The sequence below is a fragment of the Pyrus communis genome, chromosome 11, assembly GCF_963583255.1.
Source record: "Pyrus communis chromosome 11, drPyrComm1.1, whole genome shotgun sequence".
NCBI lineage: Eukaryota > Viridiplantae > Streptophyta > Magnoliopsida > Rosales > Rosaceae > Pyrus > Pyrus communis.
Window position 1 is genome coordinate 4194106 of NC_084813.1, and position 115259 is coordinate 4309364.

Consider the following 115259-nt stretch of genomic DNA (forward strand, 5'->3'; position numbering starts at 1 on the left):
GCTGTCTGGAATAATACTTGCTGATTGATCAGTGTGGGCTGATGATTAGTCATCTCATATTCATGCCGGCCTGCCTACTGGAGAGAGAGAGAGAGAGAGAGAGAGAGAGAGAGAGAGAGTCTGATGGATGCATGGATGCATGGAGGAGGAGGAGAGAAGAAGGAGAGAATAGTGTTGGAGTTGGCACTGTCCAATAACTGCAAAAGGGTTGTGTTAGGCATTGAGTGGTAAATACTGGATGGATTTGTCCTTGAATTACACATGGGCATCCCATTCGTGCTTTAATGGGGTATATATTATTATTTCACTGCGGTGAGCCTGAGGCAGAGGGACAACCCGGAATAAATGCTAAATATTTACACCTTTCTACAATTTGTTTGCATGCTTATATACTGATATGATTTGCCTCTTTCCTCAACTAGAAAAATAGATATTTGAAAGAAAAAAAAAATCGTGAAAACTGCAAATGTTAGAGGGACTATATTTTGGTCAACCACGTTACATTATTTTCGAAATAAAAATAGAATTCACCAGTACAAATAGATTTCATCTTTATTAAGGAGATGATATAACCTCATCTCCCTAATATTTCTCTCGAAATATATCCATTTGCCCCTTTATCTTAAGAAGAAGGACTTGTATGGCATAGGTAAATCGATATGGTGACATTCCGTTCAATTAATATAAGGATTGCCAATAAGGACATTCTAGTGCATTGTATATTCTTATCCAAGACTTGAATTATTTGATGATGTCATATGAATAGTTTGAAACATGTAAAGTGTACAGCTAACCCAATAACAAAAGTAGAATATGTGGAAACAAATTAAGAAACAGCAGTCTTTGAAATTTCGGAGGCCATATGCTAAATTTATGAAGGAGCCTTCTTAAGATAGTCTTCCAATTTAATTTTTTTTTAATATCTATTATCCATTATATTGATAGTAGACAGCAATAATTAAAATTCAAACAAACTTTAAAACTCATGCTAATTATGAGTTTCCAAATTTCATTATATAATAAGTAAAGAAAGCTACAAAAATAATCATTACTAAATAATCAACAATCAGTTCAATCTTAAAAGACCAAATAAACAAAACCTAGAAAAAGTACAACATTAAAGTTTCACTTATAGATGGATCTCCGTGTATTCTTTGTTGCAAAAGTATCAATTAATTTATAATTGTAAGGCCCAGTAAAGTATTATTAAATTGTTAGAAAAATAAAAAAAGTGGAAATGTTTTTTTTTTCTTCCGAAAAATGAGGAATTAAGGTCTTGAATTTCTCTTTTATTTTTGTCGTGTTTAAATATGTAATTTTATTCTTCAATCATATTCAAATATAATGTTGTTATTTATATTAAATAACAAAAGTTTTTTGGGCGTTTCTTAAACTTTAGGTATCTGTGTGGCCGAACATTTTGTTCCTCCCGATCCCAACCCCGACCCCACCCCAACTTGTCCTTGTACTATTGACACGAAAGGCCTCACGTCAACCATGCATCATCCATTCGTATATCGCCGGACACAAATCATTTCCGAATCTGAACCTAGGAATCAACAGATCCCAATCATTGAAATTTGATTCAAAGGTTACAAATAAGAAGTTTTTTTTAAAAGTTATAATAATTACAACTGTTAAATCAAATTTTAATGATCAGAATCTATTGATCCCTAGGCTCAAATCCAGAGAGGATATGTGTTGATATATTGCTTAGGCCATCTTGAGCTTGAGTTGACTCACACCATCACATTCACAATTATTTCATCGAGGCGATTCCTAGTCAACTTCTAATCCCCTTTGATTTCTATGTAACTCTGCTTCTTGAAGTCTAAGATCTAATGAATCAATTAGTTAGTATATATATAATTCCATTTGTCCTTCGGGTCCTTTTTTTTTTTTTTAACAGTACTGCTGGTATGTATATAACAACTAGACCAATTTATATATACACTGCAAATTGGTGCCCTGTGTTGCATCATGTCGTCTTAGCTAGTTAATTAAACGATCAAGCATCCTTAATTACCACAATTATACTTCAAATAAGGTCCATCTTAAATCCACTCCTAAATACGAGATAATTAGATATAGATCCAGTTTAGTTTGTCATCAATTATTAGATTTATCATGAAGTTTATGCATATCAATCCAAGTCTATTGGCTGTCTTATTTTTATGATAATGTGTTAGCCTAATTTTTTTTTTTAAGCAAACAATTTTATCTATACTAAGGGGTGGAGAATGGATTAGCCTCATAATAGGTTAGCAATAATGTGGTTTAAATTCGCATTTGGCGAGAATCGAACATAAAATCTTCACACAAGTGCAGAATACCACTAGACCCTAGTACCAGTGATAGTGTTAGCCTAATTTTAAAGATGTGTTTTGTATTTTTTTTTCCGAGTACCCTATATACCCTTAGGCTATATTTAGAAATCTAAATTCTTGTGTTAAATTTATGCACGGTTTCGCGATCTTAATGCTCTTGATTTTGAGTACTTTGTCTCTTTGTTTACCTCACTTGACTTTCATTGTTTATAAGCTATTGAGACATTGTATGCATCGGGATTATATTAATATATTTAGACTTTCTTGTTAGTGTGCTTCGGACCTTGATTAGAGGTATCATATATGAAAGTTTTGGTTTGCTTTGGTAAGCATGTTACACTCTTCTAATTTGTGTTCCTTTGGTACTCTTATTGGGGGACTGGCGAAAATGGGTCTGTTCATCAAGATCAAGTGTTGAGTAAACTTGATCTCTTATGGTATTTCGATGACATCCCTTTGTAATATGGTTTAAATAACTCCAAAAACAACGTCATGCACATCTTTATGAAATATAAATTATTCTAATTTGGTTCATCATCCTCAATATAACACGGCAAAATTTCGACAATGGTCTAATCTAACTTGCATCAAGCTTAGAGTAAGGAATAAACTATGCATAAAACTGTTACTTAGTAGACTACGCTGATAGGGCCATTAACGATGATAGGTTCACTAACAAGGAAGTTTCACGTGCTTAGGTTCACCAACTAAAGCAGAAAAGTAAATCATAAAAAAAAAACGCACTTTCACAATCAAAACCATTAACCACATATCCAATTAACTCTAGCCCACAGGTTTACTAATTATAGGAATATATAGGGGTGGTTCGGTATGGGATCCCATACCGAAACCTTTGTCCCGATTCCCAAACCGAAATTTTTGGGAATCCCAAATTCAATACCAATCCCAAACCAAATTTTCGGGAATCCCAATTTTCGGGAATCCCGAAATAATTTCGGGCTTTCGGGACAAATCGGGAATCCCGAAATGTTTTTGGGCTTTTGGACTAAAATTTGACATATTATGTTTTTGGGCTAAAATTTGACATATTATGTTTTTGGGCTAAAATTAAGTTTCAATCTACCCACTACCCATTTGTGCACAAAGTTTTTGGGCTAATGCCATCTCACCCCACATTCCAACTTTGATTCCTCCTCCACATAGTTGTAATTAAATGAAAATTTTGGCGGCGCCCATGTCTGAAAGAACAACTATATTGTGTACTCGAAAACAAAAGAAAAAAATTTGAGCTCAACTAATTGCATGCCCTGTACCCACCTTGTCCGTGTATATATATACAATATATGTATACTGATATGTTCATGCATGCATAATGGTCTTTGCTCCTTTGTTTCCTTGATTTGCCTAGGTATGCAGGAAACTAATATCCACATATTAATCACACTAGTGGCTAGGTATGCAGGAAACTAATATCCAAAGATTAATCACACTAGTGGCTAGGTATGTAGGAAACTAATATCCAAAGATTCATCACATTAGTTGAGACAACTGGAATATAGAAACAAACAAATTAAACAAACAAACATTAGTTATTTAGTTGAGACAAAGATTAATCACACTAGTGGCTACCAATACCATTAATTAAAAAATAATTCTCTTATAATTAAAAAATAATATATATAATATTTATTTCTATTCGGTATGGGAATACCGAAAAAATGGAGATGTAATCCCGAATCCCATACCGAAAATTTCGGTTTGGTTCGGGATGACATACCGAAATTTTCGGGAATTTTGGTTTGGGATTTTTTTGGTTTGGGATCGGGATTTTTTCGGTTTGGTTTGGGATTTTTGGGATTTTTTTCCAGCCCTAGGAATATACGTTAAGTAATGATAGAATTGGTACATCTGGTTCACTGATTTTTATAACTTATTACACAGGTTTTTGGTGTTTACAAATATGAAGGGAGGGAGCTGGTTTAGGACCTGTAATTTGTAATGTTAAAGTTAGAAGTAAACGCTGGCAAGGATTTAATTAGGGATTGAAGGAAGGAGGCTTCTGTTTAGGTCGAGCGGCTGGTTAGTAATATTAGAAAATATCAAACATGACTAGATAATCTAGGTGGCAAGGTTTTTATTTAGCTAGACCCCATTTTTTGTATTAAAATGAATAAATAGATTAGATCCAAACTAATTTACAAAAGCGGACCAAATATTATAAGCCCTTGTAAATACGTACATGGGTTAGCACTTAGCATACACACATATGCATGCATATCTACGTACATGATATGATGAATACTGCATCCGAATATAATGCAGTATTGCAATAGCATGAGTGCAAGAAGCGTCAGAGGATTATAGTAAGTACGTACCCCTAATCGCTGATGAATACATATTAGATCATAGGATTAGATAGATAGATATATGGATTATTTCACACCCATATATATGTAATACTAGGGAAATTAAAATTTTAAATTAATTTGCAAACTAAATGATATGTCACCAATAATAAATAAGCACGTTAATCAAGACTTAAGTAATAATCCAATTATGAACAGCCACATCATTTAGTTTATAAAATTTAGTTTAAAAATTTAGTCTCTATAAAGATAAAATAATATATATGACATCCAAGTGTTCTTATTTAATCAAAAGGTTTAAAAAGTGTGTAAAAGTATTTGATTATATGACATCTAAGAGTTCTTATTTATTCATTAAATGACATGAATTCCTATGTGGATTTTAATTACTATTAAAGATAAAATAAAACTGAAAAAAAAAAAAAAACAAACATAAATCTGGAAAATTAAAAATATAATTAAAAAAGGAAGATAATTTAACTAAAATTAGTTCTTCCTTTCCCATTTCAATCAAGACTTGGATTCAGACTTTGAACCCTAATAGAAATATCATGAAACTTCTTCTTTAAATTCATATGCTTGTGCGATTAAACACATGCCTGATTTCACCCATGTATTGAAAGGTTCTCGCAAACAGACCTGATATTATCAAAGAAGATTATATGAACGAACTGTGCATTCTTCAAGATGACGTTCCTCCCTTTCCCAATTAGGTAAAATCTCAATTTACCAAAAGGTTATTGGTTCCAGTTGCTTGCATTTGCGATGAGACACTTCTACTTTGTGGGGTTTGCTTAACTTATTATAGCATACGACATGCATTGCTTCAGGTTGCCTTCGACATAATAGAAGAAGAAATGAAGCGACCCCTCGGAGCTGTTTTCAGTAAAGTTCCATGATTTTTTTTTTATTAGGGTTCAAAGTCTGAATCTGAATCTTAATCGAAATGAGAATGGGAAAACCAATTTCAGTTAAATTATTATTAGTTTTTAATTATATTTTTAATTATCTAGATTTTATGTTTTTTTTTCCAGTTTTATTTTTATCTTTAATAGTAATTAAAATCCAAATAAGCATCCATGTCATTTAATGAATAAATAAGAACCTTGGATATCATGTAATCAAAAAGCTTTAAAAAGAGTGTAAAAGTATTTGTAAAAATATTTGTCCGTTAATCTTATTATATATATATATATATATATAAGTAATGCAATGTAGGCTAAATTTTGGACTAAATTTGTAAATAATTAGTCAACTAATCATCAATTTTTATGTTATTTAGTTTACAAAATTTTATCTATAAATTTAATGTCGGTAAAAATACCCTATATATGTATGTAGGAATATGCATACGAGAGAAAGAGGGAATTTATGAGGAGAGACACAGACTGGTGGCAAATGGCAAATGCATTGAAGGCCAAAGCATCATTGCACCAGTATGTCATCATTGCCATGGATATCCTTTTTCGTTTTGATTTGATTTGATTTGATTTGACTACGTCCGTTTTTGACTGTGGAACCAAATAACGAATTGGGAAGGAAGCAAGGGATATAGAAGCATGGGTTTTCGGTTTTCACCCACGAGAGTCGAGACTATGAAGAGCACCTTTTACGTAATGAGTTTATTATCATTTAGGTTGATCCAATAAATATTGTTATTTAGATAAAAAAAATTTATATATGACAATACATTATTAATAATAGTTTTTATCTTTCGTTGTTGGGTGATAGCCTAGCTTAGCTATAAAATTAGAGAGCCCGTAGACTAAGCATCTGCCTGCCACTAACATATTCAATTAATTAAGTTCATGTTTATCTCGCTATGATCTCTGTCTGTCTACATCTTCTCCTCTAATCTTTTTGATCAGTCTAGCCAGCTAGCTAATCTCTTTTTCGTGCAGGTTGATTTCTATTATTGTTTTACCTGGGATTTTATTAATTAGTTCTTTTTTTTTTTTTCGTTCTTTACATAAACTATTAGTGAGTATTCTGTACCGAGGGTAGTAAAGGAGATGGATTGTATTGTATGCCCTTTCATTTTCATACTCTTCATATGTTTATTTGTTTGTGTGGTCATAATTAAATCACGTCAACATTTTATATTTCTATTACTCTTCCCATTCCCATACCCTTGACCGTGACCGCACATTATAAAAAAGTATGAAAAGAGTATAAAAATAGAAAGGTAGACAATCCACCTCTAAATGGCCATGACATCTTCTCTGGAATGGCCTTTCATGTTTCTGGCAGAAAGAGAAAAACTAGGCTCACACACACATACACGCACTCTCTCTCTCGGTTGAGGGTCGGCTTAATTAATTTCTCCCATCCATCCACCTATCCGTCAGTCAGTCATTTTGTCTTATTGCGTTGTCTTCTGCCTTTGTCCGGGAACGGAAGAAATGCCTTATGCTTGCTCAGCAGTCTCCATGACTTCCAAACTAATTTTGCCCAGACATTTATCATCCGTATATATCTATATATACTCTCTACAGTGTGTATATATATAAAAATTTCAAAATGCATATATATATGCTGGCTAAACTATTCCTTTTGCCGCGTCTGTCTAATTAAACTACTAGGACAATATATATATATATATATATATATATATATATATATATATATATATATAAGCCCTAATATTGGAAAAAGGACACCTGATCGATTAAACTTGATTATAACTAAAATGGTAACTCATTAATCATTATATATTGATGACTCCAAAACTTATGGCCTAGCCTGCTCTTCGATAAAACTATTTCACACACAAAACTAAGGATAATACTAGGTAGACAAAAATTTTAAATAAAATTTGCAAACTAAATGATGTGTCATCAATACAAAATAAGCACGTTAATCAACACTTAAGTAATAATCAAATCGCCAACTTTCTTGTCATTTAGTTTACAAAACTTAATCTACAATGCATCCATCTTTTTGAAACTTACCATATCATCATACGGGGATATTATGCTTTAACATTATTATGATTTATGATCATGCATATATTATATATGAAAGATTTTCAAATTTCATAACCAAATTAAATTTAGAAATGACTTAGCTATTATAGGAATAGGATCATATATATGGGACTACTGCAAATATATATCTGTCTCCTAATTTTACTGTTGAGACAGAGTGCAAACAAATCCTCCAGATCCATGCACTATGTCTCCTAATTTTACTGGTGAGACTGCTGCGAATTGAAGGACACTTTCTGGACAAACTTGTTTTCCCTTTTTCTTTATTTTTGTTGGGCATGTTCTTGTTCTTTTTTTCCCCTTTTTGTTTCTCCTTAGAGGACGGAGGAGGATTGCAATACTAATATATATAGGGGTGTGATATCCACACACTCCATTTTACTTCTCACACACCTTTTTAATTTTCGGCCATCAAATCGGATGAATTGAAGAAGATCAACGGACAGAAATTATCAAAAGGTGTATGAGAAGTAAAATAGGTACTTCTCACACACCTTTTTAATTTTCGGCCGTCAAATCGGATGAATTGAAGAAGATTAACGGACAGAAATTATCAAAAGGTGTATGAGAAGTAAAATAGGGTGTGTGGATAGCACACCCTTATATATATATATATATATATATGCAAAGAAATATATATATATATATATATATATATATAGTTGATATATTATGTGTATGAGAAAACAATTTCCAAGATACATAAATTAGATATAATTAAATTGTCTGTAAATAGGGTGTTTGATTAATCAAATTAAACTGTCACCTCTTCCACCATCTCTCTCTCTCTCATCGTACTGTTTCTTTTTGTAAAATATGGAAGAGAATGCCTTGTTTTCTTATTACTTTCTCTACAAGATTACAAGTATATATATATACATGATACAAGTGTATAGGTAGGGCAAGGTAGGTCGGCTATAGGACGGCTAGACGGCTGTAGGACGGCTTGACGCTTGACGGCTGTAGGACGGCTTGTCCGTCCAATAGAAGGAATAATAATATTTTCTTAATACTCCCCCTCAAGTTGGAGAGTGAATATCGTGAACTCCTAACTTGTCGCGTAGAGTCACAAACTGATCCTTTCCTAAAGCTTGTGTAAACACATCTGCTAGCTGAAACCGAGTAGGAATATGTGAAGGACTAATCATTCCAGCTTGCAGTTTTTCTCGTACAATATGGCAGTCAATTTCAATGTGTTTTGTACGTTCATGGAAAACCGGATTAGCGGCAATGTACAAGGCCGCTTGATTATCACAGTACAATGGTGTTGGAGCTACCTGTGGTACCTTTAGATCTTGTAAAATATATCGCAACCAAGTTAGCTCCAAGCATGTATTGGCCATAGCTCGATATTCGGCTTCTGCTGATGATCTAGAGACATTGGTTTGTTTCTTGGATCTCCATGAGATAAGAGAATTTCCAAGAAAAATGCAGTATCCAGTAACTGATCTTCTTGTGGCACGACAACCTCCCCAATCTGAATCACAGAATGCTTTCAAGGCAAGATTGTTAGAGGCGGGAAACAGCAAACCTTGACCAGGTGTACCTTTGATGTATCTAAGGATCCGTAAGGCAGCATCCCAATGTGTTTTTCGAGGCTGATTCATGAATTGACTAAGTGTTCGGACGGAGTAAACTATATCCGGCCTTGTGACAGTGAGATAAATTAACCTGCCAATCAATCTTCTGTACTTGGTTGGGTCATTGAGCAACTCTCCATCTGTAGGGGTAAGCTTGAGATTTTGTTCCATCGGAAACTTGTCTGGCCGTGCACCTGTGAGTCCTGAGTCTTGCAAAATATCTAGTGCGTATTTTCTTTGAGACATGAAAATACCTTTCTTTGAACGGGAAAACTCAATGCCTAAGAAATACTTCAAATTTCCAAGGTCTTTGATGCGGAAGCGTTTGAGAAGAAACATTTTAAGGTGATTCATTTCTTCAAGATCATTGCCTGTGAGAAGTATGTCATCAACATATATAAGGACTACAGTAAATGAAGTACCTTGTGCCTTAGTGAAGAGAGAGTAATCAGCTTTCGATTGACTGTAACCAGCTCTCCGAATGGTTTTTGAAAAGGTAGAAAACCAGTTTCTTGAAGCCTGTTTGAGTCCATAGAGAGATTTGTTGAGCCGACACACAAGGTTCTCCCCCTGTCGGCGAAGGCCAGGAGGAGGCTCCATGTAAACCACTTCCTGCAGGTCACCATGAAGGAAGGCATTTTGGACATCTAATTGGTGGATATACCAATGACGGGCTGATGCAATAGTAAGAAGACACCGTAGGGTGGTGAGTTTGGCAGTCGGAGAAAAGGTTTCGTGATAGTCAACACCCTCAACCTGAGTATAACCCTTGGCGACAAGGCGAGCTTTGTATCGCTCAATGGTGCCGTCGGACTTGTATTTGATTTTGTAGACCCATTTGCAGCCGATGGGTTTATGACCAAGAGGCAGTGGAACCACACTCCATGTGTTATTTTGTTGCAAAGCTTCTAATTCGACATGCATGGCCTGTGTCCAATGAGGATTTTGGATAGCTTGAGCATAGGAAGTGGGCTCGGTAGGACCTGTGATGTTAGCTAGAAAAGCAGAATGGGAAGGAGAGAAACGAGAATAGGAGAGGAAATCAGAGAGAGGATAGCGAGTACCTGAAGGACAAGGCGTCAGGGTAGATGGACTGACGTGGTTGGACATGTGGTAGTCTTTATGCCATGCCGGAGGGTGCGTAGGACGGGTAGAGTGTCGGGAAGGTGCTACGGTGGGCTGAGGAGAGAAAGTGGGGCTATGGTCATGAAGGCGTGGGCTGGCAGGAGAGGGTGGGATGGCAAGTGGTAACGGGCCAGCGGAAGTGGGTGAGGGAGGAGGGGATTCAATGTGGGGTTGGGATGTAGGAGGCACATGGCCTGAGTCAGGTGTGGTCGGGGCAGTTAGTGGGCGGGAGTTGATTGGGTCATCAGGTGGGGCAAAAGGCAGCAGGTCTGATGGGCGGGGAAGGTGTGTGGGGCCTGGTGGTTCAGGAGAATGTGCGAAATGTGAAGCATAGGGAAATGTGGTTTCGTGAAAGTGTATATCACGGCTGACAAAAAATGTATGAGTATCCAAATCAAAAAGTTTATAACCCTTTTGACCATGAGGGTAGCCAACAAAAATGCAACGTTTGGCACGAGTGTCAAATTTATGTGTGTGATGAACAACAGTAGCATAACAGAGGCAACCAAAAACCCGCAAATGAGTGAGTGATGGCGGTCGGTGGTACAAAAGTTCAAAAGGTGATTTATTAGAGAGTAATGGTGATGGGAGACGGTTAATGAGATAGACAGCTGTCAAAACACATTCACCCTAAAATGAGAGAGATAAGTGGGATTGGAAGCGGAGGGCACGAGCAACAGTGAGAATGTGACGATGTTTGCGTTCGACAACTCCATTTTGTTGTGGAGTGTAAACACATGTGCGTTGATATTCAATGCCATTGGTTTGAAAAAATGATTTCATGGATAAAAATTCTAGCCCATTATCAACTCGGATTGCCTTAATGTTGGCATGAAATTGTGTGTGGGCAAAGGATATGAAGGTTTGCAAAAGTTGTTGTGTTTGAGATTTAAATTGCATAAGAAATATCCATGTGCATCTAGTAAAATCATCTACAATGGTAAGAAAGAATCTAGCCCCTGAATGTGTGGGAATTTTGTGTGGGCCCCAAATATCACAATGTAATAAATCGAAAGCAGCATGAGTTGAAATTGAACTTAAAGAAAAAGGAAGTCTAGTTTGTTTGGCCATAGGACAAATGCCACAATTATTATCAAAAGATAAATTACTTGAAGACAATAATGGAGATACTAATTGAAGACGAGAAGGAGAAGGATGGCCAAGACGCATGTGCCATAAGTTGGAACGTTGTGAGACTTGGCAAGAAACTGGTGTCCTCTGTACTGGGGACATGTAATAAAGACCACCACGTTGTTTACCCGAGCCAATCATCTTCCTTGTAGCCAAGTCCTGCAAGACACAAAAGGTGTGAAATAGTATGACACAACAATTTAGAGAATCAGTGACTTTGCTGGCAGACATGAGGTTTAAACGGAATGAGGGGACACATAAAACATTATCTAAAGTGATGTCAGAATTAAATTGTATTGTGCCAGTGGAAGTGATTGGGGCGGTAGAACCCGTAGGTAAATTGACTATGGGTGTAGGCGATGAATTTGTTTTAGTGAAAAGTGTGGAATCAGAAATGATGTGATCTGTAGCTCCACTATCCAAAATCCAAGGCTTTGAAAATATAGAATTTATTGAAGGGATAGAAACAGAAGGCAGACCTACAGCATTTGCATAAGCATCATTGTTATTACCGGAAGCATGGTTGGAATTGATCAAGGACACAGCATGGGCAAGTTGTTGTAGCTGTTCATGAGAAAAGGCCTGCAATGGATTGGATGATGATGAGGACACAGCATCGGTTTGCTGTCTCTCAGCAGCATGGGCATAGGAGTCACGTGCCCTGCTGTCCTTTGTGATGCCTTGATTTCCACGCGGTTGCTGTCCCTTGTGGTGCTGTCGGCCATTAGAATTGGTGGTGCCGTTTTTAAATCGACATCTATCCTTAGTATGCCCATTTTTGTCACAATAATTGCAGTGGTATTTTAATGTTCTGCAATTTTCAATCGAATGTCCATCTCTATTGCAATGAGTACAGTGTGGCTTATTGAGGGAGTCATTCTGTCGACTTTGAACTGCAGCGGCTATGGAAAAATTATCGGTTGTTCCCGTCGACGTCATATGGCGTTGCGTCTCTTCTTGAGCAACGAGTGAGTACGCTTGACGGACATTTGGTAGCGGTGTCATCATGAGGATATTGCTGCGAACTCCACTGTATGTATCGTTGAGTCCCATGAGAAATTGCATCATTCGGTCTTCTTCTGTTTGTTCATTGTGTTGCTTCATTTGGTTGCATGTGGGAGGAGTGCGATAGGTGTCCAGTTCATCCCATAGGCCCTTGAGTTGTGTGTAATAGGTTGAAACTGTCATGGTGCCTTGTGAAAGAGAGGCAATAGATTTTTGAAGTTGATAGATTGTAGGCGCATTCTTTTGTGAGAATAATTCTTTGAAATTTTCCCACACTTGATGAGCACTTTTGGCGTGAACGACACCTTTGGATAGGTTGCTTTCCACGGACTGTGCAAACCATGATAAAATCATGCTATTGCATTGTTTCCAGAGTGCATATTCTTTTGGCGCTGTTACATCTGATGGAGGCTGAATGGAGCCATCAATAAAGCCGACCTTGTTCTTTGCTGTGAGTGCATGAATCATGGATTTACTCCAAGATGGATAGTTGGAGCCATTCAATTTTTCAGGAACTAGCATATGGCCAGGGTGATCTGAGTAATGGACATAGTAAGGACTTGATGTATCCATACCGAGGTTGATGTTGTTGCCGCTTGAAAATTTTGTTGGTGTTTGATTTTCTGCTGTGGTGTTTGAAGGCTAGGAATACAGGTACCAAGATTTTCGCTCTGATACCATGTAAAATATGGAAGAGAATGCCTTGTTTTCTTATTACTTTCTCTACAAGATTACAAGTATATATATATATATACATGATACAAGTGTATAGGTAGGGCAAGGTAGGTCGGCTGTAGGACGGCTAGACGGCTGTAGGACGGCTTGACGCTTGACGGCTGTAGGACGGCTTGTCCGTCCAATAGAAGGAATAATAATATTTTCTTAATACTTTTGGCTTTTGAAATCTCTCGAACTTTTTTTCTTCTTGATAGTTAATATACCCTGCATATCTGTGCCAAAACAAATGGATAGAAAGAGTTAACAAAATCATGAGTGTATGGGACTATGCATGTATCACTTATAAAGAAAAACCTAATTAATCACAAAATTATTTAGCTAGCTTTTCGCATGAGTAGAGATTGTCATACAATACAACCGTGCGCAATATAAGGCTGTTTGCATAATGGTTGCTTCCAGCGAATAGTCCGAGTCCGGACTTCGGGTAATATATATATATATATATATATATATATATATATATATATATATATATATACGGTCCCAAAGGCTGTTTTTCTTTTGTTGTAAAAAAGTCCTAAAGTCTGTTTTGGGTATAATCATTTTTTCTTTCACAGTAAGAATTTATTTTGTTTTAAATGGGGAATTGTATCGTCTTTTTTTTTTTTTTTAACAAACGATAGTGTAAATGAGTTAAACAATTGGCGGTAAGGGAGAAAAGGCATCTGTGAGAATCGGAACCACACGAGAGTGCTTAGACATGATTGTTTTTCGCCATGGTGATAAAACGTCATTTTTTTTTATTTTTACCTTCATTAAGTTGGACTCTTCTTCGGATGTGCTCACTTAAAAAAATTTAGAGTTTCTAAAAATGAATAATTATTTAGAGTGGGTTATAGGCACTCACAATTTGTTGAATATACTAATAATTTAGATGTACCACTGTAAAATACTATTTTGGGTCGCATGGTTATGTTTGGAGGAAGGATTTTCAAAGTCCCAAGCCTACCGTGAAATAACATCTACACGCCAAGAGTCTTTTTCTTCAAACTCTCGTACATGCTCCCACCCTTTATTGTGGGATCAAATAAACCCCTACCACTGGTGACGGAAATACTCACACACACTTGGATACGGTTGATTTGACAAATAGAATACAAAATCGACTGTTTACTGCATATAAGATATCTCTTTTGTTCCCATTTTGCATCATTTGGAACAATGTCATAACGCTGGTCAAACCCTAAACCACGAGACAGTATTTTATTAGATATTTCTCTTAATTATGAAGATATGTTGGTAGATCTATACCGAAAAAAAGTGAAGACATTTCGATAGATATCTAAAAAAAAAAAGTGGAGATATTCATTTAGCACATACTGATTTTTAAAACAATTTAGGTAAGCACCTCCCAAAACACTACCTCAGTACATTTTGCGAAAAATTCAACACGGTTTCAGCATAACTTGGCTGAAACTTTACTCACTTTCGGTTGGAAGCTATCGACTTTTTAAAACACTGTATTACTAGGGAGTGCGGGTGTAAGAATAGTTTGGTTAAGTTAAGCGGCTGTAAGATTTTAGAATAGTTTGTGTGGGGCTTTACTTGTCACTAGATTTTGCTAAGTAGCACTACAACTCAATCAAAACTTGCCATGTGGCAAGTCTTAAATATTATCTTTTATTTTTTTCTTTAATATTTAAAACTTTCATAATTATATTTCCTATTAATTGATATAAGATTAATTCAAGATTTCATTTTTCCTTTGATCTCCTCTGTCTTCCCTTTTTCTTCTCAAATTTTCTCTCTGCCGGCTTCTTCCCCACTCTGTGCATTTCCTTCCTTCATAAGAATATGGGGCAAAAACAAAGTCATCTTCTCCAACTATCATGAAATGAAAAAAAAAAAAAAAAAAGAAGGAAAATCCAAATCTATACTTCTTTTTTCCTTTATTTTTATTTATTTATTTATTTTTACAAAAGCTGTTTATTAATTTTTTTTCAATTATAAGCACAATTTCATTGCCCAACAGCTCGTCCTGTTTTATATATCTCTGAGTTGTAATTTGCGTGTTTATGTTTCTCCTATAAAGGATTAGAATATTTTGTAGCAAACTCTAAATACAATATTGCAGACTCACTCTATACTATCGAGTTGATCGTTTCACAATTTCGTGGTTATCCTTCACTTAATTTTGGTTGAAGTACAACTATTTTGGTTGATTATCCATCTTTAACATGATGGTGGAAGTGGGAGAGAGAGAAGAAACTGAAGACTTCCACGGCAAAACATAAAAGTACCAAAGGGAAAATTTGGGAAGAAAAAGAGGGAGGGGGAGAAGAAAAATATACATCAAATTAATCTCATGATGTATATTAATTAGTAGGAAAAATAATTATGAGAATTTTAAATATAAAACAATGATAAAAGATAATATTTAAGACTTGCCATGTGGCAAGTTTTGATTGGATTGTAGTGTCACTCAGCAAAATCCAGTGGCAAGCAAAACCCCACACAAATTTTTCTCTTCGTGTTTATGGTTAATTTGAGTATTTTACAGATCACTTTAATAGTAAACAATAATAAATTACTTTTCTGTTGAAAGAAGAAAATATTAAAATATGTTTTTTTTAATAACTAAATGTGAACTTCAACAATTAATTTTCACCATAAAATTAAAAATTTGAAAACTTTTATTTGATCAGCATTTGGCCTGTGTCAATTAGCGCATAATTGACCTACAAAAGTGATCATACAGTACTAATTAAAGGCATTTATATATCCAATCATCAAAAGCTGGAAATAACAAGAACAACAACAATAAAACTGATAAATGGATCACAACCAAATTGATATTACTGTGGAAATGAAATATAAAATTTGTAATTGTATATTTATGTATAAGACGTACTTATTCTATTCAATTCTTAATGAATATCGTATTTTTTCTAAATAAACAAATAATGGACGTACCTTAAATAATTTGATGGGATTGGTTGAAGTTGTTGTGAGTAGATAAGGAAACGAAGAAATCCTAATTAAGAAGGATCAATGGTTCGGCGGTCGTCACCAGCAGCAGCCCTAGTTTGCTGGAACTGTTGACTGAGTTGGCCATAAATGCCCCCTGCAGCAGCGTTCATGGCAAGAAGGCTTGCATCGTAGTTGTTTCCGCCATCAAAGCTCCTAATCATCATCTGTTGCTGATGATAGGAATGATGATCTCGATCTCTGGGAAAAAACTGGTCTCGGCCTCCTCCGCCTGAATTGAGATTGATCCCCATCCCCAAGTTGTTGAGTGAAGAGGACTGTAAATGTAGATGATGGTCGTGATTGTTATTATTATTGTTATTGTTACTGTGGGTGTGGGTAGCAGCAGTGGTAGTTGCGGCGGCAGCAGCGGCGGCGGCTATGAGTCCGTGACTGGCAGTGAGACCCTGCAGATTTTGATATTTGGAGAGTTCGGATTTAGCAAAGGTCAGATCCATCTGAAGTTGGCGGAGTTGGTTTTGGAGGAGAGAGATGACTCCAACGCAGCCGTAGACGGGATCGCGGAGGCGCATATCGGCCTCGTAGGCGAGCGAGTTGACGGCGTCCTCACGCTGGTGTGGGTGCAACTCATTGAGCAGTTTAGTGACGTTGCTGGCCCCAAAAACTTTGTGAACATTAGCAAACTTATGCGGCTGGTCCGGTGGGAAGTATGGCGCAAATACGCACTCTGCCTGGCACTTGCGTCGCAGGAACTTACACGCCGCGCATGGCGAATTCGTCGACAACGATGCCATCTTCCACCTCTTCCTCCTCTGTATTTGACCAATCCATTCATTAATATTACATATATAATATACGTATTAAATAAGACCATCATCAGCATACAAAGATCGCGAAAATTCCAAAACTAAAATTCCCATGGCATAAAAAAAAATGTTAACTACAAAAGAAATGAGAAAAGAAAAAAACCTTATACATTCACAGAATCACAGATGGAACAATAATTTTTCGGTCCATATTTAATTTTCTTATCAGTATCTTTAAACTTGTCCCGTTACCTTGACGGACAGTAATTAAGTGGTATTGATGATTATCTCACCAAAACACTGATCTGAATTCTTGCACTGAATAACAAATGCTGCAAAAAAGATGAGAAAGGGACGGCAGAAAAGGAATATTCAATGAATCATGATGAATGAATAGGCCCAACCCGAGTGGAAAAGAAATTAAACAAACAACGAGTGGAAAAAAAAATTAAACAAACAAACGGACTTAATAAGAAATGAATTCGAACAAGAAAAGAGAGAAAATGCGAGATCTATGGCATAGTGGCGGCTTTGACATAGTAAGATCAGCGCCGGCCAATCAAAGGTTGATTTCCCTGTTAATTATTACCTTGAATAATTCCCCAAGAAAATCAACTAAGTAATGATTCAAAATTCGCGTGAACGCGATGGTCAGGTAAAATTGGTATATGGTATTATTTGCCAGAAGAAGAAAGTAAGAATAAAAAGAAAACATTGACATATATCACTGATATTCTTCTTCTTTTTTTAATTCGTTTTAAAAAAAGAACCAAAATGAAATCTTTTTCGTCTGAAAAGATCTGGTCTACCGAACTGTAAAAGGGCAGTTAGATATACAAAAGAATATGCATATGAACAAGAATATTACAGATAACATGTATGTGTATAAGTATGTTCTTGAAAACCATAAGGAGATCCAACAAAAAATAAAAGAGAAAGAAGTGAGAAAAATAGTAAGATACATATACATATATATATATAGACACACACACACAGACATTATATATATATATATATATATGTATGTATATATTTATATTTATATATTAATTTCTAGAGTAGTAGTTCTTGTCTAGCTATTTCTCTCACCACCCCAGAAACCCTAAGCGGCAGGTAGCGGTGCAAAAATATCGATTCTTCTATTGTAGGTAATAATCGACTACTAGATAAAAACGGAGAGAAGATAAGATGAAGAGGTGGAGAGAGGAAGAGATGATTTGAACGGGACTTTAAATTTGCAGGGTCGTCTCTCTCTGTAGGGTTTTTATCAGAGGTAGGAAGGAAGCATACAGTAGTGATAATATTTAATTAAAAAAAGAAAGGTTATTTACCCGTGGGTTTGAGCCTGAGAGATTGGATCTCGTGATGGAAGGAGTTTAAGAAAATGGGGTTATGTTTCACCGTTCTCGATGAAAGCTTTGGACGCAGATCTTGCTTGAATTTCATACTAAAAAAATTATATATAGAAAATGGAAAAAGATATAAATATATATATGACTACTTAAAGTTTAATTAATTAAGAAGACTTTATTGGGATGAACCAACTTAATTACCTGTAGTAACATGTTAAAACAATGTCAAAAAAGAAAAAAAGAAGTAAAACGTTGAACCCAGTGTATTGTGTGTACATGTTAAAAATGAAAAGAAAAAAAAAATAAAGGCACGTAGATAATATAATTTGGGTGACATGAAGAACGTGTGAAGGGTTAATATAATTATGATACCATAAAAAAAAGTTAAGATTCTACTGTAAATCAATTGGTAATATGAAGAGCAATCCAACCTCTTATCAATCATCATAAGATTTTCTTTCTTTTACCAATATAAGACATTTTTACTTGCACATCCTCGCACAAAACACCTAACCCATCACCAACTGTGACCTTGCACATGAATTCAGGCCGTGGGTGTTGATGGAGGACAAGAATGAGATAAAGAATAATTAAGAGGATGTGCCTCGAAAACTCTGACCGTGAGGGTGAAGGGAATATTATCAAGGAAAAGGATCTTCTCCGGATCTTTTTTATAAGGATCCGAAAGATCAATCAATCACGATCGTTCATTGTATATCGTAAAATCAGAAATCATTTTAAATTTTAAATTTTAAATTAAATATAAATAGTATCTAACGAAAACTGATTGCATGATGTACGATAAACGGTCGTAATTGATGGATTCCCCGGATCCCCACAAAGAAGATCCAGAGAGGATCTTTTTCCTATTATCAACTCTCTCAACTTCGGAAAAGGATCCTTGCCGCATCATTTTCCTAGGGATTCAAGGGATCTCGTGATCGTGACTATTCATCATACATCATGCGATCAGTTTTCATTAGGTACTATTTATATTTAATTTTAAATTTTAAATTTTAAAATAATTTCTAATTATACAATGTACAATGAACGGACACTATCATAAAATTCTCTGAATCCCCAAGAAAATGATCCGCGAGAATCCTTTTCCCTCAACTTCTATTCTTATTCCCTTGCTTCTCCTGAAAGTTTAGCAAAAAGCAAGAATAATAAACAATGATAAATATATATTTATCAATTAAAGATATATAATAATAATAAGAAGAAATTATGGAAAAGGAGAGAGTAGTCTAGTTGCGTGCATGCGGTGGCCTCGATTTCTTCGGTCAAACCTTTTATTTTCTTGATGGAAATTTTACTAGGACTGCCACTACTGTACTAGACTAGTGGACTAGCACTAGCAGTCTAGCAGTGTAGTGATGAAAATGGAGGGATGGAGGACCGATCTCCACACCACAAACACAAAGCCTACCCTTCCAAACGGTTACTTTATTCTGTTTCCAAAAAAAAAAAAAAAAAACGGTTACTTTATTCTGTTTCCAAAAAAAAAAAAAAAAACGGTTACTTTATTCTGTTTCCAAAAAAAAAAAAAAAAAACGGTTACTTTATTCTTCACATATGAATTATGATACGATGATAATACTATATGCATGTATAAATCTCTCTTGGAGTTGGATATCCATATATTTGTTTCAACTCTCTTGCTATCTCTCTCTCTCTCCCCCTTCTCTGTATATTTTTTCCCTTCTAGCAGTCTACTATTAATCAGGAGAGAGAAGCGGTTGGAATGCATAAAATTATATCCAGGGGTTCATGCAAATGTCTTCTCTTCTTTTTGGTACTCTTTTTCTTATCGATCGTTTCTAATTCTTCGCCGGAAAAACAAATGGCGCGGAATATTCATGTAAAGATGATGCTCAGTTGCTCACAAGGCAGTCCTAAGGCTAAGGAAATGATTTGTACGTTATAGAAATTGATATATACACTACATTTATTAAAATTGATTTCTTGCATCACTTAGTATTATAATCTAGTAATATTAATTACTCATCACTTGAAAATTAGAGATCTTAGGTCCAATTCCCACCAAAGGCGAATTTGAACCAAATTATTGCTATCCTATTGCGAGACTAAACTCATCTTCTCCCTTTTAGTGTAGATAATATCGTTTGTTAATAATAAAAAAAATTGATTTCTTGCTATTGCACTTATGACTAATATATATTGTCTTCGTAAGCTCAAGTTATCTCACTAGGTTTAGAGTTAAGTCAAGCATTTAGTGATCACTTGCATATATGAATAGGAGTTAATCAAGGCGGTGGACTCTTGTAACAGAGTGTCGGCACAATGCTATGAAAACCAGGTAGGAGAAATCGGGCAAGCCTTTATGAAGGTTCATTTTATTAAATTTTGTGAAGTGTTCCATAATTCACAGCAAGACAATTTTCTAGTTAATGTCTAGTAAGTTATGTCTTGTATGAGTTTTGTGCTTGTTTGTTTGACTTTGGTGGATTCTTTAATAGCAATGTGTCCGTGGACTTTCTCCATCGTGTGTGGAGTTTTACCATGCAAATGAAAATCGTGTTTTCTCATTTTCTTATTTGATTTACTTAATTGTTGCTACGTCGCATGATTGAAACTGTGTTTCAATCCCGCATGTTTGGGAATTAAATTTAGGTTGTTTATCCGTTAGGTTTGGGTTCCTCGATCTATATGCATTTTCATTGCTCTTCAAGGAAAGACACAACTATTATGAAGAGTCACTTCCACATCTGTATAAATGCTTCGTTATTGAGTCATCAGTAAATTAATTACTTGAGTCGTACAAGTTTGTTTGCGTCAATCATAATTTGTGATTAAGTTAGTCATGAGAAAGTTCTACACAATCGTGATTCAGTAGGGTCTTATGATTTGGTGTGCTAAAATTGTAAATATATAGGTGTTGTATCCTAGAGACAAACGTCATTAATCAACCATGAGCACTGTAGTGAGACCTAAATTGTGTTATATAGAGTTTTTTTTAACACTTTCATATCAATCAGTTGGTTGTGTTTTCTTTATCCAGAAATTTCTTTCATGTATGTTTTGGAAAGAAATATATATGACCATAATAAAACCCTTATTCTCCACAAATGAGGGGTGGACATGGTTCAGTTCGGTCTGACTCACTCTTAAAATCGTGAACCAAACTGGAGTCTTATAATTAGTTTATTCATAAACTGAAAATTGCAAGGGAAACCCGAACAAAATTGGACCGCCTCAGTTTCGGTTCGATTCGCTTGGTTCTCGATTTTAAGTATATTTCCCATTCAAAATCAGATCTAGATATGCTGGCGAGGGTTTTGGCTTCGCAACCTTGAGATAGGATTAGACCTAATAGGTAGGGACTGAATCTGTAGGAAGAGATGGTAGAGAAATCGCCCAGTCAGTCAAGTAGGGTAAAGGAGGAAGAGAGAGTTTGAGGTGCAGACAACGGGACTAGAGAGAGAGAGAAAAGAAGAAGAGATAGAGAGGCTAAAACGAGGACAAAGAGAGATGGAGATATAGAAAAGAAGGTAATGCTTGTTGGTTAAGTGTGGTGAGGGAGGAAGAGAGAGGGAGAGAGAGAATGAGGGAAAGAAAGGGAAGAGAGAAAGAGAGATGGCTCTTTTGAGGATTGAGGTGAGGGAGGGTAGAAGATTAGGGTTTGGTAATTAGGCTTAGGAATATTGGGCTTGAAAAATAATAAATTTGCACTTCATAAGGGCTGTATATTGTTAAAAAAAATATAGGATTAAGTACCTAAAACCCCTCAATCTTTTAGTGTTATTCTAAATTGATTTCAACATTTTTAAACATTCCAAACAGGTACTCAATTTATTGAAAATGTCACATCTATTAAGCCTCAATTAAAAATCTGTTAAATTAACTAAGCTTACTTTGTCTCCAAAATCAATGGAAGGTCATGGAAGGAAGCATAGCCTCCTCTAACCAACAATTACCACCATCATCATCATGCCATCACCTCCAAACCCCAACGCAAAACCTCAAACTCCACCCTACACTCAAGTTGCCAACATCAAGAAGAAGGTCATGGTGGTTGTTAAAATCGTATGGACTGCCATGATGTAGGCACACATGAGCATAAACAAAGTTAAACTAAAAGCTTTACGAGAGCTGAGAATTAGCAAATGAGGAAATCACATGAGCATAAACAAACTCTGTGAAACCCTATCTAAATTCTTAACCCTCTTATATGTTAAGATATTGCCATCATGATGTATTTCAATTTGGGTCCATTTTCATTCAATTCAATACATGTTTGATCATTGGGTTCAATAATATATAATCTATGTTTAAATTTAGATTTTGAGGCAACTACTATATATTAATATTGTCCATGACATATCTAGTTGGTGGATTTTGAATATAATCTATATTTGAAAAATTAACTGGGCTTAACAGATGTGACATTTTTAATAGGTTGAGACCGTTGGGTACTTGTTTAGAATGTCTAAAAAGGTTGAGGCCAATTTAGAATGACACTAAAAGGTTGGGGAGTTTTAGGTACTTAATCCAAAAATATAATACACACGTATTTATATTTATATTGATTCTGTTCAGTCCAAACCGGTTTTTAGAATCCCCAAATCAAAATCAAAACTGAAACCGAATCAAGCCAGTTTGGTATTCGTTTGGTTTTTGTTTGCTTTGGTCAACTTGGTTTTCTTCTTGTTCTTTTTCCTCGATTCGATTCGATTTCTTGGTTCTTCAATTGTTTTGCCCACCCCTACCTTAATAATTAACAAATTAATGCCCTCTTTCTCCTTTTACCCTTTACAAGTTGTTATCCTAATGTCTTCACTTTGAGGACCTGTGAGGTCTTTTTCTATATGAGTTCTCATATTAATCTTACTGTGTTGCAATCATATTTAGAATAGGAATGTGATTGTGTAAATCCTAGTAGATATGGAATGTATCTTATATTCCTATTAGGAGTAGATTACCTATAAATGTTGTAATTCTAAAGGGAAAGGTTTTTACCTATCCTAATACTATAAATAAAGGCACAATGAGGTGAATCAAACACACCTCATAATTAAATCACTCTCTCTTCTCTCTAACCATAGCTGGCCCCTTCTCTCTCTCTAAACCCTGGATCGTTCAATCAAATAGGCCTACAATACGTTATCAGCACACTCTTGCCAGAAGCTGAGGAATTTGACGGATCGTAAGGGGAGGCTATCTTCCATAAAATTCAAAGGTTTATTCATTTTTTGCTAATCAGGTACGCTTAAAATAAAAGAATATATTTGAAACGTCCACGAAGCATGAAAACATTCCTCATGATGCATGAACCCCTGTATGTTTATATTTTCCTTCTGATATATATATATTATATATGTTCATATATTTGTTTCATGCATCGCACAATTAAATTGTTATGTGGAGTATGTGAGTCAATGTATAAAATTAAATTAGAAGCAAATATGGGTTTCCTAAACCCCAGGTTCGAAAAATTGGGTATTTTTTTGGTATTACCGTGGGATGACATCACCCTGATGCTCTTGGACTATCTGCGCAGCCCCTGTTGGGCTTGCTGCTCCATAACCATGGGCCTGCAGCCCTAGTTTCTTGGTCCACAGCCCACAAGCCTAGTTTGCTTGGCCCTTGTGTCATGACTTGTAACAAACCGAAGCCAATCTATGCGGCAGGGCTTCCCGCGTCAAACCCAAATGCCAGCAACCTTGCTGGGCCTTGCCTCGTGCCATCTCCCTCGGCCCCAACTAAAACTCAACTGCGGCTGGGGTTTGTCTCCCACCCACCGTGGCCTGCAGCCACTCCCAAGGCCCTTTTTGGTCCTTGCATTTTACTCAAGGCACCCAACCCGAGCCCAATTATTTATTCGGGCTATATTTTCGACCCAATAATATTATTTTAATATTATTTAGCTTCTACAATCGACCCTGCATGCCCCGATTTATTGAATTAATTAAAAGTGACCTACAGTCCATTAATCTAATAATGAATCCAAAATTATTGACCTGAAGATCATTTTTGGACATTAACAATTCAATAATTCAATTTTATACTTTGAACAGTCACATACTTTCATAGTAATGAATCTCTCATACTTGAGTTCCCGAAGAACCTCGAAGAACCTCAAATCCACTATATTCAAATTAGTATATTGCATTCTGTGTTTCTTGCAGGAACCTCTCATTATGAACTAACTGTTCATCAAACTAAATTGAACCTGTAGTTTCAAATTTAGTGCCTTTGAAACGTGAAGTTTTCATTCAAAACATACCACATGAAACCTGTAGTTTTCATGCATAAATTAAACCAATACATGTCTATAGAACCTACATGTTCTACGATATATGTTTATGGCTTACCATATGACTACCCATGTTTTTCCCTCTATTTTAGGGTCATGTCAAACTTGGAAAAACTGGGTTTCTCCGCTCTAAAAGTCTATGAAAGAAACTATCTGAAGTGGGTTCAAGACGTGAAGCTCCATTTGACTGCAAAGGGTATTAGAGCCATCATCGAGACACCTATCGTCGACAAACCTGTTGACGAAGCTCAGAAGGATATTGCAATGATCTTTATTCGAAAACACATCCATGATGCACTGCAGACGGAGTATCTCGCTGAGGTGGACCCACGCACCCTCTGGCTTGCTCTGGCCAACCGTTTCAATGACCAGAAAGACATATACTTACCTGAAACAAGACACGACTGGCAGCATCTTCGCTTCCAGGACTTTAAGTTCATGAATGAATACAACTCTGAAGTTTGTAGAATCCGTTCATTGTTGAAATTCTGCAAAGTGGAACTAACCGAATCAGATATCCTAGAGAAGACCTATTCAACCTTCCATGTCACCAATATTGTCCTGCAACAACAATATAGGGCACATAAATTCACCAAGTTTTCGGATTTGATCTCTGTTTTACTTATAGCTGAAAAGCAGAACTAGCTTTTGATGAAGAATCATCAAGCTAGACCTACTGGCTCAAACGCCGCGCCTGAAGCGCATACCATTAATTCTAGTAGCCATAAACGACTAAAGCATCGTCATAGCTATGGCAATGGATGACAAGCCCCACCACGGGCCTAAGGTCAACAGAGTGCTGCATCGAAGGGAAGAAATGTGACCCAACAGTGTTCACCACTAGCCCCTAAGGTCCCAAACTTTAAGAACAAGGGCAAAGCTCCTGTTCAGCCTACTTCTACTGAACTGAACATGTGTATCACTGTGGATCAAGGGATCATTGGTCACGCGTATGCCGAGCTTCCTCTGAAGCTATTGCCAAGTATCATTCCCATCGTGACTCTAACTTTGCAATGTGGATCATCCGGAAGATGCAACTACATTAATAGAGATATTGGATCTTCAGGAGGCGTCAACGCCTATGGATGAACAAATTAGACATGTTTTTAGGGTGTTTACCCTTAGTGGCCGAACCCACTAGGAATGGCCGGCCCTACCCCCCCCCCCCCTATTTTTTCTAGGTTTATGGTTTAATTTTGAACATTTTTTCTAAGTATTTGGAATAATTTGTTTGGTTTTGGTTTGTTTTGAATTATGGATTTTTATTTGAATGGATATTATTTTCTCGAATTGCTTAATTGAATTAATGGACTTATATTTATGCATGTGACCAATTCAATCAATTTTTTTTTTCTACGTATGTCTAGTGGGGAAGTTAGTTGTCTGGTAGATAGTGCAACCATGCACACCATCTTGCGTGAACGACACTATTTTACTAACTTAATACCCAAAAAAGCTCATTTGACAACTCTCTCAGGCTCATCCAACCTGATTGAAGGATACGGAAAGACACGTATCATGTTGTCTAATGATACAATTTTAATCATTAAGGAGGCACTCTATTCTCCATGTTCCGGAAGAACGTTGCTGAGTTTTAAACATATTCAAGATAATCAATATCATATTGAAACCACTAAAGATAATGGTTCTAAATTTCCTTATATCACTTCATATGAATATTGCCAGAAGCGTATTCATGAGAAGTTAGAATGTCTGCCGAGTGGATTGTACATCAGAACCATTCGCAGCATAGAACCCACAGTGTGGCCGACCCTATGCATGTGTTCCAGGACACTTTGTTGCTTTGGTATGACTGTTTGGGACATTCTGGATGTGACCAAATACGCCGTATCCTCAAATCTTCACATGGGCATAAGTTACATCCCTATGTAGGACTCCTGCCATGCAAAGCGTGTTCTTTAGGGAAGTTGAATACTTAACCTTCATATACAAAGATTATTCACGACCCCCCCTAAATTTCTTCAGAGGATTCAAAGGGATATTTGTGAACCTATCTAACCAACATGCAGACCATTTAGATACTTTTTGGTGTTGGTTGATGCATCAACACGATGGTCACATGTTTGCTTATTGTCCACACGCAACGCCGCGTTTGCTAAACTCCTAGCTCAAATCATTAAGCTAAGGGCTCACCACCCTGCTTATCTGATTAAGTCGATTCGACTGGATAACGCTGGAGAGTTTACGTCACAGACTTTTGACGATTATTGCATGTCAGTAGGGATTGATGTGGAACATCCTGTACCCCATGTTCACACCCAAAACGGCATGGCAGAAGCTTTCATAAAGCGCCTTCAATCGATAGCTCGGACTTTGGTTATGAGAACCAAACTATCGGTATCTGCCTGGGTCTATGCAACATTGCACGTAGCTATGCTGGTCCGCCTGAGGCCCACTACTACCCAATCACATTCACTGTTATAGTTGGTCACTGGATACGAGCCTGATGTCTCACACTTACGGGTGTTTGGGTGCGCCATTAAATCATTATCTCTTCTCTTTAACCATAGCCGGCCCCTTCTCTCTCTCTAAACCCTAGATTGTTCATTCAAATAGGCCTACAACATACTGTAAATTAAATTGTCAACTTAAATAATTTTTGTTACATGAAAACAAAATACTAGTTGATAAAAATAAAAAAGGTTTCACAGCATGTCGAATCCCTTCCATCTACAAAACCTAGTCTCCTCATCAAATGTCTAAACCCAGCAAATCCAATTGCATAAAACCAGTTTTATCCAAACTTTTATCAATAATATTCAAACTCAGTTAGTTACAAAGCACAAAAAAGGAAAAAAAAAGATTGTGTGTTTCGAAAATAATTGTCCGACGACGTTGAAAAACTTGAAACAGGTCCCTCTCCCTTTTTCATAGGCGAAAAAGGAAAAAGAAAAAACTTAGAGGGGAGAAGGGAGTGAACAATCTGGAGAGATGGGGAGGGGAAAGGGAGAGGAGAGAGAAGGTAAGGGAAAAGATGGAAGGTTTCACGCGAGAATTTTTTTTAATTTAATCACTTCTTAGAATTATTGTTTTTCAATGTAATAAGGATCGTTTAAGTTGATAGCTTAATCTATCATAAGATTAATTTGAGTGATATTGGCAGTAAAATTATTTACTGGTTGAACGGGAGGCTCGAGAACTACATCATCATCATTTAATTAACCGTAAAACTATTTATGGTTGAACGGGAGATATATAAACCATTCTGATTTTTAGGATACAAATTACTAAGATATGAAATCGAAAGCATGAAAAAAGTTAAGTAGCATATATAAGTACGTTCCATATGCATGCATATTTGAGAATTGGAGGTATGTCCATGGCCCATTGTAGTCTTAGCTAGGCATGAGTACCGTGCATTCTTCCAAACCCAGAGTTTTCATTAATCAGAAACCGCGGATTTGGTTTTTTATGATCTTTTATTTCTTCATGATGAGTAACTTCTTTTCTAGCATTCATCACTCTCTGCACCATTCTGCTTCCCAGAACTTGGGTTCCATTGTTTCCTGTTTGAATTCTTCCTTTTAAACTTGGAGTATTATTCAAGCTGCTGTGAATTTTCATAGTAGTAATGTCCTGCACCTGGATCGTGGCTTCCAGTACTTTCCGACCCCTAGAGACGCTTGGTGAGCATGACTGCCTCCTTATTGGTTTTGAAGCGGTTGCTGGTGCAGCTGCTTTAGACTGTATCAGGTGAGTCGGGGTCGTACTAGTTCTACCTCGTCCTCCTCGCTTAGGAGAAGTCGAGCGTTGTTCTGTCCTCACATTAGCTGGTTTCTCGTTAGAAAATCCATCTACAATTAGATGATCAGGGGAGGCAGCAGAGGCACCTCTACTACTAGTAGTAGTAGTTGTTGCTGACCCCGTTGGCTTTGTTTTCGAATATTCCATCTTCAACACTCCTCCCAATCCCATTGCCATGTCCGAGGAGGATAAGAAATCTACTGGAGCTGATGTTTCACCGACCACGTTATAATTTGCTGATCCTTTTGCTCTTGTGTCAACGGATGCTGATGACCTAATAATATTAATATTCGTTGCTGGTTTCTGGTTCAGGCGAGGATCAACTGCGACTGGTGTCGTTCTGTTTTTTGTTTGGGCCTTGGATAATACACTTGTGCCTGTGCTACTGCAGCTGCTTCGTCTTTGACTCGGGGTGACACTTCTCCTTACCGGGATTTTCGGTTTTGGTTTTGGAGATATTGGCCTCCCATTTCTTGGTTCAACTGCCTCTGTGTTGCAATTGCCACCTGCAAACTGGTTTCATCCATGTTTGTTTACTAGTAATTCCTTCCATTAGTTACTATGGCACGCCGCATGTGAATGATCTCTAAATTATGATCTAGTCGGAGCTTTTTCCCTAGAATTACAAATACGTGATATTTGGATTTGCGTTAATGTGGAGCATTAGTGCTTTTAGCCAATTACGTTCGTGTTTTAGCCAATTACATATGCAATTTAGTACTACGATATAGCAATATTCTTCTTCACTGGTAAGTGAGAAGTCTTAGATTTGATTATCGCCAAAGGCAAATAAACCACATTATTACTAGCTCATTTTGAGACTAAATTCATCCCCTTTTCTTAATATAAGATAAATCATTTGGTAAAAAAAAAAAATTGCAAACAAAAAAGCACGTGGTGTTTTTTATTTTTATCTTTTAAACTAACAGAGCCAGTTAAAAAGAACCATGCTCCACATTAAATCAAATTATGACATGGAATGATACGATTTTTAATTCGAAGACCTAAACTTCAATGGGCATAATTTAAAATTTATTGTTTCAATTGTCTCTTAATGAAATTAGGTCTCACTTTTGACTGACTAAGAGTTCGTTTGGATGTGTTTTTAAAACGACTGAAAATGTTTTTTGTGAAAATATTTTTAAAACCAATCTTTAGTAAATATGCAAGTAAATGGAAAAACACTTAAAATGCTTCCTAGAAGAAGCACATAATTAGTGATTCTTGCAGAAAGCACTTAAACTGCTTTTGGAACCCAAATTTTTTCTTCTAAAAACGCTTTCAGACATTTTAAAAGAATATCCAAACGAGCCATAAGAAATTACAAAAATTTATAGTCTTAATAGCTTACTAAAAAATATTATTTTTTTCGGTTATAAAACACAATTAATTATTTCGATATATGAACTTTATGAACATTGATAAAAAAAACAGATTGTATGAATTTTATGAAAGAAAAAAAAATGCTTTATTGTCAATATTAGTAGCTAGTGACTAACATTTACATACCCGCGAAAGAGGTTGAAGGCTTGGTATTTCCCTTTGAACAACTAATTCAGGGCCATTTGTGTCCATTTCCAGAGATGGAAAAAGAGGAGTTGCAGGTGGTGTTTTCAACCTTGATTGATGTACATAAGACGAGCAAATGATATATTAGCTACTATTAGTCAACAACTAGGGAATTTTATAATTAAAAACTCATAATTTGTTTAGTAATTAAAACTTAAAAACTTAGGATTGATCACTCCTTTTCTAGCTTTGATTTATTTATTTTATGTCGCTTCTCTTTCTATAAAAAGCTAGAAACAAAGACAAAACTAGGAATTAAAATTAAATTTAGTTTGACATCAAATAAATGGATTAGTAAAAAAGAGGATCAATAAAGAAGGCCTACCAATCATAGTCGTTCTTGTCATTTTGGGCAAAAATTTCAAATTCCTTTTTGACAGACGCAATTCTGTAAAGCTGATAGTTTCCTGCGTGCAATTTTTTTTTTGTCTCAAAGTAAATTTTATCACCAACAAAACAAATGTACCAGAGCTAGGACTAGCTATAGCAAATGAATCAAAGGGCTAGCTATAGTACATGAATCAAATTAAGAAACGAATGAAGGATATATGAAATATTCATATATAATTCTGAAAATATAACTTTTAACTCCTAAAACTCAATATGTATTATAATAATGATTATGAGTTAATATTTATATATATGCTAATAATATGCAGCAGTACCGTACGTACCATTTGGCTCAAACTCGTCAGAAACAGGTTGGAGGAGGCTGACGATATTGCGTTCTTTTTCGCGCTTTTGCAACTCCTGGAACAGAATAAGATCTTGATCATGATATCTGTCATCCTTCCGTCCTCCGTTGATCAAAGGCATCCCGGGAACTCTCCTCCTGCTACCACCCCTTAAGCTTGCGCCATTCGGTTTAGAATTCGAATTCATGGTACTGTTTCTATATATCTACGGGCCCGCGTTTAGGGTTTTAAGGGTATAGGTCGCTCGAGCTCTTTTGGGTTTGGTTAACTGCAGCTGCAAAATGCTTCTTGCAATTAGATACAACATGTATGTATATAGGACACCGGTCGATCCGATAGAGGAGGAGGTTTAACTTATCGGTCAACACATGGATGGATCGAGTTAGACGCTACACGATAAACCAAATTGCATCGGCTTAAAGAGAGGTTGCCACGTGGAAACTTAGCCGGCAATTTCAATGTCTACAGTGTACTACACAAACACAAAGCGACGAAATTTGCTTAATCATATCATATGTAGGGGGTGATAAACCAAATTCAAAAGTTCTTTCTCCCGCCACACTAACTGTGCAACCAACGCTGCAACAACCTTGCAACAGCTCCACTCCTCAGAAGCCGCAAGTTTCTCTCAAGATGATAAGTTTAAGAGTGTCAATAAGTTATTAGGACAAAACTCGAGGAGTGGGATTAAAAGGAATAAAAAGATCAAGATGATAATTTAAGAGTGTCAATAAGTTATTAGCTAAAGAGTCTGACAAAAAAAATTTAAATTCAACAAATATAGTAAACCAAAACTATCAGCGGAACTTTAACAAACAAAACAAAAGCTCTTCAAAAAAATAGCTCGTTTAACCAAAGAGTGAAATTTTTCAGATTCAAAGTAGACATATAGGACTAACTTGTATCAAAATTTCGTGGGTTTTCAAGTTCGGTGAGTATAGGAAAATTGAAGTCTAAAACAAGCATGCTGCTGTTTTTTTAACAGCAGCACCAAGTCACTTTCAATAGATCTGGAAATAAAATTGATTCCGTTCTAAAGGGTCAAAAATCTGAAATGCAAAATGCAAACTAAGTAGTAGTAATCAACCACAAATGTGAATATAACCAAGTTTCATAATGGTTCTCAAAAGATAACTCATCCAGCCCTAAAAATATAACGAGTTCGCAGAAGAAACTTAGAGCTTCTTACACAAACATGTTTAGATCATTTGATAAATAATATACATGAACGAATTTTACACATGCCAAAAGATTCATGATTAGATGTTACATGGTTCTCATTGCCTAGGTAGGTTGAGACACCTAAGGCTACCCTATGTGGACTACGTCAAAGGTCTTCTTAATTTAGAACGCAGCAAAAAGATCATCTACGAACTGAGACCAACTATACAATATACTTCGACAGCTCACCCAAATGATACATACATCTGAACTCTTTTCTACTGGTCACATTTAGAGCTGCAACTCAAAACCAAGCTGTTTTCCCTACACCACCTAAAATACATTGTTAGAAAGAAAAAAAAAGGTGAGCATAAAATGAATAGCAGGAACTTTTCAGTAAGTCCGTAGTCATTTAAATTCTTAGTGCATGAAAAAAAAAAACAATAAAAGTATTTCAGAAACATTCAATTAATCCACGACTATTGGATCCAACATCGAAAATAAGCTTTAAAGATGTTCTGAATAGCCATACCGCGAGATGACCAAAGTTTCAGAGCATTATAGTATAGCTTTGTTAAACAACAACACAGTACTAACACAATAGTTCGACAGTTGGTTTTTTTTTTTTTTTTTTTTTTTTTTTTTATAATAATTTTTATTATCCACAAGTCAACATGTTCGAAAGTATTTTCTTTTGTTCTAAGAACACCGAAACTGGCATCTTAGAAAGAAAAATGGTGCGACCATTCACATACACTTTCTTTTTGTTGGGAAAATTACAAGGAAACTGTAATATTCTTCTAAGAAGAATGTAGACAATTAGGCTGAGACGCAGGTATTTCACTCTCTTTAAGAAAATTCAAGCCCACTACGGTTTGACAAAAGTTATAAATCGATGCAACAATATATCTCTTGACTTGTCCCCTGCAGGATACAATAGTCCAACTAAATTGTGTTTTACTCAAACCTTTTTGCACAAAAAGAGAAGAGTTCAAAGCTCTACCATAAGAACACCCTTCCTTGGCCAATGTGTAATAGAATTGTAGCGTACCTGGCCAATATCCACATCAAACATGTATTTACATCATTGTTAATTCTTTCTTGCACCCCACATATGGAGCTTTCCTGGGGAATATTGGGTCATTGTGCCCATAATCGATCAATTTCACGGATCATAATTGTGCCCATTCATACATTTCCATCATTCTCAATTGCACAGGTATATATTACTTTCCATCTACTTTCATAGTTAAACATTCATATCAAAATGCTCCAATATCTCATATGAGTAAAAATAAAAGGCATGCACGTCAAAACCCAATCTTAAATAACCTTTGCACCTACTTTGAATCTACGATGCATGAACATGGTAGTTTACACCCATATCACATATCTGATACGCTAGAAATATTATACGTGACAGATATGAATGGATACACGATGAATACGTACTAGAGTCAACAAATACGTTTGACTGTTAGGATACTCATATCCGACTATTGGGATACAAGTATCCGTCTTGTGGGATACTTTTGGCACTATATTCAAAGGATAATCACAAAAAAAATCCAATATAATTGCACAAAATCCTAAGAGAATCGTGATAATTGTATTAAATTCACATGGCTAACAATGAAGGCTCTTACGAGATGAAAGAAGGGGATAGCAGAGCAATCATAAAAGGGCGAGTGCAGAAGGTGAAGGTGGTGAGAAGGGAGGGGCGCAAAGCAAATATAAATAGCCAAAAGGGTATAACGAGACAAAAACAACCATTGTTTTATGGGAATTTTAACGAAAAGCTTTTGGTACTGTTCATTTTAACGAAAAACCATATTTGTATACTAAAAAGTCAATATTAGTAATTCATGTTACCATTTACTTTGTTCTTATCGTTAAAACTCAAAGTTTTCAAGCCGTTTTCATTAGTTTTTCTTTTGTTTTATTGTGATCAGAGAGAGAGAGAGAGAGAGAGAGAGAGAGACAGAGACAGAGGGTGATAAATGTGAAAGAGCACATCGTCGAGATCGCTACGGCTGTGAATTGGGCTGCATTGGGCCTAAGGAAGTTTTTGGGTTTAAGGGTGGGTAAATTCAATTTATATGACACAACATGAGTAAAGGTGACTTGACAAAATTTAGAAATCACATTTAGAATTTCTAATCTAATCTTTACTAATTAATAAAACACTCATTGTCAATCAAAATTTTATGAAATTACCTGTTTAACCCTCTAATTAAAATAGAACATGAATAAGAAATATAGGGTAGAAATTTAATTTCACACAACCAAATTTTGTTTTTTTTCAAAGCCTCACATACATGTGATCTCTCCTTCTATTTCAAAAACAAAAATAAATTTTTTTTTTCTATACTCATATGCTAGTTATTTATAACTAAATCTAATCATCCATTTGTTCGACAGAAAAAGAAAAAGAGAGAGAAGTGAATTATTCATTCGTGGGCCACACGAATAACTCGCTTACCAACATTTTTTTTTCCAACAAAAGCAGATGGAGCACTTTCCAAGCCTTCGTTCATGTCTTCAATTTTAATAATCTTCCATTTCTTGTTGTATTAGGTAGGACTGAACTGATGTACCCGGTTTACAACAGTTAAATGAGGCATTAGGTCAATTAATCACCATTAGAAATTAAGGCCGCATTCGGGCAGGAATTGTCATGAGTCCCGGAGCCTGTTGAATTGATGACCGAAAGTTAGATGATGAGGTCGAGTTTTGGCTAGAGAAAAAATGATGTATTTCTTTAACAAACGATATTATCTATACTAAGAGTTTGGGCTAAGCCTCATAATGGGCTTGCAATAATGTGATTCAAATTCGTTTTTGACGAGAATCGAACCTAAGATCTCTCACTTACATGTAAAAATGAGTACCACTATTTGTAGTACTAAGTGGCAAAAGAAAGAAATGATGTCTTAGACGTGATAAAATGTTCGGAAGATTGGAAGGTGTGTACTACGACATTCTTTGTGGTCGAGAGTACTAAGAATTGGTGGAAAGCGGAAAAGACAATTATTCTTGCGAACAAACCTATGACATAGGAAACGTTCAAGGCAAAATTTTGGAGTAATTTCTTAAGTTCTAAATTTTAGGTGATGAAGAGATGAAAGTTTCCATCGCTTGAGCAAAAGATATGTTGGTATTTGAGTAAAAAGGGGAATTATGGAGATTTATTAAGTTTTGTTCAGATTCAGAGATAAGGAAAAAGTAAAGAAAAATCAGTCAAACGCTAAACCGTAAAACCCTAAACCCTAAATCTTAAACCTTAAACCCTAAAACCTTAATCCTCTAAAACCCTAAATCCTAACCCCCTAAACCCTAAACCTTAACCCCCAAACTATAAACCTTAAAACCTAAACCCTTAAACATTGAACCTTAAAATTAACCTACGTAGACCCCAAACCCATAAACCTTAAAACCCTAAAACCCTAAATCATAAACCTCTAAACCCTAAACACTACACTCATAAAACCCTAAAACCCTCAATCCTTAACCCTCAACCCTCACCTATCAACCTTCAACCCTAAACCCTCAACTGGGGGTGGGCAAATGAGTCATGGACTTGCGGGTCGGGGCGAGTACCCATGATTTAGGGCGGGTCCTAAATTTCAAAACACAAAACGGGGCGGGGCAAGGCAGGTATACTAAATTAACGGTTCAGGGCGGTTCCATAAATAGAAGGGAACGGGCCCCCGGCCAGGCCCATTTCTAGCAAGATATAATTGGTTTTATCCTCATTTCAGTCTTCTCATATACTCAGAAAAGAGTCACTCAGTTTTCTATTTTCCCAACACTATCTTTCATCCTGACTCGCTCTCACTATCCCAGATTCGTCCACCGCTGTCATCATCAGCTCTGTCTGCTGCCACCATCATCAGATCTCAATCCAGGGAAACTGAAATCCTCTCTCATTTTTTTTCATTCATTTTATAGCGAATTTCTTTGTTTTTTTGTGTCTTTAATTTTAGAACGCATGCAAGGAATTGGGATGGCAAGTGTAATCATGGTCAATGATCTGGAGCTCCTTGATTTCTAATGTAACCTTAAACCGATGCTGATGTGCCTCTCTGTCACTCACTCTCTCAAAATCTGTCTGTCTCTCTCTCTCTCAAACTCGAAAGGACGAATGATGAAGTCGAACAACTTAAAACAATGAATCAATCATCTCCTCCATCTAACTCATACTCATATTTGCAGCTCAGTCGAGCTCTGCTAACAACCCTATTCAATTTTAAGTTATTATGTTTTAGGGATTTAGGATTTAAAATTAAATAAAGGTTTTCTAGATTTAGAGATTTTGTTGCGTTTTGAAATCTTGACCTCTGTTATGTTCCAATTTCTAATCTTTTGTTCAAATGATTTAGGTGGAAATGGTCAAAATTTGGGATTAAGCATCAACTGGTATCAACTTGGGAATTTAACCATTGTTAAAATGGGATCATGGTATCCTTGAGAACTCTAATTTCAATGAGTTGGGATTATATTAATATGTGCTGATATACACATTTGTGCTTCAACAATCTGTGCTTCAATACTTCTATAAATGTAATCTGTGTTGTTGTGCACTGCGATGCAGCGGCAGGTTGCAACCCCATTTTACAAAATGATGTATTAAAAAAAAAAAAAAAGACCTGCCCCGAATTGGCCCGTTTGAAATGGGCCGGGTTAAGTTCGGTTCCAAAACTCAAAATCCCTCTATTCAACCTGCCCTGCCCCAAAACTGTTTAAAACAAGTAAGGTCTGGTTCCCCCAAAATTGGGCCTGACCCAACCCGTGCCCAGCCTTACCCTCAACCTTAAACCCTAAACCCTAAAACCCTAAACTTTAGTGCCTATCTTTGTGAGATTGATCATCTTTGTTCTTCTAATTGTCTATGTTGTATAAAAATGTATCAGATTATGACTTCAAGTATCATTCTAGGATGAAAAAAAACTTGATATACCAAATGTTGAAAACCAAGAAATAGAAGGGTAGTAATTAATCTAAGATTAACCTTACTTTTATTCGAATGAACTTGCAAATTTGCTATTTACATTTGCTAATATATATGAAGGAATATCTTATAGAAAAGTGCCAACAAATGTGAAAATGCAAAATAACAAATTACCACTAACGACACAACATAAACCAAAGAAGCTCGATCTTTATATATAGGGAAAACATAACGAAGTAAGACAAAAATGAAAATGTAGATAAAATATGAATTTATTTCTAATAATATATGATAAAAGATAACAAATGACCTTAGTGGCTGCAATGGCCCACTTTGAGAAGCCTTTCGAGGAGTACAAATTTTTTGCACCCAAAAAGGGATGGGCCCATTCTGTGGTTTTTCTAAGAAAGTAACACTTGTCCACCCACTCATACACTTTAACAGGGTTAAATCTTATGTGAACAAGAACATAATTCTCCAATTGTCAAAAATAAGAACATATATCTCCGATTGCCAGAAACAATGCAATGTTGTGGTCATTCATCGCCACCGTCAAAATGGGTCAGCTGTAACTCAGTGAGTCGATTTATGCAACTCGGAGCTTTGGGTTGATGTGCGGTTTCTCTAATTTGAAGGTGAGAGGGAACATGGGTTTATAGATCTTTTGGTTTTTGAGGAATTCATTGCTGAGAGAGAATTCTTTTCCATTTGAGCAGCTCAATTTTATAGCATTCACCTATTTGAGCGAGGGAGGGTTCTGTTCTTGTTTTCCTTTTTTCTATACTTAGATCATCCCCAAAAGGGGCTTTATCCTTCATGAGACTACTACATCTTAAGCCTTAGTGAGAAATATCATCCCCAATGAGCCGGAAAATGAGGCTAGATCCACCAGTTGGGCTAGCAACTTCCTTTCTTGGGTAGCATAAAATTGGGCTACATCTAGCCCCAAAAATTAGTGGGTCCCATGAGAAAAGTAGTAATACATATGAGCCAAATTCTATCACACTCTCTCCACTTGTGAATACACTTATACTCTCCGTTTGTTTGTTTTTTTTTTTTTTTTTTTAATTCGTTTTTCTTACATATTTTTGTTCCAAAGATCCTCCTACTTTTTGTTTGTATGTTTAAAGCTTAAGACATAAAATGATATAAAGGCCAATTAGCCACTCAGTACTACGGTCTGATGGTATTTCTCTTCAATTGTAAGTGAGAGGTCTTAGGTTCAAATATCGTGGATGGCGAATTCGATACCAAATTAGGTGGCCCATTGTGTGATTTAGTCGAACTTCCCCTCCCTTTAATGTAAAATATATTATTGTACTAAAAAAGTGATATAAGGTCACTTAATACTATGGTTTAGTAGTATCTCTCTTCACTTGTAAGTGAGAGGTTTTAGGTTCAACTCTTGCCGAAGACGAATTTGAACCACTTTATTGCTAGCTCATTGTAAGGCTTAGCCGACCCCTCCCCTTTAGAATAGATAATATTGTTTGCTGAAGAAAAAAAAAAAAAAAAAAAAAAAAAAGGCTATTCTACTAAAAACGCTCACTTTTATTAATCCAAAAATTTTGGATTTTCCCCTTAAAACTTTAACACATCATATATATTTTCACCCAACTTAAACCGGCCGGTTTATTGGGTTTAATAAAAAAAAATCATTAAATTTGCTTTATGACTCAGATTATAAACCTTTGTAGTCCTAAAATGCCCCTTATGTGTGATGAAACATTTGGTTGTGATTGTTTGTAATTTATTACGATTTGGCTAATTAATGATTGTTTTAAATTTCATATAAATTAAAATAATTGATTTAAGGTTCATGGCATTGGTGTGACATCCCGTCCCGGGATTATTAAAACGTACGTGTGAAATTACATTATTGCCCCTAGTTCGTTTTTATCACGTTTTTGGTTGTTTGTGTGGTGTGTCATGTGTTGGACCACACACACACACACACACTGTCACACTCTCCCTCTTCCTCTGTCCCTGTCCCGTGTCTCTCTCTCTCCCTTTCTTCCTCTTCTTCCTTCGACGTACGGACAAACATCAAAACCACCCAAATCATCACAGATCGAGGAAACCAAGGACACATATGAGCTCGTGAGGTCGAGGCAAGCTCAGCCATACCCTTTTCAGGTGAGAAACACATCGTTTTCACGTCGTTTCGACGATGGCCGATTTGAGTACTGTTCATGCAATAGTTATACGTTGAGTTTTTGGGATTTCTGAGCTTGTAGTTGTGTTTGTGAGGTTCCCAGGAGCTTGGGAGTGGCTCGTTGGTTGAATTTGGACGTCAGGATCGTTGGTTGTGGAGTTGGCCGGTTTTGGAGAGCTTGCACAGGTATAATCTAGTGAGTTTTAGACCTTAAAACGTGTATAGTTGTGTTCTACTAGTTTAGGGCTTTAATTTGGTGCAAGAAACATGGAAAAAGGTGGAAAAACGAGCGAGTTATGGCGATTTGCAGGTTTTCCGGCGACGGTACCGGCGACGGCGACGGCACCGGCGTCGGGGACTGGCCGGAGAAGAAGCAGGAATATTCCGTTAAGTTTAACGGAATATTCCTAACGGCAGGGGTTAAGTTTAACGGAATATTCCGTCAGTTTAACGGAATATTCCTGACGGCGTCTGTTGACACCGTCAGTGTGCCTGGCACGTGGCCGCGCGTGGGGGCGCGTGGGTCCGTGCCTGTCCTGGCGCGTGCGGGGTCCAAAAATTATTTTAAAAATATGGTTGTGATCCTGAGGTTGTGTAGAGCACGTTGGTATATTCATTTGTCCACTTTGAGCAATGTATGAGAAGTTATTACGAGAAGTTGGTTATGTGCTTTAAAGTTGACGTTTTTATAGTTATTTTGCATATAGGTGACACGTACCCCGAGGACGAGCGTGGTCACGCGAGGCAGGGGGGCTACGACCCTACCACGTATCAGTGAGTGGGCTTTTGTTTTCCGTATATACCTATATACATTTAAATTCCCAGAATTAGATTAAAAAGGGTTACTTACATTATGCCATGCACTTTATTATTATCGTTTACGCATCATTGCATGCATTGTTAGTGGCATACATATACATATGCATATTGGGTGCTATGGACGCACATGTGAGTGCCAGGTAAGTGACATTCACGTTTATGTTTCAGTAGTGGTTTGAGACGCCTAGAGAGCTCATAACCTGCACCCCCGGTGTTAGTGCTCCCGCCCAGAGTAGGGCACAGTCCTTCACGTGATGTTCACCTCCCGCACCACACGCTCAGCTTGGATCCAAGTTAGGTGCATAGGCCTGTCGTACAAACCACATTAGGTGGTTCCGACTCGTAGGTGACTCGCGATTATTCGCACAGTCTTCACGTGATCGTAGCACTAGAGCGTATATATATATTACACCCAGGCCTGTCGTACAGACCACATTGAGTGGTTCCGACTCGTGGGCAGGTTCAGTTATTGAGATTGAGATTTGAGCTCTATATGCAGCCGTACAGGTCACGTTAGGTGACTCCGGCTGCCAGATGTTATGATGTTGATATGATTGATACCTGGGCACTTACATTCATTATGAGTTTCCGACATGGCATATTCTTGAGCATGAATGATGTACCCTTGAGCATGTTTGGCATATTTATACATACGTTTATATGTTTATTTTTCTGGGAAGTGTACAGGTTTTACGGCGAGGGGTTAGAATGTATTTTGCTAAATGGTTTTCAAAGAGAATTGTTTTTGCCCACTCACGCTTTTGTTTTGCGCCCCTCCAGGTTCTAGTTGCTTAGCCGTTGCGGTGGTTTCCCTTGAGGGCTTTCCGGCATTCTGACAGACACTCCACATTGTAGGATCGCCTTCGGGCGTACTACTGTTGTCGTTTTTGTTTGGGCTGCTTTAGACCTGCTCTGAAATTGTATCTCACATACTAGCACTTATTTTAGTACTTGGTATGCTAGTTTCTAATTATTCGTACTTTTATATTACTACTTTATTAGCTTCCGCACGTGCACATGGCTACGTCACCTTTGTGTGACGGCCAGCACGCTCCGATCTCGGTCGGGGTGTGTCAATTGGTGGGTGAAATTTTCAAATAATTTTTTTTTAAAAATTGTATGGTACTAATTTACCAATTGGTGCTAGGTAAATTGTTGTGTTGTACATGAAAATCAAATTATTTCTAAGGGCGAAGTAGGAGTTTGTATCTTTAACGGATGAGGTTGAGATAAAAGAATCTAATCCAATGAGCGCTTCATAAGTGATAAAATCTAACTTTGTCATATTTTTTAACTTTTTTTGGTTGAAAGGTTCATTGAAAAATTAAGATAGCAAGTCCAAAAATCAACTTAAGAAAAGTCAAGGAAAAAAAAAATCTCGCATAATCAAATTACTACATAAATATATATAGGCCCATATAGAGCATGAAAGAAATAACCCCTTGTTGCACTACTACAATATTAGCTTTAGGTGGCGGATGATGGTGGCGGATGTTAGAAAAATCCTATCAGATAAAATATATCTGACACATCATTTAATTAGTGGCAGATATTAGAAAAATCATGTCGGTTATATCCGACATAAAGTCATGGCGGATATCATAAAAATACTGTCGATTATAACCGACAATATTTTTGAATCTTTTTTTTTTTAAATATTTTTGAAGTTTCTGGCGGTTTTTAAGTTAATTGTGGTGGTTATAACCTTCAGAAATTGACTATTTTATTATTTTACTTTCTGGCGGTTATTATTTTAGTATTCTGACGGTTATAACCGACATAAATGAAAATTTTATTATTTTAATATGTTATATTGATTAAAAATAAATAAATACACACATATTTTTAAAAAAAAAAAAATCACTCATGACCCTAAAGTCTAATGAACCCAATTCCCACAAGCCATAAATTTTCTGAGAGAATAATAACAGACTACAATCTAAAGCTCTATCATGTTTGTAATAAGGATTATGCTCCCTCACAGGCAAGCAACAAGATACAAAGAAATTCAAACTAATGAAAATAGTTAGTAGCAAAAATGATATTATATTATCAATAATAACGTATTGATAACACACAACAATATAATTGAGAAATATTACTTTACCATTTTACTCCATCTTTCTCTAGGCGATATTGATGCATAACCCTATTTGGGTTTCATAGAGCAATTCTGTTGGAATATAGCTTGCTCAGTTGTATGAGTCTTGACCCCAACATTGTCGATGTCTGCCATGGCTCCCATTGGGGTGAGGTTGACTGGCCAAAGGCAACGTTGTCGTTGCAGTTTGGCGTCTCTGACACTTCGAGCTTCTTGTTGACAATGCAACTTTTGATGGTGTTGAATATTTAGTATGGCATTTTATGACGATATGTGAGTTTGTGGTTTTGGTTTGTAGAAACTTGATATGTAAGGAATTAGATATGTTGGTGGTGGTTATTTTGCTTTCAAATACTTTCTTCCCTCTTTGCTTTGTGATTCATGTCTAATCTAGTTGCACATAAGTAGCTATTTTTTTTGTTGATTGGTGTTGTATTTTCATAGTTCTTGTTGGGAGAGGATAGAGGCAGAAAGTAATATAAATATAGTAAACCACAATGACACACCGAGTTTAAGTGGTTCACCAATTCAGCTACGTCCACTAGAGTTGCATATGCATTTGGATTTCACCATGCACAATTGATTTACAAAATACAATGAAGATGACCTAGAGACTTTACATAAGGTAAAAGAAAATGATGGTGGGGAGTGGTCTGAGAAGGAGAGATATTTCTTGTTGTTACTGTGTTGTTTTCTGGTGTGGTGTTGTTCCTCCCGCATTCTTTCCGCCCTCTGCCTTTATGGAGAAAGACATGGAATCCTCAATTAAGCCTTTAGTGACACGTTTCAAGTCTTTTGCAACACTTGGACATCAAGCATTGAAAACATTAGTAATTAATCATGATTATAATCATTACCATGCATGTAGACAAATACTCAAAGGCCACGTCCAAACTCTAAGGGATATAGAATCCCACCTCTCTTTTTTTTTTTTTAGGGGGGTGTTTAATCATCACCAATCATTAACACTGGTTAACTCACCCTTATTTGGTAAAATATCAAGCCAATCTCATATAATCACCTTTCTCCAATCACCAATCATTAACACTTGTTAACTCACCCTTATTTGGTAAAATATCAAGCCAATCCCATATAATCACCTTTCTCCAATCACCAATCATTAACACTTGTTAACTCACCCTTATTTGGTAATACAATCACCCTTCTCCAATTCAAACTAAAAACATCTCTAATTTTTATCTAAACTAAGAGGGAGGGGGTAGGCTTAGCCTCACAATGGGCTAGCAATAATGTGGTTTAAATTTGCCATTGGCGAGAATCAAACCTAAGATCTCTCACTTACAAGTGAAGAGTAATACCATTAGACCGTAGTACTAAGTGGAAAATAAAACATCTCTACTTACATATGAACATGATAATACTAGCTAGTTTTTTAATTAATTTTGTATTAAAATGAACTTACGTTGAGACTATTTCACATATCCAAAGTATAAGTTCGTTTACACGTACGTATAAAAGGAACTCAATAAAATCCTTACATTTGAAATAAAAATAATTACCTATATACACATATATATTTTCATTTTTTTTAAATACTGGGTATTACAATCCTTTTATAAAGCCCTAAAAATTTGTCGAAGCTCTAAAATAGACTATATAGTAATGTTATTCATACCATGTTTTTATACCACATTTCTATACCATCTTAGGTGGCATCTGATGTGGACGGCCACATTATTTGAAAATTTTGCAAAACCCAAAGAAATGAAGGAGAAATACTCCTTGTATATTACAATCATCATTTAATTAATTAGTTTTTCTTAATTATTAGTTTATCAAATAATGAACTAAATTTAAAAATTTGATTAATTCAAATGATGAGGTTGTCAATATCAAATGTCACATAAGATGGTATAAAAATATTGTACAAAAACATGGTATGATAACATTACTCTGGACTATATTTACTACTTTTTTTGGCTCCATATAGAGCCTCCCACTGGAAATGCAATAACAAAGGATATAACTCCGTTAAATTGTGTGAGTGGGTGGACATGTGTCGCCTTTTTAGAAAGGCCACAATGACTGGTGGTGACATTTTCCCCATTTTATATTCTCTTTCTGGTGACTCACCTGCATTTTGGTTTCTGGATATGTAGATCTTTGTTTAAAAATTGTATGAGTGGGTGGACATGTGTCGCATTTTTAGAAAGATCACAATGACTGGTGGTGACATTTTCCCCATTTTATATTCTCTTTTTGGTGACTCACCTACTATTTGGTTTCTACATCTAGAGAAATTTGTTGGAGTGATGGGAACCCCACATCACCATGGACAGTTAATGTACCCATCCAATTGGAAGATGCCATGTTTCCCCATTAAAGAATCTATCTGATTTAGTTTTTAAGAAAATCAATTAAACAAAAACTAAACCCAATTTGTCGATTACAATGCCCGAAAGTGAAACAAAAACTTGGAAATATCCTCCACCCTCATCAATAACTCACAGCAAACACCCACTAAGCGCCACCATGAACGTTCGACAACGACCCACCTCCATCGACGGTGATAATTTCACCGGTGACACCCCATTAATTATATCCCTCATACTCTTCACTTTCTCTTCTTCCATTCTTACCTCATGATAGAGCTCGAGGATGATCGATGACAACTCCAACTTTCAAATCTACTATCGTTGACTTTGATCAATGCCCCTGGGTGGTCGACGACAATTTATAGTGTCCTTCTCCGACATAAGGGAGGCTAAGAACGAAAAATAGGGAGAGAGAAGGAGATAGAAAGAGAAAGGATTGAGGGGAAGGCAAAGATGGGTTGGGGTAGGGCCAGAAGTCGGAGACTCCAAGAGAAAATCTGGGTTCAATTTTTTTAATTAACGTTTTTTTGTTTTTATTTGAATTTGTTTTTTAGAAAATTTACGAATTAAATGGGTAGATGATAACTCAAATGGCAATGTGTCAAAAAGATGGAACCCAGGCCAACTGTCAGGTGTTCATATGTAGGGAACACCGACTGTTTGGTGTACCGGGTACCTAGAACAATCTTTGTTTAAAAATTGTGTGAGTGGGTGGATAGGTGTCGCCTTTTTCGAAAGGCCACAATGACTGGTGGTGACGTTTTCCCCATTTTATTTTCTCTTTCTGGTGACTCACCTGCTATTTGGTTTCATCTGTAGATCTTTGTTTAAAAATTGTGTGAATGGGTGGACAGGCGTCGACTTTTTGGAAAGGCCACAATGACTGGTGGTGACGTTTTCCCCATTTTTTGCAGTAACTAGAGTTCATATCCAACACAGTCCTTTGGTTCTGATTGTTAGGTTTCTGGATACTAATTGTTAGGTTCTCAGCTGCACAGAGGGGAAAGGATCAAAGTAAAGGAAAATGCAGAGAAAGCTAAAAAGGTTTATGGCGCATTTACTAATATGTAATCAAATTGAGAGGAATTGGATTATAGAGAAATTGAAATGAGGTGGAATCAGAATCAAATTCATGTTGAAGTTGTTTACTAAAACTCTTTGGAATCGGAGTAGGCCAAATAAGTTGTTTACTAATTCACTTCAATCGGAATGAAAACTAGGTTGATTACTATATTGCCCTTACATAAATATATTATTTCCATACTAAATAATTAAATTAAATTCTTAATTAAATTTATATAATAAAATTCATCTATAAAAGCATATACAAATAGGTTTTATTTATTTATTAAATGATGGCAAGAATGATGTTGAGTCTATACAAGTTGTTTACTAATTCACTTCTATCTGAATGAAAACTAAGTTGATGACTAAATTGCCCTTACATAAATAAATTATTTTCATACTAATTAATTAAATTAAATTCTTAATTAAATTTATATAATAAAATTATCTATATAAAAATATATTAATAGGTTTTATTTATTTATTAAAAATGACATAATGAGTGTCAAATGAAGGGCAATGTTGGGATAATAAGAAACAAGTGAGAGCATAATAGGAATAAAAGATGCATTCCCGATTCCCTTACCCTCAGGGAATTCAAATACCTCACAAAACTAGGGAATCCCGTTCCTCCAATTTCAGGAATTGGATTCCTTGTTTCGTGTGGGCTCCACCACTTCTTTTATTCCTTAATATTTAGTAAACCGAAATACTCTGTAATCGGAATTCAATTCCCTTTCCTTATTCCAATTACTCTTACGTAAACGTATCATTAATCCATTTCATAAAAACTCCAAGGACCACAAAAGGGACATATATATATATATATATATATATATATATATATATATATATATATATATCCACCAGCCACAACAGACAAATGGTTTGGTGTTGAGTCACCATATACATATATAACAAATGCAACTACAAAGGGAACAGGTTGGAGACAATGACTTATGGTAAGGGCCCATCACAATGACTGGTGGTTCTCGTGACTCCCGTACTATTTGGTTTCTGGATCTGTTGATCTTTGTATAAAAATAAATTTTTGCAGTAACCAGAGTCCAGATCCAACGCAGTCCTTTGGTTCCGATATGTTTTAAACGATAAATCAAGTATTTTCCTTACTTTCTTGGCTGCTCTAAGTTGGAGTAGGAATGGCAAAGAAGGGCTTGTTGAAGGAATATGACGAAGAAACTCATGAAGTCTGTCGCAGTGACTTTCCTCCCAACTTCGTTTTTGGCGTTGCCACTTCTGCATATCAAGTTAGCGGCTCTTTTTCATTTTTCTTTTTAAATTGATTTATTTTCATTTATTTATTTCATCAAATTGGGGACCTCTTCCAATAATGCAGCAGAAACACCAGACCAAAATCTAGTTGCTGGAATTAATTTAATTTGATTCTGAATTCCGTTTTTCTTTATTTTATTATTTTGATCAGTTTGTTATACAGTGGAGTTATTTTGCTTCCGATGCATTTGATTGGTTCTGGTTTCCAGCAATCTTTCATTGAATAGTTTTAATTTACGTTTCTACTTTGTAAATGAAATTTTCAGTTTTTGTTTCAAAATATGTACATGATTTTTTCATGGTTAAAAAACAAGTGAACACTAGATAATGTAGTGTTTGTAATTGTGAGTATCCTGTCTTCAATCATATTTTTGCCAAATAACAAATCCCATTTTCTACTTTTGAGTTGTCTAATGCACTGTCTTGAATTCCAAAACTCAGAGTCTATGAATTTTGGTTTAGGAGCTTCTTGTTTATTTGTAGGTAGAGGGAGCCTGCAAGGACGGTGGTAGGGGTCCCAGCATTTGGGATGCTTTTTCACACTCAAAAGGTACCTTTTCTTCATTGAGCTTGTGATAATATCTTCTAGGACCTGAATTTTTCTTGATTTTGTCCAATCTGATACTATTTTTAGTTAGTAACTTACGGAACTTATTACGTGTGTCTTGGTTCATTAGCGAATATCATTGATGGAAGCAATGGGGACGTTGCAGTGGATCAATATCATCGGTATAAGGTTAGTAGAAAGTTGGTCTTAACCGAATCAATCCTTTTGGTCTTTGCCATTATGTCAATGCTATCTTCCCAAAACTGTTAGTATTTGCAATGTCTCTACTAGTATTCAATGTCATTTCCCCCTATCTATGTTGATGGTTTAGGAAGGGGAAGAATGTGGTCGCTTCTGGCCTCATCTGTTAGTATTGTTTTCTTTTTATAATGGTTTAAAAGAACATGATAAAATTCTTACACCTGCTGTTCTTCATTCTGTTCGGATAGTTATGCAAGTCTGAAATTTCAATTCATCTTAGTCATTTAACACAACTCACAATCTATTTAATGCTAACAGGAAGATGTTGAACTCATTGCCAAGTTGGGGTTTGATGCTCATCGTTTTTCCATATCATGGTCTCGAATATTCCCTGGTATGCTACGTTTTGCCATCTATAGAGTTCTTTCTAGTGCTAAAACGCAGGATATTATCAATTCACCGTCCTTTGGTTTTATGTTTAAAAATTACTTTCTCACCTTCATTTCCTTTTTAGCATTTACCTTCTCATTTGACTCTTCTTGACATCCTACCTCTGGGAAGTGATCTCTGCATTTAAATATGGTAGTGAAGGTGATTTGAATGGCATATATGCTTGAGCTAAGTTCAAATGTTATTGATCAACTCTTCAAGATTAATGGTCAATAATAACTTCAAGATTGAATGGATCTTTCACAAGTTGGGCAAATATGAATGGACAATGTTGTTGTGATGTTTAGACGAAAATATTTATAATTGGCTCCTTGGGAAAACTTAAGATAGTTGTGGCAGAAGTCTCCTTAACTGTCTAAAGTTTTGAAAACATGTGGAGATTACAATATGATATGTTTTAAGTCTATATCCCCAAGCAGAATTCAGACAAGGACTTGAAAAAGTTCTTGAAGCGTACATCCATGTTTCATTCTCTTGACGTAGCTTAGTTGTGATGACGATTGTATATTTCTTCTGGTTCTGTTTGTGCAGATGGTTTGGGAACCAAAATCAATGAAGAAGGGATTACTTACTATAACAATTTCATTAATGCTCTCCTTGAAAAGGGTATGAATTTGTTTATTTTCATTTTCTTCTGGTTGATTGGCTCCTTAGGAAAACTTAAGGATAGTTGAGGCAAAACTTTTCTAATTGGCAAAACTTTTCTTGAAGTGTATTTGCTTGTGTATTCAACAATTTGTTCTTGCAGGCATCCAACCTTATGTAACACTGTACCATTGGGATCTACCCTTGTACCTTCATGAGAATATGGGAGGGTGGGTGAATAAGCAAATTGTGTAAGTACCATATCATCATTTTTAAATATCAATTTTGTTTTATTATTTCACAAGTGAAGATATCTACTCAATTCATTCCAACTCTTTTCTTGAAATTGAAATTGCAGAGTGCTGTAAGATCCTTCCATTGTGAATTTTAGATAGATCTGTTAACATCGCATGACGCCTTTCCATGCACAACTGCAATCATTTCTGTTAGACAAACACTAGACTCTATAGCAAGAGTTAGGAATTATTCTAACATTAAATTATGATATAGGACTACCTAACACTTATTTCATATGTACAAGGCTAGATAAAACAAATTAATAGACTTGTGAAAATAAATTGAATGCTCATATAGGATGCAAATGATGAAGCTGAGGTAGGAATTAAAATAACAATTAGGAAGAAAATTAAATAACTCACAAATGTTAAACACGCAATTCCAGAAATACAAAAAAGATTCACCGGCAAGGTAACAACCACTGTAAGATGCTTGATTCCTCGAAGAATGCTGCACATTTTGGATTGGGTCTTATGTGGTTGTTTAGGTCCACAACAGGCTAAAGTTAGTGTTTAGTGAGGTTGAATTGTGGGAATGTGGGCATAACTTATGTTGCAGGTATGATAATTTGGGTAACAGGAAAGTTAGGAAATGGAAAACTGGAATCACTCCAGCAAGGGCTCTTGGAATCAAGTTAAGAGTTCTCAAGAATCACTCAAGCAAGGGCTCTAGTAATTAATGACTCGCATTAAAGACATATAGGAATTCTAAAAGTCTAATTATATTGACTGATAAAAACAAGACCATATGCCCTAGGAAAACGAAAGAAAGCCTAGCAAAACACTGTTAAAACATCTAGAAGCTCCAGCATTTTCAAATAAAATCAGACAAACTCTGAATTCTTCTAGAAGCTCCAACAATTATGGGCTCATTTGGAAGTGCTTTTAAAATGGCTGAAAGTGCTTTTGGTGAAAATGTTCTTGAAGCTCATCCTTGGTAAAAATGCAAGTAAATCCTGGAAAAACACTTGAAAGTGCTTCCTGCAAGAAGCACTTCAAATGCTTTTAGAACTGCTTAAAATTTTGTGAATCGATCCACAAGAACCCAAGTTGCAATTTCATCCCTTTTCTTCCTTTTGGATGTATTTAACTCAAGGCACGTGAGCTAAAACATATTTCTGCCTTTTAGAGCTCAATCCACGGTACCTAATATGTGTTGCTTTTATTTGACCAACCATACATTGTTCATTCTCTTGGACAACCCCAAATTGCTTTTTGTACATCTATTCTGTGAAAAACTTCATGAGAGGAAAGCAAGTTTTTGATTAGTGTAGACTTATATCAGGGATCAACACAGAGGTCCTTTCTTTATGGACAAACTGACTAAACATATTCAGGATGAGCTTTATATATGGTCAGACCATTGGCATATTGTTTTGATTTAAGAGACTAAAGCATGCAGAATGCTAAAAAAAAGAGTTACGGAGAGAAACTTCGGAAGCAATAGACTTAAGATAAGTAGATATAAAACTGAATACGTAGAATACAATTTATAACAAAAGAAGAAATACAGGTGTGGAAGTGGCGACAATTGTGAGTCAAAAGAACTCCAAAAGAGAAGAATTTGTGCCATCTGTGCTCCATCATTGATAGAGAGTTGAGATAATGTGGCTTAGAGTAACTAACTCATATATGAGAAGGTTAAGTGGCACCTGTAGAAAAAAAAGGAGACATGGACGATGTTGGTTACTAGACCCAATGAAGATTAATAGAGCACCCATTAGAAAGAATGACTAATTCAATAGAGAAGGTAGTTCTATAGAAGAGGAACAGAAACTCTGGGTAGCAGGAGCATTAAGGGTCTTCTGGCTAATATTAAAGGTTCTATTAGGGGATACAGGTTATTAGCAATCTGAAAATCATCTACAATACAGCAGTTTGTCTGCATGCATCAGTATTGGCAGGGGGAGTAAAAAAAATGATATGCAGCACAAACTTCCGTTACTTTCAGGAAACAAATATAGTAATTTTTTGTATGTGTTTGTCATTGTTAGACAATTTCCTCATAGCCTATATGTTATCTAGTGCTGTGGGATTCTATCATACAAGTAGTCAGTTGGATTTTGTGAATGCAGAGAATACTTCTCAGTCTATGCAGACACCTGCTTTGCAAGCTTTGGCGATAGAGTAAAGGACTGGATCACTTTTAATGAGCCTCTTCAGACTGCTATTAATGGTTATGGTGTTGGGATATTTGCTCCTGGAAGGCATGAATGCTCGTCAACAGAACCATATTTGGTTGCACACCACCAACTATTGGCACATGCTGCTGCTGTTTCCATATACCGAAGCAAGTATAAGGTTTACTGCTTGTCTGCTTGTCTCCTTGTTACTCTTTTTATCATTGACCAAGCTCCTGGTATTTGCCATTGATTTCATCACTTTATTTATTAAAGGCAAGATGTTTTACTCAACAAGGAAGTAATAGATTAGTCATCATTTTAGTAATTTATAGCTTCCTTCTTGTGTAAAATTAGATCGTGATTCTGTGAACAAGCAAATCTTAACACTAGTGTTCTCTCAATTTTTCTTTTCCTTTATTTGTTTTTCCTTTCATATATGGGAAGGTGCATGTAGTCAAGCTAAAGAACTCATTTAGCTCACATAATTCGTTTATAAGTTTAAGATATGTTTTTAAGTAGAACTGACATCATATGGGAAAATGTAAACATAATAAACCGTGCTCAAATATTTGGGTTGAAAATCAGATTTCACATAAAGTCCAATGAATGTGAAATTGATTGGAAGACAGTCAAGGTTTAAGATACATAATATAGATTTCTGAATATGGACATAGTTTAGTAGCGGTATCTTCTTTCTCCACTCCACTACCCAAATTTTATATATTGTTCTTACTCTTGCTGCTTCTATTGTCTTTCAGGACAAGCAAGGGGGACAAATTGGCTTGGTCATAGACTGTGAATGGGCAGAGGCTAATTCAGACACAATTGAAGATAAAGTTGCTGCAGCAAGGCGCCTAGATTTTCAGCTTGGATGGTAATTACTTGTTCCCTAAATTATGTAACTGTTTGGTCACAAAACTAACTATGTAAGTTCAGATAATATGTATGGATCTCTCTCTCTCTCTCTCTCTCTCTCTCACACACACACACACACACGAGCCTTCATACAGACTCATTCTCAAACAATTTTAATGTGCATTCAATATTCGTACAAGTACACTAAATGTGCACGATTAAAGCATCCACACTGTCAAAGTACGTTGGAAAACCTCATGGTAAATTAGCAGGAGTAACTGATCTCAGTGTAGTTATTTAATTCTCTCCCTCTCTCTCTCTCACACACACACACATTCATGAGCCCTCATACAGACACTCATTCTCAAACAATTTCAATGTGCATTCAATATTCATACAAGTACACTAAATGTGCACGATTAAAACATCCATACGGTCAAAGTACATTGGAAAACCTCATGGTAAATTAGCAGGAGTAACTGGTCTCAGTGTAGTTATTTAATTGGTGAGAGCAGGGCTGTAATTAATGACAAAACAACTTAGAAATACAGTGTTTGTATTTTAGTTTTGAGCAGAACCATAAGTTTTCATGTATCGTGCTGTTTATATTGAGTATTCCCCTCTACTTGAAATGCAACCAAATTGTCTTGTTGCCTTCTGGTGAAACCATATTAATTTAAAGATGCATTCTATTTGAATCCTTATAAGATATAAAACCTACTCTTGAGACATATAAACAGCATATGGGCCGCATCATTGAATGGGTGCAGATGATTCTAGCAATTTCTCCAGCTCTGCTTGCTGCCAACCCAGGCAGTTCGTTAGATGAATTTAAATGGTTTTCTCCTCTTAGTATTGTTTAGAATCCGTCTCAACTGATTCCAAACGCAGGTACTTAGATCCAATATATCATGGGGAATACCCCAAAGTTATGCGCGAAAGACTTGGAGATCGGCTTCCCATATTTTCAGAGAAAGATAAGGAGTTGCTTAAGAACTCAGTAGACTTTATTGGTCTGAATCACTATACATCAAGATTTATTGCTCATGGAAAAGATGACCATGATGAGGGTGATTTTTATAAAGCACAAGGGATAGAGAGAGTTGGTAAAATACTGTAACTACTATGTCATTGGTTTTCACAACAAATTTTCTCTTGATCTTTATATAATGTTCTCTCTTTACCATCAGATGAATGGGAAGCGGGTGAGGCTATTGGTGAGAAGGTATGAACTCTCTCCTGCAGACACATTCCACTAACTGTCGAGTCTACTGAAATATTTTGCTTGACAGGCAGCATCAGAATGGCTGTATGTTGTTCCTTGGGGCATGCATAAGGTTCTGAATTACATAGCGCAGAGATACAATAATCCCCCAATATATGTTACTGAGAATGGTATGCTTGGAGAGACTTTCCTTGGAAAACAAAATTGAATCTAGAATTTCAATTGTGGTCTAATGCATTTGCCCATTATATAAATGAAATATGTACTGAGGTGAAATATATTGAATTAAAGTTCTTTTGATTATTGGTCTGGAAAACTATTCAAATTTGCATATTGTCGGTTCCATTAATGCCACATGATCTTCTACACATGAAATCTATGAACTATATAAGATAAGAAAATTCAAAAAGGGTATTAAATGCACATAGACTCTCGAATTTTACTTAACCCTGTCGTGTTACCTTAGAGGTTCTATTTTACCTGATGGGGGGAACGAAGAAAAGGCTAAAGCCCTTTGAGTTTGTACTTATTCAACATTATGATTCTTTTAATTTCTTTTTTAAATTACAGGTATGGATGACGAAGATAATGACACCTCCCCACTTCATGAAATGCTGGATGACAAACTGAGAGTTAGTTACTTTAAGAGATACCTTTCAGCAGTTGCCAAAGCGATAAGGTAGGTCGACTTCATTTCATCCATTTCATCATATGAACAAGCTTTCAAGTCATTCTTTAGCAAGTCCTGCATGAAAGACTTTACAAAGTCCATATAGGTTATCATGTCATTCAGCCACTGCATGGAGTCGTGTGACCTTTCCAAGATGGATGAGTACTTAGTTGCAGCATCCATTGTCTTGATGTATAAGGCTGAGGCTTGTGCTGCGCATCTATTTATGCATGAAAATATGCATGTGTACACGGCTTGTAATATTAAGGTGGCATAGATGGGTTATTAGGAGACACGTGGGTGGCTGATACACACCCCACAACCCAACCCAATCCACAGGCGTCCCCAGGGTTCTATCCAGGGCTGTTAGGTTTCTAAACCCTAGTATCCTGTCAAATTCAAAATCTTGCATAAATGGGAGGTGGATTTATAACCGGTGGCTTGTGCTACTCATCTATTTATTTGTAGTGGGAAACTGCAAACGGGGAAAGACATAGATGTCACATTTCACAAAGTATCTTCAATTGGTATTAACCAAAGAAAAGATTTAGTTGGTCATTTTGTTTCTCCAGCTTGAGCATCTTCACATGTCTAGTGCATATTTTCACCTTGTTAAAAAGTAATTAACTCATATTAGTGTGTGAACAGGGATGGGGCAGATGTAAGGGGATACTTTGCGTGGTCGTTACTGGATAACTTTGAGTGGGCTCAAGGATATACCAAGCGTTTTGGTTTGGTTTACGTTGACTATAAGAATGGGCTCTCGAGACACCCGAAATCTTCTGCTTACTGGTTCATGAGGTTCTTCAAAGGTGTTGAAGGCAAATATGGAAAGGAAGAGTAATGGACAATTATGTCCTTAAAGCCAGCCTTATGGACTTCACCCATGCATTGTACCAACTTTAACTGCTTGATGCTTCCGTTGTTTTGAAGACGGATAGGGACTCCCCAGGAAATTGACTTTTTGGCTTTTGAAAGTTACCTGGAAGTTTTATTTAGGGGTGTGCTATCCACACACCTCATTTTACTTCTCACACATAATTTCTGCGCGTTGATTTTCTTCAATTTATCTTCCTACGGCTGAAAATTAAAAAGATGTGTGAGAAGTAAAATAGGGTGTGTGGATATCACACCTCTTTTATTTATAGACCAACTCAAGGCTGGTTTGGTATTGCTGTGCTTTGAAAGAAAGCTGCTTCTGCTGTACTGTGAGAATAAGTAGCTGTGAAATAAAGCAGCAGGGTGTTTGGTAAACTTTTTTGTAAAAGTGCTTTCGAAAAAAATAAGCAGTATTATAGTGTTTGGTAAACTTTTATGTAAAATAGATGTGAAAAAAAATTGGTTTTTCAAAGCTGGGTTTTGCAGCTTCTTGTTTTTGGCTTTTTTCAATCAAAACTGTGAAAAAAAGCTGAAGCTGAATGTTTACCAAACACAAAAACAGCTCCCAGCTTTTTTTGATACCAACTTTTTTCAGAATTATCTCAGTACCAAACCAGACCTCACTCTTGTCCCTAATTAATAATTATGCCAACCTGATTATGCCAACCTGAAATGTTGTTTTTTATTTTTACGTCAATGACTGGAACCATCATCGGGAGTGTTGCGAACTCTCTTATCTTTTTTTTTTTAATTATTTTAACACAAACTATTTGTTCTAAATATTTAAATCACCCCAATTGGGCATTGGAGGACCAGGATCCTCTTCTAATCTAAGAATGAGGATCCTCATGATCAAGGGATGTGGGTCGTTGGATTTTTATCCAACGACTACAAACAGGAAGGTCTTTTTAAAGTTATAATAATTATAACCGTTGGATTTTTATTCAACGGTCCACATTTCTTGATCATGAGGATCCTCATCCTTAGATTAGGAGAGGATCCTGGTACGGCATTGGAACCCTATAGCATGCGGTGTAGCTGTACACTGGTGTTATAAGTACTGTTTGGAAACCGCAAAAAATTAAGAGCATGTTTAATATTTACTTGAATTCAACTTTTTAAGCTCAAAAATAATTTTCAAGTTTTAGGCTTTAAAAACTTGTTTGATATGACTCTTTTAAAAAACTGAACTCAAGACTAACTCAAAAATATAGTTTATTCTCTAAAAGCATAAAAAGTGAGATTTTAAAGTTTTTAAACTTAAATTCACTTCTTTCTTTTCTTTCCTTCCTCCCCTCTCACTCCAAAACTATCTCTTTCTCTTTTCTTTTTGGGAGTTTTAACGAAAAGCTTACGATATTGTTCACTTTAACGAAAAATCACATTTTTACACTAAAAAGTCAATCTTGATACTGTTAACTTTACCCTTTACCCGTCTCACCTACCACATTGATTCATCCAGCTGTGGACGAACTGTGTACCTCTAAACTAAATCATTTTACAAATCGATGTGGTAACCGAATCAAATTAATCGATGTGGCTAAATGATTCCGTCCTTAACTCTTATCAACACGTTAAGAAAGCAAGTTGTGTCCATCATGACCCAAACACGAAAAAAATGACTCGTTTGTCAAGGCTAGACATAGCAAAGGTCAAAGGGCCAAGGCTTTATTGGAAAATGAAATACTAGCACCTTCGATACAAATGATACTAATTTACAGATATATATATATATATATCATACTAATATGATCCACCACTACAATTAACATGATGTGTCTCTCATTAATTACACAATCTAACGGGAACTTAATTCCTAGACTAGGTGAAAAGGAATCATTTTTTTACGAACAAAAAGGAAGATTCTTTTGAGAAAATACCTAATGAAGGAAAAGAATGTTCCCAATTCTTAATTGAGCATCACACAAACTAAGTTGTAAAGGCTTTTCAACAATATCTGCCTTTCCTATGTAAGATATTAGAAGTCTGACTTCATGAGTTTTACTCGAGATCTTATGCTGACGTTGTCAAAGGGCTTTGCCTGTTCCACATGGATGTAATCCCTTTGTCTTGAGAACCTGCAAAACAATGAGTACAACCACGATCGAACCAGATCATTAAGCATTTCAAACTACACACCCACAATTTGGACAAGAACATTTAAATATACGAAAACACAGTATTAAACTTAATGGCTACTAAGCCTTATTTTATTACTATTTTCTTTTTCTTTTTCAATTTGAAACATATAAGGGGCGTTTACATGGGAGAAATGAGAGATGAAGCATGGAGGAAGAAGTGTGCAAGGGTTGTGGAAGAAATGCATAGGGAATGGTACACAAAACAAAAGCTAAAATAAAACTAAAACAAAATTGTTATCAAATAGTTTAAACTAGTTAGACTAGAAATTATTTACCAACCATTTTTCCACAATATATATATATATATACACACATATGTGTGTGTGTGTACAGGCCTTTTATCCAAAAGGATTCCCATTTTTGGGTAAAAATGGAGACTAGTTGTAGGGCCACTTCCCGTTGAATTTTAACGATCTGAACCATCTCACATTTATATAAATATATATATATATATATATATATATATATTATAAATACATAAACTTAAAGCTTTTCATTGATAGTTCAATATCTTCCTTCTCTTGTAAAATTATTGATGTCACATGCTCTAACCTATCTTCAAAGATTTTGCTTTAGCTCAGTTAATTTCATTACATGCTTTTGGGGTTCCCAACATTGTACTACATATAATATATATAAGAATATGCTATCATCCTTATTAATGAAGTCCTTGGTGACATCACCCAGATAAATGAAAACCTTAGCATAACATTGATCATAACACTTACCAATGTTTCAAAAAACATCCTTGATGCTTCCTTTCGAGTTTTACCATTTAACAGACTGTCCATGCCAACAACGTTTTTCCCATGCGCAGGTTCCTTATCAAGTAAAGTCTGGAGATACTTGGCAACAGCCCTATACGAAACTCAAGAGTTGGTTTTCAATAATAACAGAGCTGATATCAGAATGTCTGATGACAAATAATAGATAATCAATATCACAGAAAAAACAATCAGCAATTTTAACTTACGAATTGTATGGCATGAGAATTACGAAAAACCTGTTTACCAGTACACAACCATTTTCTCCAAGTGGATAGAGGGTTTAGGGTTTTATTATCAAGCATGCATACCTGGTGCGGGAAGACCATCCACTGTTCTCCAGAAGACGAGTATCTTCAGCGCACGGCATGCTCTGATTTCGACATTACGGTCAACAACTATCAATGCATCCACCTCAATGGGTTGGGCGTCCAACTTATTATTTGGTGACCTGCATAATGCATCCATCTGTAGCAACGCATCTTCATCATCAGTTTTATCCATAAGCCTTGACCGGACGTTAACATCAGCTGACACCTTGTAAATATCTTCTACAATAAGATCAGCAACTTCAAAATTTTCTTTGTCAATTTCCATTTCAGCAATCTCCCCCAAGGGTTCATGTTTGGAAGTATTAAATTCTTCCAGGTCAGTGATCCCCTGTTCTTGAGCAACAGTATGGTGAAATCTTAGGTTATGATCTTCTTCCTTCTGGTTTTCCTTCTCAATAGGAACGCCAGCAGGCTGTGCTGCTGAGTCATCTCTCATTATTACAGGTTCAGTGCTTCGAAGGGGTTCAATTTCTTTAGTGAAATTTGGCTCCAGAGAGGATTCCACATCCTTCAATGGTACCGCAGAAACATTGTTTTGCTCATTTTCGGAAACCCTTGTTGTACTTGTATCAAATGTTCCAGTGTGCAGATAAATCAGTTCTGCTGACATGCCTGATAAACATCAAAACGAATTCAGGTGGCTTGTACAGATTTTGTGAAGTAAATCAATCACTCACATTTCTACTGGTCTTCCAAAATAAACCAATAAATGACTTGCAGTAATTGGATACACATACGTCTAAGTATAATTACCGTACCAGTAAATATGGCTATCCAATGCACCAACTGTCCCATTTAAACATTCTAATACTGGAGAAATGGATTCAATCAGCTCATGCTTCTGTGGCTTTGTTTATTTGATCTCCATATCGCCCAAATGGTAGCCATTCTCGTTGGGAGAAACCATTGTACTATCATCCCCACAACGCGGACCTGACATACGACCAGCATTTTCTGAGCCGCCCATGGATGCTAAATTTGATAAATTATGGTCTTCAAAATCCAAGTGATCACTGCAGGCCATAGGCTCCTGAACCGCAAACAGGTTTGGCTCTTCAAATAGTCCAGGAGTTGATGGAGCTTGAGCATACGTAACAAAATCAGTATTTGCAGCTAGGACATCATTCTGTTCAAAAGGGATATAAAAAAAATTCATCATGGAGGCAAGAATTGTATTATACAGAATTGTACATGAATCGCACTTCCCTCCACCCCTCAACAACAACAAAAAAGCAAAAAAAAAAACAGAATAGAACCTCCTTGCTTATACATGGTAAATGAAGAATAATTAGGACAAGACTTTAAAAAGAAAGACGAGGAGTTGTATGGTTTCTGAAGTTCCAGGTATCCCCTCATACATATCATGCTCTTCCAGAGGTGTTACTGATTGGCCCAATGTTTGAGGAGCACCACTGAAATAGTAGAGAATGAATACGGTACATCAGAAAATTCGTAGTGTCCCAAGTCATTCCATGGATCAAAGAAATAAAGAAACCACACAACCATCCACATAACTGCACAACAGGGACCAACCTCTTCAACATGAAGAAAAAAAATTCCAAATAAAAAAAATCAAATCATTGAGGACAGAAACACCCAACAAATCAAATCAAAGAGGTAGAAGCATAGGGCCAAACAATCAAAGAAGTTGAGATGCTCTAATTCTAACTTATAGGATCCTCTTTGAGCTATTAGTAAAAGTTTACAAACAACCCACAGCCTACGGAAAACAAACCGCCATAAACAAGATAAATGACAAATAAGACAACGGTTAGGCCACTAGATTCTTGCATAAGCAATGCATAACACGAGCACACAAAAAACAAATGCTAGGTAGAAACATATAGTCATTCTTTAATCTTCATCAACTACATTTCTCATAGGATCGTTTGGGAGCTGAATATATCTGCAAGCCCTGAATCCTTAATTCTGTAATGCCAAACCCTATAACAACCAATTAGCCAAACCCTAGTAACAAATTAGTAAAAGCAGCGGCGTGCCATAATTTCACTGCACCAACACAAATTCAAGGAAACCATGCACAAAGATTACCCCGTCTTCATAGGAAAGGAAGTAACTTGTAATTCCATAGTATTCAATTACTAAGGAGAGGGGGGAGGGTTTGAAACTATCACATTAATTAAGGGGAGGGAGGAGTTTCGAACCCGGGACTTATGGTAGAAACTCAACACCCTATCCACTAGGATACTGGATCACATGCAATATTCTATTACCCAGTCCATTACCAAATTATTCCACTTAAAAGTTAATACTAGAAAGCAGTTGCACAAAATTACCTCATCAAATTCCTGACCAATTTGAGAAGTATCGCCATCACCAAAGCGCTTTGAAAATAAACAACGAAATATTGGACATTTAAGTTAACTCATACATAAACAACATTAAGATTTATCTATCAAATTTAACTCAATGTATAATGATATCAATCATGAGTCATGACAGTGAACTTATGAGTACTAACCTTCCAATCGAAATTGAGATGTCGAGTAAACCACACACTCCATTGTATCTTGGAGAGTTATTTGCTCCCTTGTACTGACATGATGATCAACATAGTTACTGCCAAACCACTGAATGTTAAAATTCACACAAATACAAATTGTCATATCCAGCATCTCAACAGCTAAAACTTTAGCCCTAAACATAATGGAACATACTAAACCCTGAAAATTTTCATTATCTGGTAGCTCAAAATCATCAAGATCAATGGCAATGTAGGTTGGTTCTCTTTTCCATGGGTTGATATCATAAGTTTTGTAGGGTCCCTTTGACAGAAAAATGTATCCTTACAATCTGCTAGATCAAGGAGAAGGTCTTGGAAACTTAGAGGTGAGTCATTAGGCCTTGTGTAAAGCATATTTCAGCAAGTTAAGTGATGAGCCATCTTCCAATGGTGAAAGTACCTAAATACTTGTGATACCATGCAAAAAGAACGCTTACTTTTGCATATATACCACCTGTGTACCATATGCAAAAAAGAGGTCAAGACTATTGATAACATTATTCTTCATTTCTCCATTGCTTTAATGCCCTGGGCTAAGCAGTTTATGGAAGTAAAGTTGTTATGGGTGATTCCAGATTTCATGCAATTTCAATGGTCTGTGAGAAGCATTTTTTTTGTGTGGTGTGTGTGTGTGTGCGTGCGCGCGTCTCTTGGAGGAGGAGGAGGAGGAGGAGGAGGGGAGAGAGAGGGGGGGGGGGGGGGGGGGGGGGGGGTTGGGGGGGGTGGGGTTGGGGGGCGGTGTGGGGTTTGATTTGGAAATTTAAAGCGCCCCATGAAGTCAAAGTCTTTACTTGGTTAGTGGTTCATGGGAAGGTTAACACTTGCGACATGCTTCAAAAAAGGAGACCCAATTCTAACCTATGCCCTCAATGGTGTCTGCAGATGGCATATTTTTACGTTGTCCAGTGACTTTGAATATATGGCTGCATTTGTTTAGGGAATTTCGGATTAGTTGGGTTGTATCCATAGCTTGTTCTTACCTGGGGAAGAAAACTAAGACTTTATGGGGCTGCACGGTTTTGGTTATGTTCTGGGTAATGTGGATGGAAAGAAATATGATAGTCTATGAGGATTTTCCGGCAGCAGAGGAGACAAGTTTTTGGCATGACTGGAAAGCTGCAACAGTCAGCAATAAAAGTTTTTCTGTCGGTCTCAATTTCAGGGGGACTTTATTTGTTTTCTCGATTTTGACTTGTGTTTTTCTTTGTGCTCAGAAGCAATAAAACTTTGTTTCTTTCTCCAAAAATAATTTGTTTGAAAGACTCCATGTTAGTTCCTATAGCCTTCGAACTTAATAATGTATTGTTCCATTTTAGTCCTTGGTCATTGCTACAATTCAAATCGAAGAATTTTAGTCATCAAAATGTATCAAATAAATGAACGGTTCATCATGAATATATTACTTAGCACTCACAATTAATTTGCTCCATAAATTTAGATGATTCAATACATTAATGATTTTTAATGAAAAATAAAAAAAAAAAAACGATTTTTGTTATAAAATTTTTACGATAAAAATACATTATTTGCAAATAATGAAATATATGGATGGGATCAAGTATTTTCCTTTAAAAAAAATAATAATAAATACAAAATAAAGTTAAAAATAAAGAACCCGAAAGAATTGCATCCCCGTCTGTTTTTTCAATTTGCGGTCTCTCCCTCCATATCCAGAAGCAGAAACCAGAAGAAGAGGGTTTTAACTTGAAAACCATCCATTTCTGTCGACCTCATCCACTTCACTTGCAGCAGGTACTGCAGTGCGCCTCTCTCATATCTGCGCTCACCACCATCAAGGTCAGCTCTTACCCTTCTCTGTCTCCCCTTTAGCTCAATATTTTCCCTTTCATCCTTTCTGCCTGTAAAGTTTCAATAGGGATGCATTTGGCAACGCATTAATCCCTACTTTTTACCCAAATTTAATGTAAAACTGAAATATAATGAAGAATGTCTTTTTATTTTTGTTTTCAGTTTCTGGAGGTTCATGTTTTAGCTTTAGCTAGTATTGTAACTATTGAATGATGGGCTGTTGCAGTTAGCACTCTCCGGTTTGATCGAATTTACACTTCTGTTTCAGCAATGAATTTTTTTGTATGGATTATGATATTACAAGTGTGCATTCAATGAATTTTGTTCCAATGTAATAATAATGATTATATAATTGTTGAATTGAACTGATTCAATTGAATTGAAAAGAGTTAGTCGAAGGAAATGGCATCTAATTCAACGTTATATGCTTCATTAATGAAAAAAGTTAGTCAAAGGAAGGTTTGAAGATTTATCGAGTTTGCTTTTGATTTTTTGTAAACACTGTCATGCTGTGTTTTATCTCTATAGAAAATGCGGGAAAAAAAACCCAGTTAAACCCTGCTTTGTAAAATTTCAGTGAATTGGAAACCTTGATTTGTTGAGTTGAGTGTTGTTCATCGTAGAAGTTGATGTTTATTGTTAAAGTTTCGAAATTGCAGGACGTGGTGAACAATTTGAAGGCTGATACACGGGATGCAGGGAAGGTGTTTGTTAAATGTTCTGGAAGATTGTTCGGCTCCTGGCAAACCATCCACACTATCATTACCTTGATGACTGCTGATAGAAAAGCTGAACAATCATTAGGGTCGGTGTTTCCGCTTCTAGTTTCCCAAGTAAGTTTTTCTTTATGATTAATGTGTTTTCTCTAAGGCCAAGGACTTGAATTAAGATATGATTAGCATATTGGTTGGAGCCTTAATGGCTGGGGTAATTTCTTAGTGGCTATCATTCTCGTTCTCCTCAAATCCTCATAAACCTTGATGCATCATATGACATCTACCCCATTAATTTTATTTGTTACAGGTCAATTAATGATGGAGTTTCAATTGTTTTAAGACTTGGAGTACCAATTTGCAGATTTCCATGTTTAAAAAATTTTAAGGTAAAAAAAACCAAACCAACAAAACCAAATCGAAAAGAACTGAAAGATAAACAGAACCGAACTGAACAGTAATAGCAAAAATCCAAGCCTCCATTGTCACAAAAATAGCCTTTTCTATAACCTCACAAAATAAAACCTCTCTTGAACCCATACAATGTTACTCAGAAACCGCCTCCTAACCCTGCAAATCACTTCCTTCTTATCACTGCCTCTTTCCCCACCTATCAAAACCCGACCTTCCACCCTCTCCTTCCGAACCCTCCTCTCAAACCCAACCCATCCGAGCCAAAACCCAAACCCAAAACGCCATGTCCTTGCTCCAAAGGCCAAGGCTAACCCAACAATCCTGGACAAGAACGTCCTGTTCATGTCACCCGGGGTCGACCCAGCCGAGGAGGTGACCGAAAATATGGTCCTACCCAGTTCGAACATCGTGCTCGGACCGTACGCTGGTGACGCCAAGATTAAGGAGGTGGAGTTCGTGAAAAGCAGTGCCAGAGCTAAGGATTGCCCAAAACATGATCGACCCGAATTCGGTATTCTGGGTCGGTCCAATGTGGGCAAGTCCTCACTCATTAATTCCTTGGTTCGCAAGAAGGATGTTGCTCTTACATCTAAGAAACCAGGTTTCTGATTTTCTTAAAGGTTTGAATTTTTTAAAGTTTGAATGTGATTTGGTATCTGGGTTTTGCTTATTTTTGTGAAATTTGTGCAGGGAAGACTAAGCTCATCAATCATTTCTTGGTCAACAAAAGTTGGTACTTTGTGGATTTGCCTGGTTATGGGTAAGGCCCTTCCTTCTTTTGTATGTAAAGAGAGTTTCAGCTTTTGACCTTTTATCTCCTAGGTTATGTTATCTCCATTTGCGACTGTTTGGACCTATTTGTGCATCGCTCAAGAAAATTTCAAACTTTATGGGAATTAGCGCTGGATCAGTTGGGTTTGGGTTTCTTCCTACAATGCAAGTCAGTATATGTATCAGTGAACTAATGAAGAATACAAATTAGTATTAGGAAGACGCTCTACAAACATGAAACTAAGTTTTCACTTACAAACTGTTATCCTGCATAATGTATGACATGCATTCCACTGCCTGCGGCATCGTAATGAATACAGCACACTTGCCAACCAACTCTCTGTAGTATCCCAAGTCCCAGGTTGTCGGGGTCAGGGCGTTGGTAACTTGAGGTTATTACAAATGCTGAATATCTATGTCCTATGACATTATTCTTAATGGGCCCAATAGTTTTTAATCTAAGCTACTAAATTTCCATCGTATCACTCAATGACACTGGAAAATGGTTACTTTTATGAACCTGTAGTTTAAGCTGAATTTTATATAAGCTGAACTCCATGGACATAGTTGATCATGTACTCATCTTTATCCTCATTTAACAAATTTAGACATAATTCATGCTAACATTGACTAAGAGACCTTATTTTGTGACGTAGAGATTATCACAGAACGATCAGTCAAGAGCATAGTTAGGTGGCCCTTTCCATTTTCTGGTTGTCGATCTTTTGAAGTTTAAAACTTTCAATTTTAACGTGGGTTGCTGTTCTGGTACCAGCTGTTTGCTTACGAGATTGCTAAATTCCTTTGATTGCTTTTTTCTAATGTTTGTTGAATTCATACGTAAGTAAAACATTTAATGTAGAACAATAAGGAATTAATCCTGTTATTTCAGTATTCTTTATAGTTTCTGTATCGATATACAGTAATTGATAAAAGACATTTGCCTCCTCCTCTTTTTCATTTTCTTATGTCTAGTGATTTCTTTGTTGGTAGGTTTGCTAAAGCTCCAGATGCTACTCGAATGGATTGGTCTGCATTCACAAAAGGTTTCTTTTTGAGCAGAGATACTCTTGTTACCGTCCTACTCCTTGTTGATGCTAGTGTTCCGCCTCAGAAAATCGACCTAGACTGTGCTAATTGGCTTGGACGTAACAATGTACACTGCTCTCCGATATGAAATACCTTTATGTTAACCTCTTCATAAATTGCTCATAATTTGTATGCTCTTTCTTCTTTTAGATACCCATGACTTTTGTCTTCACCAAGTGTGACAAAATGAGGGCGGGCAAAGGTAAAAGGGCAGATGAGAACCTCAGGGATTTTCAACAGTTTATCAAAGACAACTACCGCGTACCTCCTCCGTGGATCATGACTAGCAGTGTAACTGGCTTGGGCAGGGATGAACTTTTGCTCCACATGTCGCAACTTAGAAACTACTGGGACCAATAGCTTTGCACGACCATAATATTGGCCGATTCGTCCTCAACTTCAGAAGGGACATGAAGAACAAGAAACTTCCGCTCGGCTGCTCGTAGTTTTTTTACTTTTTGTGCTAACAGTCTTGTTACTGGTTACCATAAACGCTTGAAAGAATTCCCCGGCTAAAAGTAATTCAGATATGTAATTTTGGCTGTGGAAACTGGAAGATGTATTGTTCTTTGCGTATATATAGATGGATGATTTTCTCAGATAATGCAGAAACACATATTCAGTTTCATCTGTGTGCCCTTATCTATGGAATGGGATTGATAAGCACTCACTCTTAGACTTGGTTTGGTACTGAGGTGATTCTGAAAAAAGCTGGCATCAAAAAAAGCTGAGAGCTGTTTTTGTGTTTGGTAAACATTCAGCTTCAGCTTTTTTTCACAGTTTTGGGTGAAAAAAAGTCAAAAACAAGAAGCTGCAAAACCCAGCTTTGAAAAATCGGCTTTTTTTCACATCTGTTTTACATAAAAGTTTACCAAACACTATAATACTATTTTTTTTTTTTCAAAAGCACTTTGGCAAAAAAGTTTACCAAACACTCTGCTGCTTTATTTCACAGCCGCTTATTCTCACAGCACAGCAGAATCAGCTTTTTTTCAAAGCACAGCAATACCAAACCAGCCCTTATTCTCATTCTACACATATTTTGTCCGCTGTTTTCATTTGAATTATTCAATCCGGATCAGAAATAAAATATGGGTGTGAAAATCAACTCCGACTTTCGGATTTATCTTATTCATTTTCAGACCTTTTGTCTTTCCCATGTAGGTTGAGTTGCCGAAAGTTTGAGTTTCTTCTCAAGTGTTTTTAAATTCATCTAATACCCTGAGAGCATCTACAGTATAGAAATGCAAATTTGAAAATAAAAATCACCATCATATTTACATCTCATTTTACATTCCCGAAAAATGTATATTTTAGTTATACACCAAAAGAGAAAAGTATATTTGGAATCCTATTTATCTTTCTCTTTGACTGGCGAAGTCCACCTGTGAAAAATGCAACTCTGACGGCTTTTTTGAGGACTGCAGGCAGCCACACATCAGGTCCCAACATTGATGTCCTGCCTAATTATTTACTTTTCTGCGAGCATGTACCACCGACCACTCCACGTTCTCTCCTCCACCTGTGCAGCCGCCAGGCCTTTGAAAAACCTTCGTGGTGGTAAATTTCAATCATTGTTACGTTAGTGGCAGTTGTGGCCACCGATCTGCAAGACTGCTAATTGTACAACTGTACCCCACTATCAAAGGATTCGGCTTCTCTGTTCTCTCAGTTCCAATACATCCTTATCTTTTCTTATTTTTTACGGTCACAGTTAAGCTATGTTAGCATTTGATACTAATTTTTTTTAGAAAAATAATAAGATAAAAATCAATAGTGATATAAAATATAAACGTAACTTAATCGTGACCATATAAATAAAAAAGAATGTGAATGTATGGAAACTGGAAGTGCTAAGAAGTCAGGTCCACTGTCAAATGGGTGACTAGCGATCTTAATACTGCTTTTGAATTAGCTCTCACAGAGTTAGACTTTTATAATAATGAAGTCACGATAAACAAGGACGGAGCTATAAATTTTACAGGAGGTGGGCTAATATTTTATTACCAAAAAGTAAATATAAGTAATATTTTAAAGATGCAATTGGAACTAGTAAATTATGATATTTTTCTAATGGTAGTTAGCTGGGCGGGTTAAATTGTTAAAGTGCTATATTATATGCGGTAAAAACGGTTAAAAGACCGTGTATGATATATTTTTGCCACGACTTGGACTGTGCTATAGTCAAAAGACCTTGTTATCTTCTTTTAAGCCCTTTGTTTAGAGCTTGTCTAGTTTTTTTAGGAATGGATTGAGTTCGGTAACTCATAAAATTCAAGGTATAATGAAATTAGATATGAATGATTTTTCATTTTGAAGGAATTTGAAGGGAATTGATAGGAATGAAAAATCCCTCCTACCTGAGACCACTTATTAGTGGGCCGCACCCGAAGACAACACCACATAAAGAATCCTTAATTATTATTTCATTCGGGTTTCCTGACTTGAGACCTCAAACTTCGGGGTTGCGGGTGTCCCTAACTCGGGACTTCACTTTGGGGTTTTCCATTAGTGATCCCAATTCAAGTGTTACTAATTTTAAGTGTCAAAAGAATGTGAAATGTCCCACATCGAAAACCTACAAAAATAAAAATATAATCACTTTTCAATTGCATCGAAACCTTAACGTCACAGTTGCTGGACTAGTAAGTGGTTAAATTATGATACTATTGACCCATTTAGTACAGGCCGCCCAGTCCCTAAAACCTTGACATTAAGCCTCATTGCAAAAATACTATTCGAGGGTGATACTGGACAGGGTCCCTGGGCTGAGCAGCGGGAAGGAAAACCGATGATGGGAAGACGGGGACTGCCAATTCAGTGTCTCTGATGAGTCCACTGTGCTATCATGCACCTTCTGATGGCGAGGCATTGGACTCAGCTCCAAAGTATCCAACAAGTCCTTGTACATAACAGAAAATGGAGAGCCAATTTCTGGTGAAGAATGGACATGATTTGGTACAGAAGACACACGGATATCGATCGGTGGAGGCGCTACGCTCTGGAGAGACCGAGTCTCCATAAACTCCGGCGCGCAGGTGAGGCGCTGGACAAGCTCCCTGAAGTTAATGGGGTCAACTTTGTAGATTCTTGGTGGGGTTGGTGGGAGTGTTGCAACCGCAGGCTTCTTCCATGGCTTCGACGAAGATTTTTGAACCGAGTGGAGTGATGAATGGTGATGGGGAAGCTGCTTTGAGTTTGAAGTTGAACCCTTTGTTGGTTGGATGGTTTGGGACAAGTACTTGGTGGTGGAGGAGGAGGCTGAAGAGGAAGAGGAATAAGATCCCAATGGTTCCATTGGGGGTGGAAGTTTGAAACTTCTAGGGTTTTTGAGGACTTAAAAGTGTGAGATTATTTCTGGGATTTGGTTTTCTTTGTGTTACGAAAATATTAGAAGCACTATATATAGATTGGAAATGAGCAAAGAAGGGCAACGAGTGAAGCTGCTGGAGAAAGGGAAGATGGAGAAGAAGAAGAAGCATAGAATTTCAATCACGTTTTTCATCTTGAGCCGTCAGCTGTGACGACTGTATTATGTACGGAATTAGATCCTCTTTATATCCCCTCAAGTGGGATTCTTGGATCAATTAATAATAATCGTTGATTAAAGATCGTACGGTCATAATTTTTTTTATCTTATATTTTTCAAGCAAAATTAGATTGTTTTACTTTTGAAAATATAAGAACCATTTAATTATAATCACATCATCTTTAATGAAAGATTGGTATTAATTGATTTCTCGAATTTCTAGTGAGGTGATCCTAAGAGGATCTAATTCCATAATGTACAAGTTCGCAATGTGGTCAAACCAAAAGTTGCGAGGAGAAAAGAAAACGGCTAACAGAGATTTGAAAATTGAAATACCATCTTCAAATACAAGCCTACGACATCAAGCGCCTGTAGCTCAGTGGATAGAGCGTCTGTTTCCTAAGCAGAAGGTCATAGGTTCGACCCCTATCTGGCGCGTTTATGACTATTTTTTGTCATTTTCTCTATTGGAGTCTCACCTATCTAGTAGGAGGAGGTTGTCATTTTGTCAACCAGTGCATTACTCAGTTTTGGCACCCCTTCCATGAACTTTAATCTGAGAATTAAACCACTCCCTAGCATCTCCATATTCCATCTATTCATTTTACATCTCCAATGCTTTTTTTCGAATGACATAAATTGCTACTTATTCTCCATTACTCTTTAGACCTACTCCAACTCGTTGGAGAAAAAGTTAAATTTTATGTTCTAAACCTACCCAACTTGCTCAAACCATTGAGTCAAATATGAGTTTTAACCTAAAACTCATTTTTTGGACAAATTTAGACCAAAATCCCCGTTGAGTTAGTGGGATGGCCCACCATATATGTATGGGTGGTTTGATATGGGATCCCGAATTGTAATACTTCGTATTTAAAAAATGGTTATATATATATATGTATATGTATGTATGTATGTATGTGCGAAGTTATTTTTATGTAATAATTTTATTGGGTTCCTTATATACACTATGAGTACAAAAAAAACTCGTATTTTTAGCATGTAAGTTAGTATAAATTCTTTCACTACAAGAATATATCTAAGCCTAGCTAGTACTTTTAAACTCAAATTTCTCCAACTCGAGAGGTTTCTAGTGTTTGCCATCCTCATTGTAGTTTGTAATTTTGTACATAACTTATATATGTATTAGATTGTTTTTGGTAGGCCTTCAAGCTGTTTTTACTTGCTATTTGCAATTATCATTGCTATAGCCGAGTTTCAGGTGGGATTATTTAAGTAGTTTTTGCTTGGTTCATTTTTCTCCCAAGAATGAGGTGGAAGTTGGAAATTAATAGAAGTTAATGATTAGGATGAAGAGGTGGAAGTCTACTTAAGGGTGAGTTGGCAAGTTTGTAATCATTAGGAGTTAATGATTTGGTGATTATTCTAAATGTGGAGGTGGGAAGCCTTTGGCTTATACATGTGTCTAAGTGCATGAGTTGGCAATATTTTGTGGTTTTAGAGCGTTGATTCACAAGGCTAAGAGGAATCTTAATCATTTGGCTACAATATTCTCTATTCAATTTTGTTCCAAATCTTCCAATGAGGTGAGAACGGGTGGGATTCATATTCCTTAGAGTTTGAACATGGCCTTTGATGCAAGGAACATCTTGCATGATATTCATTAGTTCATGATTAATCTAACACTAATTGTTTTTCCATTGGAACATATATCATTCTTAATGATTAGGACAACATTTGTTGCCTTATTATTGGAACACATTTCATGGTAATGATTAGCACAATACTTGGTTTCTTTCTATTGGCACACTTGGAAGCTTTCTCCTCAACTAGATGGGAATGACGATGTCATGCAATCTTTATAAAGAAAGAAGCAAAAACCAACGGAGGACAGGGAAAAAAGAGAGAAGAAGAAGGGGAAGAAAAGAAAAAGAACAACTCCAACAAAAAGCTATCCTCCCATTCATATTACCTTCCTATTTTTCTTTTACATGTTCTTAGGGCTTTAAGGCATCTTTCATTGTATTTGTAAGTTTCTCATATATAGTGACATACAATGAAAGCAAACCCTAGTGGATGTAGTCGATTTGGCGAACCACTTAAATCTTGTGTTGTTTATGCATTTACATTTTGAGATCATTGCCATAAGAAGCACCCCCACCAAACCATCGAAAATATCCATTTATTTCACTTGAGAATGATGTACAATAAGTGTGAAACAAATCCCATAAAAATACATGAGACCTTACCCAACAAATCTCTCCACCAAACTCACCGTCGTTTTCATCTATATCAAAAGAAAGATATCCAAAAACTAGAAATTTGTCCCGCCTATTTAACAAACCAAAACACCATCATTCATAGATTATATCATAGTACTTTCTTCATGAGAGTTGTTCGTCTGTCTCTCTACCATGATATAGCCAAATTTCAGGAAAATTCAATGGTGCGACCGTCCAATAATTGAAATACCAACTCAGTCTCTAATCCCGTAAAAAACTGGACAGCCATGTTATGAGTAACAAAACCCCATTTTTCATAGCTCTGATCGAAACACTTCCTTCACAAAAGTTGTTCCTTATCATCTCTTCTATAACATATCCAAAAACAACGACAATCCAATCAATGTGCTGACTTGTACCGGAGTTCAAACAGCTGATGTTCGGTTGAGCTAGTTTTCTCTGCCAACCTCTTTGCATGGCCAACATCTCGAGTTTCTTTCGCTCACTTTCATGGAAGTTTTTCAGCAATCCGACTCCTACTACATATGTAGAATTTCAGTATATAAAAAAATGAGGAAATGGTAACATATTGCTTATCATTTATACTGAAGATTATTATTTTGTTATTAATATTATGATTATACTACTTTTGTTACTAATCAATTTGATTTATATTGAAGCTTGCAAGGTTGTTAGATAAAATGTGAGTATCGATATCTATATGAACTTGACATATACATAAACATTCATGCAAAGCAATTAAAAGAGTTGTGTTGTGTCAAGTGCTCATTGGTGTAAAGTGTTTAAGTTGTGAGGATATTCAAGGGCTGAAGTTTGCCTTGAATATAAAATAATGAACCTTTGTCAGGCATAGGGTGCAGGGTTTGAGTATGCAAATTGGTTGATTATAAAAATAATGAAATCTTGTTTATGTCAAGCGTCGGGGGGAAGGGCTTGAATATACAATTGAGCGTCGGGGGAAGTGCTTGTATAATAAAGTGGAAACTGAGAGTTTAATTACAAAAATTGGGGTTAAGGGATGAACGGGAGTTAACTCATATTCTAAGGTATTCGGAGCTAAGTGGTATAAACATGTTATGGGATGTGCAGGCTTGGGTGCCTTAGGTTTGTGTTGATGGGATTAGAAGGGAGTGAGTACATTTATGCATCTCATTGCATACATTTTATGTATTTGCAAGAGCTACTCATTTCAATTTAGTTGGTACTTTTGTTATGAATTAATTTTGTATACTAATATTTTATTTCCACTGCGCACTCAATAAATTATATGTAGTAAACTCAAGCTTTTATTATGTAAGATTTGTTATATGATGTATGGTGTAATCGTGTCAAATTAATTTTATTTTCCACCATATCTTGTTTGTAGAATTTATTTCTATAGCTAAGATATGGCTCACACCCTAACTCGTGAATAGTCTTTATTCGCGGGTCAGGGCATGACACAAATCCTAAACCGAAAGTTTTCGGGATGGAAATTTGAAGACCAATTCCAAACCGAAATTTCGATATTCCTAATTTTCGGGATTCCCGAAATATTTTCGATATTCTCAAATTTCATACAAATTGAAATAACAATCATTCATACAAAGTCAAATTAACATGCAACCAAAATAAAATAAGTAACAAACCCAAAAGCAAAAAAAATAAGTTATAAACCTAATATGTTTGAAAACTAACAATACAATTTTTTGATTTCGTGTTGAAGAAATAAACACATTTGGTTGAGAAGCAGTAGTGCAAGGTGAGTGTGTGTGGGAGGTTTGTACTGGCAGATGTGGCGATAAAAGGGCTATGGTTACTCTCTGTAAACCAAATGGCAAAGTTAAAATTTTGAAGTCCCAGAGTTGGACGACATTGTTGAACAAATGGAGCAAATGGCTATAGTTACTACCTGTAGACCACACCAACTATATTGCTACTAGTAGTTAGCAACAATTCAAATGTATAATAATATATATAATTTATTTTTAGTTCGGTATGGGATTACTAAAACATTGAAGAGACCATACCGATTCCTGTGCCGAAATTTTGGGTTGATTCGGTATATCATCTCGAAAATTTTGAAAATTTTGGTTTTGGACTTTTTTGGTTTGGTTCGGGATTTCGGGAACTTTTTCCAACCCTACATATATGTGTAATTTTTTTAATTTATATTTATAAATTCATTAAATCCAATTGCTAAGATCTAATATGATCAAATCTAAGGGTCCAAATTTAAATACAACGACTAAAATAATTAAAAAAATTTCTTTCATAGAGTTCCATGAGTTTCATGGTGTCGGTCTAGTGATTTTTCAATATTTATCAGAATCTAAATATTTTTAGGTTAAATGTTCAGAATCTAAATATTCTTAGGTTCGATTTTCACCAAAGACGAATTTGAACCACATTATTGCTAGTCCATTGTGAGTTTAAGTCAATTCCCTTCCCTTTAATGTGGATAATATCGTTTGTTCATTTTAAGAAAAAAATTATCCTAAATTTATTTTTTAATAATCTCGGGCTAAAATTTTACCCAAAAGGGTTGAAATGGAAAAACTATTTCTCACTTAAAATCTAAATTTTTTAAGTTAAAAATTAACTCAAGACCTGGAGATGGTCTTAGAAATCTATTTAATGTTTATTTAGTAAAATAATGAGTTGACATGAAAAATTTAGTATTAATTCCGTTTTACACTCTAAAATTTGGAAATCATTTACAAAATAATTCTTGAAATTTTAATTTTCCATATTATAACACATAAGTTTTTAATTTTATCAATTTCACCCGTCCATCAATTTTATCCAGGCCGCATTGACTTGGGCAGTGAGTTCCATGTTCGTTGAAAATAGATTTTTCAATACAACCGGAATACAGAAAGATACATTCACATATCATTATACAAATAATAAAATATATATGTTAAAAAATTAATAATTTAAAAAACAAAATTTCACATATATAAAAACAATTAATATACCATGTTTCAGTCAATGAAAAATAAAAAACTTCTCTTTGTTGAGGCGCGTACACCTACCTTGCCCCGAACAAGCCTCGCCCACTCTGACCTGCATTTACCAAAGACCAGAATACAAAAACCAGTGGACATGTCAACCACCATTTCCACGCCTTCGTCTTCCTCTTAAGCTCTCGAACCAACCCTCTTAACCTCCAACCCACAATAATTATTATTAATATTATTTAATAGATATTCAAATTGAATACTTATTCTAATTTGATATTCCTTTGTTATTAGTTTTCCTCGTTGTTGCTTAAGAATAATTAAGAAGTCAATTAGTCGTTGTGCTTTCACTTTCTCCATTTGATCGGCTGGTAACTTCCTCCAATCCTTGACTCCAATTGAAGCAAAACCCCCCTCTCTTAAGCTGTATACTCCAATGGGTTTCCTGTTTTTCTCTTCGTTTTTTCGATTTCTTTCCCAACACAGAGGCTTGGCGGTGGCGGTGGAAATTCGGAGTTGAATTTCAGGGATGGGATTTATGGGGTTTGGTTCGGGGGTCGTGAGGAATTTGGGGTGTTTGTGGTCTCGGCGGAGCAAGCTGTACTGGGTTGTATTCTGGGTTTGGGTTGCTTTTGTGCTTTTGCCGCCGGTGGCCGGTCTTCGACCCTTGCGGGAACGAGCTCGATCATGGGGCGATGAGGTTGGTAGTCGAAATTTTGGGTTTTTTTTCTTTCTATGCTTAGTTTTGTTGCATTTGGTTGTTTGTGATTGAATTTTATGACGTTTTTAGGGTAAAGGTTGTGAATTTCAGTTGGAAATGTGAATTTGATCTGCCAAGTGCTATTTGTGTTTGTGTGTATGTAAATAATTATATAATATTTACTAGCTATATTAACTCATGGGAAGGATGTAGATGCGATGATAAATGTAAAATCAAAGTTCATGTTTCTAGAGATAGGATAATGGAGAGCTCAATATTGGTGTTATACTTGCTAGAAAACTTAAACATTCATGTTGTGAACCTTTGTTATGAACCCAGCTGCTTCAAAAAGTCATGGTCCGTAGTTAATTTAGTTGTAGATACTGAGTTCTGCAGCCCTTCGTTATTCTTAGTTCCGAGTTAGTTTAGTTAGAGAACCGCAATAGTGGTGTTTCACTTGGAATGTTGATATGATCACTTAGACTATATGAGCAATGTCTTACATGTCCTGCAATATTTCTGTCTGCTTGTTACTTCCTAGGTTGTGCCCATTTTATGGGCTGCATTAAATGCATCTGTATGTGGCGGCTTATAACTTAGATAAAAGAACACTTATCCCCGCAACACGGCAAGAGTTTGACTCTCGCCATTCCCCTCCCCAAATAAAAGTAAAACGTCGCTTGCTGTTAATCAGTAATTTTTTCAATTACATGGCATTGATATAATTTGTTTGACATATCCATATACTTTTTATGAGAAAGTAGGTTTATGACCAAAATTTGTTTTGGAATGGTATGAAATTGAACAAACCAACCTTTTAAATTCCTCAATTTTCTTTTTGCAGTGGCTATTTGTAAAAAAAGATGAAATTGATTTGGGACCATTTTCTACATGGAATATAACAGGAACTTACAGAGGTTTGTAACTTCTCATACTTTTGAATAATATTAGTTATTGCCGCTATTACTTGTTCAAAGTTTGTTCATTGCTAACTGGATCATAAGATATTCTTATTGTTCTCATTAGAATTTTGTATCATGAAGCTTATTGCTGAAGTAATTGGGTTAGAAGCAGAAGTTGCAAAATATATATTCTTTATCTTAACAATGCTATTTTTCTTAATTCAAGAAACATAATTCATTAAACAAGAACAGGACAATACAGGGAAAATGTTTTCCCACAAATATATGTCGAATAATAAACTAGGCTGACTAGCTAAACAAGCCAACAAAACTAGGCTGACTAGCTAAACAAACCAACAAAGACTGCTAATCTATGTAGAATATACTAGGCTTACTAGCTAAACAAACCAACAAAGACTGCATGATGCGAAATATATTAAGCACACAAATTTTTCCCTCTTCTGACAATTGTAGCAAAGTATGTAAGTAGGGATCGTTCAAAACCGGGGATTAGGAGGGATTGCTAAACTCTTGAAAACTGACCTAAGAACTCCAAAACAAAGTTAAAAACACTAATTTGGACTCAAAGAATGAAAAACCAAAGTTAAAAAAAACAGCAACTAGAAGACTCAAAACTGCCTAAAAACCACTTTCTGGGCAGTTTTGAGCACCTACACTAATTTGGACGAAATTGGTTGAAAACTTGACTCAAAACACTTAAAAACATGAACCAAAACAATTTCTAACTAAATTGAGACTTCAAAGTAAAGGGGGATTTGATTTGGACGAAATTAAAGTTGAGAAAACAGATTGCAAAGTAAAACTGATTTTGAAACGTTTTTGGGGTTTTTAATGGATGATGGACTAGTTAGGGGTTCCTTCTCCACACATGACAAGTATGCAAATGACTCGATTTCCAGTTATTCCTTCATAGAATTATGAATGACAATGCCCCAAATTAACCATGACATCACTAGTTAATTCTCAAGTTTTCCTTGTGTTATTGAATTGGATGACATCATACGACAACCCAAAGCATTCTTCAAAAGTTCCTTACATGACATCATAATAAAGATACAATCAAAGATCATTACGTTCAATGAAAACTATAAGCATTGACAAAGCACTTGTGACTATGACATCATGACACTTATGCTAGGAATTGAACTTAACGCGATTGTGACTAGCAACCTTCACTACTTGTGAATATAAGTGTGTGACAATTATGTGAAACAAACTTATATTCTAGCATCATATTCATGCAAGCCAATTAAGTGTCGACCCCTAATTAACAAACACAAATACGTTATTACTCTCACAGTTAAGCCAATTGCATTCACGATTCAAGAACTCATAACTGGAATTTATCAAATCAACTTGCACACATAGTTATGGCTTCGAAATCACCCCTAACCAATAGGGGTTTAGCCACTCATGTTCATAGCAAAATGAAAGGAAAATAAATTAAACATTGAAATCATAAAACGAATTACACCTAGAATGCACCAACGACGAAGCTTGAGCATCCAAGAGTCTTTCCTTCTTTCTCCTTGCTACGGCACAAAGGTGGATGGGATGGTTGGGATGTGTTTTAGGATCAGGGATTATGGAATTGGATGGAGGATAGGCACGGCAAGGTGTAGTGTTTGGCTGGAATTGTGTTTTTAGGATTTTAGGATGTATAGAGTGGTGTGGCTAGATGATTGGACGAAAATTGGGTGAATGAGTGATCCCCCCAAGTTCCTTGCTGCAAAGCCTTATTTATAGGGCTAGGAAAGGTTTTTGAACTTAGTTGAAACACTTAAAGGATATATGTGTGTAGCTTGGACAAGGTAGGAGACAAGGTAGGACGGCTAGGAGACAAGCTAGGACGGCTAGGAGACAAGCTAGGACGGCTAGTGACAAGCTAGGACGGCTAGTGACAAGCTAGGACGGCTAGGAGACAAGCTAGGACGGCTAGTGACAAGCTAGGACGGCTAGGAGACAAGCTAGGACGGCTAGGAGACAAGGTAGGACGGCTAGTGACAAGCTAGGATGGCTAGTGACAAGGTAGGACGGCTAGGAGACAAGGTAGGACGGCTAGGAGACAAGCTAGGACGGCTAGGAGACAAGCTAGAAATTAGGCACCATGTGTGATTAGATAAAGCCTTCTAGAAATAAGGTTTTTTAGGCCCCCTTGCAGCTCCCTAACTGAATTCAAGCCTTCAAATTCGTCCATCCTCATGCCTCCATGCTTGCACTATCCAATCTTGGCCCAAAAATGCTCTAGAATGCTCCAAATTGCTTCTTTTTGCATACTTTGACACTAAAACCTGAAATTGCACGAAAATGACTTTAAACACTAAACTAACTAAGGAAAAACAACATAAATGCATGAGAACAAGCCAATTAAGTCGCATAAAAATGCTCCTATCAAATTCCCCCACACTTAGCTTTTGCTAGTCCTCGAGCAAAACAAAGAAATAAAACAAGACAAAACAAACAAACATAATCTAAACCTTCCAACGTTTGCCTCAGGGATTTCCAATGCACATGACATGTTAAAGATTATCATTCCCACAGATTTGAGTCAATTTAACACTTAAGCACATGCTTAATCATAGTCACTACTTACTAGTTCACAATTAACCAATTAAAACAATGTTTTGAATGTAGTAACATGCCTTAGAGAATTCCTTCTATCCTTAATAGATTTGCACTCTATTTTCACTCAGATTTTCTAACTACACACCCTATACTAGTTATATGTGAGAGAATTGATGTAGATATAAAAACGAATGCTCACATATACGTATCACAAAGAATGCAATTTCCGGAGTTAATAGGCATGTTTAGATATGATCTCATGAATGGAATGCTACTACTTAGATGCGAGAACCAGTGACACCATATGCTCATACCAAATTCAAACTCAACAAATTGAAACACATAACACTCAAGATAGAAGTTTAAGGGTTGCAACGGGGCTTGGGGTATTGGTTAACAAAGAAAAGATAGGGAAAACAAACGTTACTTCAAGCATTAGTAAGCAAAGTAATGAAATTAAGACTTAGAATTCACTTAGTTTGCAGAAATTAACTTAAAAACACAAGGGGAAGACTTTAAACAACTTCTTAGGGCCGAATTCAACTTTTTGGACCCTTTCTTCAACAAACAACACCTTGGAACTCTTTTTCTCATGTTGTTCAACTCTTTTCATACTTTTTTTTTTTTTTTTTTTTTTTTTTACGAATTTTTCTTTTCTTTTCTTTCTACTTCCCCCACACTTGGTTTCTGCCATAAAGGAATTCCATTTGAATCATGCTTACTATACTTTAAGAACGAGGGTATGGATAGTCCTAATCTAGGCTAGGTGAAGGTAATGTGGGTTAACAAAGAAAAGGCTAAACAAGGCTCAATGGGGTTAACACCTAAACATATAATGGAGTAGGGCACACGGCTTTTTGGTTAAAGTGGTGGTCACTACACAACTTCATCTTGAATATGTGTTATGCTAATCAATACCATGCTTTGAATGAAATGGGCATGACTTCTAGTGTTTGGAACTAAATGATGAAACGCCTTCTAAGTAGCAACCAAGCAAAGAATAATGAGATCATGCAACGATTTTAGAAAACAAAGAATGCACAGATTTTAACTCTCCAAATAAACGTTTAGGTTCAAGTCTCACAAGGTTGTAGCGTTAATTTGAGTTCCTTCCTTCAAGCATGTTACAAAAACTGATTTTTTTCTTTTATGATTGCATGTGAATTCATAAGTTATAACCACAACCAAGCATAAATATAGAGTAAATCAAACTTTCATCCATGTTAATCACTCTCTTTAACAGCCATGTATTTAAAAACCAAATCCTCATCATTGTGTTGGAAGGTACCCTAAGACACAAACAAACACACAAAAAACAACTCTTTTTTGGGTTTTTTAAAACAAATTTTTCAAATTTTTCTTTGATTTTCGGATTTTTATTCAAAACATACTAAAACACACCAAAACTGCTTAAAAACACTTAAAAACAGTAAGGAACAAGTTTTGAAATAATGGGTGATAAAATCCCACGAATTTGCATGAAAAACACTTAGTTACCCCCCCACACTTAAAATCAAACATTGTCCTCAATGTTTTAAGCATAAAATCACACAAAGAAACACACAAACAGCAAGTAAAACAACTAAATAGGCAGATTAGAAAGAATCAACAAAGATAAGGGTTTAGGAACGCAAATCTGGAATTGGAGTGCTTTCTAGGTCTTCCTTTGTTGAATGGCATGGGTTGCCTCCCAAGTAGCGCTTTCTTTAACGTCTTGCAGCCGGACGAAGAACATGTTCAGGCACCATTGGTGCCCACGGCATGGAGTGAGATCTCTTCCACAACCTGCCCCACGACATTCTCATAGTATGGCTTCAATCTATGTCCGTTGACCTTGAATTCCACCCCATTCCTTAAGCTTTGGACTTGAACTGCACCATGTGGAAAAACATTAGTAACAACAAAAGGTCCAATCCATTTAGAACGTAACTTTCCGGGAAATAAACGTAGACGAGAATTAAAAAGTAAAACTTTCTGCCCAATTGTGAAGGTTTTGCCCCTAATCATCTTGTCATGAAACGCCTTCGTCTTTTCCTTGTAAATGCGGGCATTCTCGTAGGCTTCATTCCTTAGTTCCTCAAGCTCATTCAATTGGAGCTTCCGATGCATTCCAGCAGCATCTAAGTCCAAATTGAACGTTTTGATGGCCCAATGTGCCTTATGCTCTAGCTCCACGGGTAAGTGACAAGGTTTTCCATAAACTAGCCGAAATGGAGACATCCCTAGGGGTGTTTTGTAGGCAGTGCGATATGCCCATAGTGCATCGTCTAAACGCATGCTCCAATCCTTCCGGTTAGGCCCCACGGTCTTCTCCAAGATTTGCTTGACCTCTCTATTTGATACTTCGGCTTGGCCACTTGTTTGTGGGTGATAAGGTGTTGAAACCTTATGCTTGACATTGTACTTCTTGAAGAGTGCCTCAATGGTCCTATTGCAGAAATGTGAACCTCCATCACTTATAAATACCCGCGGCATCCCAAATCTAGAGAAAATGTTAGTCTTGATGAAATCTGAAACCACTATAGAATCGTTAGTACGGGTAGCTTTTGCTTCTACCCATTTAGAAACATAATCAACCGCAAGCAAAATATAAGTGAAACCAAATGAAGAAGGAAAAGGACCCATGAAATCAATACCCCAAACATCAAAGATTTCAACATTGAAGATGGGTGTTTGCGGCATTTGGTCTTTTGCACCAATAGAACCTGTTCTTTGACATCTATCACATGTTAAGCAAAACATTCTAGCATCTTTGAACAATGTAGGCCAATAAAAACCAGATTCTAACACTTTACGAGCTGTCCTTTGGGTACCAAAATGGCCTCCACATGCATAAGAATGACAAAATGCTAGAATTGAGTTAAAATCAGAAGTTGGCACACATCTTCTAATAATCTGATCTGGGCAATATTTCCATAGATATGGATCATCCCAGACATAAAATCTTGCATCATGTATCAATTTATCACGTTGAACCTTGCTTAGGGTGTTAGGAACTTGCTTAGTCACTAGGAAATTGACCAAATCGGCATACCAAGGGGTACTTACCTCAATGGACAGAAGTTGTTCATCCGGAAACGTCTCAGAAATGGGGAGGGATTCTTCTTCACGCACCAATCTACTCAAGTGGTCAGCCACCACGTTTTCACAACCTTTCTTGTCCCTAATTTCAATATCGAACTCTTGAAGTAGGAGCATCCAACGAATGAGCCTTGGTTTGGCCTCCTTTTTGGTGAAAAGATACTTCAAGGCTGCATGGTCAGTGAAAACAATTACTTTAGTTGCAATAAGATATGATCTAAACTTATCTAAAGCAAATACAACCGCCAAGAGTTCTTTTTCGGTTGTAGAATAATTCAATTGAGCATCATTTAAAGTGCGGGAAGCATAATAAATAACATGTGACTGTTTATTTTTCCTTTGACCCAAAACAGCCCCAAGTGCATAATCCGAGGCATCACACATCAATTCAAATGGAATGGACCAATCCGGGGGAGTTATGATGGGTGCCGTGGTTAGGAGCTCTTTGAGATGCTTGAATGACTTCTCGCATGCCTCGTTGAACTCAAAAGACACATCTTTTTGGAGGAGGCGGCATAGGGGTTGTGCAATCTTGGAAAAGTCCTTGATAAATCGTCTATAGAATCCTGCATGACCAAGAAAAGAACGAACCTCTCTAACCGAAGTAGGAGAGGGTAAGTAGCGTACAAGATCTACTTTAGACTTATCAACTTCAATTCCTTTCTCAGAGATTATATGACCCAAAACAATACCTTGTTTAACCATAAAATGGCATTTTTCCCAATTTAAAACAAGGTTTGTTTCAACACAACGTTTCAAGATTAAAGTGAGATTATCCAAGCATTTATCAAAAGAATCACCAAAAACACTAAAGTCATCCATGAATATCTCAATAATCCTTTCAACATAATCAGAAAATATGCTTACCATACACCTTTGAAACGTGGCAGGGGCATTGCACAAACCAAATGGCATGCGTCGATATGCAAATGTTCCAAAGGGACAAGTAAAAGTGGTCTTTTCTTGATCATCCGGGGCAATGACAATTTGATTATAACCTGAATATCCATCAAGAAAGCAATAAAAAGAATGACCCGCTAACCTTTCCAACATTTGATCTAGGAACGGCAATGGGAAGTGGTCCTTCCTTGTGGTGGCATTTATCTTCCTATAATCGATGCATACACGCCAACCGGTTTGGATTCTCATGGGTACAAGCTCATTCTCGGCATTTTCCACAACCGTCACTCCGGATTTCTTAGGCACACATTGGATAGGTGAAACCCAACGACTATCGGAGATAGGATAAATGACTCCACAATCAAGAAGTTTGATTATCTCCTTTTTCACAACTTCCATCATTGGAGGGTTAAGACGGCGTTGAGCCTCTCTAGTTGGTTTGGTCCCCTCCTCAAGAAATATGTGATGCATACAAGTTGTGGGGCTTATACCTTTGATATCGGCCAATGTCCATCCTAGGGCAGATTTGTACTCCTTCAACACATGCATGAGTTTTTCCTCCTCTTGTGCCGTGAGGGATGATGATATGATGGCAGGCAGTGTCTCATTTTTTCCCAAGAAAATGTACTTCAAATGGCTTGGCAAAGGTTTGAGTTCAAGGATAGGTGCCTGAATTATGGATGGAAGCAACTTGTTAGTCGAAATGGGAATGGACTCTTTGTTAGGAAACTTACCATCATGTATTGGTGATGACTCAAGGGCAGCAACTACTTCAAGAAAATCCTCACTAGGAGGCACGGCATAGGATAGTGTATTTGTGCCGTGGGGTTGCATGGATGTTGCTCCCTTGGTTTTGACTTCTACACCACTTGTAATGACTTTTTCAAGCATATCATCATTCAAATCTTCAAGGTATCCCTGCGCCAAAGAGTCAACAGTATCAATAGAGAAACATGAATGATCTTCACTAGGATACTTAATAGAATCAGAAAGATTGAAATTAACAACTTCCCCATCAAATTCCATGGACAAAGTTCCATTAAACACGTCAATCTTAGTCCGGGCCGTTTTCATGAATGGCCTTCCAAGTAGAATGGGCAGCGAGGGTGCATGATCCGATTCATCCATCTCAAGGACATAGAAATCCGCCGGAAAGATCAAATGATTAACCTGCACCAAAACATCTTCCAAAACTCCCTTTGGATAGGCATTAGATCTATCGGCCAATTGTATGATAACACCATCCTTTTTCAATGCTCCTAGGTTCATAGAGACATATATGGAATATGGCATAACATTTATAGAGGCACCTAAGTCAAGCATGGCAGATTCAAATCTAGTGTTACCTATGACACAAGGAATGGTGAAACTACCCGGATCTTTGCATTTGGGAGGTAGTTTGCGTTGCAAGATGGCGGACACATTCTCACCTACTTTTACCACTTCCTTGGTCGACATCCTCTTCCTAGTGGTGCACAACTCCTTCAAAAACTTGGCGTATCTAGGGACTTGCTTGATTGCATCCAACAAGGGTATGTTCACTTGAACTTTCCTAAATGTCTCAAGGATGTCCTTTTCAGCTTCTTCCTTCCTTGTTTGCATAAACCTACTAGGAAAAGGAGCATTCGAAGGAAAAGCATTAGTAGAAACCGAATTTGACACATTTTTACCCTTTTTGGCCGAATTAGACAGTTTTGGGGCACTAGGAACTTGCGGCAAAGACTCTCCCACCTTTGTCGTGGGTTTGCTTGATTCTTCCTCTTCAATTTGCAAGTTTTCATCACCTTTGGGACCTGATTGTGATGGTGTAGGATCTGCCCCAATCTCTTTTTCACTTCTCAAGGTTATGGCTTTTGCACTTTCGAAGCTTCCCTTTGGATTTGGAACGGTGGAACTAGGGAGCTTTCCTTGTTCACGAAACTGCCCCATAAACTCGGCAATTTGCCCCATTTGTTTCTCCAATTGATCCACCCTTTTGTCTTGGTTTTGCATAGCCTTAGCTTGATCGTCCTGCCCATTAGACAACTTAGTTAGTATCTTAAGAAGTGCATCATTGTCAAGAGACGTACCTGAGGCACTTGGGCCGGATTGGGCTTGATTTTGGGGTGGGCCGTAGGTTTTGGGAAAGAACCCAGGGGGTTGTTGCCTAAAGCCTCCTTGGTTTTGAGATTGTTGGGGCTCCCTCCATTTGAAATTTGGGTGGTCTCTCCAACCGGGATTATATGTGTTGGAATAAGGATCGTTCCTTGGTTGGTTTTGGCCTTGAAACCCAATTGCATTGGCGCTTTCCCATCCACCATTTTCAATCAACTGTGGACATTTTTCAGAGGCATGTCCATGCATAGAACATACGCCACATACAATTGGTCCTTGCATCTTCATGCCCTCGGCCAACTGAGACACAATAGAAGTAAGATTAGCCAATTGTGAATTAATGTCGGAAGTAGAACTTACCTCATGAACATGTTGCCGTGGGGGTCCTCTTTGGCCTACTCCTTCGTATTGTTGATCGTTCAACGCTCGATTAGAAATCAAGGTCTTGGCAGCCATAGGTGTTTTGTCCACTAATGCTCCACCTGCCGAGGCATCGAGCATTTGACGTTCTAATGGTAGGAGGCCCTCGTAGAAGTATTGCAAAAGTAGCTCCTCCTTCATCTGATGCTGTGGACAAGAAGCAACAAGTGATTTAAAACGTTCATAGTATGCAGGAAAAGACTCACCTTCATCTTGTTGAATTCCACTTATTTTTTTACGAAGAAGAATGATGCGAGAAGTTGGGAAAAACTTCTCCAAAAACGCTCTTTTCATACTCTCCCATGAAGTGACAGTGCCAGGAGCCAACTCGTATAACCAATCCTTAGCTTTATCCATTAAAGAGAACGGAAAAGCTTTCATCTTCAAAATACTTCCGTCAACATTGACGGGAGTCATGCTTGAACAAACTACTTCAAACTCTTTAAGATGCTTGTTTGGATCTTCCATGGAAAGCCCATGGTATTTAGGAATGTGGTGCAACAGGCTTGACTTCAACTCGAATTCATCGGTCTTGCCTTGGGCAGCCGCGGGGTATTGAATGCATAATGGTGCGGCATTGGCCAACCCTGAGGCCGAAAGCTCTTTAATGGTCCGATTGTCTGCTGCCATAACTTCTTCTTCCACTTCTTCAAACTCAGATTCGGCCTCTGAACTTGAACTAGGTTCACTACGTTCGGGATGCCTCCTCTTTCTTCTCAAATCACGTTCAAAATCGTCGTTAAAGTCTAAGATATGTGCATGCACAGTTTGAGAACTCCGCGTCATGCACTAGTACCTAAAAAACAAGAAACAAAAATAGGTCAGAAACTAAAACAAAATCAGAAACAAAGTGAAATAAATGAAACAAAAACAATCCAAGGGATTTAGCAAAGTTGCTAATCCCCGGCAACGGCGCCAAAAATTTGATGCGAAATATATTAAGCACACAAATTTTTCCCTCTTCTGACAATTGTAGCAAAGTATGTAAGTAGGGATCGTTCAAAACCGGGGATTAGGAGGGATTGCTAAACTCTTGAAAACTGACCTAAGAACTCCAAAACAAAGTTAAAAACACTAATTTGGACTCAAAGAATGAAAAACCAAAGTTAAAAAAAACAGCAACTAGAAGACTCAAAACTGCCTAAAAACCACTTTCTGGGCAGTTTTGAGCACCTACACTAATTTGGACGAAATTGGTTGAAAACTTGACTCAAAACACTTAAAAACATGAACCAAAACAATTTCTAACTAAATTGAGACTTCAAAGTAAAGGGGGATTTGATTTGGACGAAATTAAAGTTGAGAAAACAGATTGCAAAGTAAAACTGATTTTGAAACGTTTTTGGGGTTTTTAATGGATGATGGACTAGTTAGGGGTTCCTTCTCCACACATGACAAGTATGCAAATGACTCGATTTCCAGTTATTCCTTCATAGAATTATGAATGACAATGCCCCAAATTAACCATGACATCACTAGTTAATTCTCAAGTTTTCCTTGTGTTATTGAATTGGATGACATCATACGACAACCCAAAGCATTCTTCAAAAGTTCCTTACATGACATCATAATAAAGATACAATCAAAGATCATTACGTTCAATGAAAACTATAAGCATTGACAAAGCACTTGTGACTATGACATCATGACACTTATGCTAGGAATTGAACTTAACGCGATTGTGACTAGCAACCTTCACTACTTGTGAATATAAGTGTGTGACAATTATGTGAAACAAACTTATATTCTAGCATCATATTCATGCAAGCCAATTAAGTGTCGACCCCTAATTAACAAACACAAATACGTTATTACTCTCACAGTTAAGCCAATTGCATTCACGATTCAAGAACTCATAACTGGAATTTATCAAATCAACTTGCACACATAGTTATGGCTTCGAAATCACCCCTAACCAATAGGGGTTTAGCCACTCATGTTCATAGCAAAATGAAAGGAAAATAAATTAAACATTGAAATCATAAAACGAATTACACCTAGAATGCACCAACGACGAAGCTTGAGCATCCAAGAGTCTTTCCTTCTTTCTCCTTGCTACGGCACAAAGGTGGATGGGATGGTTGGGATGTGTTTTAGGATCAGGGATTATGGAATTGGATGGAGGATAGGCACGGCAAGGTGTAGTGTTTGGCTGGAATTGTGTTTTTAGGATTTTAGGATGTATAGAGTGGTGTGGCTAGATGATTGGACGAAAATTGGGTGAATGAGTGATCCCCCCAAGTTCCTTGCTGCAAAGCCTTATTTATAGGGCTAGGAAAGGTTTTTGAACTTAGTTGAAACACTTAAAGGATATATGTGTGTAGCTTGGACAAGGTAGGAGACAAGGTAGGACGGCTAGGAGACAAGCTAGGACGGCTAGGAGACAAGCTAGGACGACTAGTGACAAGCTAGGACGGCTAGTGACAAGCTAGGACGGCTAGGAGACAAGCTAGGACGGCTAGTGACAAGCTAGGACGGCTAGGAGACAAGCTAGGACGGCTAGGAGACAAGGTAGGACGGCTAGTGACAAGCTAGGATGGCTAGTGACAAGGTAGGACGGCTAGGAGACAAGGTAGGACGGCTAGGAGACAAGCTAGGACGGCTAGGAGACAAGCTAGAAATTAGGCACCATGTGTGATTAGATAAAGCCTTCTAGAAATAAGGTTTTTTAGGCCCCCTTGCAGCTCCCTAACTGAATTCAAGCCTTCAAATTCGTCCATCCTCATGCCTCCATGCTTGCACTATCCAATCTTGGCCCAAAAATGCTCTAGAATGCTCCAAATTGCTTCTTTTTGCATACTTTGACACTAAAACCTGAAATTGCACGAAAATGACTTTAAACACTAAACTAACTAAGGAAAAACAACATAAATGCATGAGAACAAGCCAATTAAGTCGCATAAAAATGCTCCTATCACTGCATAGCTAAACAAAGGAGATGTCAACAGACCAACAAAACCTAGCGTACAGCAGTAGAATTCCAATCATACAATACAGCCTGAAAACGAACTCTATCCCAATGGATGATGACTGGCATAAGCCTCTGGATTGTATGCATACATTCTGAAGATACAGACGTCCAAAGGGAACCCAAAGACATATTCCATACAACACAGTCTCATTAGATACAGTCTAAGATTATGAATTATCTAAATAATTAACGGCAGAATCTTTTGAAATGTATGAATCCTTTCTTTCTGTCTTCTCCGGCATGAATCAATGTTTTCCGCATTGTCCACATGATTTTCAAGAACCTTACTGTAAACATTAATGGATAAAACTAAGCCTGTAAAATGATTTCTTGACCTGCTTGGACATAATATATTTACATGTGAGTTGCAGGGACTTGGAAGTTTCCTGATTCAACAAATAGCTCTTCCAGATTTCCGGATTTTAGGAATTCCCATGGCAACAGCATCATTGAATTGGTTAGCATGCCGACAAAAATAACTGGCGTACATTACGTGCAGGTGAGCAGTTGGAACCTATACTGACTATCATATCAAAGTAAGGTCTGCATCTGTATATATACCTTAATTCATAACATATAAGAGAGGGTTTTATTGAGAACGAGGACCGCAATTATGCATGATATCATCAAGACAAATGGCACGTCCAATATATATATATATATATATATTTGTTAATGAATATGCATGTCTATACATACAGGTGGTGGGAGGGTGAGTTTTGTCTAATGTGACTTAATTTAGTTATGTATAGATGTTAGATGGGTGGTTTCCATGCACACAAATGGCATAAACCTAGGAGGCCTTCGCCAGGACAGGCCAATGTGGCAATGCCTCAGGATTCTTTATATCATGATAAATTCCTCTTGTGAGATATGTTCTTCATGGATTAGCAGTTAAATATTTTCCCTCTAGCGTTAGAGGCTTGATGATTTAGCACTTTATCTTTTCTTGTTAGCTTGAGGGCCTGCTTCAGATTGCATTATGAGTTAATAGATATTTTGAAGCTCTCAAGTGTTAAATTTAGAATCTTGTATACAGTTCCTGATGCACCTGCTTCAGTTTCTCCATATCACATCCGGGTGCATGTGCACTTGTATGATATCCTTGTGATGGGCTCTGATCATCTTTAAATTGTCATATATTAAATGAGCAGCCAAAAGGCTCAAATATGCTATCTTCTCATGGCCTACATAACTATAGAACTATTTCTTTCAATTGTTTTAGTGTTAACTTTTCAAGTTATTATCGTTCTTTTTAAAATAACAGTCTACTTCTTCATTTGGCTGACAATAGGGGGTAATTATTTTCCATGATGTGTTTGACAATGAACACAATGTTGGTGGTGTTCAAATCAGGGTGGAGGGTGTATTTATATGGCCGTTTAGACAACTTCGAATGGTAGCTAACAGGTAATTTTTCCTGGTTCAGTTATTGAAGGCTTTTCGTCTATTTCATTGATTAATTGTTTACACCCGCTTGCATTTAATATCTTCTGTTATGGATATGTGCTCCATCTCTTTAAGGAAAACAAAATATGTGCTCTTATCATTTTGCAGTGGAAAAGAGGGAGAGTCAAGCCAAGCAGAAGAATATTTATTGTCAAATCCGTATCATATGGTAATTTTTTGTTCAATTCATTGTTATGAAGCCTTATAACTCCGCTTTCTGTAATCGTATGCATTATCCCTTGGTGTTTGCTCGGTGCTGCTAGTCATGTTGATTTTTGTAATCTGGAGTGCCAAAAATATATGAAAGATGTTAGTGCTTGTAATAGTCATTAATTTAGAAAGTGAAATGCAATTACAGAGGTTTCAAGTACTCACACGTTACATGTTACCTTTGCAACAGCTTGGAGTTTTCTCTTCCCAGGTTTTCCAAGAATCTCCTAGAGACAAGATATGGAGGAAAAAACATTGTAATTTCTCATACTTCACCATGAATTATTTTCATATTGCTTTTATCATGTTATGATAATTTTATTTTGCTCATACTGCAGCTCCAATCTATGAAATGGAGAAACACTGTAATATAGAAATCGCGGGCCAAGTTTCACGTGTCTCATCCGCCCATAATGGTATTTGAGTTTTCTCAGCGTATGGATTCTTTCTTCCCTTTTAATTGCTGCCCCACCATCCCGTTTCTTGGAAACTACAGAATCTCTAATCTTTTTTTTTTGGACAGAATCTCTAAACTTAGTTTCACTTTTCTTGCCAACAGTTTTCCTGATAAGATACGATTCAGAAGCACTTTTAATTGATAGTCTATGATTTTCACATAAGTGGACATAATGCTTATGTAATGTACCATCTTCATCGTGTAATTCTTGCCCATGTCATGTTTCGTTTCTTTCATATAATCTTTTATTTTCTTTAATACTGAACGTGCTCATAGCATCTTTAGTGTTTAATTGTGCCTATTTTTGTTAGTTTTTACTGAATAAATGGATAAACTTAATGAATGGAGGGGCTTGTGCATGTGGAAGGTCAAAACCTTTTGGTCTAGGTTGTGAATGGACATAATTATTTGTTTGTTTGTTTGTTTCTAAAGTTCAAGACTCATTCAAATATCTACAAATCTTTATTAGATGGAGATCGTGATCGATACCATATAGAATCGTTGATGGAGAGTCCTTCAGTGGATGATGATGGAGATTGCTTCTCTCCCTTGATATTAAATGCTACTTCTGTCAATGTGGAGGTGTACTACAACAAAGCAGTGAACTATACTTTGATGGTTACCTTTGTATCCTTTATTTAGCATTGTATTTCAGGTTAATTTCAATGTTTTATGCCATATTTGTGTTAGCATATTCCTTAACGTATTTCCTCAGGTCTCTTTTCTCCAAGTTCTTCTCTTAATTCGGCAAATGGAACATAGCAACACTCATTCAGTAAGAACTTTTGTCTGAACATACAAAAAGAAAAAAAAAAGGGGGATTTTAACAATACGTGCCGTTTGTATTTACAAGTGCACTTTTCAGGGGGCTGCCAAAGTTTCGATTCTAATGATTGGCCAACAGGCTATCATGGATGCTTATCTCTGCCTTCTACATTTGACTGCAGGAATACTTGTTGGTAAGTTTGGTTGAGATTCACTACCTGCTTGTTGTAAATGTTTCCAATCTTAGGAGTGTTAGTATACTAGCAAGACACTTGCTCTGAAGCAGTTGTGATTAAGTATATTCACTTTAAAAGCTGAAATTATTGTGATCAGGAAGTATTGGGGTTAAGATTACAATGAGCAACTCTTGTGTCTTTTGACATGGCACAAAACTGAGCGCAATGGCATTCCAGGAATCATATAGCTGACCCCACTTAGTGGGATAGGGCTTTGTTGTTGTTGTAAAGATGCAAATAGAGATAAATGCTCTTATTTAAGATAAGAAACTGATTGCAACTACTTTGAATATTGTTTTCACTAACTTTAGCAGCTTTTTGGAACATAGATTTCTGAAGAAAATAAAACCTGGTGGGCTTTTCAAAAATGTCACTGCGAAGTGCATGCTTCCACATAAGAAATCTTTTTCTCAAGACCCCAAATGGAGTTTGTTACAGCCTGATACACGTGTATCGTCTGTTATGTTTATAGATTTCATGTCCTATTTTTGAGCATCGTTCTTCACATGCTTAATATTATTGTGCCCATGTCCTCTATAATTACCTCATTTGTTTATCACATGTTAGTTTTTGCTTATTAACAGTATTTTTAGACATTAACCTCTTGTTTCTCCTTATTAACTATATATTTTAACCTTGTTTCTTGTTCATACAGAATCCTTGTTTAATGCTTTTGCGACTGCCGCTTTTTTCAAGTTTGTTGTCTTCTCAATATTTGAGATGAGATATCTTCTTGCTATATGGAAAGCTAGGAGGCCTACAAATAGCGGGGAAGGTTGGGAGACAATGAGGCGTGAGCTTTCAGTTCTATATAGCCGTTTCTGTAAGTACTAATTTGGAATATATGCTTCTTTGTTTGCATGTGGAATGCCATTCATCAAGTTTTGATTTTAAAGCCCATTTGGTAAGTTATTTGTTTTACCCAGTGCAATAAGGTAGAAAAGTTGCATCCAAAAAAGACTGGAGGATAATTTGGGGAGGGTTGTCACCAGTTCTCTTGTTGTTTCAAGAAATATGTAATTTGGTAGAACTTGATTAGTTGTTCTGAAAATAGAACTTGATTAATTTAATGGAAAGAAACAATTAAGCAACGTAGACAATGAATGGGATGACTTTGTAGACCTACAAACAGCCCCTTAAATCCAATGTATCTGATACAGAATAATATATTAGGAATATTTTTATTTATTTTCCTCCATTGTTGAATTTCATAATTGTTATGGAATTAAGATTACTTTCCTATTCTAGTAGATTTAGGATTCTTCATGTTCATTGTACGATTAGATTATTATGAACAGGTGTTTTGTGATTTAATATTGAGACACTTGATTGATGAATGAAATCATCTCCCTGAGTTGTCTCTTGCCTCTGTTTTCTAAAACCTAATCTTCCCTTCTGTTCTAGATCTCTCCTCGACCTATCTGTTTCTTCCGTCTCTGAATTCTAAAATTCTCCAAATTCTCTTATCTTGAGCTCTAATTCTTGTTCTTCTAGAATCCCTTCCAAACCCTAAATTCTAGTACTTGTTCATCCTTAATTGACTTTGATACCAATTGATGTAGCACAAGCAACCAGAAATCAGGGTTTGGATCTAAAAAACCGAAATAGATAGGTCAAGGAGAATTGAGAAGCACATCATTAGAACAGAACTCTAGAAAAGAAGATACGCATGGAGAAGGTTTGTTTAATCAATTATTTTGATTCTCCCAACATTGAATTACAACGCACCTATTTATAATAACCTATTCCTACAATAAACGAAAAAGAATCCTAAATTTACTAGAAATGGGAAAGTAATCTTAATTCCATAACACCAGGAAATTAAATCCAATAATTAAGAAATATGTTCTTTCTTTTGCAACCTATGATGTGTGCACTTTGATTTCCCTCTTAGGTTTATACTGTTGACTGAAAATATTCTAGCTTATGAGTCTTTGTTTCAAATTATAGGCTTTATCTAACTGTATAATTATTTGCAGATGGGATTCTTTTGGGAGGCATTCTGCTCATGTATGAGTTCCATAACTTCCTGAGACCTATTCTTCTCCTTATGTACTCCTTTTGGATACCTCAAATAATCACCAATGTCATTCGTGATTCAAGAAAACCTTTGCATCCTCATTACATCTTGGGCATGACTGTTACGCGGCTTGCAATCCCATTATACATATTTGGTTGCCCTAACAACTTCATGCGCATTGAGCCTGACAAGAGTTGGTGTATTTGTTTGGGTGTATTTATTGGACTGCAAGCATCCATTCTTCTTCTTCAGCACTATCTTGGCTCACGGTGGTTCATTCCTCGTCAGGTTCGATCTAACTCTGGTCATTTATATCTTCCTGGGAATTCTTTTCCTTGACACTTCGCTTTTGACGCACAAACAACCTCGCATCAAGACAGCCATCGTTGCTGTATTATGAAGGAATGTTAACTATACGGGTAACTTCTTGTGGAATTTCCCCCAAGAAAGGAGCATGTTTATTCGATTGGAATATAATACAAATTGCTTCTTTCAATCGCACAGTAACTAACGTCTTTTCATATAGAATACTAATATTATGATCACATAAAAAAGATTGTAACTAAATGCTTTTTAAATTCCCAGCTTGAAGGTCTGTAAACAATATCGTGCTTCACACCCCAATTTTGTGTTAAAATTTGAGCTCCTTTCTTTGTTATCAAAATAATGTAGTTTATGAGCAGCTAGTATAACAAGGTTTTTTTTTTTTTTTTTTTCGTTTTTTTTTTTTGGTGGAAGTGTAATTATATTTATATCTCATTTCTGTTTGATGGGTTGCAGATTCTACCTGAAAAATATAGCTACTGTAGAAGGCTTGATCAGAATACGAATCGCACCACAGATTGTGTCATTTGCATGACCGCAGTTGATCTCACACAACGTTCAAACGATCGCATGGTACCGCGATGGCATGTTTTATATTGTAATGTAAGTACCCAAACTTAGGTGCTTGATTTAATGTTCTATTTCCTTTGCAGGTGACACCATGTGATCATTGCTTTCACTCGGGTTGTTTACAAAGGTGGATGGATATAAAGATGGAGTGCCCAACTTGTCGGCGTCCACTGCCACCAGCCTGATCCTTCCAGTCTGTCTTTATCATGTATAGGATCAACTGACATCGCCCAACTCACTAATTTTGGTAAAGTCGTTGATGCAAGCAATTTAGCAGAAATATTCCGAGTTTTGTTTTCTCTGACGTTTTCTTTTTTGGATTTATTCTTCGCACACTAATAATTGCTTGGATTTTCCCATGAGCTTCATCAATAACCAGTTACGCGAAATTGTAGTAAATCCAACATTGAAGACATGTCAGTTTAAAATTTGATTTCGATGAATCATATTTCAGTTCAACTCATTGTCTTTCCTCGAATATTATACATCGGTTTTCTGACTTTAGCAAAACTTATTCACTCGTGTTCTCTTGTTTTGGCTTTTCGCTATCTATTTCCTGCCACCATTTTCGAAATAAGATGTAAAATCTGTTATTCTGCATTCCGTTTCAGGTTGGGCATTAAATCGATATTCAGGTTGAGCGCACTTTCCGAAGGAAGAAGGATGAGAAACAGCATATAATCAATCAGTTTCCATTTCCAAAATGTAACAGATTCTGCATCAGTTGTTACCTGAGCCAACATTTTTTAATTTTTCACTTTTGCTTTGTTTGGTTTTGTTGTATAATGTATAATGCATATGTAGGAAGCAATTCTTTAGGTGCAAATTCTTGCCAATTCCATCAATTGTTGTATAATGTATATGTAGTAAACAATTGTTGTAGGATCTTGTAGACTTGCAATAACGAGTTCTATTGGAGAATAAAGTCTCACGTCGGAAATGTAACAAAATAATATACAGCTTATATGTGAGAATTTCACTCTTAATATCACCGAGGTCTTGTATGGAACTCTACACTTAGTAATATGTAGTTAAGTTGGGACAATGTTGGTAGTGAATCGTGTTGGGTTTTATCATATCCTTCTTTTGAACTGCACCACACGAACCAAGTAACAAGCTACTCTCGTGTATTTCTCACTCGTAGTTCGGAAGGCTGGCTATTGGAGTTGCTCTTGCATAAAGCGTTTTGCCCAATGATTCCGAAGGACTGGCGTTTGAGAGAATATGTTTGGTGTTTTGGTGGAGACCATGAAGTGTCCGAACACACTGAAGGGTGGGTCTAATCTCTCTTGCGGTTCGGCTTGCCTCTGGCCACAAAGTGCTCTCAACTGGTTTCGAACCCCTGCCCGAAAGGTACCAGGGAATCTGCCGGAATGGGTTTTCTTTAATATCAACGCTTCAACATTAGGTTTTTACCAAAAATGGTCTTTAAGATTTGCATAATTCCTTATTTTGGTTTCTGAGATTTGAAATTGATAGAATTGGTCTATGAGTTTGTCCATCATCAATCACTTTGGTCATTCCGTGGAAAATCTCCATTAAATAAAAATAAAATGACAAAAATACCCTCAATTTTTGTCAAATCATTTTGGCATATTATTTATTAAATTGAGGGTAGTTTTATAATTTTAATTTTTTTTTTAACAAACGATATTATCCACATTAAGAGGGAGGGGTAAGTTTAGCCTCACACTGGGCTAGCAATAATGTGGTTCAAATTCACCTTTGGCGACAATCAAACCTAAGACCTCTCACTTACAAGTAAAGAGAAATATCACCAGACCGTAGTACTAAGTAGCTTGTCATTTTAATCTTTATTTAACATAATTATTCACGGAATGACCAAAATGATTGATGGTGGACAATCTCAAGGACCACTTGTATTAATTTTAAATCTTAAGAATCAAAATGGAAAGTTATGAAAATTGCAAGGACCATATACGTAATATACTAATATATAAAGGGAGCATGTCAAAACAGTAAAGCTTTCACTATCTCCAAAATACCCCTCCTCAATTAGAATTCTAAAATAAACAATTTACTTTCAAAAATATATTCAAACTAAATAAAAATTAAAAAAATTAAAAAAATTGTCACACACACGTGAGCGTGCAGAATGAGACTAGTAGAAAACTAAAGGAAAATGCTCTCTTTTGCATGTGCAATAGAGAAAACAACAAAATTAGAGAATAAACCAGTAGGGTTTTTTCTTGGTAAATAATAAAAGCTATTTTGAATGTATTTTTAAAATGATTGAAAACGCTTTTAGAAAAAATATTTTTTTGTTGCAAAAGCATTTAAAATGCTTTATACAAGAAGCACCAGTTATGTGCTTCTTTCAAGAAGGAAGCACTTGAAGTGTTTTTCCATAACTTACTTACATTTTTACAAATGATTGGTTCTAAAAATATTTTCACCAAAAGAGTTTCCAATCATTTTAAAAACACATCCAAACAAGCATTAAATCTAAATTAGTAGGTTCTTAGACTTCTGGTTTTCTCGTCTACAGGGCGCTAAAATGGCCAAGCCGATAATTTAAAGGCAGAATAAGGGTAAAAGAGTCATTCCAGAAAACCCTACTTGTCCCCTGTCTCCTGATGTCGCCCACTTCATTTCCTAGTTGAACCAGAAGCACTTGGTTGCTCGACACTCGCTCTCTTCTTCGTTGACTGACTGTCACTCTCTTCCTCCTCGCCGATCAGCTCTCAGGTTATGGTTTTTTCTTTCTCTTCCGCTTTGTTTGGTTCCCCGAGAAAATCCTGTTGAGAATTGTGCTCTCTTCATTTTCCCGACTTTTCTCGCCAACCAAACAACTCTTTACGGATGTTTAAGGGAATGTGTTGACTTGTTGATTGTGGTTAAATTTGGCAGCCGATCTTACCTGGTATTTGTTTTTGCTGTTATTGTTGTTAACACCTCTAATTTTTGCATTTGTTATGAAAATGCATGGAATTTCGAACACTCTGATCATTAATTAATTTCCTTGTTTGTGATCACACTAATATTTCGGTTGCCGAGATGCCCAAACTTTAAAGTTCAAACTTTTTTGGAAATTGCACTTGAGTTCTTATTCAATTACGTAATCTGGCTCAAATTATTGTAGACTATACCAGTATTTAGTAGTTGTCAGGGGCGGACCCATTCATGGACCCAGTGATCTCGGACCAACTGGAAGTCCGAAGAAGCGTCTGTGAGGACCTTCGAGGACCACCCAGCGATCTGGGTAGATGGTGGAAGAGAGAAGACCATCATAGCTGGCAGATGCTGTGAAACAAAAGCTTTGAACAAAGAAGACGACGAAGAAGAACACAGAGAAGACCACCATGGCTATGCTGTTCTTGGACTTTGGTTTCAAGTACCAACAAAGAAGAAAGACTTTCTCTCTCCATCCCATGGCCAATTCCTTTTTTTATTTTTAAATTGTTGTCCAATTAGGTTGTGCCACCTAGCTTTTTAATTAGTAAAGTGATGGTGTATTACTGTACCAATACTTTTTATACCACACTTTTTTTTTATTTTTTAATTTACTATAAATCTATACAATCTTTGAAAGATATTGCATAAAGTACTACAAACTCTCATCTCGTACCACCAAAATCACGAAAATACTAAAGCAAAATTCTGATATTTATGTATGTTATATGTTAAATAATAAACCTAATTAAAATAGTAAACCCAAACTCTCAATACAAATATAGTTTTTTTAAGTGTAAGTAGACACTTATTTATATGATAGTAAATTTACTTAAATCTGCCTAATCTCTTAGGACCCATCTAGGCTCTAGGCACATGCCCCAGCCCATAGCACCTAGCATACCTTGATTAGGACCACCCGATGTTAGAATCTTGGATCTGCGTAGAATTATGCTGCTTTCAGGATACGTAAGTATTTGTAATACACTGCTTTCCGGAGCATTCTTAATAATTTTCAACAGCTGACTATTTTATGGAGAAAAAAATTTCCGTTGGTTAAGCTTGTGCGAAGAATTATATTATTTCATTTTGCTTTGTCATTGCATCATGTGTATCATTTATGGAATACTCAATACGGACATCTCTTGTAGATGTATTAGGCATGCCTGTATTTGAAATCATGTTGTTCTTGTGCAGGTCACTGGCTTGAGTTATAATCATGGATGATGGGTCATCGTATCCATCGGTATTTCAGAAAATACATGGGCAGTCTTACCTCATATGTAGGCTTTCCCCCAGGATTCACACAAGAAACTATGGGGTGAATGGTGCTTATGCCAATGGAGCTTTGCAGAGCCCCCTGCTGCCAACTTTTGACAGCACTGCCCTTGCACAAGTCTCTTCTTTGTCCCCAATTATGGTGCAGGCCCCGGCAGAGAAAGGTGCAGCTGGTTTTGCTATCGATTTTCTCATGGGAGGTGTATCTGCTGCTGTTTCCAAAACTGCTGCTGCTCCTATTGAGCGTGTTAAACTACTGATACAGAATCAGGATGAGATGATCAAGGCTGGTCGACTTTCTGAACCATACAAGGGTATAACTGACTGCTTTGCCCGAACAATTAAGGATGAAGGTGTTTTTTCTCTGTGGAGAGGAAACACTGCCAATGTTATCAGATACTTCCCTACCCAGGTCAATTTTCTTTCACATGAGATCTACTTATCTTTAGTCATCTGACGTTGTCTGTATTACTTCATGCTCCCATATATCTGTGTTGTTGTGTTTCCATTGAGCATTTCCCTTTAATTGACATTCTAAGTTGGTTAAACTTGTGTTTCAGGCCTTTAACTTTGCTTTCAAGGATTACTTCAAGAGGCTTTTCAACTTCAAGAAGGATAAAGATGGCTACTGGAAGTGGTTCGCTGGGAACCTGGCATCAGGTGGTGCTGCTGGTGCTTCATCTCTTATTTTTGTGTATTCTCTGGACTTTGCAAGAACACGTTTGGCAAATGATGCCAAGGCTGCCAAGAAGGGTGGTGAAAGGCAGTTTAATGGTTTGGTTGATGTTTACAAGAAAACCCTCAAGTCTGATGGCATTGCTGGGTTATATCGAGGATTCAACATCTCTCTTGTTGGAATTATCGTGTACCGTGGGCTTTACTTTGGCATGTACGATTCTCTGAAACCTGTGGTTCTAATTGGTGGCCTGCAGGTATGTTAAATCTTTTTATCTTGTTCCCTATAGGGATTTTTTTTTTTTTTTTTTTTTTTTTGTGGGGAGCTATTTGATAGTTTCGGCTGTGTGATTCACTTATACTGTTGATGTTTCCCTTGTTTTTCATTATAAATTGATGGGTAGTAAAGGGACAGTGTTTACATTAATATTAAAGGCAGTTAGCTGCTTGAATCATTTTCAACATGGCTGCTAATGGAGTTTCTTTGACCACTGCCTGCCTTGCCCAAAATGAGGCGGTGAAGGATCAGTATGTACTGGGAATTAGCTCCAATGGCTGTTGGAATTTTGGTTTATTCTGTATATGTATGTCTTTCGCAAGATCTGTTAGAATTTTGGTTTATTCTGTATATGTATGAGGCGGTGAAGCTGCTACTGTTTGGCCTATTTTGCTACGGTATTGGATTTGAATCTGTGCCCCTTAAGCATGTATAGGAAAATGATGTATGTAAATCTGTGCTTAGTTCACTGGATATTAGCACATCAAAGGCATGTTGATGTTCATTGTTGTTTTTCACATGGTGATTTACAGGATAGCTTCTTTGCTAGCTTCTTGCTGGGATGGGGAATTACGATCGGTGCTGGATTAGCTTCTTACCCTTTGGACACGGTGCGCAGAAGGATGATGATGACCTCAGGAGAAGCTGTGAAATACAATAGCTCTTTGGATGCATTTAAGCAAATTATAAAAAACGAAGGTGCTAAGTCACTGTTTAAGGGTGCTGGAGCAAACATATTGCGTGCTGTTGCAGGTGCCGGTGTGCTTGCTGGCTATGACAAGCTGCAAGTCGTACTTCTTGGCAAAAAGTATGGGTCTGGCGGCGGTGGTTAATGATATGCTATGTTGACGAAATCATTAGTTATTGTGTGAGCATCGACTCTAGTTGAAGAATTTGGATGAACGGAAGTGCTTTATGTTTCCAAATGTTTGTGGATCTGTTATTAGAAAGTAATAGTTACAAGGATGAAGAAATTTGAATTTTGGGTGATTGTTATCTGTACTTGAGCTCTGAATGGAAGTGCTTTTACGTTTTTAATCGTTCCTTTGTTGAGAATAGATAGTGGTTTCTTCTAAATTTCGCGTTCCTTTATGCCTTCTCTTTGCTATTTTTATGCTGCTTCTCTTGTGGGCGGTGGGGATGCCCGTATATGGTGCTGCATTGTTTTGTGAGGTTGGTTGGGCAAGACACGTGATCAGATGGTCTGGCCTAACTCATTCAAGCTAGTAGGCTATCGCCCAGGTAGTTAGCAGTTGGTGCAACAACATTACGAGCTCATTTGGACGTGTTTTTTGGTGAAAATATTTTTTTAATTAATTCTTAGTAAAAATGTAAGTAAATTCTGAAAAAACACTTAAAAGTGCATCCTGGAATAAGCACATAACTGATGCTTCTTGCAGAAAGCACTTTAAGTGCTTTTGGAACCAAAAAACATTTTCTCTAAAAGCGTTTTTAATCATTTTAAAAGCATATCCAAATGAGCATTATTTTCATCGAAAGAATCTTAAGATATTTGGAGGTGAATGATCTTTAAGAGGTGAATGTTAGGTGAATGGCCTTAAATCCTAAAACCCAAGGGCCGATTGATAATTTTCTGGTTTTTGGTTTTCAGATTGGAAAATGCTAAGGAGAGATTTTGTAAATTACATGTAAAGCACCTCTGTAATAGAGGTGGGACTTACTTATGACAGTGACCTTATTTCTATTAGAGAGATAATTCACAAGTAGTCCATAAAATGTTGGTTGGTCCCAGGGCTGTCTCTGAGATTTTGGGGGCCCTGTGCGAAATTTATAAATGCGCCCCTCCTTAAGATAAGTCTTAAAAAATGTAAGACAATATATTGACGCTAGAAAACAATCACTTAAATCAAAACAAAGTTTAGCATTCACTAATTGCAAATTAAAAAATGTCATTAATAATAAGTAAAAAGAACTACAAACATAACATTCACTAAATAATTAAAAGCAGTTTAATCTTAAACAACCAAAGAAGAAAACAAACTTCAAAAACTCTAACTTTAAGGTTTCACATGAATATGTAACATTATTATATAATAATATTGAAAAAATACCGTCTTTTATGATGTATTATTGGCACTCAAAATATCTTATTGTACTCTAAATTTTTGTATTTAGAAAAAAGAAAAATTATTCTTATAAGGAGTGTAAGATGAGATTTTAACGTGCTAACAAAATCAATTATTGAACATAGAACATTATTTCATAACAAAAGCAATTTTAAATATAGAATATTATTACATATAAATATTAGGTGACAAAAATTTTGGGGACCCCTTCAAATTTGGGGCCCTTTGCGACTGCACCTTTCACACCCCTTCAACGCCCCCTCTGGTTGGTCATACCTTTATTTGAGAGATGTTTGGAAATTGATATAAGAAAATTATATGGTGGGAAAAAGGAATGAAGAAGAGTGAAGGAAAGACCGTGAGAGAGATGTAAAAAAAAATGTATATAGACTGATAGACAGAGAAATTTAAAAACAAAAAACTATTTCAAGTTGTTCTCTCTTTTAAGATTTTGTTTTCATTCATTCTTTATTTATTTACCTGTACCCAGTCACCTTTCTTAATCCCTCATTTCTCTTTTATTCTGTACATTCTCCAAGCACAAAAGAAATGAACAAAATGCTTATCAAGAGTACCGTTCTCCTAGACCCTACGATTTGAGAGACTGAGGGTCCCCCACCTTTCGATCTTAACGTAATGATGGAGGAGAAAGTACAACTACAGCAAAAGTTAAATGATCATTTACCGTTGAATTAAGATCGAATAATGAGTGACCACAATTTTCTTGGACCACGGATTCTAGGAGAACCGTACTGTGCTTATCAAATGGGTCTTGGTTTTTATTGCTAATATTAGAAATTCCTGCCCAGCTATATAACAAATTATGGTTAGACAACCTTAACAGATGGCTGGTTTTCTATAATGCAGTGCAGACTTAAGATTCAATGCTTTAATTTGAAGACTTGCTATCTCTCTCTCTCTCTCTCTCTCTCTCTCTCTCTCTCTCTTTCTCTCTCTCTCTCTATACATTTTTAGGCAGACAAACATTCAAGGAAGACAGGGACGTATGATCTTCATATCTTGAACAACTTGATGCGGTCGCACTTCGATTGCAACGACATTTCCTTGAGCTTGAAGAAATGCACCCTCTCCAGTTCTTGGGGGAGTTTGAAGCTGTCTTTCTCCAGCTCCACTTGAAACAACTGTGAAAGTTACATGGAAGGAAGGAGGAGTTAGGTCCTTAATCCTTATCAATTATTCTACCTACAGCCATTATATTTTATAAAACACCACTTTGTCAAACTGTGTTGCCATCATATTTTCATATGTCAAACACAAAAACATTCATCTTTATCTTTCGGGCCAATTGTAATGGTTAACTGTCGCTGTAACTTGTATGTCGATACCATGTAACATTTTCTTTCTGTGTTATCATCTTGTTCGAGAAACAGTTCGATCTGTCTACATTGAGTCACATGTACACGAACATGATTAAACACGAGACTAGGATATTATGTCTGCGCGTGCTACTTATTACTTGAATTGAATGGGAGCGGGGAGGGAGAGCTCCGAAGGTATATATAAACAGAAGCTCTTCACTACTTCTACAAGTCCTTCTACCATATCAATCTCAAACCAACTCACCGGGTGTGTGGATAGGGTGAAGAATGTCTTCCTTTTCACTTTCTTCCATTGCCTGCCATGTATTTTCATTGCTCCTAACTTTCCTTCTAGTTCTATCTTGTCTGTTCAGCAATTTCAGTCTGGCTGTTGCTGCAAAGCGCAGCAGCAGCCACGTCTATGTCTCTCATCACCGTCATAGCCACCGCGGGCACCACAACCATCCACATCCTGCTGCAGCATCCGATGATTCAAACCCAAGACTCTACCAAGCTTTTCTTGCTCTCCAAGCATGGAAGCACGTAATTTACTCTGATCCATACAACATCACAACCAATTGGGTTGGTCCTTCGGTTTGTGACTACATGGGTGTGTATTGTTCACCAGCTCTTGATGACCCCAAAATCCGAGTTGTTTCTGGCATTGACCTTAACCATAGGGACATCGCCGGATTTCTCCCTGAGGAATTTGGCCTGTTGTCGGATCTTGCACTTATCCATCTAAATAGCAACCGCTTTTGTGGCATCCTCCCTCAAAGTATGGCCAACCTTACGCTCCTTTTCGAGCTTGATCTTAGTAACAACAGATTTGTAGGCCCTTTCCCAACAGTTGTCCTCTCTCTTCCTACCTTAAGTTATCTTGATCTTCGGTACAACGAGTTTGAAGGGCCATTACCTCCAGAACTTTTCAGTAAAAAACTCGATGCCATATTTGTTAATAACAACCGCTTAACCAGTGTCATTCCAGCGACATTGGGTGGAAGCTCAGCCAGTGTAGTGGTGTTTGCTAATAACAACTTTGGCGGGTGCCTTCCCCCAAGCATAGTCAATTTCGCAAATACTCTGGAGGAACTGCTGTTAATTAACACAAGTTTGTCAGGGTGTTTGCCCCAAGAAGTTGGGTTTCTGTACAAACTGAGGGTGTTGGATGTGAGCTACAACAAGCTTGTTGGTCCTATACCTTACAGCTTGGCGGGGCTATCTCATTTGGAGCAACTAAATTTGGCCCACAATAAGCTGACCGGGATTGTACCCGCTGGAGTTTGTTGTCTGCCAAACTTGGCGAATTTCACATTCTCTTACAACTATTTCTGTGAGGAAGAGGGGACCTGCCAGAATTTGACATCGAAAGGCATTGCCTTTGATGAAAGCCATAACTGTTTCCCCGAGAAACCTTACCAGAGGACCCAGAAAGAATGTAATGCCATACTCGAACATCCTGTTGATTGCTTCGAATATCCTTGTGACAGTGGCGGTGCATCTGCTTCCGCCCCAAGCATTGCTGCAGTGCCAGCAGCAACGCCTCTGTCTTCGCCTCCTAGTGCGGCAGCTCCTACCTATACATGAATTAAATTAGTAATAATCATCATAAAATTAAGAATGTCAATTGGTCTAGAACCAAGAATAAGGGGACAAGTCCATTTCATACAGTTTGATATTGTAAATTAATACTGGATCATGTAAAAGTTGTTCAATGAAGTTCCGATGGAGTCGAGAAACTTGCATAGTTAATCTGGAAGTTTTCGGTGAAACAACCTAACGGTTTCCTTTGGTTTTTGTTTCATTAACTAGATTGTCGCTGCGCAGGTTGCTTTAATTAGTCATTGCTTTACGTAGCTTTCCGCAGCCTTGTTTTTCCTTCTTGTTGGATTTTAGCGTTGGCATTAGGGTTTCGAGTTATTGGTGTCTTTTTTTCTGTTTGCTTTTACGATTTGTTAGTTTGTTTCCCTGGACAAAATCGTATGGCGCTTGCAAAATATTTGGAGACAATTTTTCATTCCATAATCTGGTAAACACATGTACAACAAGCACATTCCTTTGAGACAACATACATCTCCTGAATCGTCCGACAAAGTTTGGGAGTTAAATTAACAGATGCTCCCTGAGATGAGCTCAGCCAGGAGGAACGATTGGGTAATTAAGCAGAACACAGTGAGGCCCTTTGCTTGACCAGTAAATCGCTTAGTTTCCTTATAAGCTGAGGCTCCGAGCACAAGTAATCCTGGAAGGACTCCCTCAGATCCTGCAACAGCTTCTTGTGGTTACAGCCGGGGCTACTATTAAGCAGTTTCTTAAAGAAGTTCCTCCAGAGTTCAACATTCCAGTATCTGAGCTCATTTGAACGACAAGAATTGAAATCAAAATCGTCAAAACGTAAACTAAAGAGTGAAAGTAAAGATAAGAGATGGAAGAGATGTGTTTGCGTTCGCATTGCTCATGTTAGGACCCAATGCAAGACTTTCTCATTTTTAGGCAACCTTTGCTAATGTAAAGATCAAGTTTTGGAGAGAAACAAAAATCGATAAGATGGACAAGTGGTCATGTATGCAGGACTGAGAGAATGGTACCTTTTAAAAGATGACTTGGGCAGATAGAAGTGACCACCTTCGGGTGATGGTTTCTTGTCAATTTCCATGTAAGAATTATGCAGCATCGTATGGACAACAACGCAGAGTCCGTATGTGTCTACCTGGTAACAAGAAGTTACACAAATTAGATATAAGAAAATGTTGACTGAATTTAGAATAGAAAAAAAAACGTGGACTATACTTGATATGTCCATGGCCTATTCTCTTGCATTTCCACACAACGAAATCCAGAAGTCCGGCAATCTCCCGTAAACTCCACATTGTCAGGAAAGAGATGCAGATCTATCCCTCTTCCCCAGTCGACAAGGCATAGACCCTGTAAGACAACCCCAGATTAATCATAAAAACTAAGCTGAATACTAGTCTTCAATCTGATACTAGTCTTTTGCAACCAGAAATAACCTGATCAAGCCACGGACCACTTCTCTCACGAAATTCTTCTTCTGTAAAGTCAGTTCTGTCACGAGATCCGGCTTTTGTAAGGCCATTCCTGCCCAATGGTAATTTAATTGATGATGCAAATGGGTAAGCTTCATAACACACAATCAAGCTGTTAAATGAAAATTGGATTTTTTTTCCTCTCTGTATTAGACTTCTTAAAATAAGTTGCACGTACGAGCTAGCAGTTCTACCTAGAAATAAAATTGTCCCACGTTACTATTGAAGATAAGAAACTGTCTCCCACGCAAGGCATAGGTTAACTAATAGAAACTTAAGCTAAAAACACGTCCTATCACCAGAGTATGCAGTAAGAATAAGACTAGAAAAAGAAAGAATGACAAACAATGTTACTAGTAAGTAATGACCTCTACGAGGGGACAAACGAAGGGAGATGAAAATCAGATTGTGAGTAAAATATAATTAGTAAGGTCCAGTTTTCTGTATGTTCAAGTACCAGTCTGCTGTCGTAACGCTCAAGATCTACAAGGGAGAATGTTTGTTACCTAGCATAACGAATAAGCAAATTATCAGGCTTGAAATCTCCATGAATGATGCCAACACCATGCAGTGTTTCTAGCATGTAGAGCATTTCTATGGTGTAATAAATGCATAACACTTCTTCCATGGACTTGCCTTTGAAGGCATATGAATTTATTGCATCCTGCACAAGATCTTTACGTTACAATAAGCATGACAAGAGTATGGCAGACATGAAAATTGGTATGATGTATGTTTAACTAACCTGAAGTGTTCCACTAGAAAGATAGTCGGAGACGAGAATGCTACAGTCGGGATAGAGATGCATTCTATGAGCAAACCCAAAGCTTGACCTCTGATACAATAACATATCAATTATAAAATAAACAGAACCAACAACTACCAATAAAAAACTTGGAGGATCAGAAAATGCTTACTTCCTTGTCTGAGATCCGTTGATCAATTTGACGATACATATAGAACTCCCAAGGGAAAGCAGGCTTTTGTATCTGCCACATATTTCCAAAACTGAAATTATCTGGTAATACACTGGTCATCATTAGGAGAGTAAGAAGTCTGGTAGATTTTACCTTCAATGCAACAACATCTTCAGGATTACAGTTGACATATGCTTTATATACTTGAGCAAAGCCACCCTGGCCTGCACAACCAGTGATCTGGTACTTCGTACGACCTATGAGTACCACGATATGGGTAATGAACATAATACGTTAATCTTCTACCTTCAAATGGTGCATCAATAGATAAAATGGAAGAATATTTGAAAAACCGAAACACTCAATTAATTTGATTGAACTGAATGTTCTGAATATCCAAGAAGATTCTAGCTCCCTCGGCCCTAGCTCAGGTGGTAACACCTAGTGGTGAAGTTGGTAACAGTCCAATTCTTGAGTGAAATAGAGAATATAAATAATTAAAATTAAAATTAAAATAAAAGAGAAATGAGTGATGCATTAAAACTTCGAGAGAAGACTTTTGATCAGGATATGAACTGCATTTCCGGTAAGGGTCCATGAAGCAAACTCCAAACAGTTGAGATTACAGCTAACTGAGGTTGCGTTGCGTATAAATAGAACTGCTTGTTGGTATTGGCAAAAACCATAACAGTCACAGGTCCCTAACGTAGAGATGATAACATATCCTCCAACATCATTTCTATCTGATAACCGGATACTCAAGGATGTGTGCTTGATGAGATTGAAAAATGAGAATAAACGTCTTTCTTATACATCGAAGGCAAAATGCAAACAGACAGTAGAAAAGACTAAATGTCGATCCATCTCTAAAATCTCATTAAACAATTTACGTTGAGAAATGTCTTCTTCTAAATCCAAGTTCAACCAAGCATTAGTGGGTTTCAGCACAAGATACTTACGAGTTTTTTTGTTTAGAAGCCTAGCATTCGTGGACTACTTCGTAAGAAAAGTTAAAAACCATCTTACTTAGCTCAGAAGTTAGAACTCAGAAGTAAAAATTTACGTCTAAACTCATATATTGTGACATAGAAAAGAAAATGAACCAGTAATGTGAATCACCTATCTCAATAGTTTTGTTCCTGGACGAGTTCTTGAGAGAAGACAAGGCCACTTTTCCCGAGTAAGCTTTAGTAGTAGAATGGTATCCCTGAGTCATATGTGCAAAATCCCAAAAATAACTCTTAATCCAACAACATTAGAGATTATCCAATGATGACTTGATGAGGAAGAAAGTATCTCACATCATATTTTGTAAGTTGATGATTAACTTTCTTCAAAAGGTCTTTCATGGTGGAGCTGGACCATGGGTTAATGAGGCTCCCAAGAGGAACTGCTTCATCGTTTCCAATCTGCACGACGGAAATGCAAACTGATCAATTTTTGTACATCCAACAACATATTTACTTTGCAACTATTCAAAACACTTAAAGCAATAGTTGTAAAAAAAATATAGAGCAATGAAGAAGAGAAGGTAAAACATATCAATTGCCTACACGTACATGAAACAAGGTTCACTTACTTTCTGAGCTGAAGAAGCTATTCTATACATCCGAGCAAGAAATAAGGCATGCGCCTTCTCCACCCACTCAACTGGCTTAGCATTCCTACCACAACATGAAACATCATAAGCATAATTATATTCAACAACAAAACTGCAGACCTCCATTTTGGGACGCACGCGCGCGCACGCAAAATCCTGTTGGGAGACAGAGGCGGACCTTGAAATACCCATCTGATAAACCATGTGTGCATCGTACAATTTCTCTTTGGCTTCGAGAAAGGTTGCGTACCAGACATAAAGCAAGGAGTGGCCAACACAAATCTCCCTGTGCAACATTTCGAGAAAAATGCTTTCAAAATCTTCACTGGTATCCATCTGCAAATCCATAAAGACAAGTAATTAAATGTTCCATATCAATCACATTGACAAACAAACTAAACAACCTCCTCAAAATTTTAACCCAAAAAATGTACCAAATTTGATATTTATTAACATAATCAAAGCAGCTAAACAAAAACCAAAATTGAAAGTAATAAAAATAAATTGACCCATAAAAAATACACAAGCAAAATGTATGAAAACAGTCAGAAATTAGAGAGGGAGTGTATTAATACATACATAGAGGAACCAAATCTTGAGAAATCTGATGTCGCCCCTGTATTGAGCATTGTCCTTGAATGCGGCGATGCAGTCGGATAGAAGCTTAGTGAGATCCGACCCGTAATCCTTTCCGGAGTGAAAATCTTCTAGGGCTTGCTTCACGGACCTGGTTCGGTAACTAATTTCAGTAACAATTTGAAGAGATTGAAGGGTAAGAGAGCGAGAGAGAGAGAGAGAGAGAGAGAGAGAGAGAGAGAGAGAGAGAGTACCAGAGCCAGGGCAAGAGAGGGTCGTGGAGAGGAGTGGTGTCGGAGTCCATGGCCTCTGCTGTGTTTCTTATGTACACAAAACGACAGATGAGATGAGAAGAAACGTGAATTGGAAATTAGGAAGAGCGAAGCTGAGTGAGATATCATTCATTCGCATTCAGAGAATGAAAAAGAAGCGCGGAAATGTGTTTTTGAATTTGGAAGGAAGGGTTTGTAATTTGTAACTTTTCTTTGGAAAAGTTTAGTTGAACCAATCTAACCTCGCCAGACACCAGCTTAAAATTTAAATGTGAATTATTTTTGATAATACTAGGAAGACCAAATTTTTTAAACCAAGTTTGCAAACCAAATGATCTAGTTGTTGATGAATGAATTATTAACTAAGTGTCGATTATCATGCTTGTTTCTTATTGGTGACACATCATTTAGTTTGAAATTTTGGTCTCCCTAACATTAGCTTTTTTTTTTTACTTTATTGTATAATGGTGACGGATCTGTGGCACCACTTTTTTTACATAATTTTTCACACATGTTTTTGTGGGCTCCCTTCATAATATATTTTAACGATTTGAACTATCTATCTTTTACAATATCATTCATATATCATCCTTGCAAAAAATAGTACAAATCCAAAATCATTAAACGAATACAGTTCTACAAAAAAATAAAAAAAAAATAAAAACTCTAAACTCTTAATTCAATAGTTATATGGATATCATTCATATATTATCCTTGCAAAAAAATGTATAAATTCAAAATTATTAAGACATTCATTTATAGTGAGAGAAAATGGACGAATACAGTTTTACAAAAAAAAAAAAAAAAAAAAAAAAAAACCAACTCTTAATCCAACAATCATATGGATACCATTCATGTATTATCCTTGCAGAAAATTATACAAATCCAAAACCATTAAGAAAATCATTTGTAGTGAAAAAAATGAATGAATGCGGTTCTAAACAAAAATAAAAAATAAAAAAATAAAAAAAAAAAACCTAAACTCTCAATTCAACAATCATATGGATTCATATTTGGGTGATTTTTGGTAGACATGATCTTTGAGGGACCTAAAAGATAAGACGGTTCAGATTGATGAAATACATTACGAAGTGGTCCACAAAAATGTGTGTAAAAAATTGTGTAAAAAAAAGTTGTGTCACGGATCCGCCCTTTATATAATTACCGGTAAGTACAAAAATAAACTAAAATTTACTAGTAAACTTATACCAAATAATTAAAACCCTATCTTTCTCCTACGTTTTATTGGCTAAAACCCTTAAAGGCACAAGCTCTTTTTGATGGATGGATGATGATTTTGATTTCTATTTCATGTTAATTCTCACCAATTCTTATTAATTTTTGTTTTTATTAAATCATGAAGAATTTTTTGGTGCTTTTGGTTTTCAATGAAAATGTAGAGATATTTGTGGTGCTTTTACTTGAACATTTGTATGTAGTTACGTGAGTAAAAACATCAAAATTCGTTCTCTATTTATAGAGGTTTAAGTGTCCCATTCTGAATAGGTTAAACAACCTTTCGAAATTTTATATTGGAGTGCTATTAAGTGTGTTTAAAAAAAAATCTGCATAGTTGGCATGCTTTGATTTGTAGACATGGAAGATTGAAACCCAAATCCTTTGGGTTTGCTTATTTTTAACTTTTCTTCGGTATTACCCCTTCCCCTCTGGAGTCTCTGACCCCTATGGCCTATGCTATGGCCTATGCTATGCATTATTGTTGTACAAGTAGAAGCTGCTAAACAACGACAAGACGCAAACAAAACTCCTCAGAAAAATGAATTATGGAGGAGATTGTTGTGGTCCTCACTCACACACTCACTCTCCCACTCCTCCTGCCCCTTCACTTCTACTTATTACGCTTCTCCTTCCTTCCCCCTCCCCTCGTTGCACCACATCCCAACTCCCAAACCAAATAATAATATCAATCCATTGATGGAGGGGATGAGTAAATTGGACTCGGACAAGCAGATGAAGGAGAAGCCGCATGTGGTGGTGGTGGTGAAGAAGGAGGAGGAGGAATTTGATGATGAGCTGCAAGTGGACAGGAAGAAGAAAGGTAAGAGATCGTCGTCGTCGTCATCAGGAGGAGGAGGAGGAGGTGCAATGAGACGGTGTCAGGCAGACAGGTGCACAGCTGATCTGAGTGATGAAAAGAAATATCACAGAAAGCATAAGGTTTGTGACCTTCATTCCAAGTCTCAGGTTGTGCTTGTCTCTGGCCTCCACCAAAGGTTTTGCCAGCAATGCAGCAGGTATTGCAATTTTCATTTTTATTCTCTGGTTTCTATTAATTTTTTTTTTCCGAGGGTATGAAAATTTATAGTAATTGTTGCTCAGTTTATATATTGATTTTGCAGAAATTGCATAATTTGTAGTTACTGGCTTCTTCTATATGTGTGTGTGTGGGGTTGATCATGTACATTGCTGCTCTTTAATTTACATTTCTTCGTTTTATTATATCGATCGCTGACAATATTAAGTTCACAATTCAAAGTTGTATGGTTCTGTGAATGTACGTTCTTAATTTACTCTTTCCAATTAGCAAGAATACCGTCAGAGCGGTTTGCTGGTACAAGTTTATGCTTCATCTATTTCTATATAACACGTTTTGTATAGCAGTAGGTGAAGATTCCTCAATTTGATGATATGTATTGCTACTCTAAAAATAAACAAAAATTGCTCGATCGACGAAGACTTAGATCTCATTGCATAGATAATAAATAAACAAGCATCCTGATGCAGAATGTTGTTGTGTTGCAGATTTCATGAGCTATCAGAATTTGACGACACCAAACGGAGTTGTCGTAGGCGTTTGTCAGGACACAATGAACGACGAAGGAAGAATCCAGCCGAGTCTCATGCTGTGGAAGGCTCAAGCCGCAATGTTGGTACAAGGACTCAGTCCACTCACAAGCACTTCCAAATCAAATAAGATTTAGAACAAGCATGCTCCCTCTCTTCTGTCAACTTAAAGATGTACAATAATAATAATAGATGTTGGATATTTGGCTTGTAAGACAAATCAATTTCATGTACTGTGCTAGGATTGCTGCTACCCGGGTGATTTATCTTTTGGTATATTTCTTGTGTATGCGCAATCGAATGGACGGGAATAAAAAAGCCTCAATACTTTGTTGTTGAAGGTCGCACAAGGAAACATTAATGGCTCGTTTATTAATCCGTACCGTTTGGTACGTGGGACAAGACAGAACAGAGTGGGACAAGGCATTTCATCCCACGTTTGGTGCGCCTAAAACGGGTGGAATGAGCTGCTTCACGGGACGAGTTTTGGGTGAATTTTCGTTCTACCTCACCTCCTGGAACGACTCGTTCCACATCCGTGGAACACAACATTATAACCTCTCCGTCTCCTTCTTCTTCCTCCTTGTTTCCATCTGAGGGCATCTTTGCTCCCGCTCCGTTCCGTTCCGTCTTGTTCCGTCCCGTCCCGTCCCATTCTGTTCCGTCCCGTCCCGTCTGCATACCAAACGATACCTAAGTGTTGTTTTCTCTAGATGTTCTCTTTTGTTTTTTTAAGTGGGACAATTTTGGTGGTTTAAGCTTTGTGTAATCTGACTAAGCAAATGTTGATGGAACTGTTATTTTAAGTGGGACAATTTTGGTGGTTTAAGCTTAAGTGGGACAATTGGACTCGGACAAGCAAATGTTGATGGAACTGTTACTCGTGGACATCCGGAGGGTCGGCATTGATGTCCAAGTTGGAAAAATTGCGAAACCGAGGTCAGTGGTATGAGAGTTCATCTCATGTCACCATGTGTCATTTGTTCATTGGATAGAAAGTGCATTTTTTAAACACACAACAAATTTTTACGGGACGATAACGACACTAAAACCAAAACTTAATTGTACGAGTGTCCCTCCATACGCATTTTTGTCGTAATTTACTGGAGCAAGCAAGTAGTGGTTATCATCAGCCAAATTCTGAGAACGTCTACTTCAAGACACTATTTCGGGGTTTAATGTCATCGAGTCTTTTGCATTTTTGCCGAATAATGTCCTTAGGTTTTTTTTTTTCTTGGTGAATAAGGCTCAACCTAAATACTTAATTTTTTTCCACTTTGTGTGGTATTTTCATGTCGGCAATGATTTTGACCGGTTTATCTAAAGAAAAAATTAGTATTCGGTCCCTAATTTAAAATGTTCATTGATTAAGATCTTATTAGTTTTTAGATTTTGATCAAAATCTCTATCATTAATATATTAATGAATACATGTAAGTTACATAATTTTTATAATAAAAATTAATAATTGATTTAGAATTTTAATACTCACACCCTTATTAAACTCCTAATTAATTTTCAATTCAAACATTTCCAAAATATAAAAAATAAAATTAGAATAAGCTTGTACCCATTAAATTTTTATAGAAATTTGATATGTACCCATTCTTAAATATATCAATATGTTATATGAAAAATGTACCCTTTTTTTAATATAAAATGTACCCATTTTTTTTTATATAAAATTCATTCAATCTTTTATCTAATCCATTTTTAAACTTATATGGGTATATTCTATTTCATTGATTTGAGAATGTATCTATGTCAAGTTTAATAGAAGAAATTTAATAATGTTATTAAGCCTAATACTTTTTTTTGTTTTGTGTTTTTGAAAAATGAACCCATGGTTTGGTACAATAATTTTTTGGTTAGTTTTTTATGAACGTACCCATGTGTGTGTGTGTGTGTGTGTGTGTGTGTGTGTACACACACAATATATTGGAGAGTATAATTTATCTTTAATATTTTTAATCTCATAAATTATGAAGTTTTACTTTAAATCTCATTAATATAAATAACTACAAATTTCATTTTATTTTCTCCGCTTATATTATAACATATGAAGAATCGTTTGAATACCTGTACTTTGAAAAATATCTCCCAAAAGGAGCAGTACACAAAGCAAAGGAAACATGGGAACACTTTAATAATATGTTGTTTTATTTATTTAATTCTCAATTTGTTTATTTTGCCACTTAGTACTATGGTTTAGTAGTATTCCTCTTCACTTGTAAGTAAGAGGTCTTAGGTTCAATTCTCACGAATTTGAACTACGTTATTTGACACACCCCGATCCCGATGTCCCACAAACATAGAGATGGTCACGTGCTGGCCGACACCCGAAGGTGACGCAAGCCATTATGAATGCAAATGCTGGGAACATGCACCTAAATTGTAGCAAGATAATAGAATGTGATATAAATAATATTCAACTGCCAACAATGAATTCACAAAGATAATGAATGAAATGTTCAGAGCATATTCTAAATCATATTACAATAGAATGTGTAATTACAAGAGTGGTCAAGCATAAGAGATAGCACGATGTCACTGGTATGGGAATGCCTCGTATGTCGGATCATAGTCCTCGTTTCTATGTCCTGAGGGGGCGCAAAACAAACATGAGTGGACCAAGTTGATATATATATATATAAAATAAAACAGTTATCAACATATTAACCCCCAAAGTTTTATAAAAACTAATAGCATAGTAAGTGGTAGGTTTTCCGAAAACCCTAGCATGCCATAAAATATTCATAAAACGTATCTCATTTATAGTGTGCTAACTAGTGGTATCAGTATCATTATTTCTCTTCTGCACAGAATAGTGCCCTACATATGCCCGCCTGAAGGCAATATAAGTATCATCTTCCATATGCACAAAACAGTGCCCTACACACTCCCGCCTGAAGGCAATATAAGTATCATCGCACAGAGGTAGAACAGTGATCACTAGATACGCACAAAATCATTGAACATAATCTTTCCAAACATAGGTACATATATCTGAAAAAACATTTTCATAGTATAAAGTCATCCATCATCTATACTATAAAGAAGTGTGTAAAAACATAATCTAAATAATATATCTCCATCCATCAGATATCCTACAAAGAACATGGGTTCGATAGAAAATATGGTATTCCAAAATAAGCTCAGTATAGCATGATAATCAATTTCTCATAAAACGTTCACAAAATGTAATCATTAAATCATGCTTTTCATGTATGCATTTCTACTATTAAACCATGCATTTTAGAAGGGGTTCATTCACAGATACTCGGTCGTAGATGAGCCGTACGAAATAGGAATAACGGAATCGCCGCTAGATATTGCACCTAAGCACATAAAGAGTACAATTAACAAAACTATACTTAAACGATTTAATTTGGAGAAACAGATGTAATAAACGGGTCCAGGATGTCGAAATTAGCTTATGAGGGGTTCTGAAAGAAACCCGAAAAGTTAACCTGAAAAGTCAATGGTCAACATTGACCAATCAAAGTCAACGATCAATGGTTAGCGGTCAGCGTTGCGAGTCGGGTCAACCAGGGTCAAAGTTAATCGGGTTAAACCTGTTCAGGATTAGACCGGGTTAAGGGTTTGGGTTGGGCCAGTTAGGGCCTAGTTGGTTAGCCTTGTTGGGCTTAGGATTTTAGATGGGCTGGGTTTAGCTTTAGGGAATGGGCTTAGGGTCCGGCCCCAAGGCTAAGGGCCCATGGTACAAACGGCCTGAAGGCCTACAAGAAAAAGGGTTTGGGTTTTATCCTAACAGGCCTTGGGCTGAAGGACTGGCCTAAAACCTTTGGGTTTTAACAGAAAATAAAAGAAAATTAATAAAATGATTTTGGGTTGGACTTAAGGGGTAACAGGCCTAAGGCCCGAGTTTTGGCACAGCTTAAAGGGCCTGGTTTCGATGGAAAACGAACGTCGGAGCTTTGCCAACTCCAGTTGACGGAAACCAAACACCCTAGGGTTCGATCTAGGTGCTAAAATAAAGGTGAAGGTGAGAGGAAGGAGTTGGTACCTGTTTCACGACGAGTGGTGCCCGAGAAGTGGCTGGATTTTACCTCGAGACTCACAGGTGCGCCTAGGGTTTCTCCTGGATTTCTGGGCTTCCCAACTTCACAGAGACAAGCGAGATAGAAAAGAGGTCCTCGGGGGTGGTGGTGGAGCTGCACCGTTGTCAGGGTGGTGTGTGTGTAGATGGGTGCATGTGTGGGTGTGATCGAGAAAGAAAGTGAGAATGA

General features: G+C 36.7%; 12 protein-coding genes and 1 non-coding gene across 15 annotated transcripts; 8 read left to right on the top strand and 5 right to left on the bottom strand.

Annotated features, from left to right (window-relative positions):
• Nucleotides 1–16138: 16138 nt before the first annotated feature.
• On the bottom strand, nucleotides 16139–16942 carry LOC137749232 (protein ASYMMETRIC LEAVES 2-like). The gene has a single exon (XM_068489341.1). It carries the CDS (start codon nucleotides 16940–16942, stop codon nucleotides 16199–16201), a length of 744 nt encoding a protein of 247 aa, XP_068345442.1. The 3' UTR covers nucleotides 16139–16198.
• A 7740-nt stretch (nucleotides 16943–24682) lies between these two features.
• LOC137708899 (uncharacterized) lies at nucleotides 24683–25231 on the top strand. Its single transcript, XM_068448060.1, has one exon. The coding sequence runs from the start codon at nucleotides 24683–24685 to the stop codon at nucleotides 25229–25231; it is 549 nt and encodes a 182-aa protein (XP_068304161.1).
• A 2715-nt stretch (nucleotides 25232–27946) lies between these two features.
• On the bottom strand, nucleotides 27947–30802 carry LOC137708900 (uncharacterized). Its single transcript, XM_068448061.1, has 2 exons — nucleotides 30595–30802; nucleotides 27947–28857 (listed from the first exon to the last, which is right to left on the bottom strand). Exons 1-2 carry the CDS (start codon nucleotides 30800–30802, stop codon nucleotides 27947–27949), a joined length of 1119 nt encoding a protein of 372 aa, XP_068304162.1.
• A 15384-nt stretch (nucleotides 30803–46186) lies between these two features.
• On the top strand, nucleotides 46187–54751 carry LOC137707849 (beta-glucosidase 42-like). Its single transcript, XM_068446777.1, has 13 exons — nucleotides 46187–46471; nucleotides 46980–47046; nucleotides 47174–47232; nucleotides 47563–47638; nucleotides 48226–48300; nucleotides 48443–48530; nucleotides 50651–50876; nucleotides 51457–51572; nucleotides 52445–52659; nucleotides 52744–52778; nucleotides 52846–52948; nucleotides 53349–53457; nucleotides 54097–54751. The coding sequence occupies exons 1-13, from the start codon at nucleotides 46364–46366 to the stop codon at nucleotides 54290–54292; spliced, it is 1473 nt and encodes a 490-aa protein (XP_068302878.1). The 5' UTR covers nucleotides 46187–46363; the 3' UTR covers nucleotides 54293–54751.
• Nucleotides 54752–56305: 1554 nt separating this feature from the next.
• Nucleotides 56306–63093, bottom strand: LOC137708901 (uncharacterized). Its single transcript, XM_068448062.1, has 5 exons — nucleotides 63016–63093; nucleotides 58498–58690; nucleotides 57544–58176; nucleotides 57363–57381; nucleotides 56306–56405 (listed from the first exon to the last, which is right to left on the bottom strand). The coding sequence occupies exons 1-5, from the start codon at nucleotides 63091–63093 to the stop codon at nucleotides 56306–56308; spliced, it is 1023 nt and encodes a 340-aa protein (XP_068304163.1).
• LOC137708593 (GTP-binding protein At2g22870) lies at nucleotides 61733–65485 on the top strand. Of its 2 annotated transcripts, none has more exons than XM_068447708.1 (6): nucleotides 61733–61885; nucleotides 62543–62730; nucleotides 62921–63625; nucleotides 63715–63784; nucleotides 64789–64951; nucleotides 65035–65485. In XM_068447708.1, the coding sequence occupies exons 3-6, from the start codon at nucleotides 63154–63156 to the stop codon at nucleotides 65242–65244; spliced, it is 915 nt and encodes a 304-aa protein (XP_068303809.1). In that variant the 5' UTR covers nucleotides 61733–61885; nucleotides 62543–62730; nucleotides 62921–63153; the 3' UTR covers nucleotides 65245–65485. The 2 variants fall into 2 exon arrangements, with proteins under 2 accessions (XP_068303809.1, XP_068303808.1); XM_068447707.1 differs by having other exon boundaries at nucleotides 62557–62730.
• Nucleotides 65486–67618: 2133 nt separating this feature from the next.
• LOC137708902 (uncharacterized) lies at nucleotides 67619–68182 on the bottom strand. Its single transcript, XM_068448064.1, has one exon. It carries the CDS (start codon nucleotides 68180–68182, stop codon nucleotides 67619–67621), a length of 564 nt encoding a protein of 187 aa, XP_068304165.1.
• A 596-nt stretch (nucleotides 68183–68778) lies between these two features.
• On the top strand, nucleotides 68779–68851 carry TRNAR-CCU (transfer RNA arginine (anticodon CCU)). Its single transcript has one exon. It is a non-coding gene; the product is annotated as a tRNA-Arg (tRNA).
• Nucleotides 68852–73631: 4780 nt separating this feature from the next.
• Nucleotides 73632–94001, top strand: LOC137708503 (transmembrane E3 ubiquitin-protein ligase FLY2-like). The gene is made up of 15 exons (XM_068447594.1): nucleotides 73632–74259; nucleotides 75104–75176; nucleotides 87585–87712; nucleotides 88508–88623; nucleotides 88771–88831; nucleotides 89063–89129; nucleotides 89211–89288; nucleotides 89799–89956; nucleotides 90045–90104; nucleotides 90195–90288; nucleotides 90986–91153; nucleotides 92310–92638; nucleotides 93131–93247; nucleotides 93328–93491; nucleotides 93856–94001. The coding sequence occupies exons 1-14, from the start codon at nucleotides 74089–74091 to the stop codon at nucleotides 93427–93429; spliced, it is 1722 nt and encodes a 573-aa protein (XP_068303695.1). The 5' UTR covers nucleotides 73632–74088; the 3' UTR covers nucleotides 93430–93491; nucleotides 93856–94001.
• Nucleotides 94002–95828: 1827 nt separating this feature from the next.
• LOC137707941 (ADP,ATP carrier protein 3, mitochondrial-like) lies at nucleotides 95829–99425 on the top strand. 2 transcript variants are annotated; one of them, XM_068446884.1, is made up of 4 exons: nucleotides 95829–95953; nucleotides 97355–97847; nucleotides 97996–98367; nucleotides 98921–99425. In XM_068446884.1, the coding sequence occupies exons 2-4, from the start codon at nucleotides 97377–97379 to the stop codon at nucleotides 99218–99220; spliced, it is 1143 nt and encodes a 380-aa protein (XP_068302985.1). In that variant the 5' UTR covers nucleotides 95829–95953; nucleotides 97355–97376; the 3' UTR covers nucleotides 99221–99425. The 2 variants fall into 2 exon arrangements, with proteins under 2 accessions (XP_068302985.1, XP_068302986.1); XM_068446885.1 differs by lacking the exon at nucleotides 95829–95953 and adding an exon at nucleotides 95973–96128.
• Nucleotides 99426–102081: 2656 nt separating this feature from the next.
• Nucleotides 102082–103380, top strand: LOC137708903 (leucine-rich repeat extensin-like protein 4). Its single transcript, XM_068448065.1, has one exon. It carries the CDS (start codon nucleotides 102082–102084, stop codon nucleotides 103378–103380), a length of 1299 nt encoding a protein of 432 aa, XP_068304166.1.
• A 411-nt stretch (nucleotides 103381–103791) lies between these two features.
• LOC137709325 (mitotic checkpoint serine/threonine-protein kinase BUB1) lies at nucleotides 103792–108327 on the bottom strand. The gene is made up of 14 exons (XM_068448410.1): nucleotides 108188–108327; nucleotides 107937–108084; nucleotides 107536–107693; nucleotides 107337–107421; nucleotides 107059–107166; nucleotides 106877–106964; nucleotides 105911–106014; nucleotides 105758–105829; nucleotides 105586–105675; nucleotides 105347–105504; nucleotides 104805–104892; nucleotides 104584–104718; nucleotides 104382–104503; nucleotides 103792–104141 (listed from the first exon to the last, which is right to left on the bottom strand). The coding sequence occupies exons 1-14, from the start codon at nucleotides 108235–108237 to the stop codon at nucleotides 103952–103954; spliced, it is 1596 nt and encodes a 531-aa protein (XP_068304511.1). The 5' UTR covers nucleotides 108238–108327; the 3' UTR covers nucleotides 103792–103951.
• Nucleotides 108328–109907: 1580 nt separating this feature from the next.
• Nucleotides 109908–111259, top strand: LOC137709547 (squamosa promoter-binding-like protein 4). The gene is made up of 2 exons (XM_068448630.1): nucleotides 109908–110460; nucleotides 110969–111259. Exons 1-2 carry the CDS (start codon nucleotides 109910–109912, stop codon nucleotides 111138–111140), a joined length of 723 nt encoding a protein of 240 aa, XP_068304731.1. The 5' UTR covers nucleotides 109908–109909; the 3' UTR covers nucleotides 111141–111259.
• Nucleotides 111260–115259: the final 4000 nt, after the last annotated feature.

Excerpts from the sequence above, each read along its gene's own strand:
- LOC137708900 (XM_068448061.1), bottom strand. The coding sequence starts at position 30,802 with ATGAATTCGAATTCTAAACCGAATGGCGCAAGCTTAAGGGGTGGTAGC. Across the intron at positions 28,858-30,594 it reads TGACGAGTTTGAGCCAAATG|GTGGCAATTGCAACACAGAG; the intron begins GTACGTACGGTA and ends ACCAGTTTGCAG.
- LOC137709547 (XM_068448630.1), top strand. The coding sequence starts at position 109,910 with ATGCTATGCATTATTGTTGTACAAGTAGAAGCTGCTAAACAACGACAA. Across the intron at positions 110,461-110,968 it reads TTTTGCCAGCAATGCAGCAG|ATTTCATGAGCTATCAGAAT; the intron begins GTATTGCAATTT and ends GTTGTGTTGCAG.
- LOC137709325 (XM_068448410.1), bottom strand. The coding sequence starts at position 108,237 with ATGGACTCCGACACCACTCCTCTCCACGACCCTCTCTTGCCCTGGCTC. Across the intron at positions 107,422-107,535 it reads TATCAGATGGGTATTTCAAG|GAATGCTAAGCCAGTTGAGT; the intron begins GTCCGCCTCTGT and ends ATGTTGTGGTAG. Across the intron at positions 104,142-104,381 it reads CCCAAGTCATCTTTTAAAAG|ATACTGGAATGTTGAACTCT; the intron begins GTACCATTCTCT and ends AAATGAGCTCAG.
- LOC137708593 (XM_068447708.1), top strand. The coding sequence starts at position 63,154 with ATGTTACTCAGAAACCGCCTCCTAACCCTGCAAATCACTTCCTTCTTA. Across the intron at positions 63,626-63,714 it reads TCTTACATCTAAGAAACCAG|GGAAGACTAAGCTCATCAAT; the intron begins GTTTCTGATTTT and ends AAATTTGTGCAG. Across the intron at positions 63,785-64,788 it reads GTGGATTTGCCTGGTTATGG|GTTTGCTAAAGCTCCAGATG; the intron begins GTAAGGCCCTTC and ends CTTTGTTGGTAG.
- LOC137708503 (XM_068447594.1), top strand. The coding sequence starts at position 74,089 with ATGGGATTTATGGGGTTTGGTTCGGGGGTCGTGAGGAATTTGGGGTGT. Across the intron at positions 88,832-89,062 it reads TGTCAAATCCGTATCATATG|CTTGGAGTTTTCTCTTCCCA; the intron begins GTAATTTTTTGT and ends CCTTTGCAACAG. Across the intron at positions 92,639-93,130 it reads GGTGGTTCATTCCTCGTCAG|ATTCTACCTGAAAAATATAG; the intron begins GTTCGATCTAAC and ends GATGGGTTGCAG.
- LOC137749232 (XM_068489341.1), bottom strand. The coding sequence starts at position 16,942 with ATGGCATCGTTGTCGACGAATTCGCCATGCGCGGCGTGTAAGTTCCTG.
- LOC137707849 (XM_068446777.1), top strand. The coding sequence starts at position 46,364 with ATGGCAAAGAAGGGCTTGTTGAAGGAATATGACGAAGAAACTCATGAA. Across the intron at positions 52,949-53,348 it reads AATATATGTTACTGAGAATG|GTATGGATGACGAAGATAAT; the intron begins GTATGCTTGGAG and ends TTTAAATTACAG. Across the intron at positions 53,458-54,096 it reads GCAGTTGCCAAAGCGATAAG|GGATGGGGCAGATGTAAGGG; the intron begins GTAGGTCGACTT and ends GTGTGTGAACAG.
- LOC137708903 (XM_068448065.1), top strand. The coding sequence starts at position 102,082 with ATGTCTTCCTTTTCACTTTCTTCCATTGCCTGCCATGTATTTTCATTG.
- LOC137708902 (XM_068448064.1), bottom strand. The coding sequence starts at position 68,182 with ATGGAACCATTGGGATCTTATTCCTCTTCCTCTTCAGCCTCCTCCTCC.
- LOC137708901 (XM_068448062.1), bottom strand. The coding sequence starts at position 63,093 with ATGGAGGCTTGGATTTTTGCTATTACTGTTCAGTTCGGTTCTGTTTAT. Across the intron at positions 58,691-63,015 it reads TTTTCGATTTGGTTTTGTTG|AATGATGTCCTAGCTGCAAA; the intron begins GTTTGGTTTTTT and ends CCTTTTGAACAG. Across the intron at positions 58,177-58,497 it reads AAATGCTGGTCGTATGTCAG|GCATGTCAGCAGAACTGATT; the intron begins GTCCGCGTTGTG and ends GATGTTTATCAG.
- LOC137708899 (XM_068448060.1), top strand. The coding sequence starts at position 24,683 with ATGTCAAACTTGGAAAAACTGGGTTTCTCCGCTCTAAAAGTCTATGAA.
- LOC137707941 (XM_068446884.1), top strand. The coding sequence starts at position 97,377 with ATGGATGATGGGTCATCGTATCCATCGGTATTTCAGAAAATACATGGG. Across the intron at positions 97,848-97,995 it reads TCAGATACTTCCCTACCCAG|GCCTTTAACTTTGCTTTCAA; the intron begins GTCAATTTTCTT and ends CTTGTGTTTCAG. Across the intron at positions 98,368-98,920 it reads TTCTAATTGGTGGCCTGCAG|GATAGCTTCTTTGCTAGCTT; the intron begins GTATGTTAAATC and ends GGTGATTTACAG.